The sequence below is a fragment of the Halichoeres trimaculatus genome, unplaced genomic scaffold, assembly GCF_033239565.1.
Source record: "Halichoeres trimaculatus isolate MK-OKI-2021-1 unplaced genomic scaffold, fHalTri1.1 fHalTri1_scaffold_7, whole genome shotgun sequence".
NCBI classification, from domain to species: Eukaryota; Metazoa; Chordata; class Actinopteri; order Labriformes; family Labridae; genus Halichoeres; species Halichoeres trimaculatus.
This window is the reverse complement of record NW_027437185.1, coordinates 11,683,866-11,828,044: the sequence shown is the minus strand read 5'-3', so window position 1 is coordinate 11,828,044 and position 144,179 is coordinate 11,683,866. Positions and strand designations below refer to the sequence as shown.

Genomic DNA, 144,179 nt, shown 5'->3' with positions numbered 1-144,179 from the left:
GTTTTCCTGCTTCAGAGTCAGGTTCCCTTTTCTTTGGATGTGGGATCAGGTGCTGTCCGACTGCTTGAGGTCACCTCAGCGTCCTTTGCCCTGTGTTCCTCCTTGGTGCTGAGGGAGAGTGTCTGGCTCAGTACCTGGATCGACTGTGCTCTGGATGCTGCTGTACTGTTTTTAACTAAGAGACAGAGAGAGATTGGGAGACAAATAGAGAGAGAATAAAAGGGATTAGATCCACTGCATTGTTTCTCCACCTCCATTCAGCCCTGCTCTGACCAGCGAAACACAAAAGACCTCAAGCAAATAAACCACAGAGCCAAATGTAGAGTTTATTTGTGTGTGTGTGTGTGTGTGTGTGTGTGTGTGTGTGTGTGTGTGTGTGTGTGTGTGTGTGTGTGTGTGTGTGTGTGTGTGTGTGTGTGTGTGTGTGTGTGTGCAGTGTTTACTCTGCATACAGTAGGCAGCGAGAATGCTGCTGTGCTTTCAAACACAGGCACACGCACACACACACACACACACACACCCACCCATGTTGGGCGTTAATGGCTGTAAGCTATCTGAGAGTAACAGACTGAGATAGAGAGCAAAAAGGAAAAACTGCGCTTTCTATTTTTTTTTTTACCTTTTTCCTTCACACACAAACACCCTGCTCACTTATGTGCACACACACACACACACACACAAACACACACACACGTGCGCGCGCACACACGACTGGCTGCTTCTCAGCAGGTTATCAATGCAGGTGACTGTTAGACACAAACAAATGTTTTCAAGAAAAGAAACAGTCTTGGAAAAAGTTCACCTCAAACACAGGATTCTCCAACCTACACTCACCTTTAACAGTTTGTTACAGTGATAAAAGTTTACTAATTTGAACCTGAAGTGGATAAAATTTTAGAAAAGTAGTAGTCAGTGGTGGAAGTGAAAGATCACCCCTCAAGTTAGCGTAAAAGATCATTACTGTGACCCTGAACAGAGAGGTTACTGGAGTGTTTTACTCTTTTATGGCCGGCAAAGGATTCAGAGCAGCACATTAACATTAAAAGGTTTGAAAATACTCATGTAGTTTGTTTGCTTAATATAAAAGGCTGAGCATTCATGTAGCACGGCAGCTCAAGACAGAGTAAAACAGCCTTTTCTTTTATCTTTATGGAAAAAAATAAACCAGAATATCAAAGCTAAATGATGTGAAAAATAAATCCTGAACACCACAGGTTGTTGTTTTGTCACTAGGTTTCAGTTCATCATATTGCATGGAGTAGTCACTGTACCTGTGAGAATTCAGGTGAATGATTTCTAAGATGACTGCTTTAAGAAAAACATCCTTAAGTTGAGTTGTTTCTACAAAATAAATCTACGCCAAACTAAGGGGATAACTGGCTGAATTCATGCATAAGAAATGAGAAGTCACAGATTTGTTTGTTTCTGAGAGGGTTTTGTAATCCATGTCCGAATATCTAAAAATAAAGAGGATGTGGGTTTCTTTCTGTTAAGGTTTAAACTTCCCATTAAACCAACCAACAAACAAGCAGCAAGACAAATGAACTGAACTGGCTCTAGTATTTACTACCAAACAGCCCATTCAGTGGAAATAACTGGAGGTTTCTCCGTCAGTTTTATACCTGCATAACAGCTTCTACATTTAACTGCACACATCACGATTCAGGCTCAGCAGCACACAGCAGATATTCAAATCAGACCGTTAACCTGCCAAACTAAATCACAGACAACAACAACAACCCCCACAGACGGTTCAGGAAACATAAATCAATGAAGAACACGTAAAGAATATTAAAAGTTCAACTCTGTTATTCGAATATCAAAGCAAACATCAGGCCTGGCTCTGCGCCAACATGCAAATTGGTCCAGGATTTTCTGCTGCCTCCACTCACATGCAGAGAAAAGGAAGAAAAGCAGGGAGAGGAGAGGACGGTATGTGCACAGCATACTGATGGAAAAGTTTGAAAAGTCTCTCAATCTGAGGAAACACAGGCCGTTTCACCGTGAGAGAGGAGAGTGTGAAAGATAAATGAACTTAGACGGGCTGGAGAAAAGCCGGACACAGAGAAAGAAGGGCACCGAGGGGGAAAAAGAAGACTTACTCAGTGGTTGCCAGCCGGTCGCATCTCCACGCTCTGGTCTGAGTTTCAGCTCCTCTGTGAGTGTGCTATGATGAGTGTGTGTGACGTGGGGAGTGTAAAGTGTGCCTTTGTGTGTGTGTGTGTGTGTGTTTGTGTGGGATCAGGTCTGTCGTCAGCAGCAGTGGTATGCAGGCTCAGCCCTGCTCTGCTGCATTTGTACTGAATAGAAGTGGGACGGACTGACATCACTGCTTTATCTTTTTCCCCTCCTCTTTTTCCTCTCTGACACTTTCTTCCTTTTTTAATGTCGGTCCACTACAAAGACAGACAACAAACGCCAGTGTTGTGTTAAATATTATAAGGAAACAGTAATCCCCACTTATACACTGTGCATTTATCACTATTAGCTTTTAAACTGTAATGTGTTAAGATGCTTCCACATGACACTTAGCATCACTTCATGGTATGAACTAAGGAAGTAAGAGTGATTCTCAGTCTCTTTGTGTATTCACAGTGATTTTTAGTCCAGCTAGTCCTTGCTCAGCTGTTAACCCCCTCCTTTTACTCCAGGAAGTCCAGCTGGCTCTATGTGACACCACTTATCACAAAACCACATGTGCAGGAAGGAGTCAGGATATTTATTCCACTGGTATTTTCCGTCAACAGGTTGTTGACACACTTAAGCAGCCAGCAGTCATTGTTTTATGTCTGCTCCACCCAGCAGAGCTGGTTCAGGTGAGTGTAGCTGTGTGTTGTAAAAGCCGCTCATGTGCCTCTGACTAATTACTCCAATGATTCTTTATAACTGTTTTTAACTCACCTGCAGATGACTAACCTGTCTGCTGGTACCTGCTTTCTCAGGGTTGGGTGTGTCTTATTTTAAGTGTTTACTGTAAATATAATTCGGGAACGGCCCTGTTATTTGGAATTGCATGCAATAAAAATATTTATTTGCTTGGTAAATCAACCACTCGTGCACACAATGTTTTACAGCTTTTCAAATCAGTGATCTGACAAATCTGACTCATTTATGGTAACATCGGTCATGAGCTGGGTCACTACTCAGCCAGCCAGACAGGACGAATAATAAAATTACAAGATGTTAACCTATTAGCCCTTATCCAAAACTGAGTTAATAATAATAAATAGCTTTATTTATGGCAGCACCATCTACAACAAGGGTTTACAAACAAAGTGTTTTGGCAGACAAGAGCAAGCATTAGGAACAAAGTTTAGAAACCCAAACCTGTAAAAGTGAAATACTCAAAACAACTTAAAAATCCAACAGATGAAAAGATGAGACTCTCCAGAAACATAATTCACTCCATCATTCGAACCTAACTTTTTTCCTTATCCAGATCTCAACAACAACAAGAACTGAGACAAGAGATTAAAGAGATGGGAAAGAAATATAAGCACCAAAATGGTAGAATAGATTAAGATTGTAAAACAAACAAATGCCATTAAAGTATAAAAAGATATAAGGACAAAAATTCAATTCTGCTTTCAAATATATATATCTATATATATTTTTCACTAAATTGAATTTTTCTTCGGTAAACTTGATAATAATAAAATACAACTAGGTGATCTGTAAGAACAAGTGTAAACATACCCCGACAAGAAACATCAAAAGGTATTTTTAATCATCAGTTAGACCCTATAATGTAAGGACCTCTATCTCATCTACATGATTATTAGTTTCCTTAAAAAAACCTGTTAAAATGTTTTCTACCCTCTTGAGGATTATTATACCACTGCAGGCAGATGAATTTGTATATTGGCCTTTTTTTTTTCATCCACACACATTTTTTGAGAAAAATCATCACTAATCTTTGAGAAGTTGTGGCAGGAATAAACCCTACATTGTTACTCCTTTTTTAGAGCAAGTATTTTATGCCTTAAAAAATGCACATTTGCTGAAAACTACTAAAAAAGCTGCCAAAACTGCCCAATTTACTAAATGTGATACAAAAAAATATATCATAAAAATGATATAGCAATATTTTGTTAAAATGATGATTAACATCTCATTCCTGAAAAATATTAGAATTTTTCTGGCTACTTTCTGATGGGTCAGGCTTTATGGGGTTAAGATAAATTTATGTTATTTCTTCAAAAGTGACATCTATTACAAGTCTGTGACATTTTTGTTACCAGCTGTGTAATTCTTAGTTCAGCATCTCTCTCTTTACCCAGTTAATGCATTTTCATCTTAACAAATTATGACTCAATTTTACAAAGAAATGTGTTGACAACATTTTTATTTTAAATAGAATTATACATAGCGCCCATTTCCTCTTGGTTTCCACTGTACTGACAACACTCAGATGTCACCAGTTTCAGCTGTTTCGACTTCCTCTGCCAGAAACGTTACGCAAATGAAACCTCGGCTCTAAAGTTGTCAATACAGTCGACTTTCTACCAGAGGGTCAGTGATACCAGACATCTTCTGTTTGCTTCAGTTTGTCACTGGTATCAGGACAGATAGCACAGGCACAGAGAGAGAGTGACTCATGTTATTAACATGGCTTTAAAATGATCTACATTAAGTATTAAGATTAACACCTAACCCTTAGAAACAATCTTAAGATGATCCCAACTGAGTCTAAATCAAGTTTTAGTGTCAGCCTCTCTTGACATTATTCATATAAAGCCCCCTGGATTAGTAAGAGGCCCACAAGTGACTTCATTTTCCCAGGATGATCTCAGACTCAGTAAGTTGGTCAAAGTGTGTTTTCGCGTTATCTTCCTAACACCTGTTAGTGGACACGTGGATCTGAAATGATAAAATAAGGGAACTTACACAAACACCCTTCTTTTTCCCTCCTCTTTCTCTCTGGGCTCAAGGTCAAGGCTGACAAACAAACAGTGACCCTGACTGAAACACAAACAGCTCAGGCATAGAGATATAAAGCCTAGTGCCACTCTGCTTGCTACAACCTATGTGCATGTTCAGTTTGGTTAATGATTTGGCTAAATGTGGCAAATTTCCACTGATCAAACCTTTGGCCTCAGATCTTAATTGACACTGATACCATCAGAAATAAAACCAGTGAGATTTTATTTAGAATGAGGAACAAGTCATTGATTCCTGTCTGATGTGTTTTACTGGTTCATTTCCTTGCGAAAGCATGCTCTGGGAAAGTCCCCTCCTTTAAAAACACAGCAACACTACATCTGAATCCACGTGGGAAGGAGTCATGGAGGAGCTTTTAAATGGTAGTTATGCATACACAGCACCCTCTGCTGCTGGATGGAGGTACAGCAGGCAACAGATTTAGAACAGGAGCTAAAAATACAACACAATACTGACAAACCAGAACTACAAGAGAAATGAATGTTAACACTTACCTCCACTGTGGATGAGCTGGATGTTGTAGTATAAGGAGGGATATGTCATTCAGAGTCTTTGTTTCACTTTGGTCAACTTTGAGCCTTATAGAAGTCTCCAGAACAAGCCAGGAATACAAACCAGGCAGAGTGGGTGACAGGCCAAAGAGGCCCAGAGCCGTTGTCTGAAAGAGTCTTTCTTTATCCAGTAACTGAAATATTCTGTAAGTGTTAGGAGATTCTGAGGATTCATCACAACAGCAGCCTTTATGACAAAATCTTTCTTATGTTTTCTGACTTTTTCCAGCAGAAACCAACATCTCTTGCTGTGAAGCCAACGCTGTAAAAATTAAAGGTGGGAAACACATGCTGGAGGATGAATCAGGGCCCTCTGCTGTGTTTTTTTCCGCTGGTTAATCGGGTCCTGCTGTCTTTGTAGGAGACAGTCAACAGTAAAACAAAGTCAGCAACATTTTCACGGCCTTTGGTGTTGTATCGAACACACATCAAAAGACAAAAAATCAAACTCAGGAGTTTTTAAAGTGTCTGCATCATCAGTCCTGAAACAGCGTCACCATTTGCTGTTTTGAATTTATAGTGAATCCACACATCACTGAAAATCTTTGTTTAGGAAGTCGGTTCACTTTTTTCATCTCAAAATGCACCATCGGTTGTACTTTTGTGGCTCTCATGAAAATATGGATCAGCATCTTATCCATGGAAAAATATTGGTACTCCAGCATACTCTCCCCTCAACCGCTCATATTTAATGCATGGACTCCAGAGCTGGTGAACTGCTTTGGAAAGAGGAGAAGAGTGCGTAAGCATGGACTCTCATGAGAGACAGAGATGTATGTTAAACAGCTAGAGAAAACGTGTTTTTCTGGTCATATGACCAGAAGAAGCTCTGCTGGAGCCTCCAGCAATGGATGTTGTTTGTTACATTCCAACATGCTGACGTATGTTAACTATTTTTCCACAACTTACATAATTCTTGTGACTTAATAACACAGACTTGGCTTATAATGGTGTGCTGATGAAATGTTTGTGAAAATACTTGAAAAATGCCACTTATTTAGAAATCTAGAGAATCTGTCCTGGCAGCTGTCAAATATTTTTTATATTATTTTGATTTAAACTCCTTTTTGGTCACACTCCTAAGGTTCAACAGGGTTAACTTATCTCACCACTAGGATACAACTTAATCTGGCTCACTTCTTAATGTGTCTGGGAATTAATGGGCAGCTAAAATGGAGAGCTGGAAATGTTGATGATAAGATAAGGGGTGAGCAGTGCGGAAACCAAAACCGTAAAAGCCTGTAAAACCTAAACAGTGAGCCAAAAGTTCCTCCATAAACCATGACCAGAATCCACCATCTCTGTACTGTATTCAAGGTTGTTGTTGTTTTTCCTCCACCACAGTATTGTAAGGGAGAACAGGGTTGGTTGTCACACTCTTTCTTTAATGTGAATTGCTCATCATCAAAACATCTTTCAATAGTCATTCCCTCAGGAAATTGAAGTTTAAGTGTTGGCCTAAAATGTGCATCCCTCTCATTTTCCAACTCACTGTGACAAAGAGTTGAGTAACTATCAAGGATACGTGACATATCACTAGGGATTGGTACCTTTCACATTTGAAAAGATACGGTAATTCCCGGTACTTGGTAATCGGTATCGGTAGTCAACAGTACCAATTTTTGGTACTTTTTTGTGTTTATGTGGTAAAAAAATATATAAATTTGTTTGATAAAAAATGCCCTTTTTTTTCAATTTAACATATTTATTTTTCAATATATAACTTTATAATGCTGCGTTCATGTCCAGCATGGAAAATGGCCTACTCTTCCACTCCCTTAGTCACAAGGATGCATTTAGGTACCTAAACATGGTACCTTACGGTTTTACATGAATCGGTACTCTGTTCTTTTGATAGAATTCAGTCGATACCTGTAAAAGTACCCAATTCTGTACCCTTCCCTACATAGCACTATGGGTCTGTTTGTCACAATGCAATTTTTACGGTGGCCAGTGGGTGTAAGACGATTTGCAAAACAACACGAACGCAAATCAAAGACATCAGAGCAAACACAACACAACAGGAGTACAGCCACAATGGAAGTTAAAAAGGTTAGTTATTCCAACAGACACAGAAATGTTGTGAAAGTAAGTAAATGATTATCTTTTTAACTTCATCTATGATATATAAAGCTTTGTAGGGGTCTCACCTTGTAATATCCTTCATAGTACTTATATTTTTTATTTACAGGAAAAATGCATCATCTTATTTAGCTTTATGATCACTATGACATTAGCATTAAAGCTTTATTTATCATAGCTGAAGGTGAAAGAAAAAAATATTTACTTTCATTATTTTTTTTTTGTGCCAATTAGGATAAGTGTCCTCGTAACTTCCACGTGTTATGGCTTTTGCATTTGTGTTGTAGCTTTTGCATTTGTGATTTTGCTTTTGCAAATCGGCTGACAATCTTAATAAGAAAAAATATTTTTAAAAAGAAAGGAGGCAGAACTTAACTTGAAAGTTTAATTGCACTGACAAGTTGACAAAAACATCACTTAACGCACCTTATCACAAAATGAGCAAGGGACATGAACAAGACATGCATCTTTGAGCCAGCCTACTGTAAATAACATATACATACAGAGGAGACAACCAACCCCAGAGAAAATGTAGCGACCAACCCCAAATGGAACCTCTTACTAGCATCAAGGCTAATAACCGTGTAACAACTTGTTAGCTTGCTAAAAACAATCCAAACCATAGCTTTCCTTTCACACCAAAATAATTGTTTTGTTATAACCCCATTGTGTAACAGCCTGGGAGAAAAAATACTGAGGAGGTGAATATTTACAATTTGACATGAAAAACACAAAAAAATCCTCTCAGTTCAAGTTCATCGGTCTTACCCCTGAGAAGACTATGTAGGTGAGCTCTGATCCCAATTCTGTCAAATTCCAAACCACAATTTGAGAGACAATGCCCTCTGGTGGCAAAGTATAATGAGTGTGACGACCAACCCTGTTCTCCCCTACTCGCTTTCCTTTGTTTTTGTTTTCCTGTTTTGTACATTTAAAAAGACAATGGTTAATTCAGATGCTCTTGTCAAACTATTTCTCAATACAAAAGGAAAAGTTCCTCCACAGCTCCATATAGTTCACACTAACTGTCAAAGTTTTATTTTAGTGTTATTTCTCATTAATCATTCATACAGTTGGTTTTGTGCTTGATGCATAATCTACTTGTAGGCCAGTGTTTCATCTCACTCATCCTCTTCCCCTTTGCTCACCCACTCTCCATCACTTGATTAGCTCTTCTTCTCACTTAAACAATTTTTACTGGTTTTCTTTCCAGACTGTCCATGTGTGTAGACAAAGCTCTCTAGCTTTGTGTGTTTCTGAGGAGATGTAGACTTAGGCTGTACGCAGTTTGGATTTTTGAACAAAGTTCAGGCTATCATTGAACTTTGTTTATCATCCCATTGTGACTGTAATAGCAGGGTAAGGTGATCATTACAAGTAGATTTACCATTACTAGTGAGTATACGCTATCATTCAGTTTTACACAAAATAATTTGATTGATTATTAAGATAAATTGACACTGAGTAGCAACTTAGTTCACGCACATTAGGTGTGTATTATATCATAATAACAAATATGAGGGACTGAATTTGAAGCCAAAGAGAAGTCAAATAGTCCTTCAGAGAGTCATCAGTCACAGAAAGACAACAATGCCTGGAGAACATCTGATACTCTTTTAGTCTATTGTTACCTGAAGAGTCACAGCATCCTGTAGATAGCATGCTTCAGCTTACCACAGGGCTGAGATGGGAAACCAGCTCAGGGATACTGAGATACTCCTCCAGCATCTGACATCCTGAAATCTCCATTTGTGTCTTGATTCCAGACACACTAGCACTTCCATATTTGTTATACAACTTCCATATTTACAACTTGGCACAGAGCAGATGAGGGTGGCACTGTTGCTATAGTGACCAGTCTGTCAGTTGACCTGGCTGCCCTGCAGATTCAGAGATGGCACACACACACACACACACACACACACACACACACACACACACACACACACACACACACACACACACACACACACACACACACACATTCTGTCACCATGTTGGCAAGGTCAATAGTGTTACCTCTTTGTCTCACATAGTCTATTATACACACACGCACACACACACAAATAAACAGCCAATAGGGCTCTGCATATGAATAAAAAAAACATCTCCTCCTCATTGTTTGTGTCTGAGCATCATCTTCCTCTTCGCTCTGGGGAAAGTTTCAGGTGTCTATTCACAACCAGTTCTTCTTCAGCACTTTCTCCTTCCACACAAATAGAGGAACGGGTTGTCAGGGAGAGTGTGAAGATACAAAGAACAGACACCTATTGTGTCTTCTCTCGTGTTTATATTCCAGCTCATTGTTAAGAACGAGTGGTCACAGGTGGAAATGATGGCTAAATGAAGCTCCTCCCCCTCTCTGTCTTCCTCTGTCACATGGAGGCATGTGTACCATTATGACCCGCTTTCTGATGCCTGTGGATATAATGACCCAGATGAGAGCACACACATACACTGACAGATCTCACACACACACACACATACACACACACACACACACTCAAAGACAAATGCTGACATACCGTGTCCCCCTCCTCGTCTCTTGTAATGAATGCTGATGAGGTAGTCAAGGGAATCACTGGAATCTAACACACAGGCCTCGCCGTGCAGCTTAATAATGATGTCCACACTGAAGGAGGGTAACTATGAGGCTTTTTTTAAACACAAGAACTGGGCCATCTTTCTCCTACACTTTCGCCCAAAATAAAGAAAGTTTATCACAGCAACCAACTTGTGTTTTTAATCTTTAATGTTGCTGCAATTACCTTCTTGGCAAAATGCTAAAGTTAACACCACCCTCATGTGTGTCATAGAGGCATGCTTACTGCCTTTAAGTATTTAGTTTAGTTTAATATGACATAAAAACTGGGAAAAAGAGGGAAAACAGCCAACCCTGCTGTCTGTTAAGACTTCTGATGTGTATCCATTGGCCCATTATATCCTCTTTGCTCTATCATTAAAAATACAGAAGTTACAAAATTTTAAGTGTACCTCTCAAAATGAGAAAGGATCTGCTTGGTGAACAGAAAGATGGCACAAAATTTAGCTTTTCTCCTTAAATCAACTTTTTTTAATTCTTCTGTATGAGCAATTTTAAAAATTGATACAACACATGAATTAGCAAGTTTTTAAAGTTGTGGTGAGTCCGATTTTTGCTCTCTGGACTGGACCAGGGTTGCTTTGAATTTCAACATTTTATGTTTTGCTGAGTTTATCAACTTTTGGTTGTGGCTTTAAAGTCAACTCAAGGCTAAGATGTCAGATTGGAGACAGGATTTTTAAACAATAGTTACAATTCAACTCTAAGACAGCACAAAGAACCATATCAAACCATTCCTTTCCACTAAGACAAAATGATTTGGGGGATTAATATAATAATGTTGTATTGATCAATAATTAAAAATAGGGTTACAGATTTCCTTAAAAATAAAAAGGACAAAATTAAACAAAATGGAGTAAAATAGGGAAAAATATACATGTTGTTAATAAAATTATTTAAAATGTTAAACACAGCAGAAGGGAGGCACCAACATAAATAACAACATAACTGTAATATAACAAGTGAGTAAAACAAATATTTAATCACCATCTGTTTAAAATAAAAAAAGAAAAAAGAAAAAAATAAATAATAAAAAATAAAAAAAAAACAGGAAAAAACCTAACAAAAATATTGGTTGTGTTATTTAAACAATGACAGACAGGATGACAGAAATATAGAATATTTTTATTAATAACAGTTTTATCATCTATGTTCGTAAAATAATAATAATAATAATAATAATAATAAAAAGAAAGAAAGAAATTGAAGCTTCATCACCTTTACTTTTAAAAACCTTGGAAGATTCAAACAATTTTTCTAGGACTCTGATTACTCACCAAAATCATTCACTATCTGACAACACTACTGCACAAAGTCATTTTTAAGCAACAAACTCTTTAATGTCGTGATGATTCAGATCCATTTGGGATTGGTTGAACTAGTTTGTGGCAGTACTGAAGCAGCTGTGCTGTTTGTTGTCATTCTATCACGTGTGCAATCAAACACACACACACACACACACACACACACACACACACACACACACACACACACACACACACACACACACACACACACATCAAAAAACAGAGGTGCACACATGGTTTTTAAACTCAATGACACACTCAACCGTGAAGTCCTCTGATCAAAATCAAAGACCCTCATGATGTGCCTGTATGCTCGGCTGTTTGTATGATCTACGTAAACCACCAATGCTTCCTACTTGTTTTGTGTTTATTTGTGTTACTGTGTGTGTGTGTGTGTGTGTGCGAGTGTGTGTGCATCCCAGATGTCTCATAGAGCCCTGTGTTCGAGCCGATGCTGTGAGCTGTGTGGATCGATGGTTGTTTGGCAGATTTCTCTGTTTAATTCCACCATAGTCAGGGTGTACTGGATCCTTTACTGCTCATGTATGTGAGTGTGTGTGCATGTGTGTGTGCCATTAAAACAAATATGTGTCCTGATTTGTATATATAGCCATCTATTTTTTAAATTTCACTTTAGCTTGTTTTTGTGTCTAGGATCATGTATATTGGGATTTTCCCTCATGGATCCTTGTATTCTTCTTGCCCCCTACCTGCATACACACACACACAAACATATCCAAACACACGCAAACACACACAAAAGGCCATGAGTCTTGCAACATAGCTAAAGACACACACAATCAGCCTGTGCGGCACCTCCCCCATGCTGTGATTATACTTACAGTGTTATTACTTGAGCACACTGACATCAGCATATTGATTTATCACCACTGGCTTTTATCTAATGCGCTAACACACATGCATTGACACATGCACACAAAAACAAAGTCACACAAATTTCACCACAGCACAGCACAGCTTGTGGTGGCACATCTGAACGCACACACCCACACAGGTAAATGCATGCAGGATGGCATACATCTAAATATTCTGACATGGTGGCCATGCACATTAACACACACATGTGCACCATCACAGGAGACCACCCACCACCCCAACAAACCATAACCCAAGCTGTTACCTCCCCCTCCCTCCCTCCCTCTCTTTGTCACATCAGGGATTTCCAGTGTTCCAAACACGTTGCTGCCATCACGGCCCAGCAGATGTCACTTCGTTGCAGACACACCTCTTCATTTTTCCATCAGTCCCTCTGCCTCTCATGGGACACAGTAAAGGGACAGAGCAGAGAGCACTGAGTGCATGTGTGTGTTTGTTTCTGTGTGTGTGTCCACAGAGGGGGAAGGGAGCCCGGCAGGTTAATAAATTAGTAATTAGGATTGACATTGCGTCTGCTGAGGGTTTCCCCCAAACTACTTCCACCACCCTCTCTACGGTCATCTGTGCATCCCTTGATCTCTCTTTGTCATCCTCAACCCCCGCCTTCCTACCCATCCGTCTCCTTGTCTTGCATAACCCCCCTGTACCTGTCCCGCTCTGGGCATCGCCTCTGTAACCTTCACCTCCCTTTGTCTTCAAACACATCAGGTTCCTCTGTCTACACCTTACCCCTGCTTCATGCATCTCTCTCTTCTTCCTAATTCCCTTCTCCTCTGTTTGTCTTTTCTGATCTCCTTCCAGCCACTCCCCTCCTCCTATGTCTCCTTTGTGTGATATTGATCACTGGAGATCACTGATTTGGAGCTTTAGGTTCTGAATCCATGCAGGCTTTAAGCAGGTGCTCATACCAATGCTCATGATAAAGGGTGTGTTCTAGTACCCATATGAACATTATAAATTTTTGGCAGCAGATAAAGGCGAGCCACATGTGGTGTTGTGTGTGGTGCTTCTGTTTATGACCTTGAGGTGAACCAGTACAACAGTACTCTCTGCACTGCAGGTTTCAAAGACTTTACAAATGGTTATGCGTGTTTATCAGAGTGAAAGTGAAAGAGCAAGTTGAAAAGGGAGTGGTGGACATGCACAGGAAGAGAAATGTCCTCTATGCTTTGTCAAGGGCAGGTTGGGTAGCGGCTGATTTGTAGGGGGAGCAGACACATTATAATAACTGCTCATTGGTCAGTCAGGTGACCATTTTGAGTTAAAGTCTCACCACGAAAAGGCCAAATATGGATTACATTAGCACAGGCAGACTATTTGCTATTTCACAACACAGCCACTCATGTTTTCAATCTTGCTTTGTTTGAAACTCTCATAAGCAAATATCAGACCTCTCAGCTCATATCCAGCTTGCAACATAGAACAGACGCATATCCTTTGCTCTTTGTCATGTAGATACTCGAGCCAACTTCAATCCTAATAACAATATTGGTTTCAGGTTTTGATAAAGTTTAAACACAAGCTGAACACTCTTCATCAACCTTCCCTTCAGTGGTTTAATGGTATTACTCATTTGGGAAAGCTGTGACCCTGCACAGAATGAGCAGGTTGGCTCTATCCTGAAAAATTGACTTTCCTTTTTTTTAAATTCAGTATCTTTGTCAGAACGCCACATAATGGTTCAGTCTGTAGGTCAGACTAAGTGGCTGGTACATATCACATAACAACAAACTCGACATGTAATAGCTAAACAGCCTGAAACTGATGAAGGCCTCTGTAATGCCAGGATACTTGAGTTATGTATCATTTGTCGGTGATATATTGAGGCTATAATGCAAGCACGGTACCTAGTCTCCGCCTTCCTTGATGACCATATGTTTATTTGCTCATACATATTTGTGCTCATCTTACTTATTGAGTTAAATATCTAACAATGAACAACGGACCAATGTTTCAGTCCGGATTGCCTCGCGGTCATCAGATTCCTATCTAAAACCAAACCAGAGCATGACCAATGCTACATCCAGGATATGACAGCTGCAGGACTTTAGACCTTGGACAGCACTATTTGACTGTCTGTAAATCATCTGCATGGCTTGTTTTTCTGGTCAATTTCCAGACTTTTGTCACCAAATAACATCCCACGGTCAATAGCTGGTGAAAACTTAAAAAAAATTGTCTGTTTGACCCATCCTTCTGAGGACACTGTGGACCTTGCCTTCTGTGCACCTCTGGACCTCAGTCTGGAACCACTGAAGCCAGAGTCAGACAAGTTTGAATAATATTTTGCTCTATTTGGAGACTGTGCTGCTATAACAGTTGTGGTCATAGATGGGGAGAGCTTGTGTCAACATAACTGTCAGCGCTAATCTTCTCTGCAGGCTACAGTGTCTGATATCAACAGGCCCTCGAGACACGTCCCGTTCACAGCGCGATAACCACAGGAGAGTGGAGCTGCTCCGGAGCAGTCCGAGGAGCGGAATTAGGATTTCTCAGCTGCCATTCAAACACACCGAGGCTCCATAAAGAGGAGGAGACGGATAGGACTCCTCCGCTCATCCGTCCATTCATCAAAACTCGCACAGTAATCACCCTCCGCTGCCTGGACCTCCGTAGGCGCGAGACTACAACACGAGCTTCGGCTGGTCTGCAGCGGCGGCCGTGAACAACGGTCGCACGCGCAAAACCAGCGCGAGGGGGGCAACGGAGAAGGACGCTGAGTGGAGAGGGAGGGAGGAAGAGCCGTCTGTCAGTGTTATTCCCCGGTGTGGATGTGAGACAGTGGGAGAGTGAGGAGCACCGCCGGAAAACTCCTCTTTCAGCCTGTAACTGAACGCCTTTCACCGGTGAGTGTAGAAACGATACGTTACAGCTACGCTACCATGTAAAATGTTTGAGTGTTTAAGCTAGTGGGGTTGTGTTAGCGCCAGAACATCTTTAGCCAGCACATTTTAGAGCTCATGTTAGGAAACCATGTTTTAATTTACTAACGAAGCAGGCACAGAGGCTGGGGTTTCGTGTCCTGTATTTTCGCTGCGAGCTAAAATATAGGCTACACAGAGCCTACAGCCTACTCACACCGGCAGGCTGTAGGACGTTAGTGGAGCTAATATAGGCTGAAAGACATGCACCGTGGGGGCCGTGGGATTTTTTTTCTTAAAGAGGTGTGTGTTTTCTCTTCCTCTCTCGATCGAGAAGAGAATGAGAAAAGCGTTTCCTTTGCGCTTTTAGGGGGACAAGTCGATCTTGAATCGCGACCAAGGTCTATTTTGGAGGAAAAGAAAGACACCGGCCTCAATTGAGCTTGAACCGTGTCTCCCAGCCATCCTGTTGTCATGGTTACTGGCTCGAGGAGGCTGGGAGAACATGGCTGTCTCGCGCAGTGCACTCACTCTCTCTTTTGTGGACACACACACACACACACACACACACACACACACACACACACACACACACACACACACACACACACACACACACACACACACACACACGGAGAGTGAGGGATAGAGACAATAAGCCTTGTGTAGCCGTTGTTTGTTTATGTCTTTTTAACTGTTTTTGGAGACTGTTTGGAGAAAAGGACCAGGCGTGGAGTGACCTAATTATAGATTTTAAATAGCATCATGTTATCCTGAATGCACGTCTTATAACAAAGCTCAGATGGAGTTGTACTCTCACACCTGGCTGGAGGAAAGCCCCCAAAACAACCATCATCACCCATAACGAAAAAGAAACTCCAGATCCTACCAGCGTATAAAAGGAAATGCAGTATTTGTTGACAGTAAAACAATGAGGTGTTCTTGCACTTACAAGGAAATGAGTGGCTTTTTAAAAACTGGTTATATTTCATTTCTTCAGCAAAGTGACTAATATCCTAATTATGGACATTAATCATGTCTCCAATATTGGTTTGCTCCTCCTGGTGTTGGCTCAGAGTCATACAGTGCTATCATCTTCAATTTAAGATATTGGATTACAGTTACAGCTGGTCTTGACCCAACTGTATCAGTCTTTTTCTATTTGGTTATTTTTATTCTTGAACTATTTTGTTGAGTCAGCATTTTTCTTTTAGAAACAGCAGAACCAGACCCCTAAGATAAAATATCTCACACATGAAAAGGTATCTATGGAATATATGAGCGGGATTCCAACTGAATTGCTATTTGACATTGATTTCACACCATCATTCAGATGCTTTTAATGGCTCGTTGTGTGACCTGATGCTTGTGAAATAAAGAGTCTTGCCACATGACAAAATAGCAGTGCCCAGAAATGACCTAATAAATATAAAGCACCACATAACTGAGGAGCTTGCATTCAGATGAATGCTTTCAGAGTGAGTTGTTGACCTTGACAGCATAGATGTGACATATTTGGGTGATTTAGGGGAGCTGGGTGACTGTTACGCTTCAGTAGGCTGCTGTGGCTATAGTTGGAGGCCGTGTTGTCTATCTGCTGTGACTTGTAGCCAGACTAGCCTGGACCACTTCCAGCCCCTTATTTTCCTGTTTTCCTGTCTTACAACCAGGATGTGATTTTTTTTCCTCCCCCTGTCTACATCTGTGTCTAACACAACAGCATTTTTGAAAGGTGACTATATCTCTGTTCTGTTTTGTGGTTGTGTGTGTGTCTGTGTGTGTGTGTGTGTGGGGGCTGCAGAGCTGGCGCAGCATCAAGTCTACATATTATGAAAAGGGTCAGTAGGTCATTTATGGTGCTGTAGACTGCAGTGGGTTTTTCTAAGCATGTCTATGATAGAGGAAGAAGGAGGAGGAGAGGTGGTTTTGATCAGTTTCCTAGTTTCCTGGTGTGGTTATCATCCATCAGCTCTCAGCTCTTACCTTCATAAATGTGCTCTGAATGCTAATTAGCTCTGTGTATGAATTAAAGGGGTTAACCATGCGGTATTAAGATGTCTATTATGATTCTCCTGGCTGGGTTAGAGGCCTATTTGCTACTTTAATGTACTCATTTGTGTGCTTTCTCATGGATTTCCCTGATGGAGATGAAGCTGTGCAAGAAGAAAAAGATGAATTATAGAATCCCAGCTTTGTAGAACTGTTAACATTTTATCAAATGTATCTGAGCATTTAAAACCACTTCAGTGTCATTGACTGGAAAGGAGCATCATCACCATCCTTCACATCACTTCCCGGTGCTGTGGTTGTTCCAGTTCGCAAGAAATTTGGTGCACAAGGACACAGCGCTGAAAAGAGGACTGCGCTTTTTTTTAATGAATGTGGGAAACACTACCACTGTTACAAGGTCAGACAAGTTAAGTGTAGTTAACCACTCTCTCTGGGTAAGAGGCAGACAGCGATGCCCAATGAGACTGTCTGCAGGCAGGCAGAGCAGAGCTCAGAACAAGCACCAGATAGACAGTCAGATAGATGAACAGACTTGAAGGATGGATGATGATTACAAGTAGGCTTGTCACAATAACGATAATTTTCCAAAATGTTATTGCCGATAAACAATATTTTTGTCAATATTATTTTGATTTTTTTTTCTATTTTTTCATTGATGCAATTATGATAAATGGGATAATAAAGTGAGTACACCATATCAAAAGAAGGAAACTTCAATTTCTTAAGAGTATTTAACTGTAATTAAAAGGTCAGGATCTTTTGAATAAAATAAAAAAATATATATGATAAATTTAACAAACAAGAAAGAGAAAAAAATACAATGAAAATGAAATGGACTCTAAAAAAATGTCAATGAAAATAATTAATACTAATCAAAAACAATAAAACATAGACCCTGTCTCTAAAGAAAAAACGAAACTCCAAAAAAAAACAACAACAATAAAAACTATAGCCTAAATAAAAGGGAGTTTATACAGTTCCTGAATTGTTTGTAACATGTACTTTTTCCCAGTCAATCCGTTCTGTCTGTCAAACATTTTTAACATTTCTGGCTTTGAACCGTATTGAAAGGCTGCATTTCTTTGGCAATGTAGCTGTCTTTGAGCGCCCACCATTTGACGCTTTTATTTCTATTTACTTTGCAGACCAAAAGCCTCAGTAAGAGCAGATTGTCAAAGAACAAGGCTCCGCTGCACCTCCCCTTCTTCTTCTTCGTCGCCACTATTTTCAAACAAATGCGACATATCAGCTCGTTGGTGTTCATGAGCTCACACTTTGTTCATTCAGATAAAAAACAAAATATTCCCACACTGGGACTGTGGCAGGCGGCTTAAGAACCGTATCTTTCATGCCATCACTCATATTAGCGTGTGTTTCCTCCTTACCCCTCAGGACGCTCGCTTCAGCTCTCTCCGTGTGTACGCGCGAGCAGCTCCGTCTTCACCCCAAAGGTTGCATTTTTGACAGATGCTCACTCCGCTATAAATCTGCTAAATCCGCTATAGAACCTATGCACCCCGATGTTAGGAAAGATAGACGTAGTGAGCCATGTTCTCATTAAGCCTCTTTGGTCAAAAGAGAGGAGGAAAACAAGCAGTTTATCGAGGCTGGCAAACTTACCCAGGACGTTTTTATTTATCGTTCGGTTAATTGATTTATTGATTATCGTGACAGGCCTAATTACAAGTTCCTATCACACAACGTGACTAAATTTTGACTGGTTTATTACAAAACATGTAACATGATTTGATCTCTAGTTCTGTGTAATTCTGAAGGAGTCCTGGAGAGTCTTCTATACTGTACCAGATTCTAGTCTGAAGTTACAAAGTATTCATATCTTAAATGAAGAAATGCTATGATGACTGTATTCCTGATAGCAATGACGATGACTCTATACCAGTGAGCCTCTGTGTCTGTGCACCAGAAACAAGGCGGTTCAGTTGCAGAGACATTATGACAGTTTTTTTGCTGCTCTGCAAGGTGTTGGCAAATTCCACTTTGGCTGGAGTCATAATTGTCTAAATTATTACTGTGCACCCACTGAACTTCAGCTTTGTGCTCATTGATTACTAAATGACACCATAATGTGTGTCTACATGGTGAGGTTCGTTTTGAAGTAAGACATAAGCACGCACACATAGAAAGGAGGGATATCCAGGTAGCAAGGGACAAAGAAAAGCTATTTAATGGTGAAATGGTCATCTAACCTCATCTCCTCTGTCGTGCTTCATGCTTTGATGTGACAGACGTTTTCAGCTTTGGTGTTGTGGCCACATGATTGGCAGATGGTTTGATCATAAATAAAGACAACTGATAAGGCTTAAGAGCTTCAGTGCTCTGCTGACAGAAGTGAAACGCAATGAGTCTCTCCTGATGGCCATTGTATACACAGATAAAACACATACACACACACAGTGCAGTCTCACATCTCCTCTCACACTCTTTCTCTGTCATTGTCTGAGGTATCTCCATCCATCCATCCATCCATCCATCCATGCGAGGTGTCTGAGCACGTGTGCTGTCTCTCTCCTCAGCAGCTGACTGCAGCGCTGCTCACCTCTCTCCTCCTGGCTCAGACCCACTTACCTCAATTACTGCAAAATGAGAGGCTGAGACAGAGACAGTAGAGACAGTGGAGAGCAAAGCTAGACTGTGAGATAGCAGAAAACATAATGTGAAACAGATGAAGAGGAGAGAGTGGGAGGAAAAAAAAGGACACAAGAGACTCTGAGAGAGAGATTTCCCACTTTCCATGTCTGGTTTCATAACTGTGCACTGTTTCCATTTATGGAGATGTGTCACTGTGTAGTTGGCGTGCGTGTGTGTGAGAGAGAGTGTGTAATTGACCATGAGTTAATGTGTGCATTTGCATGTGTGTGTAATTGCATAAACAGATTCAAGTTGTGGTTGTTTGCATGCGTGTGAATATGGACAAAAATAGGCACGGAGGGAAATTTTTAGAATATTTGGTGTTCCAGTTTAGGATTGTTTGGTCCAGACCAACAGATAATGATTGTGGGGAGACAGCGGACTCTGAAACATGAGCTATTTAAACAAGGAAGCCATCACCCACAATTTTTCCCACTTGTTTAGCTTAGCATTTCCAAAAGTGGTATGATTCAGTTATTTAATCCAATATGACCCACATGACGTGGTAACAGGAGTCTCTGTAAATGGAGCAAACTGAGACAGTTAGAGTGGTGACTAATAGATAACGCACACCATTCCTACGTTCACAATTTTACATAGTAGGTCACTCAGTGATTATGAATTCAAAGAGAATCAGTCAGACCATCTTTAAAGTTGCTCATACTTTCATCTGACGGAGTGAGGAGGATTTAAAGACATCAGTGGAGACTCTGTGCTCAGTGTGAAAACATGTAATGAATGAGTGCTGATGTGATCCTGATGTTTAATTTATAATGCTCACACTGAAAAAAAAAGAAAGTAGCTATATGAAGTGATATTAATCAAAGAATAAAGCCTTAAAAGAAAAGGCTGATAAAAGTATAAATATAAAGACAAATAAATAAAAGTATTCAAATCACATTATAATGTCACTTTAAAAGCGAAGGAAATATGCGCAGAAAAATATATGTCAAATATATGTCAAAATAATTTATGTCAACATTATTTTATATAATTGACGCTTATATTTTTTATACTAAGTTTATATTATTTTCATGTGTTTAAGGCAGCAGCCAACATTTCGGTATCAGCATTGACTGAGCAATGAGCACTATGTTGGACTTGAAAATAAACAGTATGACAAAATATTTACTCTGACCTTTTTGAATCCTGCACCTGGTTAATAAGGTATGAAAAAACTAAACTAAACTAAAACTAAGCCTTGTTGCAAAAATCAAAACTAAATAAAAACTAGAATACCTGCTCTAAAACTAATTGAAAACTAAACTGTAATGGGAAAAAATGTCAAAACTAACTAAAACTAAACTATAATGACAAATCCAAAACTATTATAACCTTGGACAGGAGAACTTTTAAGATTGGCTGAAATTACAGAACACAACGATTAGGACAGAGAGTATGTATTGGGAACGGTAGAGGACGTAATGGAAAGTGTTGGTGTTATGTTTGCGCTGACCAACACGGACATCGACGAGCTTGTGTGAACAAATCTTGAGAATGTAACTAAAACATGACTTATGTAGCTTCGATTCTTCCGCCCGGCTAGATCAGGCCTTGTGTTAAAATGTCATATTTTGTGTCTGGGGTATCGAGGAAGAAGGACAAACATGTTGGCATATGCTTTGTTTACATTCTCAAGATTTCGCCACACAAGCTCATCGAAGTCTGTGTAGGTCAAAGCGCACATACCAGCACTTACCTAATGTCCTCCTCGTCCCCAAAACATGTTCTCCATCATAATTATGTTGTTCTCTAACTTCCAAGTGTTCTTCAGTCAAGTTTTCTGCCGCCATCTTTCTTCTCCATTGAGATTCCTCCCGTTCTTGTGACGCAGCCACATTCCTGATCTAAATACTTAATTTATTCGTGTTTATATTTATACTTTTTTTTAGCCTTTTCTTTTAAGGGTTTATTTTTTGATTAATATCACTTTATATAGCTACTTTCTTTCTTTCTTTCTTTCTTTCTTTCTTTCTTTCTTTCTTTCTTTCTTTCTTTCTTTCTTTCTTTCTTTATTAAGGACTTTTCTACTTAATTTTTGATTTGTCTCTATATTAATACTTTTATTAGCCTTTTCTTTTATGGATTCTTATATGATTTATGTTTTGATTCATTTTTTTATTATTCTTTTATAGACTATTATATACTTTATTAATTCATTTTTATTCATTTATAGATATTTATATATTTTAAAATTATTTTTTTATTCTTTTATAGATTCTTATATAATCTATTTATTGATTCATTTATTTATTTTCTTCTTTTATAGATTTATTTTTGTAATTTGGCACTCTCACTCCTCCATACATTTCACTGTATACATTACAAGATGAAAACCAATACGCTTTCTGTTCCCATAATGCCATTCACCACAGGGATTGAGACCTCTGTTGTAAAAATAACCTACGTTAGGCAGACATGATGAAGTTCCAATCAAAGAGGAAAGCTTTGCCGTAATTCAGAGAGGAGTTTGAAATAAAGGAGAAATTCCTCCTGAAGCTTAATTCCTGAGCTGCATAATTTGCATCATCTTTTCCAGCTCTGATGAAACATTTAGTCTGCCTGTGGTGTCCTGATGCTCAAGGGTCGAACTAAAGCTCTTGCAACATCAGAGCTTCAGATTTGGCTTGCATCCGAGTCAGCCGCTTATCTTTCCTCTCGATCAGCATCGTGGTTTCCCTTCCTCACACTCTGACTTAAAATAAGAGATAAATGCTACGTGTATCTCCAGAGGAAACCACAGTCAGTTGGAAGGAGTCAGTGAGTTCATATGGGGTCCATTTGTAAATTATAAGCGTGCCAGTGCCATCAGAAAAGCTTAAATCCCAGTTAATATTTCACTGCAGTTGTGCTTTAAGTCCCCTGCTGCAGATGATTCAGCAGAGCACAGATCTAATGTTGCTGAAGACTCATTTTAGGCGACAGCCCTGATTCCTGGCTGTGCTCTGCTGTCAGAATCCAAACATCTACCTCACCAGAGCTTGGCTGTGTAATGAAAAATGTGCCTTATTAGTTTTTCTAGCTGCCCTTCAGCTCCATTTGTGTCACAGAGAAGAGAACTGAGAGAATAAGCTCATACATGTGAGCTCTTTTAGAGCTTCTCTGTTTGATTATTGATGAATAGTGATATTTTTAGTCATTGATGGCTATATTGGGACCTGACACTGTGACATTATGCTGTTAAGGTCCATTTTAAAGGGGACATATCATGCTGATGCCTGATTTAATACTTACATATAATATTATAAATTTGAAAACAAGACCTTTCACCCCCTGAATTTTCAAAAAATTAGATGTTGTATTTTTTCTGATATCCTAGAACGAGATTTGATGCCTCTGAAAATAGGTCATTGACATTTGGCTGCGAGATTTCAACCTTCATGACGACACGAGGATCCTTTCTTTTTCTTGGAGTAATCTGATAAAGCAGCTCTGTGATGTCAGTTAGTCACACAACCGCCACTGAGGGATACACCCACCAAGAGCCGACTGACTGAGTGCTGGATGCAGGGACTCTGCTCTGCTGAGCAGCTCGGCTTTACATGGTGAATTAGCAGTTAAAACACTGTAGTTTTAGCAGGCGTCGTAGTACTTGTGAGACTGTGATATTTGCATGCTTGTTCTGACATGCACCGTGAACCTGGACCACAATAATGCTGCGGTAATAACATAGTGATGAACTGATGGTAGAGGCGATCTTTAGACTACACTTTCAGCATGATGGATAAAACAGACAGAGAAAAGTGAAGGAGCAGGATGGAGCCCTGTTATAGAAATAGTTTATTGGTGAAGTCTGCCTATATTTCCACATATAAACTATACATGTTACAGTACCGGTTTGACTCACCACACTGAAGCGTCCTGAGATGATCTGTGTCAAGGTGGATTTTCTTCCTCCTGAGCTGCAGAACCGTCCGGGTCTGACTCAGGGTCCAATACAAAAGGACGTATCCTACACTCTGCCGTTTTGTTAGTGCTATCGATGCCTTACGGTGAAGTTTTGGCAAACAGCAAACTCGCTCGGTCTGCTCCATCCAATATGGCGATTTTGTAAATACTGCCATGCTGCAAAAACCGCCCCCTTGCTGTACCCCCTCCGCCCCTCTGATAGAACTGACCAATCAGAGCACAAAGGGCTGTGGCGTTGCGAGGTTACTGGAGGTCATTCTCCAAACGGAGTGTTTCAACGAGATCTTCAGAATGGCCTAAAATGAGGATATTGAGAACGCTATTGTGGGTCAATGAAGGAACTAAATGACTTGTACTGAGGGCAGAAATGCTTTACAGGCATCCTAGTTTGGCACAGTGAAAAGGAGAAACAAGCATGATATGTCCCCTTTTTTTTATTTTTTTATTTTATTTTTTTTATTTTAATGATATGTCCCCTTTAAGTATCTGTAGATCCGAGCTGTGGTTTAAATCCATCTCTCTGTATGTGCTGGGTTTGGTAACTCAGATAAAATTGATCTCTGTATACAGCATACAGTTATGATAAATGAATCCAAAGATTTAAAAATGATCCAAACTCAAACACATTGTTTATTGACTTGGCAGTCATTAATAAACAAATCAGCTTTGCAGCTTATCAGATTGTTTCCAAACAGATTTAAATACAAATAGGAAATAATGTAATATCAGCTGACATTCATTTGTACACAAGCAAAAAATGTTAAAAAATTCAGAGTGTCTCATTAGCGTTTGTCCTTGAGTGTCTTTGAGGAAAGAGAAAGACGTTTCTGCTGCCCGAACATGTTCAAGAAAGGAACAGATCACAGTCAGGATACATATTCAGATCTAATCATCCTGTATTCATACAAAGCGTTATTGCAGCAGGACTGAAACAGTTACTCTGCTGTGAAATCTCCACTTGGATGGAGCAGATGAGCTAGCAGGATCATTCTGACAGGGATCTGTTAAGCTTTATTAAACAAATCTGTCTGTGTGCCTGCCAGCCTGTCTCTTGTCCTCTGCTTCCTACTTTATCTACTTTTTCCTGCCCTGCTTTCAGAGCTGATAGAGGGTCATCAGGTGCACAGAGCAGACTGTTCCAGGCATATACATTTCTCTTTCAAACACTCTACAGCACAAACACACACGCACGCACACACACGGTTTGTTAAAGGTGACCTCTATGACTCACAGCTAAGATGAGAAATAATCAAATGACGTCATTACTATCAGCCTTTGTTAAAGGATAAGTTTGGTTTATACAGCTTTTACATTGTTTATAGAATGAAGTAGAACAAAATACTCACCCAGAAGGCTTTCCTGATCCAAGCAGTGCTTCGGGAGATATTTAGATCCAAAATCGTGCAGTGGACGTCCGTGTCATGGGATCCATTGGGGCATAGACAGCTCCGCTCCTAAAACTGCAATAATCGTCCAAAAACTCATGTTTTTCACCAATAGTCCATCATGGTCTGCTCGGGGTTAGTCCTCTGCTGCAGTCTGTGTCACTCCAGACAGCGCTGTGTGGCTGTAATGACCTCTGAACTGACAAAGACTTTGTTTACGATTGCCCCTCCGCGCATGCTCACTGCAGCTCATTGTTTTAGGGGAAGATGGCAGGCTACATGACGACGTGCGGAGGGGCAATCGTAAACAAAGTCTTCGTCAGTTCAGAGGTCATTACAGCCGCACAGCGCTGTCTGAAGTGACACCGACTGCAGCAGAGGACAAACCCGGAGCGGACCATGATGGATTATTGGTGAAAAACATGAGTTTTTGGACGATTAATGCAGTTTTAGGAGCGGCGATGTCTATGCCCCGATGGATTCCATTATACGGATGTCCGCTGCACGATTTTGGATCTAAATATCTCCCGAAGCACTGCTTGGATCAGGAAAACCTTCTGAGTGAGTATTTTGTTCTACTTCATTCTATAAACAATATAAAAGCTGTACAAACTGAACTTATCCTTTAATGCAGTCTTCCCCCCTCCTTGTTTTTTACATTCTCCTCTGGTTTTCTTCTCTTTGTGTCATCCTTTCTCTTCTTCTGCAGATTTCTTCCTGGTTGCTGGTCTAAAGCAACCTCATCCTCAGTGAGGAGCACCATGACCCAGGAGGGGCAGGCCCTGCCCTCTCCCACTCCACCAGAGAACCCAGAGGAGGCAGACACAGCTGCCGTCTTCTCCACTGACCCTCTTGCAGAAACACACAACCATGCAAAGCAGGACGAGTCCCTGGATGAGACAGAGGAGGCAGAACAACAAGCAACGAGCAGAGAGGGAGAGAGGACAGTGGAGAAGGAGACAAACAAGGACAGAGATGGGAGGGAAGAAGTGAATATTGGAGAGGGTGAGGTGGAAGAGAGAAAAGGTGACAGCACTCGTGATGAAGATCCACAGGCAGTTGGAGAGGTAGAGGGAGAGACGGTGGGGATGAGTGGAGAAGGATGTACAGAGGTTTGCTCGTCTGGAGAGGAAGCTGGACATGAGGAGGAGAAGAAAGAAAATGAGGAGGAGAAGAAAAATGAAGAAACACAAGTGTCTACAGAGGAGGGGGCAACTCACGCCCAACAAGCTGGACGGTTTGTGAACTTCCTCATTCTCTCTGTTTTTTTTGTGCTGTTTTGTTGCTTTCAGGTGATGAGATACGACACTAAACTGTCCAGGTGTGGCTGTATGAAGCAAAGATAAAACAGCATCCAGCAACAGACCAACTCACATCATTTTCTATGTCAGTGTGTCAGCACGAGGGTCATCACAGTAGCTTATTGCTTATTGTAGCTTCATGAAAAAAAACGAACTGTCAAAAAGCATTTGCTAGCTTTTAACTCGTCTAGAAGACTGATTAACAGAAACATTAGGACACACAACAGTCTCAAGAACTACCTCGTCTCAGGTTACCTTGTAGTATTTTTACACACACTTCCTCTGCTACAAATTTAAATAACAAATGATTTTCTCTGTGAGTTTTTTTCCCCACCTTATTAATATCCTTATTAGCATTCAACAAAATGAGTGGAGAAAAAAAATGCTTTGCATAATAAACTAGTCAGAGAAGAAAGAGAGTGAAACGGTCAAATTTCAAAGAGTCTGTGGATCCAGTGAACCACATGAAAGTAAAAGTAATAATAAAGCAAATGCTAAAAGTTTGACAGGGAAATGATTTGGATATGAATGCTGGGAAATGTTGGCAAAGTGAAACTCATATTAAAGGAAAAGTTCGGTTTATACAGCTTTTACATTGTTTATAGAATGAAGTGGAACAAAATACTCACCCAGAAGGTTTTCCTGATCCAAGCAGTGCTTCGGGAGATATTTAGATCCAAAATCGTGCAGCGGACGTCCGTATAATGGGATCAATCGGGGCATAGACAGCGCCACTCCTAAAACTGCACTAATCATCCAAAAACTCATGTTTTTCACCAATATTCCATCATGGTCCGCTCCAGGTTAGTCCTCTGCTGCAGTCTGTGTCACTCCAGACAGCGCTGTGTGGCTGTAATGACCTTTGAACTGATGAAGGCTTTGTTTACGATTGCCCCTCCGCGCATCCTCATGTAGCCTGCCGTCTTCCCTTGAAACAATGAGTCGCACTCCGCATGCGCGGAGGGGCAATCGTAAACAAAGTCTTCGTCAGTTCAGAGGTCATTACAGCCACACAGCGCTGTCTGGAGTGACACTTCTGCACCAGAGGACTAACCTAGAGCGGACCATGATGGAATATTGGTGAAAAACATGAGTTTTTGGACGATTAATGCAGTTTTAGGAGAGGCGCTGTCTATGCCCCGATGGATCCCATTATACGGACGTCCGCTGCACGATTTTGGATCTAAATATCTCCCGAAGCACTGCTTGGATCAGGAAAGCCTTCTGGGTGAGTATTTTGTTCTACTTCATTCTATAAACAATGTAAAAGCTGTATAAACCAAACTATTCCTTTAATACACAATAAAAAATATCACTGCTTTAGGTTTTAGCACACAAATTTGAAAAGAGTGAACCTGAAATATAGATAAAGCTGTTTTTATATGATTTTATTGGTTACTTCTGTTCACATCACAGAGAGCTCTTAAAAGGATTTTTATTCCTTCTGACAAAGATTTGAAAACACTGAGGTTTGGCAGGTTATCATACAGCTCTTCAAAGGAGAAAATTAAACTGAGCTCTTTCCCTTTTCATCCTGCTTCAATCATCAATGTGGCTATTCCAGATAAAACATTTGCCTATTGTACATGCTTCTCCTTAAATAAAGAATGATGGAGGTATAGGGAATATGAATGATTTGCCAGGCATTGTGTCATGTTATTAAGATGATTTATCTTTCTTTCTCTATGTTTTAAACAGACTAGCAAATGGCATATGTGAGAATGAGAATGATGATGATGGCGGCGAGGACGATGAGGAGAGAAACGAGAGGGAAACTCTCCCACACTTGGACACTTTCAGCTCAAATTTTGAGACAACTGTAGAACATGCGGATACAGAAGTGGAGGAAGAGGAAGAGGACATCCAAAAGGAGGGGGATGGGAGAGGGAACCAGGACAGTTTCAGCTCTGTGTTTGAACAGATTGTTGAGCAGGTTGATGTTCAGGAGGAGGAAGAAGAGGAAGAGGAGCGGGAGTTGGAGGAAGAGAGGGAAAAAGGTAGGGTGGACAATAAAGACGGCTTCAGCTCCACTTTTGAGCGCATTGTAGAGTCTGCCCTGCTGAGGGGCGGGACCTGCTACAGCAGCCTGGACTCCCTGGACGTGCTGTCACTCACAGATGAGACTGACAGCTGTGTCAGCTTTGAGGCGCCACTGACGCCTCTCATCCAACAGAGGGCGCTGTTACAAGGTCCTGAACCCCTTGAGCTGGAGCTTGCAACAGTTCAGGAGCATGATGGGGCTGAGGTTGGACCAGATGCCCCAGGTGGTGAACTCACAGAGAGCATCCTCCATGGAGCTGGAGCTGGAGTGGAAGACAGCCCACTGAGAACCACCATACCAGGGAGCAGGTCTGAGTTTGTGCTGAGCCAGCCGGGCCGCTGGGCCATCCCGAACGGATACCATACAGACGCTGAAGGAGCCATGGAGGGCTGTGGAGCCATGACCAACTCTGTCAGGTAAGCAGACCAACATCAGGTGTTTGGATTCTTCTGAATACCTGTTTTTAGTCATAGTATTACCACTAGTACAAGCTGCCGAGGTCAAAGTTATTGAAAGAATAAATACACACCTCTACAGTTTTTTGATGAAACGGATCCCTCTTTGTTCTGTGGTGAAGAAAGTGATGCAAGATCGTGAATTGATCCTTCTTTTATAGCCTCAGTTTTTAAACTTAAATATTGTGATTTGTGTTAAACATGTCACGATTACAAAAATACAGGTTTCTGTTAATCATTAAATATGACTGAACAGTATGTTTAAGGTACAAACAGGTTCCCAGCAGGCTATACAAACTCCCCAAATATATAAAATCAAAGCTGTTGATAAAGAAAAAACAAACTGGTGTAATGTTATTTGCAGCAAAAATTCCTAAATTTCTTTAGAGAGGGAGGAAAAATAAGTTATGGTATATGGTTCAATAGCTATGTCTACCTTGGTGTGAATATCACACTCCCACAGGAGGCTTAAACACAAATGAGCAAAGACAGTGCTGAAAAAATAAACAGCAGAAGGAGAGCTTTTATGTTTTGAGAGCGACATTGAGATGGCTGAATTATAAATGAAACTCTGTAGCTCCTTCTCTTTGTGGGCTGTGATTGGAAGCCTGGTTAATCTAGCAGCCTCATGAAGCAGAGCTGCAGTGACTCTGGGTTTTTTCCGTCTCACAAACCAGGGGTTCATGCTAGACAGAAGGCCTTCTTTGAATGGGTGCAAAAACCATATTTAGTGGTTTAGTTTGGGAGATCGTTGCTTTAAATTCATACAGCAGTAAACAAGTGAGACACTGGGACAGTCCGTGGTATGTATCAACTGAGGAATTGTGGGAACACAGCAACAAATGATGCTACCTTCTTACTCAGAACTACACTGTTGAGGGGGATAATGCAGAACAACTCAAGAGGGATGTGGTAACGCGAACCACATGGGAAAAGCCATGTAACCTGACCCACTGCTACAGGGCTGACGGATTGCCTCTGCTGTTTCCCTGAAGCATGTTCTCCTGCTCTGCCCTGCTGCACAGTTTGTTTCCAACCTTTTTTCTAACTGAAGGATTAATTTACAGAACTTTTACTTCTCAAAAAGAGTTATTCAGTAAAGGATGAACCAAGGATGTGATGTGGACTGTCCTCGTCCTTCCCTTGTTGTGCTCTCCCCCCGTCTACAGATGTTGTCCTTTAAGCACGGTCTTGCTTCCTGACCAGCAGCGCCAAGCTGAATGAGCTATTGTTTATGTCATGACATCATCGTCTTCAGCTTCCCTCTGCCCAGCAGGGTCTTGGAGCGAGTGTGAGTGTGTGTGTGTGTGTGTGTTTAAGTGAGCGATTATTGCTCCATGGTAGCCAGCTTGCCAGACATTTGAGCACTTAAATCTAGAGTGGATACATCTGCTAGTCAGTCTTAAAGGGGTACTTTAAGTTTAAAAGACACCCACAGTATCCAGCTTATCATGAATTACAAGTCCTTCATGTGTTTTTAACTGACATTTTTAGGGATATTAAAGGAAGAAGCTACAAGTATTAACAATTTCAGTGTAACTCAGTAGTGAGAAATGTCAGTCCTGAAACAAATAGAAGTTGACGCGCTTCAGTGTTGGGCTGTAATCATTTAGAGGTTAAAAGTGCTAATAGTAAAAACATGTTTTCATTGGATTGGCTGTTAAGAACATACAGCTTACACACTTGTTTCTACAATTAGAAAAACTCTGATCTAAAATGTTTATTCCCTAAACACAGTCATCCATTTAAACTTAAGTTTTCTATTTTTCCATTCTATTTCCTCTTCACCTTACAACTCTATCACTTCATTTGTTCCCTCTCGCCTCATGCCTCTGTTTTCATTCCTTATATTTATCCTCCCTTTATCCCTCTGCCTGTTGCTCTACTTTCCTCTTTATATCACCTTCTCTTTTATTTCCACAACAATGCTCTCCTGCTGTGTAGCTTTCACTCCCTACATCCAGTTTTCCCAGTGGGTGGCCACAAAATTGGCACACTTCCACTTTTGGGTACTTGGGGTGTCACAGACAGGCAGTCTTTTTCACTGCAGGACAGAGCACTGGATAAAGAGGCTGATCATCCAGTCAGTCCACTTGACTGACAGACCTTTTTTTTTACTCTCTTTTATTAGTTAGCTCTCTGGATGCTTTGCTTTAAGACATAAGAATTAAAATCGATACACCAGTCTGATTCCAGTTCTTACACCTTTAAGCATCTTTAGGGATAAAGAATATTTAAAGCCACGCCAGCAGCACTGATTCAATGTACAAAAGCCTTGATGCCTTTATGGAAATGCTAACATAAGCATGCTAACATGCTCATGATGCTATATAGAATAGAATAGAATAGAATAGAATAGAATAGAATAGAATAGAATAGAATAGAATAGAATAGAATTGAAAATACTTTATTTATCCCCGAGGGGAAATTCAGGAGTCACAGCAGCATTTAAGAAAACAAAAGTAAGAAAGTGTAAAGAAAGTGCAAAAAGGTCCATAAGAAATTAGATGACGACAACCCGTCCACCACTCTCCAGCCCAGCCAGCCTCCACCTCCACAGGGTCCAGGACTGAGCCTCCCCAGCAGTCTGTTCAGTCTCTGTCTCCTGGATCCTGTCTGCTCGCAGCTGGCGAAGCTCCTCCAATGTGGGGCCGGCATTCGATGTCAGCTCCGTCAGCCACGTCCGTGAACAGCACGATGCCACTCTGCCCTCCAGCAGCCCCTTTGCCGCTGGGCTAGCACGGCTAGCTCTTCCATCCCACCGGAGATAGATCCCACGTTCCCAACAACGATGGATGGAAGGACAGGTCCACGTCGTCACCTCCCAGCTCACACCCGAGAACCAGCACGTCGTCCTCACCTCCTCCTCCTCAGCTCGAGGGAAATCATCAAGCCCTACACTAGTTAGCATTGACATGCTACAGGCTGCTAACAGCTAATTTCACATGTAAACAATGCAGCCATGGTTACATGTAGGATCTCCAGACAAACACAGGAGAAAAAGTAGTAAAAATATCACTGAAGCCACAAAAAGTTTGGTGTCCATGACCAACAATGAATCATACAAAGTGATGATCCACTCCAAATAGAAAGATTACGAAAAAAGAGACGAAAAAACTACAAGAAACGGACAAAGAAGAGAGAGCTGCTGCAACAGGCAGCTACTCGGGCAGCACCTAGCAACGGAAAAAAAAAATGTGTTAACTATATATAGTATAGTATAATACATAATATTATATATATATTATATTTATAAATATATAATATATTTATATTATATATTATATAAATATTTATATGTATATAATATAATACTATACTATATATAATATAGTATAGTTAACATATATATCTATATGTTAACTTGCTGATGTTTTATTTGTAAGATAAGTTGCTTTGAGTACAGCCACAAAGCAAGCTCTTTTTAAATTTTACTGAGAGAGCATATGTGTAAGTTTGGCCGATCTTCTCAGGAAAACAGTGGCATGCTTTGTACAGCAGCTCTATCACCATGTGTATCCAACACGCTGCAGGAAAATAACTCAGTTGCACACCGCCTCGACTACATTCCCCTTAACCAAACCCAAAATTTCTTAAACTTTGCTTAATCAAATCAAAACCTGGAAGAAATTTATAAACAGGTCTTGCCTCTAGGTTGTATGAGAAAACTTCTGATGGTATTATGCATGGGAGAAACCTGATTGTTGGTCATCAAACATTTCAGGCTCCTCTTCATGTGGTGTGTTAGCTGATCATTCAGTATTTAATCATCTGGTCAGGTTGTCTTCATGATACAGCTGTGCTCCTCTGTGCTGTGCAGAAAGTGTCACTGGAAGCTGAAGTAAAGGAATGTGTGTGTGTGAGCACTTAACATACTTCAGTCTGCCATCAGGGTATGAATGCTGGTGTGTGCCTGACTTAGTGAGTGTGACATGAAGAGAAGACACTTTAAGCGTATCTATCTCATTAAATGCTGCCTACTTGATGATACGACCTGTTGGACCTGTTGTGCATCAATTTACACATCAGTCACATCAAAGCTCAAGTTAATATTCAGTAGTCATGGCACTGGAAGTGAACCATGCTCATGTACACGTGTGCAGTATCTGCTGCACATTTGAATGTATATTTCTGACACGTGTATCCACACAGAGAATATGCTGCATGCGTGTGTTCCTCTCCCAAGCTCACCAGATCTAAGCCCAAGCAGGGAACATAAAAGCGGAGAGCAGTTGTTTCCATATCAGGAAAGCAGCTCTGCTGTGTGGATTAATCTCTTTCATTTACTCTTTCAAAAGCTGAAACGTATACACAAAAAGACACAAAAAAATACAAAAAAGACACAAAAAGACACCCTGGCCAGCAGCATGCATGCATAAACAAAACTGTGCAGCATGCTCATACATCCTAATGCCTGCTCAGTGACACAGATTTGGAAGCTGTCATATTTATCTTGCACGCTCTGAATCGTTCCTCTTTTCTGTTCTCAGTTACACACAAACACACACTGACACACACACGGACACACACAAACACACACACACACACACGCACAGACATTATCACGGCTCTCTCAGAATGTCACCATGGGAGTAAAACCTTTAGCGTGGCTCTATAGCTCTGCTGAAACATCCTACAGATTATCCTTTCCTGGCTTCCAGTCAGGCAGGGATGTGGTCTCACACTCACACACACACACACGCACACACATAGACATTAGTATATGCTTACACACTTTTGTAACAGAAGCAGTAATTCGTATGAATTCTCTCCTCTCCCACCACAGACACACACACTGACTGAATCATTTCAGCACCAATAGATTTACCCCTATTTATAGCTCCTCTCTATGTTCAATGACACATCCCACAGTCTCACTGTAGCGCTGACTGTTGCGGCTCAAGAGGCTCTTTTCACCACAGGCTCTTCTCCTCTGAAATGTCTCTCGACATTTCCTGTGTCTGAACTGGAGAAAAGCCACATTCTACAAAATAAAACCTATTTAATTTTTATTAAATGATTTTTTTTACTTAACTTATATCCCTTAACAGTATTGTATAAAAACTTTCATAAAACAACTTTGATTTTTCTTTTGTTGGTTATCTTTACAGTTTTTACTTATCATAATTTTCATTTATAAACCTACATTTGTTTGTAAATAATAAGTCCACCCATCTTTTCAGCTATATAGATTGTACTCATCTGGTTTTTTCTTTGAAAAAGAAAACCTTTAATGTCTTGTACCATTTTTTTTTTACATAACGGTGGATGTACCATGCCACCATGATGTAACCTACTGGTCTCTTAACTGTGAATATGCTTTAGTTGGCATTTGGTTTACTTAATGGAGCCTGAAGTTTACATTTTACACTGACAGTTTAATATTGTTTTTTTTTTTTGTTTTTTTTTTTCCCACCATTCTTTCTCAAGACTTAAGAGCTTAGGACAGCCTATGAAATGTAGAAAAGCCATCACAAAGTTAGGTGAGAGCCACAGTTGAATGACCTTCAGTATCTAACCAATAACTGGCAATCATTTCATTTCTGTCTGGATTCATCTCTAAGAAGAAAGCTGGCCTACAAATACAGTGCCTTGAAAAAGTATTCATACCCCTTGAACTTTTCCACATTTTTTCACGTTCTGACCACAAACATAAATATATTTTATTGGCATTTTATGTGAAAGATCAACACAAAGTCGCACACAATTGTGAAGTAAAAGGAAAATTATACATGACTTTCACATTTTTTTACAAATAAAAAACTGAAAAATGTGGCGTTCAAAAGTATTCAGCCCTCCTATGTCAATATTTGGTGGAACCACCTCTTGCTGCCCCACAACCTGATTCTGCCACCACCATGTTTGACAGTGGGGATGGTGTGTTCAGTGTGATGTGCAGTGTTAGTTTTCTGCCACACATAACATTTTGCATTTAGGCCAGAAAGTTCCACTTTCGTTTCATCTGACCAGAGCACCTTTTTCCACATGTTTGCTGTGTCCCCCACATAGCCTCTGGCAAACTGCAAACCAGACTTCTTGTGGCTTTCTTTCAACAATGGCTTTCTTCTTGCCACTCTTCCATAAAAGCCAGATTTGTGAAGCACATGACTAATTGTTGTCCTATGGATAGATTCCCCCACCTGAGCTGTGGATCTCTGCAGCTCCTCCAGAGTTACCATGGGCGTCCTTGCCGCATCTCTGATCAGTGCTCTCCTTGTTCGGCATGTAAGTTTAGGTGGACGGCCATGTCTTGGTAGGTTTGCAGTTGTACCATACTCTTTCCATTTCTTGATGATGGATTGAACAGTGCTCCGTGAAATGTTCAAAGCTTGGGAAATCTTTTTATAACCTAACCCTGCTTTAAACTTCTCCACAACTTTATCTACTTCATATCTTATTTCAAGGCTTTGGTACTTGTGAAGGCTGCCGATACCAGCCACCGGTACGCAAAACAAAAAAAATCTTATGTCAAGTAAATCCTCCTCACCAGTAGTTGGCGCAACGTTGCTGGGTCAGTTCGTGCTCAGACAACATGAATGAACCAGGGAAAGTTATCAGTTAAACTGTTTTTTTTTGCACTTCAGTTTGTTTAGAAAATTTAGTAAAACTCAGACAGTTGTCAGTTTTATTTTGCACTTTTATTAATATATTAAAATCAAACGGTAAACTCGGGGAGTGACTGTGTTGTTTTAATTAAAATGATCTGTCACTATTAATTGAAATTTTATGTATCAAAAGTAGCCGTGGTATCAGTTCTGGGTATCAGTGAGTACTCAAGAGGGAGTACTCACTGAGACTGTCACATGATTATACCCCCTTTGACCTCAATTATTACCAAATAGATCCATCATACCACACTGAGAAAGTCAGGTTGGCACCTGTCTTATGCTGTAGGCACCCTGATGATCGTTTTTAACTATGTAATCTGTGATCAGACAATCTGTTTGACAACAAAAAAGTGACTTCAGCTGACTGGTCCTCTAGAATTCAGCTTTTTATCAGCTGCTTAACAGCATCAGAAAGTCTAAACTACACTCAAACAAGTTCATAAAAGAAGAGTTGGTTGAATTTATAGTTGTTACACTTTCAAAAGTGGCTATCTTTGAGGATTAGTTCATTGATTTGTTGAACATATGGCAATCAGGATGAACAGATCTTTGACCCTGACTTTTATTATTTATCCATCTGTGCTTGACACTGAATTTGCTTATTTACGCCTGTGTCACAGAAGGTTTTTAAATCCTGCAGCCTATGGAATAAACATGGGGTGTAAATGGCAAAGGATATCCATGAGTCATGGCAGAAAGCTGCTCCATCAGCGAGTTTGTTCTAAAAGAGGTCTCCTGACTGTGCTGTTTATTCTATCAATGAATTTCATCCTTTGTCAGTACCAAATTGTTTGCAAAAAACAGCCGTCAGTGAATGTGTGTGTCAAAACGGTGATCAAGCTTCTTCAAGGGTTTGTTGACATCCTGGTCTCTTTCTCAAAACTTGTATCTTTCAGCCTCTACAGCTGCCCTCCCTCCTTCCATCAGAAAGGGATTAGATGGTGGAGCTCACTTGCATGTGTCACAGTGTACCTAAAAGCTATATTTTTGTCTGCACTGTGTGCATATATATCCTTCAAGTGTGGTAGTAACATATTACAAGTACTCAAGTTACTTTAATTAAGTAAATTTTTGGTAGTTGCACTTTCATGATAGTTTTTTCAGTAGAATTTACACCATGTAATCTACTTCACTACTTTTAGAACCACAAGTCGCCACTGAGTACATCCACCATCTGAATCAATATTCAAACCTTCCATCTGCTTGTTGTGGTCAATAAGGCTGTCCGATCACCGACCACACCAATGACTAAAGGAAAGAAAAACTCTGCCACAGCAAGCACAGGTGTCTGGAAGACAAGTGCCCGTGGCCGTACCTAGAGAAACGTACTATGTACAGAGGGAGAAAGGGAGACAGCCTCCAGATGAAATGCATCAGTTGGCCTGAGTGCTTTCCATCATTTTCTGAGATGTTGAATGAGCTGTTATTAAGCCTGCGTGTCTGAATAAGTTACATGTGAAAATTGATGTCCCACTCTCTGTATCTATCAATCAGTTGGTCAATCTGTCTATAGACGTTTGTGTCTTGGGCATTAACGATGTTAATGTGAGTAATCTCCATGTACCTTGCTGTCAAACTCTCAAACACATGCCTTTGGAGCATTGTGGCAACATTATTTTCTAGTAGAATGCTGCGTGTCTTCTTTTTTGTCGTTCGTCTTTTTTGTATCATGTTCCTTCATGATATACAGATAACTGAATTATGAATTTTTAGAAAAAATAGATTTTTTGCAATGATCCAAAATTTGTTTGCACTTGTGACTTAATACATCAATATTTCTGCAAAGTTGAACCAAACTGACCACTCATTCATACGATGCTAACATCAAAAATGAGCTCAGATTGTTTCCCTGGTTGAATCAGGGTTAGGGTTGAAAATGTGTTTGTTTTTTTGGCGCAAATGGCGGAGATGTGATGACGTAATGTTTGAAAATGATGTGTGATAGTTACTTATCTCTACAGAGGAAACATCCATGGAGGATTTAGCAGTACCATGAAATTAGTCTGGCAGCAACGTCTCGTCAAATCAGTTTGAATGTTTGTGACTGAAAACACAATGAAGCATCCTTTGTTTAAAAAGTAATAAATACTCTGAGTACATTTTGAGAAGAGTATTTTGTACTTTGTACTTTAAGGGGACATATCATGCTTGTTTCTCCTTTTCACTATGCCAGACTAGGATGCCTGTAAAGCATTTCTGCCCTCAGTACAAGTCATTTAGTTCTTTCATTGCCCCACAATAGCGTTCTCAATATCCTCATTTTAGGCCATTCTGAAGATCTCGTTGAAACACTCCGTTTCCAGAATGACCTCTAGTAACCTCGCAACGTCACAGCCCTTTGTGCTCTGATTGGTCAGTTCTATCAGAGGGGCGGAGGGGGTAGAGCCAGGGGGTGGTTTTTGCAGCATGGCAGTATTTACAAAACCGCCACATTGAATGGAGCAGACCGAGCGAGTTTGCTGTTTGCCAAAACTTCACCGTAAGGCATTGATAGCATTAATAAAATGGCAGAGTGTATGAAACGTCCTTTTGTATTGGCCCCTGAGTCAGACCCGGACGGTTCTGCAGCTCAGGAGGAAGAAAATCCACCTCCACACAGATCATCTCAGGACGCTTCAGTGTGGTGAGTCAAACCGGTACTGTAACATGTAGAGTTTATACGTGGAAATATAGGCAGACTTCACCAATAAACTATTTCTATAACAGGGCTCCATCCTGCTCCTTCACTTTTCTCTGTCTGTTTTATCCATCATGCTGAAAGTGTAGACTAATGATCGCCTCTACCATCAGTTCATCACTATGTTATTACCGCAGCATTATTGTGGTCCAGGTTCACGGTGCATGTCAGAACAAGCATGCAAATATCACAGTCTCATAAGTATTACAACGTCTGCTAAAACTACGGTGTTTTAACTGCTAATTCACCATGTAAAGCTGAGCTGCTCAGCAGAGCAGAGTCCCTGCATCCAGCACTCAGTCAGTCGGCTCTTGGTGGGTGTATCCCTCGGTGGCGGTTGTGGGACTAACTGACATCACAGAGGAGGAGCTGCTTTATCAGATTACTCCAATAAAAAGAAAGGATCCTCGTGTCGTCACGAAGGTCGAAATCTCCAAGCCAAATGGCAATGACCTATTTTCAGAGGCATCAAATCTTGTTCTAGGATATCAGAAAAAGTACAATATCTCATTTTTTGAAAATTCAGGGGGTGTAAAGTCTTGCTTTCAAATTTATTATTTTATATGTAAGTATCAAATCAGGGATCAGCATGATATGTCCCCTTTAATTATTATTTTATCACCAGTACTTCTGCTCGTAGTTGAGTATAGTACAAGCAATGTAACAGTACTTGTACTTGCATGCAAATTCTTAGCACTCTTTCCACCTCTGGTGTCCTTACATGACTGAAGGAAACCTTAAGAGTACTGGTGCAGTGCTATATAAGTCATTCTGAGACAGTGGAAGGTTAAATTTACTCATAGCTCCATAAATAAACTTCCTATATTTAGAAATCAACACCATCAATGGGTTTTAATGTCTTAGTTTTGTATTAAGAGTATAGGAACATGAGATGAGTCGATGTTAGGGGGCAGCTGAGTGGACTTACAGTCATAATACAGGACGTCCCTCTGAAAAGGACCAACCTGCTGGCTCAGAGCCCTTCGTCAGAGGAAGTTGTGTGAGCTGGAACACACAGGGCCATTGTAAAGCGACCGCTAGGAACAGCCATAATACATCAGAAAAACTCAGTCCAGGCGTTTGCTCCGCCCCCAACATCCTCTCCGCTCTCTGCGGAGTGTTCACAAAGTTTGAGGAAAAACCCTAAACACACTCCCTGTGTGATGACACCACCGTGATCTGACGCTACAGTGGATCTTATCAGCGGCCAGTAGGCTGTAATTATATATGAGTCGACTTCCGCTCAGGATTCATTAGCAGCTGTTCATTTAAGTTTAATAACAAACCGAGCCGATGCAGATTTTACCGACCATTGGATGATGAGGGGGTCGGACCTTCGCGCGTCTTTAACCGCTGATTTCCAAGATCCATGAGACGATGTGGAAAGAGGAATATGATGTTCACTTCGACTTTCTGCTGCAGCTGCTGTAAGTCACATATTTTTACGGACACGAAATCTGACAGCCCTGGTGTCCAAATGGGTGGGAACAGTAACTTTATGCTGCGTGGCAAATCAAAAAGTTTGCTGGACGCGAAGCTGTTGAGTTTTCGTTTTATTCTGACGAAAGTTACATTTTTACTTACTCGATATTACCACCGCGGCTTCTGTGACACTATTCTGTGTTTAATATGAAGAAACGTGACCAGTGTTTGTCTAAATTCATGAAGCAAATACATTCATGTGATCGTTTAACATATTTGGAGAGAACTTGGCAGGAGTTTTCCACATTCATATCGGAGCTATCAGATCAGAGACAAGAAACCTGTACAAAAAACTTGGCAGCACACAAGGTGAGAATGAAATTGATGTTACTATTAAAGATATTTAACTGCCCATTCTTCAGTTGACAAAATGTAAGACTAGTGACCCTTATGTCCACAGCCTAAGGTCCAGACTTAAATATCATAGTAAGACAAAAGTGATTTTCTCAAGCTGGTAATATTTTAAAGGGTGCATCTGCTTCAACCTCCTATGAAGCCCCACAGGACTTTTAATTTAAGCCTAGTGGAAGATTACATAATTGCTTTGGACAGTAATCTTCAAGAATCACTGGAACTTTGATCTATCAGAGGCATTTTATGCAGGTGTTAATCTGTAAGCAAAGCAGTCTAAGTCAATGACCAGACATTGTCAACAGTAGTGTAAAAACAATCCGCTCAGGTTGCATGGATGCTTCATGACTGTAGAAACTCCTGCCTGGGGGGGGGGGGGGGGGGGGGGGGGGGGGGTTCCTTTGTTGTTTACTTTGTACCCAGGAGTCCAAAATTGCAACAGAGAGTCTTTCAAAACACACACACACATACACACACAGCTTCTTCTGTAGCATACCATCCTCTGCTGATAAAAATTTTCCAAAAAGGCAAAACAGTTCTGTGGAATGGCGTGACACATTTTCATAATCCAGCTAATCCCGTAATATTTGGATTCCAGATAGAAGATGCAATAACCCCCATACTGCCCACACACATGCACGCACACACACACACACCCACACACCCATACACACCTAGCATTCGAGCACATCTTACAGGTGTGGTTGTGGGTGGTGCACAGCCAGAAAGATTAGCATTTGAGTCACTGACATGCACCATCATGCTCTCAATCTCTGACACACTCACGCACACTCACACACACAGACTGAGCGGCGGTTACAGTGAGTGACTATCTGTGGCCTGGGGTGAAGGAATTGAGCCTTTAGATAGACAAACAGGCTCACTGTGTGCCACTTGGCCCCCTGTAATGCCAAGTATCTTGGCACTAAAGCCCTGGGCTGGCTATGTGTCCCTTCATATCGTGTCTCATGCTAGTATTTTATGTTTGTGTGTGTGCATGTGTGTGTGATGGCTCTGTTATTGTTTGACAGCAGTGAACAGATGGAAGTTTGGGATCATTTTAGCTCTGATATTAGCTCTGGATGTTTTCTAAGTTTCTCTCTGAGCCTGGTGGATTGACATGATTGGAGCAAAACTCTAACCACAAAACTGATTTCAATGGTTTACCACCAACATGTTCTGTTTTATCTCAGAGAGTGTGTTAATGTCTTAGTTGGTGAAGCCATATGTTTGATTTTCCATTTTCATGAATAATGTACATTTTTTTTGTTGAACGGGAGTTCCAGTAATTTTTGAAGTGATGGATGTTTACATGTGGTCTGAAGAGTTGCTTCAGGTCTCCTCCCTGCTGGACATCGCCAGGGGAACTGTACAGGAAGCATTTTAATCAGACACCAAAACCTCCTCAACGAGCTACTTCTCAACTAGAAAGAGCTTAGATTTAGTGATTTTGCTTTCCCGGATATACAAACTCCCCACCCTGGCCCCAGGGATGAGTCCAAGCACCCTGCAAATAAGACTGCCGGAGCTTACTGCACACTAACTGTTATCGTCATTCGTAGCAGAGGTGCTTCACCACAGCAGGCTCAAGGAGTTTGAAAGACTTACCCTTTTGAACTGAAGGGTTTATGTGACAGTCTGACACCTTGTAACTGTGATTTAGGGGCAATAGATCCTCATAGAGCCACCCAAAGCAAGTTGGTCCAATGTGAGGGCCCAGACGAAGAGAGAGTCAGGCATTTAGATGCATGGGACTGACGCTTTGATTTTTGGGGGACTCACTCTTTGCATCAGTATTTTTCCTTGAATTCCTGCTTTAGCCTCACAACACAAACTAATGGGAGTGCCTGAAATTAGTCCACAATCCCTTTCCGCTTCCTCCTTCTGCCATAAGACACTTTGCATCCATGGTAACCAGCAAATCCTTATCCACAACATCGCATAATGTATTGAATTTATAAGGATGATGCAATTAGGCTAATCTGATTATGTAAAAAACATCTGAATCATCTGGCCAGAATGCTGACAGAGCCACACAGATGCACACTAACACAGGAAATGAGGAAGTGCCATTTAGAGGGATTGAGGTGAATACGTGCAGTGTCTTGAACTGAAGTAAGCTAAAACATTTGATAAAAAATACAGCACCTGATCAAAGTTCAGCTCTCTCTATGTCGTACTCAAAGTTTCTGCTTACTGAAGAATGTTTGTTCATACCAATGCAACTTGCTAAATCTTGTCTATCTCGTCTTAATGTTGGATATTAATTAATTATGTAACATTAGCAGGTCTCGACCTGTTTTTGTTAAGTGTCTTCAGATAACATCTGTTGTGTTTGTTGCTGTTCAGATAAATTAATTGATAAATGGGTTGATTGAAGTGGCTCATTGCAGTGGTCACCAAGTTTTTGGTCAATCTGGACCCTGACAAAAAGGTGGTGCCGAGGTTGGCCATAAGCCTCCTGAAAAACAGTTGTATTTCCCCCTCCCATGGGTTAACTTAGCCACCCATAAATCTACACACTCTTCAGGTCAACTTCACACAGGGTGTGTGTTGGCTGTGTGGATGCCATGATGGGCTGCCTTGTCTCTGGCTCTGCCTTTAAGGCATTCACACAGGCTGGATGTCGGTGTCACCAGAGGCTGCTAACAGCCTTGTCTCCCTTACATGCATTTTCAAAAATGAAACTATAAAACAACTTAAGGTACAAGTATGCTTCTCTTACTATACCTTATAAAGGATAGGATTCAGTTTATTTTACAACTGTCGTACACATTTTGCAGTTGACCTTGTCACAAATGATCTATTTCACATTGAAAAAAAGAAGAGCTTAATTTACCAATGAGAGCAGAGAAGGGTACAGTGGTGGAGAGAAGGAGCTGGAGATTACACAAGAAGAAGGATTTCTGTTAATGTGGGAAATGTAATAACTGACATGAAATGGACTGTCTTTTAGAAAAAATACATGTCAATGAAAATCATTAATACTTATCAAAAACAATAAAACATAGACCCTGTCCCTAAAAAAAAACGAAACTCCAAAAAAAAAACCCCAAAAAACCCAGCAACAATAAAAACTATAACCTAAATAAAAGGGAGTTTATACAGTTCCTGAATTGTTTGTAACATGTACTTTTTCCCAGTCAATCCATACTGTCTGTCAAACATTTTTAACATTTCTGGCTTTCAACCGTATTGAAGGGCTGCATTTCTTTGGCAATGTAGCTGTCTTTGAGCGCCCACCATTTGGCGCTTTTATTTCTATTTACTTTGCAGACCAAAAACCTCAGTAAAAGCGGATTGTCAAAGATCAAGGCTCCGCTGCACCTCTCCTTCTTCTTCTTTGTCGCCACTATTTTCAAACAAATGCGACATATCAGCTCGTTGGTGTTCATGAGCTCACACTTTGGTCATTCTGATAAAAAACAAAATATTCTCACACTGGGACTGTGGCAGGCAGCTTAAAAACCGTATCTTTCGTGCCATCACTCATATTAGCGTGTGTTTCCTCCTTACCCCTCAGGACGCTCGCTTCAGCTCTCTCCATGTGTACGCGTGAGCAGCCCCGTCTTCACCCCAAAGATAGCATTTTTGACAGATGCTCACTCCGCTATAAATCTGCTATAGAACATATGCACCCTGATGTTAGGAAAGATAGACGTAGTGAGCCATCTTCTCATTCAGCCTCTTTGGTCGAAAGAGAGGAGGAAACAAACATGCATGCACGTGTCAGTTTATCGAGGCTGGCAAACTTACTGAGGACGTTTTTATTTATCGTTCGGTTAATTGATTTATTGATTATCGTGACAGGCCTAATTGTGTGAAAACAATGAGAGTCTCACCCCAGAAAAGAAATGAAAGAAAGAAAAGACAGAAAGAAAAAAGAAAAGAAAGCTTTTATTTTGAAATGCATCCAGGGTGGTATCTTACTTTTTCAGGGTTGTGACACTAATATAGTTAATGGAAAGCCAATACAGCTCACAACTCACTATTACTCATATTCCTTTTTTTGGTCGAGCTCCCTCCTGTTTTAGATTTTCCATACATGAGGCGGACATGAGATGTGCGAGACATGATGCTCACGCCAGCAGTCTGGATACGCTGATCTATTGGCACGCACTCTGAGCTGAAAATGAAACTGCCCCACAGGCCTTCTGCAACCAACATGCTTCCTGTATGAAGCCAAGTCTCAGTATCTTAAAAACCACAAGTTATAAAAAGAAACCCAGTCACCTTCTAAAAATGAAGATATGAGCTGGTCAGACATTAATTGTTCCATACTGTAAGTGTGTTAAATTTGTAATTTGTAATGTAAGAATCAGCATTCATGATAGGTGTTGATGGGGATTTCTTGGCTTTTGGAGCCAGCCTCAAGTGGTCATTTGAGAAACTGCAGTAATTGCACTTCCACACCAACACTGGAGATTATTGTTTAGTTGGAAATGAAAGAGTGAGGCACTATTCTACACGAAACCTCTTCGGTCTCTTATTGGCTTTCAAACAGAGTGGTCATGAGGTCTTTGCTTGAGTCGTATTGAGCTTTGAATTGCTCCTGAGGGGTGACAGAGAACAATCTATCACTCTCAAAAATGTCCTGCTTCATCGTCACACAGATACTCATATTCACGGCTGAGATAGACAGTCCAGTGATCACCATGAAATTGTCAATTTACTTGTTCATTTGGAAATTGTGTTTTTGCTTGAGGGCTAGTTGATTAGAGTTGCAAGGGAGAATATCTCCTTTCTTCTCTATATGGGCTTTAAAAGGCTCTATTTTCTAACGCCCAGGATACACTTGACCCAAATAGAACCTTAGAAAAGTACACAAAACATTTCTTTTTATGATGCAGTACTTTTATTCAAATCATGTTTGAGGAGTTTGAGATTTGCGGAAACTTTTTTTTTTTAATAGACGTTGATGAAGTGATTTAAAGCAGAACATGTGGTGAAAGTAAAACTGGGTCAGTGTCATGAGGGGACAGTTCAACCTCTTTCATATTTGTTTGTGTGTTGTAAACATGTGTTTGTAGATGTGGGGTTGCCACTTTCCTCTGTCTATTAAATAAGTGGGCGTGTATCAAAAGATATGTGTTTCATTCATTAACCTTGGCACGTGTGTGTGTGTCTGTGTGTTTATATGTGTGCTTGCATTCTTCTCTCCTCTAGTGATGCCAACCTCGCAGACGTGCTGTCTGACTCAGAGGAGTGTGATTTGGGCAGTCTGGAGCGTTTGGAGCGTGGTAGCACAGACACTCTAGCCAACGGCTGCCGAGCGGACAGTGAGGCTGCCAAGAGGCTGGCCAAGCGCCTCTATCACCTGGAGGGCTTTAAACGCTGTGATGTGGCCAGACACCTGGGAAAGAAGTGAGCAAAAACACACTCTTCAACACACACAGTCACACATGCACACATGCACACAGATGATTAACACCAGAAACAGATGCACACATGCTTATATGGTTGCATGTTAAGTATTTTTAGATACACACAGGTAAACAGATAGTGTATGCATAGTGCTTATGTAAGAACACCTTATTCACACAGTATCAAACATACAACTGCAAAAATCCGACTTCCTCTTTTAAATACCAATGAAAGAACATCAGGAATAAGTTTATATAACACATTTTTGTTCCTCCAGTGCCACGTCAATGAGCTGATGCTCTCTCTGTCTCCCTGCAGTAACGAGTTCAGCCAGTTGGTGGCATCTGAGTACCTGAGCTTCTTTGATTTCTCCGGCCTGTCGCTCGATCGAGCCCTGAGGTAATGCACAGTCAGCTCTCGGAAGTGATGAGTGTGTAATGTAGACATCAATACACATGTGTGTGTGTTCTTCACTCTGCCTCTTCACTGGGGATTAGCTTTGTGCTAATCAAGCTGTCGTGTTGAGTACACTTGGGCAGTGTGGATGACTGCAGCGCTGCAGTGAGTGCATTACTGTCTTGTGTGTGACATGTTGTTCTTTCAAACCACTGCCTCTATGCAGCGTGCATCTATCTTTGTAGGCTTTCAACCTGTCCAGGGAGCCCCACTGTTTATAGAGAGGAGCATGTGATGCAATACATGTCTCCCTTCATTGGAAACTGTTATGATCTTAGACATAAAACTGTGTGGTAGGAGTAAAATCCCACTGTCAGTGGTTAATCATGATGTTTACGGTTAGATTGTTTGGTGGAGGTGTCTGAAGTTGATTCTGTTTATCTCTTGGCATGAAAATTAGAACACATTATTCTGCTTGATTTATTATTCATGTGCTCCATTTACACATAATTTTCTCGCCAAACGCTGATTTGTCTTTCGGTAATTGAAGTTTCTGTTTGGTCTAGACAAGGGGTTCACAAACTTTTCAGCCCAGACTCCCCAAAATAGCAGCCTCAGAAACTAGTGACCCCCTGCTGTGGGAGTACACTAACAGTCCAGTCTAAAAACAGACAGAGGCAAACAAGAAGAGGTCTGAGATAATGTAGCAGATCTGTAGAAAATGAGACTATCTATGGGCACAAATTGATGTGTGTCCTGAATTAATCTACTACCACTGACTCTTTGAGCAATAAAGGAATATGGAAAACAGATCACACATTTTCTGTTTGCATGGTTCTGTACAAAATTAACACCTATGTTGTTTATATTTTTAAAGTAATGGAGGTAAAATGCAATTTTTAAAATAGTTTTTGAATTGTGAAGGATATTCCCAACCCCACTTTGGTAACTACTGGTCTAGACAATGTTTTTAATTTCTTTAGGACATAGGGATGGAAACTGATTAGGTTTGCCCTTATCGATTCTGCTTATCGATCTGATTCTTTATCGATTCCCTTATCAATTCCTGTTGTGAATTTTCTTGGTACAAAAAGTAGCTTTACAGGTTTTCTGTGTCAACATTTAATTGAGTTCATACTGTAAGTGAATAAAATTCAATTCATCCCTGAGTCTGGATATTTCTGGGCATAGTTATACAGAAACAGGTATAAATTGCACACAATGTGACGTTGATGTACTGAGTTGTAATATACTAATAATTCAAGTAGGCCATCTAGTGTCTCAAAGTGGTTATAGCAATAGTTTAAGTTGTTTGGAAGCTTTCCGTAGTTATGAAGTCAGCTGTGAGCCTTTCAATTGCCTGTTAGCTTTTGACATTTGAAATTCTCAGTATTTTTTACAAAGAGTTGATGTGATATGTTTCTGTGATGAAAGTTGAAATTCTATTCTGAAGCTGAAGTTATACTGATATATGCTAACTGCTAGCATATAAATGCAGTTTCCCATATACAATAGCATCAAGCTTGTGCTATTTTGTTATTTTGGTGATTAAGGATATTTATACCATTTTAAATGTACTGAATGTGAATCTCCTGTGAAAGAGTAATGAACATTTCTTTATGAAGTCAGTTCTTCAGTAAAACTTCAAGCTGAAAATCCTGAATCAGAGTTTTCTTAGGAAACGTTATCTAACTGCTAAGCTAAGATAGCTGCAGCAGACTAGTTGACGTAAGGCCCGGCGGCTCTGGCACAATGTAAGGAATTGATAAGGGAATCGTTAAGCACAAAGGCTAACGATATCGATGGACTGAAAAATTTCTTATCTTATATTCTTAAAGTCTAAATCGACAAAAAAGACGTTTTTGATTGAATACAAAATAATTTCTCCATTCAAGAAGCTGAAACCATCAATTGATTTTCACATCTGTAGAAAATGTCAGTTAATCATCTGAATTTTATGTTTTTCCCTCAGTAAACACATTAAAAACAACAGTTTGAATGTTTGTACTCTGCAGCACTGTATCAGCAAAACACATTTCACAGCTTTCCTCTTTGTTCTTCTTTAAACTCCACAAGATGCCTGAAGCATTGTCAGACATTATCTGGAATTAAATGCGTCACTGGTAAACATGTGACCCCCTGCTGACCTTGTGGAGTCATGTCATTCACTCTTATTTACATATTGCCAGATCACAGCAAATGATCCTTCAAAGATGTTTTCCATGTGTGTGTCTAACAGGAACTTCTTGAGGGCTTTTCCACTGATGGGAGAGACCCAGGAGAGAGAGAGGGTCCTCGTACATTTCTCCAGACGCTTCTGCCACTGTAACCCTCAGACACTCACCTCTGAAGGTCAGAGCCACGAGACTGAAGATGATGATGGTGATGAAAATGACGGTACTCAAGAGCAATGTTAAACATAAAAGCTTCAGCAAATATCATGTTGAATATACACGTTAACTCTTTACAATGAGTAAAATATGTAATGATGTGCATTAATGTGGACTACCTGTATATACACACTAACTGTGAGTGGTGTGAATTCCAGATCTCTCCATTCACAGCATGAGCTGAATTTGATTTAGCCAGCAGAGTTTTAATGTATGCTGTGCAATAGATGGGCTCATTTGATCTGTCTGTGATATAAATGTGCTAGTTTCAGTAGTTAACACACATCCTGGAAAACAGTTGACCAATTTTCCATTCATGGAAAATGGAAGAAAAAGTAAAATGCCCTGGAAAATCTTCAGCTATCTTGGGAAATTACATCAACATTCTCCTAAGGTCATATCAGAGTTCACCAGAGCTGATATCACTTTTTATCTGAAAGGGATGAATTATATTTAGGAGAACTTGCTCTATAGCGAGTATGAGTCACCGCTGACTGATCATTCTAGCTGTAATTAGGAGTATGGATTTACGCAGTCCTTTCTTGTCTTGTTATATAAGGATTGATAACATTAAATCGATTAGCGTGTTCGGTTCAGTGGCTAAAGTTAAGAAGCTAAGTTTGTTTCAATACAAAGGTTTAAGGTTTGTGATTCAGCTGTTACTCAGAGCACCCTCCCTTGGTGGGAGGGTTTGATAATGAGGACGTCATGGTTTAAAATATTGATGGCTAAAGTTATTTGCATCTACTGTCAGTGTGAACTGAGTTTCCACCAGAGTATGTTACGAATAGCATCCATTAGCCACGCTCACAGCTGATGCAGAGAACCCCTCTCCAACTGCAGAACCAGAAATCTGAGGGTTTCTGTCCAATTTAAAGTAAAAAGTGGCGATTAGTTTTACATTGAGCCACATTCATCAGACAAGTCTGGAAAAAAATGTTTTCTTTCAAGATATCAAAAGAAAAAGACGATGCCTGATTACGTGCTATTGTGGTCAGGAAAAATGAGCTTTTTAAGTTTCTTGAAATGAGAAAAACACAAAAATACAAGAAGCTTAACAGGTATTTTTTTCTCACCCCATAGATTAAAAAAGGCAAAAACACTTGCAATGATTTCAGTTTAAGCAGTGCAGGTGACTCCATTGCAAACCATCCAGCGTGGCTTTATTTTCCCTTAGAGACGCAGAACACACTTATAACATTGTGAGGTGAGTTGCTTTTCATGAGAAAGATCTGGGAACGATCTTTGAGTGACAGAAAATTGGACCAACCAATGCAGGCTGCTTGTTCTGCAGTGTGTTTGTTGTGATGCTTCAGATGGAGTCGAGTGTTGAGCTGCTCAAAAATGCAGAGGATGTTAAGTTTACCTACACAAGTGTAAAGCTGGACACTACATTATGTTAGTTTTCCTCAGTGATGTTATAATGTACAAATTGCAAAAAGCAAGTACATATGTCCAAGCTTATGTTGCTTACTGTGAAGAGCTTTGAAAATCTCCCATGCATTTTTATTCACAATCAATAGAAAATGTGCGATTAACATGCCGTTTATCAGACTGAAGTATGAGCAATCATGCAATCAACTGCTTAGGAAGGTTTTTTTTAGATTTAGTTAAGATTTGATGTGAGATACTGATTAATCTTGATTCTTATCCTGATATTAATCATTTCAATTAGGGCTGCAACGATTAGTCGACATAATCGATAAAAATTCATCAAAAATTTCAAAAATTTTAATAGTCGACGCGTCGCATTATTGTTTTTATTGTGGTTGTCACATGGTGAAATCAAATACCAGGAGGTAATACTCATTTGTGGCTTCAGTTCACAGCATGAGGAGCTGTGTTATTGGATACTTTTATGGGAAAAGATCACTAAGTTCATACCTGAGGAATACTGATGAGGAAAAATCTCCACTCCCAGAGCTCAGCGCTGTGCGCTGACAGAGGCTCTGCATCTCCGGCTTGGACAGCCTGACAGCTCCCGGTGTTTAGCGTCTGATAATGTGATTTAGAGAGTCTCCTTCACTCTCTGTTACAGACAGTTTTTCAGAATCTGAGTCAGAAACTAGTGTCAAAACTCCCCTAACTTTTGAAAAGAGAGGGACTTTTATCTGATGAAGCTCTCACTCGCAAGCTCACACTGCAGCGGTAACACTCAGTGGGGAGGAGGAGGGGCGGAGTGCGCATGAGGGAAATAGCGCAAACGAAACTAAACGCATTGTTATGGAGAGCTGGGAGAGAGTCAGGCGGGATCATACAGAAAGCAAAGTAAGCCCCAATAAGCAAATAAACATTAAAAACAAGCCCAAAGTCACTGATAAGCGGTCTGTCCAACACTGCGTGCAACAACTTAATTTCCCTGTTACCTGCTTCATTCATTTTCAGATTTATCTATCTTTTTTGTATAGTAGGCTACTTATATTTTTTTATGTCATCATGAATGAAATAAAGACAAACAAACAAACAGACATGACACAGGGCTGACCAATCAGAAGTGAGAACCTAACTCTGGGTAAATGCAGTGAAAATGCAGCACACAGGTTGAATTTTAAAGGTCTGCACATTTTAAAGGCATAATTAGGTTGAAACACAAAATAACCATGATTAATCGACTAATCGAAAAAATAATCGATAGATTAGTCAACTTTAAAAATAATCGTGAGTTGCAGCCCTAATTTCAATGAATTGCCAGTGCAGAGTTGCAGTGAAAGGACAAGATATCTTTTGAGTCAGACTTCTGCTTAAAGCAGCATCTTGATTTATGGACATGATGCGTTCCTGTCATACAGCTAAATTGTGACTTTGGTAGTCCAGTAAAAGGACCTCTGGAAAAGAGAGGTCAGCTGATTCATGTCTGTGTGCATGGCAGTGTTGTGACCCGACCTTGTCTTTGTGTGCTTTTCTGCTGCAGATGGAGCCCACACATTAACCTGCGCCCTTATGCTGCTCAACACAGATCTACACGGACATGTAAGTGCTTGGATACTTGGCATGATTTCCTGTCTGTAACCTGTGAGGCATCAGAACAGTTCCTCATTCACACCTTCTCTTCCATCTGTTCCTTACTTTGCCCTGACTCTCTCCTCTTCTGTCTACCTCTCCCCTGTCTGTGGCCTACTTTCTGACCTGTTTCTGTCTCCTCAAAGTCTTAAGTCTTCACTGTTAAACTGCCGCCCTGGGGTCGGGCAGCGTATCATGATCAGTATCTTCTGTCTTATGGCTTTGCTTTTCTTGACCCTCCTGCTCTCCATGTTGAATGTGCTTTGACCAAACAGACCTCCTTTGACTAACATCCTCCCCTTTTCTCTTTTTTAAAATCCTGTTCCTCCTTTTCAATCCTGACCCTGCTAACCAAATCTGGTCCCTGGTCTCTTTCTGCCCCTGCAGGTGGTATGTATGACTATATTCCTAAAACTGTCCTGTAAGATTCATGTTTCTACTCCTGTCAGCTTATAGCAGGATGTCTGTCTGTATTTAAAATTCATGTTTTAAAAGGCACACACACACAAAACACAAAGCGAGTTTTTCATTATCTGATGTGTAATGTAGTGGATATCGTTCACCTGAGGGGAATGGTGGGTTGCTGCAACTACAGATCTGACACTATGAGGTTTTGATGTAGTCGTGCTTGTCGAAAGATTTGAACTCCTTGTGTTTATCAATCAAACAACGTTAATTATTTTAAAATATCATGAATCCATCAAGTATATCTTTTGAGCTTCAGATTCTCCAGGTTGTTACTCAGTTTACCAACTGGAAACATGAATAAAATGCCGCAAACATCATCAGTTTTCAACTTTCAGCAGTTGATTTTTGTCAGTTTTTATTGCATGATTTATACAGACACAGAGAGAAAGAGAGAGGCAGTGATACTTCCTGCTCTTTAATGATTCAGCCTGTCTGCTAAGCTGATAATCAAACAACAATAATAGAGGTGATACAATGCGCGTCACTTATTCTATTCAGCAACACCACACTGACACCTAGTGGACCCAAGAGGAACTGCGTATCATTTGGCCCAGATTAATGTGGATTGAAATGATCAGATTCTCCTGAGATGTGATACAAGAATAGTTTGAGCAGATACGTAAAAAAGAAATCAAAGCTCTGTGTTTTAGCGAGACTGATTGCTTCTGATTCTGCTTCTCTCCTCAGAATATCGGGAAGAAGATGTCCTGCCAGCAGTTTATCAGTAATCTAGATGGTCTCAACAACGGCAAAGACTTCCCAAAAGACCTATTAAAGGTACAGATCTGAACCTGTAAGAGTTCAACCATGATTTTAGCATGCTCATTCATTTATTATTTGCGTGTTTAAGCCCTTTTAATTAAATTTTTCTCAGACATATTAAAGCTTAAAATCTCAGACGTCAGTTTCTTCTTTCCTGTCACTCACAGGTCTTGTATAACTCGATCAAGAACGAGAAGCTGGAGTGGGCCGTGTGAGTAAACCTTTCACTGTTCGTCTGACGGAGAAGTCTGCAAGTTTTCCAGAAGCAAGTACCCTTGAATATGTGCTGCTCAGCTTCATCTGAATGGATTTTTGTGTGTGCAGGGAGGAGGAGGAGCTCAGGAAGAGTCTGTCAGAGCTGGTGGAGGAGCAGTGTGAGGGAGGAAGTAAGCGTGTTGCCAGGGTAACTGACGGCAATAACCCTTTCATCGCCATTCCCATTCTGTTAAACGCTGTCACCTACAAACACGGAGTGCTGACACGCAAGAGCCACGCTGACATGGACGGCAAACGCAGTGAGTGTCTACACACACAGCTACACACACACAGACACACACACACATGAACAAGCCTCTTAACTAACATTTGATCAGCATTAAGGGGCTTATTTAAAGTTTTGCTTCTCTTCTTTTAGCTCCGAGGGGTCGCCGTGGCTGGAAGAAGTTCTATGCAGTTCTTAAAGGGATGATTTTGTATCTCCAGAAGGTACCGCATCTCGTCCTCTGCTCTGTTACCATAGAAACACATATCCACCACCGCTGTCGTTGCAGTGGCGGAAGCTGTTAGGTGCTCTGCTGTGTGTGTGTGTGAGTCTGTGTGTGTGTGTCAGTGTGTGTGTCAGTGTGTGTGTGTTACTGAGATACAGACAGCATTAAAGGAGGAATGAGGCCGGCTCTACTCTGTGTTTGTCTCCCTCTGCTGTTGAAGTCTGTACTCACCAAATGTAAGGTCTCGATTTGAACAACATGCTTCTATTTCCGCTTAAGTAGCTCGGGATTATTGGCAGAATTTTATTTTATTGTGTTTTTATGTATGCAAAAAAATTGAGACTGTTTTTTTTTTTTTAATGAAGTTGAGTGAGTCTGGTAACAGATACAGTTCCTCTTCCTTCCCCAGGATGAGTACAAACCTGATGCTGACATTTCAGAGGTGGACCTGAAGAACGCAGTGAGGATCCACCACGCGTTAGCAACCAGAGCCACCGACTACAGCAAGAGAGCTTACGTATTGAAGCTCAAGACCTCTGACTGGAGAGTCTTCCTGCTGCAGGCCCCGTAAGTCACCTTAGTAAACAACATTACAGATGTCTCCATCCATGAGCTGCTTTTTATTTAGAAAGCTGACAAAGCGGTAAAACATTTAGAAATCAGTAAAAAAACATGACTTTAATCTTCTCACTTTTTCCTTCTCATCGTGTTCTGCAGCCTCTTCTTGTGTTTTCATAGTCCGACAGCCACAGGTGATTTAAAGAGTTGAACTAAGGGGAAATGCTGCTGTAAGGCCAAAAATCAAAAACACAGATTTTTGAAAAAACATTTTCCTTTTTACATTTAAAATGTACAATTTGAGCTCTAGAGTAAGACGGATGAGTGAAGCACACTTGTTACTGTTTCCTGTTACAGACGAGTGAATCATTCAAACTGAATCCTACAAGTAGTTTTCTGTGGTTTAACAGGGTCAGTCAAACAGCCATAAAGTGTCCGACCTGAGGCACATCAGCCAAGCACTGTCTTCTTCTTTGCTCACCTCTCTCTGCCTGTTGTCATCTCATTAACACTGTCTCACTCTCTGACTCTGCTCTTCCAGCGGGGAGGAGGAGATGATGTCCTGGATCTTCAGGATAAACCTGGTGGCTGCGCTGTTCTCTGCTCCCGCCTTCCCTGCAGCCATTGGCTCCATGAAGAAGTTCTGTCGGCCCATCCTGCCGTCCTCATCCACCAGACTGAAGCAGGTACACACACACACACACACACACACACACACACACACACACACACACACACACACACACACACACACACACACACACATGCTGATACATGTGCGCATATCTATATATTCCTCCATCTCCCTCCTCTCCCTCTCTTTATACAGTGTGTGTTTGAGGATAGATAAAATATATATATAAATATGTATGTTTATAATAATAAATTACATATGTATTTATTTATTTTCTACCTCCTCTTTATTTTGAAAACCCTCAGTAAAGCCGTATGTAAATCCTTCTTCATTAAAATCTCCGCACAGGGTTGGGCACTTTAACATTTTCTATTTGTGTCAGCTGGCATCTGATTGGCTGTTTTGGGCATCTCCCGGTTTTTCTCCCCGCTGTGATTGGTGCAGGAGGAGCAGCTGCTGAGTCATGAGAGCAAGCTGAAGCAGATGAGCCTGGAGCTGGAGGAGCACCGGAAAAACTCGCCCTCAGCTGACCCCAAAAGCCGCGAGTGGGAGGAGTTCCGGCTCAAAGAGCACTACCTCACATATGAGGTACAGGCTTCTCACAGCTCCGGTTAACTAGTTTGTTTTTTTTTGTCTTTAGTTTCTCTTTGACTTCATGTTTTTAAGTCATGGTGCTGTTAAAAAAGAGAGGCACCACTTTCTATTTTTAAATCATATCCATTTTTTTTTTTTAATATAAATTTTAATTTTGTAATTTTAGTCATGAATAGTAAAGACACAACCGGACAGTTTTTTTAAGCCATAATGAATTAAAATAATGAATTTTTTTGTAAAATTAAAATCATGTGAAAACAAAAATAGAGAGCTTGTGTTTTTTTAGATGTATTTCGGTGCTGTTGTTAAAAATTATTCTTTAGTCAAAATGTTTATCAAACACAAGTTTTGATCAGATTAAATATGTTTTGAAACAGGCGTAAACAGTTTAAGATCAGGCAATACATCTCTCTTTTCTCCTGTCTCCTCTCTGAGCAGAAGACTCGGTATGAGACGTACATCAGCCTCCTGCAGGCAAAGATCCGTGCTGAGACGGATGACCTTGAGAAGATCGAGGCCAGCGTGATGGGTGGCCTGATCATGGAGGGTGGCCTGGCTGGCCGAGAGTGCCACCTCCGCAAGACACAGTCCTCTCCATCCATTAGTCAGGCTCATGGTGGGCTGAATGGGAGGGCAGCTGCCTCAGGGCAGAGGAGCTGAGGGGAGAAAGGGGGGACCAGAGACCACAGCCCACAAAACAGCATCCCAGCAACCCAAATAACTAATCCGTCAACCTCTTACTGGGTTCGTTCTGTTTGTTTGTTCCTCTGTATCTTATGTTTCAGTAAGAGAATGGGCTGCAAAAAAAAAAACAACGTCCGTCACGATCCTTTCCAGAACTTTCTAACCCAGGTGGAATGAGTTGCTGTCTGTAAGCAATAGATCAGACGAAGACTGCGCACTTCCCATCAAGTGATCCTGCCAAACCTCATTTTTATGAACTCTTATTGTTGCACATTTAAATATCATAACTGTGATCCCTATTTATGAAATATCATCAGTATTATTTTGAAATGAATCTCAGAGCAATGCAGTCGTCTGTATTTGAAATGTGTTATTAGTTCTGAGCAGAGCTTTGAGTAATTTATAGGATTTTATTTTCAGGCCGGGTAGAGTACAAAGAGGGACAGACCAGGAGTCAGGCGGTGTCTCACGTTCAGATGGTACTACTGTAGCATTTTGGCCTTTTTTCCTCTCTGTTGTTTACGCACCTAGCCGATCACAGGCGTATTTAAGGACCTAAAGTACGGGTGGAGCGGGATGGCTGAAGATTCAACATATCTGTTACAGAGTGAAGAGAAAACTCTGATAGGAACTTCTCAGACGGCTCAAGCCCCTGTCATGTATAGCATATTTATTTATTTATTTAATCCTTCGAACCTTTGTTTCCAGGTAAGGTTTGCCAGGAGCATGCTTGTCATTTTAAGCGTTCCCTTCTTGACGTCCATACAACATTAAAATATGTTAGTGTAAAAGAACCGCCAGGTGGTACAACTTTGGTTTGGACTGTGTAATAAGCTGTTCCACCAGAGGGACTGGAGGTCGAGTGCCTTATTTAAAGGCACGAATCGTTGAGAGATGTGTGGTGTGTGTCGGTCACTTACTATCAAGAGACATCTGTTCATGTGTTTTTCAGTGACTTCTCCAGAGGCTCACGTTTATTCTCTTTATTTCTTGATTCACTTCTCAAACGAAAAGAAAAGCAGTGTGTGATGAACAAATTCATTGTGCCATTTTACTTTGATCCCACAAACGTAACAGAACGCAAAGAGTTGAGTGAGATGGAAAGTAAGAACACATGGTTGGACTAAGATGATTGAAGAATGAAGTAAGGGTTGGAAGAGGAATGAGTGGGTGGGTGGGTGGGATGTACTCAGATGTGAGTGCACATGCACAGGTGTGTTGAAGCTGGGGCAATGTGATGAAGTAAAAACAGCAGCATCAGGGTTTTGTCTGAGAGTTTATAGAGCATGTTTGCAGAGGAATACTGCTTTTTAAATCAGGCTGCATCCATCAAAAGCATCTTCAGTTATTCGGACCCTTTAACCTTTAACTCTCTAACAGATCCAGCTACGTCATACTCTGGAATAAAACACCAACATGAAAATCCTTCCACTGTCATCCTCACAGACAAATGTAGGTGCTTTTGGAACAGCTGGCCTTGATTTGTAAAAAGTCTTGGACATGATGGGAGAGTGTAGCAGCTGAACAGTTCCAGGTTCACGTATTAAAGTTGAGACCCCGTTCACCAAACTGTGATGGAGAGGAGAACAACTGCACCAGCAGAGAAGCCATCAAACATTCCCCATGAGTGAGCTAGAAGACTTTTTTCTAGGAGGAGGACGTCGGGCTGGTTCTGTCCAGCACATGTTTCCAGAGGAAGAGAGAAACATGTCACATTAAAGCCTGAGGACACATGGAGGAAGGAGGAAGTGGATGTTAAGAGCGGGGTGGCACTGATGCTGTTTGAGAGCACCTTAATTGATTCCAACCCACTAAAACACACACATACACACATTTTCTGTAATTAGCTTGAGACACAACTGTAGATCAGTTAACACAGTGCCCCCTCAGCTCAGCTCAGCCCTGATGTGGCTCAGAGGCAGGTCCACAGAGGTGGAGCTGTGGATGTGGACAGTGTGAGCAGTAACACTGTTGGCTCTGGAAACAGCTCCTCCGCTGCTTTGTGTGTCGTATTTACCGTTACTGATGGGACCTAAGCTGGAAACCTGGAGTCACAGCTGGAGTCCTGGAACTGGTGACCTGTACAGACCAAAATGCTGAAGAGGAGCAGAAGTTTCAAAGAGAAAGGAGCGTTTTATAAAGCTGTATTGTTAGAATAAATACCTGCTTTCTTACAGGGAGACTTCCCCCTATACTCACTTTGGCTGTTGTGATAACCATTGTTTCCCATGTTTTAGGATAGGCCTGTGCTGTACTATAGGATGGTGACAAAACAGACTTGTTGTTAAGTTTATTTATAAAATGTCAACTTTGGCACTTTGATGTCAGCATTGGATCTGTCTTTTTGTTTGTATATCTGAACTTTTTGACAGGATGCTCACACTATGTAAAGGACATATTTACTGAATATTTAGTCCGTGCTTCATAAAGTAAACTTTTATACGGATAATTGTGGTGCTAATTTGTCTTTTTTTCTACACATCAACTGCAGGGACACCACAAGAAGCTCTGAAATATGTTTTTATTTCTGTGTGTGTGCACACTTTCTGATTCTACACATACACAGAGTTTCTAATAGACACGGATTCATTCATGGTCTTCAATTAATTGGACTTAACCAAGCAGTAACCTCCGGCTACTTGTAAATAAAGTCCATGCAGAAGTGCTAAAAGCTGCAGTTCTTTCAGATTTATTCCATATAAGAAGTCAGGTTTCATCATTTATCATCCACAGTATCTAAATTCTTCCTTAACTTAAAACTGTTTCTTTCAGGAAGAAAACTGAAGCAGCACAGAAGGTTATGTGTCCGTCCAGAACAACAGAAGCAAACCACAGCAAAAAATTAGAGGAACTATATAATCAAAAGTGACATAGAATCCTAAACTTTATGTTAATTCAACATGACATGGACTGAATAAGAAGATAAATGCTTCAAGATTGGGTCCTCAGCCATCAGCCTTTAGGACCTGAAATGTAACCACACAAAATGTAATGAAAAAAAAAAAAAAAAGATGTAATAAAACCTGAAATGTAATAACTGGTTGATAATGTAACAAAGTGTTGAGCCTGAAACATTAAAAAAGGCAAAAAAAAAAACAAAAAAAAACAAAAACAAGTAATAACTCACCCAAAAAGTGATTATATTTTGGGTCATTGTTACGTTTCCGTCTCTTAACAAACCTTACGGCCCTCACTTGTTGGATTATTATTTTGTTGAGTGTAAGCCCTCACACAAAGACCTGACCTTTCATGAGAATCTTCTTTTCTTTGGTTTTAACTGGAGTAGTCACAATAAATAAAACACAGTTTGTAAAATATTATTAATTTGCTGCTCTCTGTACACATACCTCAGGTGAGAGAGAGTCACGAGGATGCTAAACTTGAAAAGAAAAGAGGAACCTCAGATAACCAGCTTTTTCATCACTAAAACTCAACGAATGGAAAAGATAACAGCCCTGACTCAAAGAAATAAGGTTCACAACAAATTAAGAAAAAAGAAAAAACAACTCGAGGTGTTTACCAACTAGTTCTGGTAAGGAAGGGGAAAACTCGATGGCTATGCGTAAAAAGAATATTAAAGGAATTCATAGAGCAGGTAGTTTGCTTTATTCTGTCCCTCTGGTACCCCTGTAGCATCACTATGTTAAAGCTGCTGTCTCTTTAAGGCTCCACAAACCCCCCTTCTCTCTGATTGGCCAGCCCTCTGGAGGCCTGTTGGGGGCGGAGCCATGGGCAGACCTTGGTGTTTGAGGCCCACCCTTTCAATGTGTCTTGAACCTGTTTGGGGATCTTTACGTGATGACTTCATCATTTCGGCAAGTCTCATGAAGATCTCGTCAAGATCGCATGCTATAAGTTTTTTTTTTTTTAAGAACTGAGTGTTTGCAGATTCAGGAACAACGTCTGATTATTTGGCCATTTGAAAATCCACATGTGTAGTGTGAACATCCAGCATTGTTACTTCATGTCCGTGTACAAAATACTGGAAAGCAAAATACCCCCTCTTCAAATCACCTCAAAACATGCAAAAACGTTTTGGGCTGAAAAAAAGAGCTAATAACTCATTCAGTTCATTTCATCAGTCAATCAACCAATCAGTCATAAGCTCAGATTATTAAAAAGTCATCCCAGGACAGCACAGAAAAAGCAGATCCAGATGGTGAGCTTTGTCATCATCACGTTTTTTATTGAAGTCTTATAAAGGGTTAATGGTTTTAGTCCCAGTCTCTCTTCTTTTCCTTTTCTAAAATAAATTTTTAAAAAGCTGGAAGGTAACAACTCTGATCTTTAATCACATCACCAGGATCGTCAATGAACCACACAAAGACTAAGGCAAGTGCTTGGATTATAACTTATCTGAAACCTGTCAAACTTTTCTGATGTTTATAACTGAGCAGCCAGATTCATCCATTTCCGGATCTGTTTCTTTCTTTTCTGTAGTTTGTTTTCAGATAAAACATCCATTTGATTTTATATGATGTATGTTAATGAAAAGCTGTGACTTCTCTCTGATGTGGGTTGAACTGAGCTGTGTCCCCTTTAGTTTCAGAATACTTCAGTTAAGTCATGTCCACCTCAGTTGATCATTTCCCATGAACGCTGCTGGTCCACAGAAATCAATCTCAGAACGGGGCTTTGATTTTATTAAATATAAGAAGTTGGCTGAACAAACCATGGATGTCCCCAAAGCAGAGTGCCTTTAGGGGGACATTGAACACATTTTTCTGTGAGTCATTTTAATAAAACTTCCAACATGCTAAAAAAAAAAAAAATTAACTTTGTTAACAAACAGTGAGGTTTAGCCATAAACAGCTATTTATTTTGGGATGGTTCGACTCTGGATTTGAGTCAGTTCAGTAAAACAGCAGCATGCATTGAGCTACATGGGGAGCAGCCTCCAGTCTGACAGTCCAGATCCAGATCCAGGGTAAAAGTCTCAACTGTTGAAGCAGAAATCTGTTTGACCCCTCAAAGCTTTTGTTACGATGATCCAAAGTATTTCTCTGCGTTAATTTTTGTGTTTAAAAGCTAAACTAAAGCTTCAGAAATAAGCTGATCATACTTATCAACTCATCCTTTATAAACAATGTTAATTTTTAAAAAAAGTAACAGGTCATTTAAATTTAATGTTATAGCTCTTATTCTAAGGGCATAACTCTTCAAATTGTGCTCTCAACAAATCATTTATTTATTTTCAGTCTGTAATCTAATTAATGTACATGCTTAGACATCCCTGTCCATCATTGTTTGACTTTTCTTCGATTTATGGTGGAGGATCTTTGTCCCAGAAATTATTCAGATTTTCATTTACAGTAACTACAATAGAGGAAAAAAGTCTGTGACACTTGAAAAACTGCACTCCAACATTCAAAATGAGCCCTCTAACTTAACCTGATACCTGTCTGTAGTCAGATAAGATATCCAGACTTTTACAGACAGTTTCAGACACTTTTTCTTATCTAGAGATGTTCACAGTCACACACTGACGGCACACAGAGGCTGGTACAGTAAGGGATCAACAGTTTAAGCACATATCATTTGTAAACATCCACATGCTGCTGATCAACAGCAGGAGCAATGCTAGGTTCAGTGGTTCTGTGTCTTGCCCAAAGACACTTCTGTGTGTGTGTATTAGTGGGGATCGAACCAACATCCTCTGATTGAAAGACGACCAGCTCTCCCTCTGAGCCACACTCGCCCGGAGCAACAACTGCTTTAGAAGTGCTTTATTAAAAGCCTTTAGTTAAGTGCACCTTACATCAGCAGATGATTGTGCTGTGCTTTAACCTCTGAGGTTATTGATTTAATCCTGATTTCCATGATCATATCACTGCCCAACTCATTTTATTTCAAGTGTTTCCTCCCAACAAAAGTTCCCACCCACAGGGAGATGTTTGAAAAGAGATTAAATGATTTCTCTTTTCTCCAAAATAAGGTTCAAGCTGTTTGTCAGTGTCTTGGTCCTGAGGCTGAAAAGTTGCTTTTACTTCTTTCACAACACACTGCCATAACTATAAGTAACTTCAACTAACTAAAAATAACCTCAGCTGCATAATAATGCATCATAAAGCCAGAGCTAGAAAAAACTAATACATCTTGAATCTCTCTCTGTTTTAAGTGTATTAGTTTGTTTTGGTTCCACCAACAAAGAAAAGGACTCCAAACACCAACTGCCTTTTTTTTAACAGCTCTGCAACCCAAGGATAAATTTCAAGTTGTACAGTCATTTTTTTTTTTTTTTTATCTCAAGCTATGAATCATCTTTAAAAAAAAAAAACAAAAAAAAACAAGCCCATCTGTTCCCACATCTTCAATCCTGACATCCCAAAAATATGTTGTGTCACATGTTCAGTCCAAAGGAGCTGAAGATTTAAAGTGCAAGATCCCAATTTGTGCTGCTCTGATCTGATACCTGCACAGACGTAGAGCTCCTCACCTGGCTGAGAGCAAGAAACAACCCTGTTGGAAATTAAACCAATTTTTTTTCAAATCCCATCAAGAAACTTCTTTTTGAAAAACTTTTTTTTAAATCGCAATAAAAAGTCAAAGTTTCATTTGAACATCCATTCATAGGTGATCCCAGTGTTATCAAAGTTATCCCCTGGGTGACCTGGTTGGTGGTGGAGTCGAGACAGCTGTGCAGAGACAGGGACGTGTGGAATGACCTTTTATTGCGCGATTAGTCATTTTTCAGACAACAAGGCTCCCCAAACATTAAAACAAACAACAATGTACAAAACAGCACAGCGTTTTCTTTTTTTTGCCATCAACGGAAATTTAATAAGGTAGTGAGAGTACATAACAGAAAGTAATGAAGTGTAAGGACGCGAGTTATGATGATGTTGAGATGTAGAGAATGAGCTCGATGTCAAAGCCAAAGTAAGCACCATCGTCATGTAGTCAGGAAAGGCCATATTTCAGTAAGAAATATCCTAGGAGGGGTGAGGAGAGATTAAACATGATACAAGAGGGTTGTTATCACAGTTTTCAGACATTTTTACCAACTAAAAAAAAAGAAAGAAAAAAGAAAAGAAAAAAAAGAACAATACCGGTGTAGCACTACTTTATCATGCAATTTACTTTAGTAAACCTTCTGACACACAGACAAAATATACTTCAATAAGTAGAACTCAATACATCTCTGTCCAGCAATAGTCACAAAGCCTGTAGTTGATACTCTTTGAATGTGAGATCCCTATCAAAAATAATATGCAGATTTTTATTTTCTTAATATATCTAAAGTGCAAGTATTTATCCATTTTTATTCAATGCTTTCTGTAAGTATAAAATACAAAGGAAAAAAACAGCAATATGTTTTTCCTGTTTACATGTTATATTTTTCTGAAAGGAGGAGCATCATATATAACAAACCATATATATATTTATATATATACACACACACGCCACAGATAAAATAGTTTTGAAAGATACAACATATTATCTCGTATGGGGATGGTAAAGGGATTCAGACCGAATGGTGACATGGGATATGTTCATTGTGCATTGACCCCATCCCTTAAAATCCATGATCCGTTTCCCAACATCGTCACAACGTCTGAGAGAACTTCTTTACAGCGAAACACAACAGTAGCCTATACAATCTGCAGACATGATGGACCCTACGAATCAGTGTGAGTGTGAGAGAGTGTGTGTGTGTGTGCAAACAGAAAGCGTGCTGAATGAGCTCCTCTGTCAGTGGTTTGTGGTGAGTCATATAGTGCTTGGCTTTGACCAGAGGCTGCGATTGGCTGTGTGATTAACCAGGAACTCTGAATGGCCAATGAAAGACTACAACACTGAAACCAAAAGCAGAGCAGAGTGTGTGGAGGTGTTTTCAGACCGTACTTCTACACCCACATTTCAGCCAGGTAAGCTCGCTGTCACCAGTCGTACACATGTGGAAGTTAAAGTTCAGTCAGAAACATGGAGGGAAGTGCGATCTTCCAACTCAAGACGCAGGGAACAAGCAAACAAAGCGCCTACAGCCGGAGCCATGGTAGCAATCTGACGGTGAGTGCATGCAACAAGTTACTACTGCAGCTAGATTTATCATCACCACCACCAATCAAAATGTGTAAGTCATGTTGTATGTAACAGACAGAAAAGTGTCTTCTGAGGATGAAACCAGACGTGATAACCTCTACAGACGTAGCTCAGCATCATGATCAGACTGCTACGATGGCTGCTGCTGCTGCATCACAAGTCAAGACATTATTTTAGTCAATGCTTCAGTGAACCTTCAGGCATACAGAGCACACAGCTCGAGTGACGCTGCCAACACAAAGCAGGACAGGAAAACATCTTTTCTCCAAACTGTTCTGAGTCCCAGAAATGGATGACGACGATATCATGTGATTACATCATGGCTGCAAGGTCACGCCAGGTTTGGCAGTGACACCGGGTGAGGTCTCAAAAACGGAGAAATCACATTCCATCACATTTGTTTTCAGCAAAAGTCACAAGTACCCGCCCCTCCTCTGTAATTCAGGTAAAGCTACGTTCCTATATAGACAAGTCATGATACACAACACAATCATTCTGCACTAAAAACACGACTGACCCAGTAGCACCTGCCAAATACAGTCTCTAACAAAACAAGACACGTCTTTAATCTTTAAGAAAAAGTGTGCGTTTAATCGTGTGAGGCATTCATAAAGTGAACTATGAGCAGGTTTAGGCTCTCCTTATATTTGGCCGTAAGAGAAAGAGAGAAAGGAAGTGTCGTATTTCCAGTCTTCATGTAGCATGAGCCTCTGAGAGGCCTGAATTGAATCGAGCTAAAGCTAGGACACTTTGGAGAGTAAGTGCTGAATCACAAAAAGAAAGTCCAGATTCATGTTGAACTCAGGATGAACTCAGAACGACCTCAGATGTGCTTTGCTGGGCACATAGTCATTGGTGGCTTGTATATGTGTTTGATGGAAAAAGTCTTTAAATAGTTCAAGGGGCAGTGAGAGGAAATAAAGTCAGCTCATCTAGAAGGGACAGAGATTTCCTCCTCGTCTCCACGCAGAAAGAAAAAAAAAACACTAACTGGATCTGGCTGACAGACGGGTCAGTGGGTCGTGCTTGGCCGCTGCTGGTAAACCCCCCCCCTACAGTGCAGTGCCAGGCTTCATAAGGCCTTTCACCAGAACACAGAGACAACCTGAGCCAAAGAGTCCTGTGCACAACAGATGGAAACGTCTTCAACATTTTTCTTGGCTGGGTTGTTTCAGCCATGCCTAATCAAACACAGATCAACTTTTATAAACAAGGATTCAAAGGACTTCTGATTCTGCTTTACCTCGAGTGCTTTCCACCTTAATCTAGCCTCAGATATCTGGTCTGTCTGGCAGGCCCAGGCTGTAACAACATTAGCAGCTTTTATCCAGCTGAGGTCTCTTAAGCTGCGATCCATGCAGTCTGTGTCTCCTCATCATGCCACCTTGATGGCATGCTACTCTGACACGGCCTGTAACCAGCTCAGTCGCATTAGGAGGTGTAGCCCGACCTGCTTTAAATAAAGCTGGGAGGAAGAGGAACCACTTGGGGGCATTATTTGTTAAAACTCACACTAGTGGAAGCCTGGAGGTTGAGAGGGTCACAACGAAGGAAAGGACGCACAGAAGGAATACGAGAGAAGGATTGTGATCAGCATAACGAGCTTCTTCTTCTTTGTAGGTGTCCTTGGTTCAATCATGATTGCTTAACTCATGTTAAACTGCAGACGAGCCAAAGCCAAATAAAGTTCACCCGTGATGAGACGGACAGCTCAGCTCTCTCACAGGTGACAGACTCTAACAGCAGGGAAACCTGCACACCTTCACACACCTTTAGATACTCGAGAGGTCCCAAACACTCAGATAGCATCATGAGGCCTAAACAGGGAGAGACTGTGTGTGTGTGTGTGTGTGGGAGCCACATCCAGACCCGAAGCCTAAGATACTACTTAACTTCAGCATAGCCCCCACACTGAGCTGACAGACTGAGGTATAACCCATTACTGTCTGCTGCTTGTGTTTGTTTGTTAGTGGAGGAATGACGGGGAAGGTTTCTCTGGTAGGGGACGTAAAACACCCAACCTAGTCTACGCATACTGATAGACAAACAAGGCAGCCTACTGGTTTACAGAACATGACAGGAAAATATCTCACTACGAGTCTGACTTTTCACTTTAGAGGAAGTGCATTAGAAGAGAGACTTCACATTTTGGAAATAAAATGCAGGTGCATCAACCTTATCATCATGCTTTCGAATATCTACTGATCACATTGCCTATACATTTTTTCGTCTTTTAATAGTCTATACACGTGATACAATGCCGCTATTGGCACGCACACAATATTGCACACTAATATGAAATGTCCTACACCAGTCAGGGGCTTCCTCTCTGCCTGGGTGGCAGAAACCTGACACCTCGTGGACAACATAATGTGGAGAAAAACTTTGAAGAAAAAAAAGAGGATTCCAAGAAAAATAATGCAAAAGTGACATATTCTGAACGGCGAGGCCCCCGTGGAGCAATAAAGGGGCTGTAGCACCATAAAGAGATAGAAACTGCCTCAGCCCGGCACTGAGAAGCCTCTACATGCACTGGACTGCACTCGGACTGACGGTACGGGACTGGCCGGCTGGCCTGCCAGGCTGGCTGGCTGCCTGGCTCTTTAACGGCATCCATCTCACCTCTGACGAACAGCCTCATCCAGCCACTCCTGATTTAGCTTTTTTTGTTGTTGCTGTTTTTTTTTGTTTTTACATTATGGTGCATAAAGTGTACGTAGCCTCCACACACCCAGTGCTGCCACAGGCAGAACATCCCGGGTCGTCCTCCTGATCCAGGCGGACACATTTCTACTCTGTGAGAGGCCTTCAGGCCAGGGTTGCTGCTAGGGATTCTGGGGTTCAGGGGGCCATCACATGGAGCCCCCGTCCCCCCCTCTGGTTTCCAAAGTTTACGTCAATACAGTAGCACCTAATCTTCTGAAGGGCCTGATCCGGCTTGGAGCTCTGTGTCTGTCCTCTACCACCGTTGGCCCCATGCTCCATGCAGCCTTTCAGCTAACTTCTGCTGTTGCCACCCAGATTCCTCGCACCCCAGGGGTGTGATCCCGCAGCCCTGGCGAGAATATATTTCAGCCTACATAACAGCACTCGTAAATGAAAAACGGACAGCGGTCGAGGTCACAGACCATCCACGTGAGAACACGTAAACGAGTGGAGTGTATAAGGCACGGGTCGTAATGACGTCAGAGAGGATGCATTGCCTTGCCGCGCTCTGCGCTGACGCATTTTTCTTTTTTTTTTTGTTTTTTTGTCTTTTTTTTGTTTCCACGCCTTGCGCTCCCACGAGTGGACCTTATCCTTTAGCATCCCCCACCCCCCAGAGGAAAAAAACAACAAAGAAACAAAGAAAAAACTTAACCCACAGAAAACGTGGGTATCTTAATAAGGATCTTTTTTACAGCTGATTCACAAAATCATAATTATTACATCTAAGTTAGCACTTTTTTTCATTAAAGTTTATATGGACATGGTGCAAGAGGGTTGATATTTAATAAAGTAGCTCAGAAATAGATTCATCCCATTCGTTTGAGGCGCACAAAATAGGCAATTCATAATTTGAGTTTGGACCTTTCCGTCATAAGAGAGCGTAAGAGGAGAGCTTTCTCAGCCCACTGTGTTTAGAGTCACATTAAAGACTACTTAAAGCCCACTTATGCCAAACTTCTTTCAAACAGGAGCTTGTACGCATGCTGACAGGTGTTTACAGGCCTGTAGTGCTGCCTTCTGCAGTGCATACACCTTTGAGCACTTTCATATTAATTCTGCGTACCTTATAATAAACTATACATCTGGTATCAGGTTTTGGTTTCATAAAGTCTACAATATATTCTCTTTGTGCTGATGTCAAATATTCGCTCTACATGAAGACTGTCATTTATATAATAGACCTCTGGTTTTATGTTTGATTAAAACTTAGCATATGACCAGTTTGAAAACATTTCAACATTTTTTAAATAGCTTTGATGTGTGCAAAATCTGTCATTTGATAGAGATATAAACACTCTTTTCATTGTCATTAAATCAAGTAGGAAACAGTTCGTATCTTACAATTCAATCCTTGATAGCAGCGGCTTACTGTTTCATGGGTGGTAAGTGGGGTGACATCCAGTAAAATGAGCGAGGAGACAGCTGAGGTGCTGCCATAACTGTGGAGGTTGTGTGTGTGGGGTGATTCCCTTGGAGATTCTCTCTCTATTTTACAGTTAAAAGTCTCGTTTACTCAGAGTTCAGTTTTGTCTTTGTTGTTTTGTTTCTGCTCTTTTAAAATCCGCGTCAGTCATCTTCGCCGTCGTCTCCACCGTGCGGGCCCTCAGACAGCAGTTCGGAGGCCCGTTTCTCTCTACTCCTCTCCTGGATCTTCCTCATCTCCTCCGCGTATTTACAGAAGGTGTTGCCGAATTTGGACCACACTTTGCACGGAACCGTAATGGAGTTCCGGTACGTAGGCTTCACCTCGCTGACCCGCATGAAGACCCCGTACTTATTGGAGCCCACGTCAAAGAAGAAGCGCTTGTTGTCGACTGTGAGAGAGGTGCCCTCCGGGAGCTCCGCCGGCTCCTCGTCCACGCCGTAGTCGTCAATGAGTTTGGCCAAAGCGTCACGAAACTCGATGAGACCCTGCGCTGGCAGAGCAATAGTCTGGCCTTGTGCGCTTCCCAATCCGGGCCCCCGGTTAACGGTCTGTCGGATCCTCAGGAACCGCCCCCTCTGGTTCTCTTTCAGATCCATGTAATATTTCCGATTCTCCCGCACTAGGAATTCGCTCTTGAGCGCTCGCCGGGGCTCATCCTGCACCATGTCCGGATTAGTCGGGCCCAGCTGGGCGTAATGTTCGATAAAGTCCCCGAGATAATCGCGGAACTCCACGGCAACCGACATGGAGAGAGTGAGGCGGCTCTTGTTTCCCCCAGCTCCGACCTCGGCTATCTTTAGGAAGCGGCCTTTAACATTCTGTTTTACATCAAGGTAAAAGCGCTTGTTCTGGATGTCGACGCGCTTGGAGGCGAGCTCCTCGGTGTCGTGCTGCAGCCGGGACATGGCACCCATCGCACCCGGGGGCAGCGAGCCGGGGCCTGCGGTGGGCCCTCCGTGGTCACTGCCACTGTCTCTGTCCGCCATGATGCTGCCTCCCTGCTTTACCTTCCACCGTCTCCCTCTGCCTGCCTGCTGCAACCTCGACTGCCCGTCAAACCACTCCGCCGCTCTATCGCGAGACGAGAGAGGAGAGGAGGAAAAAAATGAAAGCAACTGTAGTCAGAGTTACACTACTCAGAGCAGGCTGCGTTCAAGACCAGCGCGCTGCTCTGCAGCGTTTTACACTACTTCACCCCATCCTTTAATGTATCTGAATATTGTTCCTGAAATTAAACTTTCCCACACAGTCTGAGGCTCTGCAGTATCAACAGCTATCCATTCATGGCAGCTTCTATTATTTTCACATTACCTGTTCATTTTACAAAAACTCAGTCTACACCTAGTTTTAAATGTGCTCAAAGATGAAAAAAGGTGGAACTGGTCAGACAAAATATCATGTTTTAGTTCTCTCACTCTACTTTGTAATTAAATGATTCAAAACGAGCTGCTTTCAGTAATTTATTCAAACTAGAACACATTTGGGAAACAAGAGAATGGATGATGTGCCCACAGCCCTCACACCATCACCTTTTTTTTTTTTTTAACAACATGATTATAATTACACTTCATTATGATTCCTAGTAAACACTGATGAGCTGCAAAGTCCAAATGACTCAGCACAGAAGCAGAGAAAGGCTTACATGAATCAAATGGTTCTCATGTGACACATGGTGTACGTTCAGGCTTTACATGAAAGGTCCTCATTGAGATCAAATGTGACTGAGCAGCAAAAAAAAAGGCTGAACAGGAATCAAAGTGTGTGTGGTTGTCTCTTGGTTGGGTGTTTCAGCACCACGGACAGTTCTGCATGGGTTTCAGCACCATGGACAGCACCATGCTTAGAGACAGAGAGGAGGGGAGTGGGGTGAGATGAACATTTCTGAATGAGTTATGATAGCTGTGTGTGAGGGGGGATGATACACCGTGAACAATCATGATTCATTACCTGATATGACCTGATCCGAAGCTGTGGTTTCTCAGAGGTCCTGTGAGAGCTCGATGAGGGACACAAACAAACATAAGTATACGTATAGCCTACATGGGACAGCATCTCAGTTTTGCATCTTTTTTATTTAGTTTGTATAGGCACGTAGGAAGTCTTTTATTAAGATGCCCATAAAACTTTTCTAAATGAACTTTTTATATGGCTCTTTTTTTTTTTATTTAATTTATTGAATCCCCTAAAATAATCTGTAACACTTATTCAAGACAACAACCTCACTAAAGGGACAGGCCCTATTCTACAGAGTGATGTAGTAAACCTGAAGGATGATTATTTAATAGGAACTTAATTGTACTACATGATTGTAAAATATGATGAATAGATGTTAATTTTTTAATGTTTATTTTATATATATATATATATATATGTATATATATATATATATATATATATATATATATATATATATATATATATATATATATATATATATATATATATATATATATATATATATATATGAAATGTCTCTGCCCTATCAGTTTAAATTTGTCTGGAGTCCATGTTGTTGGCAACAAGTCCACAGAAATCCTCAGTCACTAACAGTTTTAATCACATGTATCAAAATAATTACTATCTGATTTTTTTTTCCTGCCTGATATTTTGAATCATTAATAGAATTTTGCTCCAGTTTAATGGCTTCACACAGCAGAGAAAAGTGGGGTTAACAATTTTAGTGAGTGCTTTCTTTCAGACCCATGTGCAGCAGGCAGTTGATATAAAACAAAGTTGATAAAAAAAGTCATACTGTTGATGTAGAAAAGAGGTAGAAAGACTGCAATAAGGAAACTTTCTTTTAGATAGCAACAAAAAAGAGCAGCTATATGTGTTAATAAGACAGTTTTCTGTTCAGTCTGACCTATGCAGATTTGTTCAGAGGTTGTCAAAATGACGTCCCTGAGACCCTTCTGAAACAAACACGAACAAAAACAAGCAGACTAATCATTCCCAGCAGCATGCGTATCAGGGGAATCATGGAGGCCGTTCCTGTCTGTCAGTCAGTCGACAGGAATCCGTTTTCACATCCCTCTGCTTTGTCAATGGACGATCCGCTGTGAGGGCTTGTTAGGAAATTTCCCATATCTTGTGCACGGTCTTTCAATGAGAGCTAATGAAAGGCTGGACAAATAAAGGAACAAACATAGGTGGGATTTTGGCAGGAAACTAAAGAGCTGAGGGTTGGTGGAGAAAAGATCAAAGATTCAAAGAGCTGAATCGCCCTCTTGAAGAAGTGCTGTGAGGACACAGTCCCACTGACCTCAACATTTAAACACCATGGACAAAACATGTGGGAGAAACTGTGGCTTTACTGCCCTGTGAAAGATGATGACTCTTTGAATCTCAGGATAATATATCAAGGAGAAGAAGGACACCTGCAGTGAGGAGACAGACCTCAATCTAAATGAGGTTTCATGTGATTGGCCTGTAGGGACACAGCTGTAAACCTGTCAAATCTTTCAGCACCATGGACAGAGCTGGTCCCCGACGTGACCCTGCTGATGGGGGAATATGTGAGTGGGGCCATGATGTAGGAGCCTACTGTGATAAAATAGCCCCTGGTGCATTTTTCTTCATCATCTAAGTCATCTGTAGTTAAAAAAATGTCCCACTTGTCCTCTACATGACATTATGTTTTATCCCTTTCTCAGCATGAACAATGAAAGGAGCTCTGACCTCTAGCGAAGGGCGCACTGCTCCTGACAGGAGAGGAAAGGCAAATCTTATGAATGACTTGATTGATGGATACAGAGATGGAGGAAGGGGCTGGTTTGCTTGGTGGGAGGAGGGGATCCTTGGTGATAGGAAAGTAGTGCAAAAGTATGCAAAGCTGGTGTTTGATTGGTGGAAATCTATTCAGTAAAAGGTGATTTAATGAGCTGTAGCTGGACAAGATGTTTGGGAAAGTATTAGGTTAATTCTCTCCATGGTTTGTGGTATCTGGTGTTTCCACGTGTTGACATACCAAAGGCAGTATTTGAGAAGTGTCATGAAGTAAAATGTGGGACGTGTCAGGGTTTGGATGTGCTTTCTGACAAAAGGCAAAACGCTGAAAAGTCGAAACTTCCATCTCTCCCAGATACACTGAGGAATCCATTGAGAGAAAATCGCAGCGTTAGTCATCGCAACAACTATCCGCAGTGTGTGTTGTAGTCGCCTATAGCCCCCCTTGCACCTCTTGCACTGTAGATCCACAGTGGGCGCCGTGCGGGGCTTGGCTACAGACGCACTCTGTGCTGCTGGGTGTCTTCTCTTACACCCTCCCGCAGAGCTTTTACACAGTCGACCGGCATGGTCACATGCTGCTTGGGTCTGTGGCGGTGCACCGGTGGGTGCCCGGGTCATTAGGGTGTTTGCGCAGGACGTGGCGAGCCGACGCCAGTGACCGTGCAGGTGATGTTTGCTCACGTAAGCCGCTCGCGTTTGATGAGGGGCGCAGGGGACGCGGCTGGAGGGTGCGCGCTACTGTTGCATCGCCTCACCGGATAACCGCTGCTATCTCATCCTGTCAGTCTGTTTCTCCCTGATTTTCTCTCCTCTTCTGTATGTCGCTTCCTCGCCAGCGGATTTTCAGCGGTGGGACTCTTTTGACGATCGAAATAAGTGGATTAAAGACCCGACCTTGCGTGTGCGTGTGCGTCGAGTGCGTATCGTTTCTTGTGATTCCCTTGTACGCGCAAACTGCTTTTTTTCCTTCCACAGAGGCAATGCGCCCACCCATGCGATGCTAGCCTATTAGCTGGAGAGGGAGAGGGGGAAGCAGTGAGAGAGAGGGAGAGAGAGATAGGTTTTAGAGCTGGATTCGAGGGGAGGCTAATTTACGAGTCTTGTTTTGCCTTTCAGGAAAAGAGGAGATAAGAGGGGGAGGGTGGTTGGTGAAGGAGAATGCAGCAATCACATTTTTAAGCATGCAGACGCGGGCCGTTTCCGGTTCTTAGGCTGGTGTGTCTCCCCATCTGAGGCCAGCAGCCGTATGGGGAAAGAAGCGGCAGACACAGATGGCATGGACACTTCCACAAGGTCTGCCGCTCAGCCCTGCCTGCTTTGCCGGAGCCCGTTCGCCGCCGTCTCTCTCTTCCAGCTCGCTCCGCCACCCAGCAGCACTGCAGCACAGCACAGGCTGACGGCATGAGGCTTGATCCAGTGCATTTCTCCATGCTGGTCATCGGGGTCTCCTTTGCCTGTTACGCCCCGAGTCTCAACTCCCTCCAGGACCGGGCGTACCGATCAGCCGTGGTCATTGAGGGCGAGGTGCGCTCCTCCCCGGAGAACGTCTCCTCCCGGGAGCCCTACAGTGTGAATGTCAAAGTGCTGGACGTGTGGCCCGTCAACAGCGGCGGCCTCGAGAGGGAGCAGCTCGTGACCGTCGGGGACTTCGGCTCCGAGGCCCCGTGCACCACGGTGGAGAAGGACCACAGATATATCTTTTTCATGGACCCGACTGCCGAGCCCCTGGTGTTTAAGGCATCTTACGCCCCTGTTGACACCAGCGAGCCGGAGCTGAAGAAGGATGTGGAGAGAGTGTTGTGCGAGGACTGCGGTAAGTTTAAGGCTTCTCTGTTCGTTATACCTGCCATACACTCACACTGCTCTCTAAGGGCCACTGAAGCTGCCATGGTGATGTAAGGAGACAGTCACCGCTCGGAGTGCGCGTGCGCGTGTGTAGTCCACATACAATGTTTTAGCGTACATAAACACATGCATGCGCTCCAGCCGATTGACACTTCCTCCTCCATAACCCGGTCACCCATAATGCAATAAGGAGCCGTGCAGAGACTGAGTGACTGAGTGTTGGTGTGTGTTTGAGAGAGCTTCTGATGGAGCCAGAGACAGGTCTCATGTTCCTGACAGACCCGAGGTGAAGCCTCACACTGCACGAGCCTCCTGACGACCAGGAGAGGAAGTGATGATCAGGGGAGATCATAAAACACCGAGCAAGATCTGCATCATCACATCCTTACAGTGAAGTAGCCTGCAAAGCCAGGGACAGCAGCGCCTGAGTGTGTGTATGGATGTGTGTGTGTGTGTGTGTGTGTGAGAGAGAGGGAGAGGGGGAGAGCATGAGGAATGAATCAGGGACAGCAACCTTTCCTTAAGGTAACATCTCTCTAAACTCTGCACAGTTTCCAGTGTAACATGTCAGATATGAAATGTGGTAAACATCCTGCAGTGACAGCCTGTTGGAAGTCACCGCACTGAACCTGTTGCAAGTTTCCATCATGGATATCTGACATTGATCTTCTTCCTCCCTCACAAATCAACACACACTCCTGTAGCACTCTTGTTTTTGGAATAACTTGTGTGTATGAGCTCAAGCTGGGTGCAGTTGCTGCACACTCCTGTGAAAACTGTAGAATAACTTACAGGTAGAAAGTCATTTAATAGTTTTCTCTTTTTGTTGTCACATTTCTTTACTTATTCAGGGCTGAACAGTTGGAAGCTGACCCTTTAATCTGCACATGAACAAGAAACATTCAGTGACAGGATGAGCTGCTCCGACCAAAACCAAAACTAGTATGATTCTATGTAATGTTTGGGATTTCTCACTTCTCACTTTATTTCTTTGAAGATTATCCTTAAATCTTAGCAAACTGTCTCCACGCTGCTCTGCCTCTCTTTGTTGTTAGGATTGGTTTTATTCTGCTTTTAACGTGATGTCACTCTAATCAAGCAGCTGCTCATCCTGTGGTCAGTCTGAACGGAGATGTACACACACACAGGAAACACTAACCTAGCTGCTGCACTAAAGAGTGAGGACTACGATCTTATTGATTATCGGGTAACACAATTCAGCCACACAAAAACACTAACAACCTTCAGGTTGATTTGTGATCGATGTTTCATGATTTTAAAACAAAACCTTTCGAACAGCTCGACACATTTTGTTGCTTAAATCCAAAGTCAGCATCATCCTGATGCAACCCACTCGTGTCTGCTTGGTGTAAGAAGTCACACAGATGTCTCAGTAAAGGGTTCATCCAGCATTTCAGAGACACAACGTTCTATTTTTACCTCTGTGACATGCTAAAATAGTGGAGCCATTTATTTATGACAGCGCTCCTGCATTATGGCTCCTGTCTGAAACACATTTTCCAGGCAGGGATAAGCTGAGGAGAGGAGATACCCTCTTATGAGCTGATTCACCTGCTAACACACACACACACACACACACACACACACACACACACACACACACACACACACACACACACACACACACACTAAAAGCCAGATTTACAGAGAGAAAGTCAATATAATTAGACACTGCAGAGTGTGTCAGAGTGTGTGATGCTCTTGTGGATGCGCTGTGTAACCAGCTTCCTCTTAATTTCCGCAGCTCCATAAGAACACTGATGTTTGTCACCGTTTTGACATCTGTGTAATGTCAGCACAAACAGATCCTGTCTGTTCCAGGTGTTTCGCTGCGTATGGTCACCTAAAACCATGCAGGCTGTGTAAATTATACCCAGGGTAAAAATGTTGGGATGGAGGTTCAATAAGGGGATGTTTACTTCAAGTGATTTGCCTGAACCAATAATTCTAGGAGTCGTCACCAGGTTAAAGGAACACTTTTTCAATCATATGAGTCTAATTTCTTTAAAAGCTTTGAGAAAATATCTGTTTTAACGATGTTTCAACACAACTCCAAACTCTTCTTTGAAGACAAATGCAGTGTAATGTGCCTGCGAGTATGTTTACATCTCAAATAACCTCTAAATTTAAGTGAAGTATTACAAAATTGTTCCCTCTTTGTTAATTGCGACAGCTCAGTTTTGGCCGGGACCTGCTGGAGTTTTTCTCTGAGTGGAAGCAGCTCTGACAGAGTTTCAGTGAATGAGTTACAGCTGAGCAGGATTCCTGTTTGATATAGGAGGAAAATTTCAGACAGAAGTAGCTTCAGCTAAGAGACAGGCTGAGCTAAGGGGCGTGTCGGCAGACACACACCCTCAGCCCAACCAATCTATAACTACAGTCCACTCAGAGCTGACCAATCACAGCCAGGCTCTGAGGACACTCACTGCTGTACACACCTTTCCTATTTCTGCTTAACACTGGCATCAAAACGCTGCTTTGGCTGCAGTTACTTAAATAGGTGTCTTTTTTTTTTCAACCTTTGCAGGACCAACAGCTTTTCTGGATTCAGCATACATGTTAACAGAAAACAGATACAAAAAAAGTTTTTTTCTGACTTTTTTCCTTTACTTTAAAATCACAATTCTGTAGTAAAAAAATCAGAATTTTGGTTATTAATCTAAAAATATCTGAGAATGAAGTAACTGACCTTCCTCCAACAAATTAAAAACAATCAGTGGCCTCTTCCTCTCACAGACCAGTTCATGATTAATATTGGTTTAGTACTATTTTTAAAGATATATTTATTGTTTTTCCTTTTTTAAAAAGAGCACAGACACAAAAAGCTTGGCACAACATTGGTCCACACGTCCATTAAAGGCACTATTAACAAAATTAAACATACAGATATGAAAGAAAACACAATCCACAGGGTCCTTCCCTATTATTCAATCTTCTTAAAAATAAGGCAGAGTCCATAATTGGTCCAGTTCAATGCCTGCAAGTGTTGAAGCAACAGTTGTGTTTTAGAAACAGAGATGTAGTGTTCATATTTGCAAGAATTGTCATTTTGTAGGGTGAAGCAGACACGTCAGGTATTCAGAAGGAAATCTTGGTTTTTCATTCATGGCGAAAAAAACAGTCTTCCTTGCAGCATATGTAAGAATGTTATAAATTCTGCCAGAGCAGGTACAAACAATAACACCTGGACATGGATAAATCAGAAGTCAAACGAAGCCATTCTAACCCAAACTGAGAGAAATACCAAGAATTTTTTTCAATAACATGGAGAAACTTTGTTCATTACCTCCACCGAGGAGGTCATGTTTGGAAGAGTTTGTTTGTTTGTCTGTGAACAACATAACTCAAAAAGTAACAAACGGATCTTGATGAAATTTTCAGGAAATGTTCAAAATGGGATAAGGAAGAAGTGATTACATTCGGGAGGTGATCAGGATCACCATCTGGATCCAGGATTTTTTAAAAGAATTTTTTATCATTGTGAGATAGGGCTGTTTTCACCACGTATACCATAAATGTTTGGATCGCTTTGCAAAACAATACAAGACAAGGTCACCATAATTTCTGACAGATGTAAAAGTACGATCCAGATCCTGACAATATTCTGGATACTAAGATCTGGAATTTGAAATATGTACTGGGTCATCATAATTTTCAACACGGTCAGGACACAAATTATGGCACAAACCTGTAACTAACACCAAATTGTAGCAGACAGTCTGCTGAAAGGGAGTATAACATTAAAGTAGGACTAAAGTGTTGCTGACAATCACAATATGCTTGGTGGAGGTCTGCGCTCTCTGAGTGATTTTCTAGTTAAATATCATGTTGTTGTTGTTGAGGTAGAAATTAGTAGGAAGTACAGTTTAGCAAACCTGTAAGACACTACAGTTCCACCATGAAAGCTCTCACTCTACTCTTAGGCGTATATATGTATTTTTGTGAAAAAAATAAAAATAAAACAAAATAAGATAAAAAAACAAAAATAAAAAAACCTTTAAAAACCAGTAAGCCTCAGCTTGACAAACACAAAGAGTGGAAAAGAACTGAAGGAATAGCCGTTATAACGTTGTTGGACTCACATGCTTTCACACACAATACAGGAATGAAGACACTAAATGATGTCAGCTCTTTAAAACTTTCACACAGAAGATAAATAACCATAGTTGACTTATACAGCAGCCTACAGTTGTGCAGCGCTTGAAGCATAGACCCTACGCAGTGTGAGAAGTTATGAAACCCTAAATCTTCTTGGCACTATAAAAAATAACAGCCCAATCTGGAAAAAGCAGCGCCTATGTTGATTAAATTGCGTGAGCAGCCCGGGAGAAGAGGGTATACCCGAACCACAGCACAGAATCCAGCTTGATGAGGAAGAATTGCAGATCTGATTCTGTATAACCACTTCTTATATGAATAAAAGATGAACAAACTCTGTTTTCATGTATTCATGGATACAGGAGTGGAGAAAAGGAGAGGAAATCACTGTTCTGTCATGAAGAAGAGAAACCACATACATGTCCGCTCTCAGTTTAACAGGCCGTCACTTCTTTACCTGTGATAGTTTGTAAAAATAACTTCAGTGTTTGAACGGCCACCCCGCTCCTTTAAAAAGTACAAAACAAATCCTATCTTACATCCCAGGCTGTCGAAATCATAATGTAGGTCTCCTCTGATCACTGCTGTTGGCATGTCTTTTGAGATACATTGACAGTTTCTTCCTAAAATAGCTTTATCTGATGCCCAAACATTCTCCTGTCACTGATGCTGTATCTAGTGCTGCATAACTCAAATCTCACGCTCTAACTCTCGCCTCTTTTCCTGTCTCTCTGCTCCTGCTGTAGCTGACTGTAGCTGGAGTGTGCGGTTCAGCTTCTGCCTGCCCTCCTGTCAGTCAGCCTCACAGAGGAGGAGAGGTAGACAGAGAGGAGGGAAGGTGAGGTGAGGAGGAGAGAGGAGGAGAGGGATCTTAAGCTTTGAGTTTACAAATAGATGCAGCAATCATGCATGCTGTACAGCTTCTATTAATAGCCCGAGCCTCTTCTGCCTCTTCATTGAAGATGAAATATTGAGTTCAGAGACAGATTTATTGTACTTAAAACGGCTAATAACTAATTTAATGCTGCTCTGTAAATTTCTCCTCTTATCCTTTTCTAACTTCACACCATCCTGATTGTAGTCAGGGTTTACTGATCTGCATTAAAGGAATATTTCAACATTCTGGGAAAAATCTACATGAACTACATTAAGTCAGTAGTTCAGCTTAAAAGATTAAACTTAACCATGAAGGACCAATACTTCAAGCTCACTTACTGACAGACTTCAAGAGGCTGTGAGGACTTTCTGGAAAAGCTAGTGTTAAAGACTTTGCTTCCCATGAGTGCTTGCTCCACACTGTTGTGAAGACATGACTCTGAACAATGCATGTTTTGTAAAAAGGAATAGAGAGCTGATCTTTTTAACTCTACTTTTCTTTGTTCAAGACAACTTTTTACCCGATACAACGTGATGAGGTGAGGTATTTATCAACACTTGTGCTGTTGTTAAAAACGTGACAACAAGCAAACTCTATAAACTTGGTTTGAACAGTGATTTAGAAGCCGGCTATAATTAGCACTATGCACAGCCCGGTGCTCTGAGATGTGTCTGTAATATGTAATGATAGTAAATCCTGGTTATGTCCTGCCAGTCATCTACCAAGCAGAGCTAACGTAACCTCACTCTTCATTTTATTGATAGACTATGAAGTTTGGACAGACCACTGCAGAATAACTGCTGACTGTGGGTAGGAATCAACATTAGCACAAACAGTTTAACCCGTGTTTTAGCCCGTGTTCTATTACTCTCCTGTTTAGCTTTCTTCTACTCTTCAGTCCTTTTACTATTTGAAAGTTCATCTCCAGTGTCCAGTATTACTACGGCACTGTGGTGATTCCTCTAAGACAGCAATGGAAGCTCAGCTTCCCCTAAAATGTCCCAAAAAAGTGGTGATATGTTCTGCCGTGTGTACATTTTATTGACAAAATATGTGCTAGAATTCCTTCATCTTTTGTTCAGAATCAGCTACCTATCACAGGTAACTGGCTCCACCTCCTTCTCATTCATCCCCGCAGCGTCTCAGCGCTTTAATACAGTCGGACGCTGAGCGTCTTCTGACTTCAACGGGGAAGTGTAGAGTGGGTTGTTCCACTGTGGAAACTGGACGGTCATTGGATAAACGCTGGACTTTGTCCCGCCCATCGGACGCTCAGTGTCTCTGGGGGTCTATGAGGCAGTGGGCTGGCCTGGACGCTGGGCTTCTGCATGATGATTGGATGATCTGTCTGAGGTCGAATCCCTTTTTTGATTGACAGTGAAATGACCCAGTCAGCGATCTTGAAGTATAACCCTCCACCAGAGCATCTTTTAACTTGATCATTCAGTTGTTCTGGACTGATCCGGAGGCTTTATCGATCCCCAGCAGGTTTACCTTTCTTAAAAACGACGAGCGTTGAGAGAACACTGGTAAAATCCCTGGAAAAAACACCTGGCTGGTACGACAGGGTCACAGATCATTTTCTTGAAAAAGGAACAGAGGGTAGAATTTACCTTTAAATAAATAAACAAATTTATGATGTAGGCCGTAAAAAATTAGCTTCCTCTCCTTGACTGACCAGCAGCCGCCACTGCAACAGAATTAATCCAGTAAATTGTTTTCAGCAGAGAAAAACACAGATCTCTCTTCTCACTGTTTAAACTCCGTCAGCCGGCGTGGTGTTGTCATGGAGACTTTGACATGCCGTAAATCAATCCAGTCTTGTCAGACCCGATCAGGAAGCTGTTGTTAAATCCGGTTTGAACTGTTCTCACAGGTGTGGTTTCTCATGGTTTTAGGATCAGTTAAGACCTAACAGTCATTCAGTGTAAATCCAGCCTTACGTTGATAGGTTAGAGTGGCTGCCCTTCTTCATACTGTGACTTTGCCGATAGTGAGACCTGTTTTTACTGTCACACTCAAGCTTTGAATGATACCCTCAGAAACAAAGTCATTAACTATATTGAACAGATCACACTAGAAGATTGCTAACTGGGCCCAGTAACCCTCTACCCAACAACCCTTTACTGCGCTGAGCTGAGCTGAGCTTGCATGTCCCACACCAGGACTCCATCAGCAGCTCATTTTATTCCAGGCTAACCTGCACTGCTGTCTCTCAGCTTACACTCCCATCAGTGTGTTCAGCAGCTTGAGGGAATTACCCCTGTTTCATTGATCTCCAAATCCCAGCATTAGGAGATTTTTGCTCTGGGGCAGCATGTCAAAACAATCCTTGCAACAGGAAACATATCCAAGACTGCAACCCTGAACAAGCTGTGAAACCAGTCCAAGCAACTTTTAAGATTCTGTTATCGCTTCTCTGCTGCAAACACTTTCAGGTCTATTAGCCTGAGATGAAAGAGCAGAGTTTATGGAGTTGTGACAGGAGATGGGTCGTGAATTTCAGGCTACTCAGCGTATGTGAACGTGCGCTAACCCATAAACAATACTTGATCAAACTAACAGCCTGGTTGTTTCCTAATGCACATCCAAGAGAATTCACAGGCTGTGTGTGTGTGTGTGTGTGTGTGTGTGTGTGTGTGTGTGTGTGTGTGTGTGTGTGTGTGTGTGTGTGTGTGTGTGTGTGTGTGTGTGTGTGTGTGTGTGTTGTAAGGGGCCTGGCTTGTCTGTCTCAAACTTTTCCCTCTTTGTTGCATTATCTGTGTCTATTTCAGACATCCTCTGTGTGCCTCTTTGTCTTCTTTCAATGTCCTTGTCTCAACAGAGCATTATACCTCCAGAAGCTCTCTCTCTCTCTCTCACTCACACACACACACACACACACACACACACTCACACACACTAGCTATGCCAGTTTGCTCTGTTGCTGCTGTGCTGCAGATGCCCCAGTGTGCTGTCATTAGCAGGGAGATCTGGGGCTGCTATAAATTATGCACACTGAATAACAGAAGGCTGAGGATTTCTCCTCTCTGCTGCCTGACTGTATATATAGATATACGTGTGTTGGTGTGTGTGTGATTGAATGTGGAACATGTAACCAGTTTTCCTTGATGTAAAGACTAAGGGTGCTTTCACACCCTGATTGTTTGGAGAAGTTGTTCCTAAGCAGGGGGGTTTTTCCTCCTTGGCTCAGATCGTGTGGACAGATGTGAACACAGCGATCACACCCTGATGCGGCACAAAATCGAGTGAGCTGAGATCACCTCAAACCTTGGAGCAGTTTGCAGCGAGGACCAGATCAACCCAGCGTTAGAGCAAACAGCAGCTTGACTCATCACACTCCTTTAGTAGCTGAGGTTGTTAGCATAAACAGCAACAGGCTAACGTTGGTCACTTCTTCAGTCAGTCTGGCATCGACAGGTGAGCTGGTGCTAAGAGCAACATCACAAGATTAAAAAACATCTACTGGTTCATCAGCTCAGTGATTTTTGTCCAGATCATCAAACCTCAGAGATTTGTGCTTCGCATCAATGGGAACTCAATTTTTTTTGTCAAAATGCTCACCCTAATCTACAGCTGACAGAGTTCTGGGCCTTAAGCCCTCTGCACACCAGATGTGTAGTATCTGTGCTAATATTTTGCACATTATTTATTTTTTGCGAACCTACTATTTTCCAATGCAACCTGTCACACCAGCAACGTTCTTTCACTGTGAAAAATTGTGGCCTTTATTTTTCACGCCAAGGTCAGTTTTCTAAGGTATCGCTTGCAACAAGCACTCGTCCAACCAATCAAAACGCTTGTTATCACATACCAAAACATTCAACATTGATTGTGTTTGTGTCCCAGCTCCTGGTTCACTACGACAAAAGACATAAAAACTTCAAAGACAACAGTTACGAAAACATAGTTTGGAGGAGAATAGCTGCAGAGGTTGAATATGACACCTCCAAATTTTTTCACAATTTTGCAATTTTGTGCCATTTATTCACGTCGCTGTTGGTGTGCAAAGGCCTTTAGTGCCACACTGCTCAGTAGAAAGGTGAAAGTCCCTCCAGTTCATGTGAGACCAGTACGCATAGCATTAGTTAACCTTACACAGCACGTGATGTTATGAAGTGAGGACAGCCCAAGGATGGAGTGTGTTTCAGGGTTAGGGTTAAGATAGTGCCATGTGAACTCAAAAAGACCCAAAGGACAAATGCAACAGTAATTTGATCTGCTGAATCATCCGTCTATCTTCTACTTGGACTGTGGGAGGAAGCCAGAGTACCCATGCATGAAATTGACATGTAGAAAGGCCCACCCTGCTCAGACTGGGATTCAAACTGGCAACCTTCTTGTTGTGAGGCATCAGCACTAACCACTGCACCACTGAGCAGCCCGCTCCTGAATCAGAACAAAGTAGATTAGCTACAGACATGAGAGATACACAGTGATGGGACTGGTGGTCCTGGGTCAACTGAGGTTCACTTCAACAAGACTGACTTATCATAAACATGTCCCTCAGTAACTAAGTTATCTATGATACAGTGTGTGTGTGTGTGTGTGTGTGTTTCCTTGTATGGGTACCACATGTAGTACCACATTACACAGTTTATGAATGAAAGGGGTCTTTTAGTACTCTGACATGGCGTATTAGTAGACATGCTTACACACACACACACACACACACACACACACACACACACACACACACACACACACACACACACACACACACACACACACACACACACACACACACTGTTTCACACGCTCTTTTTCAAAGTGTCTGTTTTAGTCTGGAGTTCCTTTCGCTTGTTTAGCATTTAGCCAGCCAATGAGATAATACATCAAACTGAAAACTTGAATAATCAGAAATAATCAGGCCAAGAACTTGTCTGTTTGTGTTTCATAAAGTACATTTCAATGACATGACTGTCAGTGCTTGATAAATGTGAGCTGTCTTACTCTTTTTTTGGAAGAAGTTTCCATCACTGGTATCCTCTCATCAGTGCCCTGCTGTGCATAACTTTGAGGTCTGGCATGCTGTCAGTTAACGCTTGTTATTCATGAAGTTGAAAACGGCAGTTTTCCTTGGCAATGTTATTTGAACCACTGCCTTTCAGATCAGAGCGAAGCACTGGGTTGGCACAGCTGCTTTCTGGTCAGCTTTCATGCTAACATAAGAAGAGACTGAGTGAAGAAAGGTTTCTCTGCTGACACTAAACGGGCACATAAAGGGTTAAACCACTCCTGGGTTCCAGCTATCTTCAGCTCAGAGATTGGGTTATCTTTATCTCTCTTTGCTGATCTTTGATGGTGACAGGTGACTCATTTATTTTTAGGATGTCCTCATGTGCCTCTCTTCATGTTAACTATAATATCTCCATCATGGAAACAGTTGATTGTTGATAGTGTAGGACTGTTTTTCCCTAACTGACCATAATTGTCATCTTTGATCTGTGTTCTGCTTTGAGATTAGTGACTGTACCTTTTTCTCATTCTGACTCTAGGAACATTATGTTAGGTAGAGTAGATTAGCCTTTGTTTCACCAGCATTTGTCTTTTAAATACTTCAACTCAAGACCTTTTTTTATACTCGAAATGTGTCTTTGATTCTAACAGGTCTTATTTCTAAAAGGGGTCAGAAAGGTGCTCAATATTAATTTCAGAGAGTGGTTTATCTGTTGTGATATTTACCTGCTTTTTTGCCCATTTAATGTTTATTATCAAAAGTTATTTTTTGAGCAGTCCATAGGAACAGGTAATGTTGTCTTTCACCTGGAGGGAATACAGTGGACTGAGGTGATGAGGAAACTTGTGATTTTAAATTACTCACTGTTTATGATTGCAAAGGAAAAATTTTCAGTAAATTTCAGGAAAGTTTCTTGAAAATTTCCATGGGAATTTTAACATGGAGACATTGGAAAATTTCAGAGTTTTGTTGCCATCAACTGAAATGCATTTTTTAAAATTTCCTTTGCTAAAAAATATAAAATTTCTACAGTTCTAAAAACTTATTAGTGTCATCTACAAAAGTGGTATATTTGCATGTATGTTTCTTGTGAGAAATATTCATGCCTTTATTTTTGACAGACTCAATAATGAAAAATTCCAGAAAAATAATTTCTATATTTGTAGAAAAAAAAATCATCAGACATGTTTGCATGCATGTCTTCTCAAAACAAGTCAAAATGTTTGATATTATTTATACATGTTATTAGGTCAAAGCAGTTATTATAAACATTCCCCATTAATGCTTTTTAATTTCTGAAAATTCCCATAAAAAGTTTATTACTTTAAAAATTCCTGGTGTTTTATGACCCTACTCACTGCATTCAGCTTCTGAGAACAGAGGACCTTTACAGCAGATTAAAGCACTGTTCAACCAATACCAGGTTACAGTATTAGTGCTGATGTTATGTTTTATTTTGACCTGTTTATCTTGAAGTAAAATGAACCCCAGTTTACATCTAGTGATTTGTTCTGCTGTTGTCAAAGAAGCTGGAGCCTACTTCTTATCATTGGTCCAGTATGTCATAGATTTATTTTCCTCATCCACGGAGGTTCAGCGAGTGTCATCATTAGTGTTGTTAATATACATTAACTATCGTGTTCCCTGGATGACATTTATTACTTGTCAGCTTTGAGAACATGTTCAGGTTCAGACTGACTTTGATGATCATCAGTTATAATCACACATTATTTTTTATTATTTGTAATAATCTTTTAAAATAAAGGTGTGAGGGCTGTGAGAATGCATCACTCATTCTTTAGCTCTACACTTGCATTAATAATGACTAAAAGCAGCTCATTTTTACTCATTAGACATGATGAAGTATAGGTAAGGATTGAAAAAATGCTCATTCTATTGACCAGTCATGACTTTCTTTGGTCATCCTTGAGTTCATTTAAACCTCATGTGTCATAAAACCCCTCGTTAGCCTCAGTCCTACTCTTGGTACACAGTTCATGGTTTTGAAAATAAAAAAAAAAAGGCCTGAATAAGACATTTTATTAATTAACTGCCAAGAAGGTTTCAAACTGTGACACATGAAGTCTCATCAGCAGTATGTGTTTATTCTGTGCAGTCAAAGTTGGACTAATTCTTAATATTTTTATTAGTGGATCTCGTTTCCTTGGCATGAATACTGGATGATGAGCGGCTGCTAAAGGAGCAAGCAGTGATCAGTTCACTATATCACAGGGATTCTGGGAAATCAACTTCAAGTTTAAAAAACTGTTTTCTCTCAATGCTGTTTGGTGCTGCCAACAAGCAAAGTTGCCAAGTACAGATTTAATCCTCAATAAACCTTTGTCAGTGCAGTGTGCATTTTAGTGGATATGGAAATACGAGTGGGACTTCAGAGCAGCAGTGCCAGGCAAACAAAAAAAGCCAGCAGGCTGGAAACTGGAGACAGAAACGTCTTTTTACACAACTTCAGTGTAATCCATTTAATTCTTATTAATCCAAAGAGAAGTTTCTGGATCTCTGAAAGGAAAGAAAAAAAATGAAAGTGTGTCAAACTTCACTGCATGTTTGGATATTTACATAAGGATGGGCCTCTTAGGTAACAGCACTATCACTACTTTATGTGTCGAATTAACAGTCTGCTGAGCTAGCACATATTGCAAAAAATGCAGCCGCAAGAGTTCAGAGGTCTGGTGCAGTCACTCATGAGAGTTGCAGACTTTGAAAAAACCTCACCATTGTCATTTCAACAATGCTATTTAATAGGTGAATTTATACAACTGACACAGAAACATATAACACAAGTGGTTACACTAGGATACAGCAAAATGTAAATATTTAGTGTGAATATAGTTTTATTTCAGGATGAAGTCAAACTCAGCCTGAAGAGCATCAAGTGGTCCAACCCTTGCCCCAATCAGCTGACAACATCAATGTGTCAAATCAGCAAATTGTAAAACAGCTGTTTTATTTAAATGGCTTCGCCCTCTTGCTGCTCACACTGCAGATTACTTTGTTACCATCCTACACCCAAGCTCCTGTTTTTATGCAAGCTCATTTTAGCAGAGACATGTGTTGCCACTGAGGCCCGCCCTGCTCTGCACTCCAGAAGTCTTTGCTGCTGCTCTCCCTGCCTTGGCTTTTTGGTAGTGGAGGTGTGCTCTCCCCACTTCTAGCGTCCTCGTATGTATGTAGACGGGCAAGGAAAATGTAACCCCTACTCATCCATCCATCCATCCATCCATCCATCCATCCATCCATCCATCCATCCATCCATCCATCCATCCATCCATCCATCCATCAACTGACCAATCTTCCATCCATCCATCCATCCATCCATTCATTATCTCAACTGCCTTTTCCTTTTCAGGTGTCAGGGGTACTGAACCCTACCCCAGTTGTCATTGGGCCCTCATTGGGGGTACAACCTCGACAGGTCACCACTAGGGATGGGTACCTTTCACATTTGAAACAATAGGGTACCAATTCCCAATACCTGGCAATTGGTACCAATTTTTGATACTTTTTTGTATTTATGTGGTAAAAAATATCAGTTTGTTTAATATAAATATATATTTATAATTGAACATATTTATTCTTCAATATGTAACCTTGTAATGCTGTGTTCATGTCCAGCACAAAAAATCACCTACTCTCCCACTTCCTCACAGTCACAGGAATGCCTAAACATGGTACCTTTTGATTTTACATGAATCGGTACCCAGTACTTTTGACAGAATTTGGTTGGTACCTATAAAAGTACCTAATTCAGTACCCATCCCTAGTCACCAGCCTATCACAGCCCTGACAGGAAGGTAAAGACAGCCTCTCATGCACACACTCACACTTATGGTGAGGTAGCAGTGACCAGTCAATGAATGAGCTAACTCTTGGTCTGTGGAAGGACAGTACCCATTCATACACAGGGAGAACATGCAAGCTTCACACAGGCAGACACCTGCCCATCCAGGGAACCGAACCAGGAACCTTATTGCAGATACATAACGTACTGCATTCAAACAATTAATGGTTCTGATTAAAGAGGTCCTGACTGATTTGGGATTTGTAACACAGAGCAACATGAACCCCAGCACTGCTTGTATGACAGAACTTCTTTCATTTCACCAATTCAACAGCATGCAGTGCTCGTACAGGTGAAACTGTATCACTGGGATCTTACATTAGAGAAGAAGGAGAAGGAGAGGATGGATGAGAACAAGGCAGGAGGTAGAGATGAAAGGGGAGGGAAAATATATGGATTAGAAAATGAGAGAGGAGAAAGAAGAGAGAAAGAAAGTGGTAAGCAGGGAAGAGGGGGCAGGAAAAAGGGAGAAAGACAAAAGATAAATTGAGGACAGGTGGGGCACAGAATGACTTGCACATGACTTCCAGCCACCAGAAAGAAAAAGAAGAGGAGGAGGAGGAGGTGGGAGAGACGGAGAGAATAGCTTTTCCCCACCGTTCTGCCCGCAAGCCCTTCATTAACTATTCATTACCAACTTTGCACATCTATCTATCTATCTATCTATCTATCTATCTATCTATCTATCTATCTATCTATCTATCTATCTATCTATCTATCTATCTATCTATCTATCTATTGTCGATGTGTGTCCTAAGAAAACCTGTTTTTATTCTTATCTGTTGAATTGGGATGAAAATAGAGGAGCTGATTTGAAATCGAGAAACAAGGGCAGCTCAGTTTTCTTTATGTGTGTCAGGTTAAGAATTTCTGTGACGACAAAAATAATCAGGAGTTGGATGATGAACGGATACATTGATGATCCATTAACACTCGCTGGTTCTTTTTTTTATGTGGATGTGACAGGCACATGCACTCGGAGTAGAGCTGCCAAATATTCTGTTTGAAACACACACACACACACACACACACACACACACACACACACACACACACACACACACACACACACACACATGAACTGGCTGCCATGGGGCTGGGTATTGCTGCTGTTCAGAGGTGATACTGCATGAAGGTCTGTTGTGGCTGCTATCATTCAACAACCACTGCTTATCTCTCTGCCTTTCTCCATCTCCTTCCCTCCCTCCCTCCCTCCCTCCCTCCTTCTCTTGTTCACTCTCAGTGTCTCTCTCTGCAATTCTTTCTCAATCTGTTTCTCCCCTTCCCTTTCTGCCTTACATCCTCTCTTTCTCTATCTCCTGCTCCCTCCCTGGTTTCCATGGTGACAGCTGTGCGCTGCAGAAATCACACTGATCAGAGAGTGAGATAGAAGGAGCTTCTCTCTTTTATACATGAGCACACACGCAGGCATGCTTCTACGCACACACAATCGCACACACATACACACACACACCAAATCTTACAACCTCACGGAGCATACAGCTTTGCAGATTCTTCCCTCATGACACACACTCACACACACACACTGAAACACACACACATGCAGCTTCTCTCCTCGTGTCTTTGTACATTTTATGAATGTACTTCACTCCTCTTTTCTTACTACTGTCAGCTGGCTCACAGACACCAGCAGACACATGTTTGCAGGCATGTTGCTGACCATGCCTTCTCTCCAGCTGGCAGGGCTCTCATATCACAGCCTGTTATTGGATCACACTAAGCAACTCATTGGATTAATTTGATTGATGCTTTGCTAAAGAGAGACGGAGACAGGGAGAGGTGCAGAGAGAAGGAGAGGGAGGGAAAGGGGGAGGAGAGGATGGAGGGAGCATCAGCTGACCTTGAAAGAAAGACCTCTTGATGGACAGCTGATGGGAGTGCTGGTCAAGTGTGATTGGCTAGTGTAGATGGACTGGTCACAGGCGATTGGCCAGGAGCTGCTGTCCGTTTTGGCTTCCCCACCACACACCACCCCACACCACCCCACACCACCCCACCCTGTGTGAGCTCTCACTGAGGAATTCTCCCATCACTCAGTGATACAGAAGGCTTGGATCAGCAACTTACGGTGCAGGCAAACACACACACACACGCACACGCACACACACACACACACACACACACACACACACAGAATTCGATACACATTCACACAAACAGTCATTCACTGATCTATCAGAGCAGACAATAAAACAGTCACGTGCATATCAGAGTAGCTCACGTTCTCAGGAAGGCAATATCTGTCACACACTCACATCTTAGTGCTGTGGAAACCTGTGTGTGTGTGTGTGTGTGTGTGTGTGTGAGTGTGTGTGTGTGTGTGTGTGTGTGTGTGTGTGTGTGTGTGTGTGTGTGTGTGTGTGTGTGTGTTGCAGCTGCAGAATTGGACCTGTTATGGCTTGCTTGCTGCCTGTGGTGTGTGGGATGTGTGAATCTGCTCTAATTGTGTTCATGCAAATGCACACAGTCTCTCTGTCTCTCCTTCTCTCTCTTTCTCTAACACACACACACATTTTTTGCAAAGCAGAAACTTCTTGTACATGCTTTTCTGAATGTTTTTAACAGTTAAAATGTTTCCTGATCAAATTAAGCTTCTACTAACTGTTTGTGTGTTTTTTTATGGTTTTAGATCATCCTGCTCACAGACCACAGATCAAAATTAGACTTTTTTTTAGCTAATTTTGGTGCAGCAGTTGTGTTGCGTACTGTCCCTGCCAAATAAGCTAATTAACTAAATCAAACAAAACTAATTGAGCACATTGACCATGTTTTTTCCTAAAAAGGTCTGGTGAGGACTTTGTAAATGATGTTAAAATAGTCTCAATTTTATATTTCTTCCTGTTCATAATCCACAATTCAAAATGAGATCATTATTATCAGAATAAACTCTTTATAAATGCTAATTCTCAGTATACTAAGTCAAACTTAACACGAACAGGAATCCATTCACTGTGGATCAAAAGTGGTTCTGACGACTACGCTGGTTAAGTTTAGCAGTTTGCTCAGTGAGGTTGGAGCTGGTCGATGAGCACTGGGCCATGACCAGGATTCACAAATGTTACACGTTACAAACACGTCTCAGAGCACCAGGCTGTGAGGAACACTAAATAGATAAGTCCCGTGTTTACCAAGCAGTTAAGTTCAGTAAATCTCAGTACAGCACGCATTTTATGGTGTTTCCTTCAACCAAAACCAGGACAGGTCTCCAAATTGGTGACCCGCACCGTTCACATTTTGGGGCCCTTCTGTTGGGGTTATACAATACCAATCTGACCCCAGAAAGTGAAGCTAGAAACACTGTTGTCCTTTGACTGGTTGAAAGATTTGTCACTTCCTGTGCTACAGCAGCTGTATTTTCATGGTGTCACACAGTCTCTCTGAAACAAAGTTTGATTGTTCTTTGTAACAAAGAGCCACATGCCAATCACATGGACAACGAATTGCTGGGTGTCTTCCTTCATGGCTCTTTGTTTACTGTGTCACGTTTTTTTGTTCTTTGTTGGATTTAATAGGTCCACTATGTTACGCTGCTATGATGTCACGCTACTGTGTAGTTGACGTGGCTATCAGCATACGGCTTATACGGCGTCTACCCAGAAGGGTAAGGTTGGCTGTAGAAACGCAATCAGAATCAGTCTGTACAGATCCGACCCGTTCCAAACTGTAGTGATCCAAAACAGACTGCTTGGTGGAAACTTGGCTATAGTCTGCTCACCTTCTGGACACTGAACTACACCAAATACTGAGTTAACAAAGTTTGCTTGTTGTCACTTTACAAACAATAATGCTATGTAACTACACATTCGTCACCTTGTTGCTCTGCATCCTGGGAAAAGTTTCTTTAAACAAAAGTAATATTAAAAAGAAGATCTGCTCAGGGCAAAGATAGCATAGCAGCCTAGGTCATGACCCATAATGCTCACTCTTTAGCGGGTGGCCTGGGCTTGAATCCAGGCTGTGGTCTGTTTCCTGCATGTCACTCCCCACTCTTTCCCCCTTTCCTGATCGATCCACTGTCCTCTCCTGTCTCATTAAAGGCATGACAAGCCCGATACAATAACCCAAAAAAAGTAGAAGAAGATCTGTGCTCTGTTCATTTGCTTCCGCATCAAAAGCACGCCTCAGTAAGAGTCATGTCCTTAAGACAATGGGTGATTTAAAAATGACATCTTGTACTAACACAGGGACAAAATCAAGGAGAGTTGTAGATGTTTAAATGATGCTCTTATAAATGCTGTCTGATGGTGAGAGGTCTTACTTCTCATACTTTTGTTCATTATAGGTGAATAAAGAAGGTCTGGGAAATAAAGTGAGATGAAAACATGAAGTAAAGTTCAGATTCAAACATCATTCAGCTAACATCCTGCTTTATGCCTGTTCCTGGAATAGAGAGGGTGATTTGAGGTCACGATGAAGTTGTTCATATATCCTGTTTCCAACATGAGTTTTTCTTTTAATTGCAAAGATCAATTTCACATTAATTTTGAAAGTACAAGGTCAAAACAAGGTATAAAAAGCTGAAATTACTCTGTGTCATAAAAACGAAGTGGTTTAGAGAGGGGACTTGCAATGATTCAATCAGTGCGACACAGCCAAACCATGAAATTCAGATGTCATATCCATGAAGGGTGATTTCCTCCTGGGTTTTTTAAGCTTACATCCACAGGCTGTCAAAATTTCAATGTTGCCTGAGGATATCATACCAAAGAGCTCAATGGTAACCAGAGTCATTCCTTACAGATGCTTCAGGGAAACTTTAACCCTTTATTTCTGCCCTGCCCATGTAAAAGCACATGAGTCTCTCCTGAGATTTACCAGGTGATGGGCTGGAGACTGATGGTTACTGATAATCCTTCCCCATAACAGGTAAGAGTAAAAGTATGACAGTGTGATAAAATATTTTCTTCTGTATCCTCTTGAAAACGTGTTCAGTAGAACAATAAAGATGACTTTATAACGCTCATTCTGACTTGGTCTTAATGATGACTGAGCTTATTTAACTGCCCATGTCTCTGCCTGTAGGAAACTCTGTGGTTTAGCTTAATACTGCTGATAAATTAGGGTGAATGTAGGTTCTCCTCCTACAACTGGAGTTTGATAGCAGGAAATATTTAATCCACCAAAAACATAAACACTAAATGCTGAGCTCTCTGAGGAATCATCACATTTACTTAAAAGATATGGTGAGAAAAAAAGGCCCTTGACTAAAAAGTGTCTTCCGCTCAAATCCTTCCTCCAGTGTGAGCACTAAATGAGTTTCTGTCCCCTTGGAGACAAAGTGGAGGCCGATTTATTTTCACTGGAAATCTTTTTTCCCAGTCAAGTTTGTTTTACATGTTGGTGCCAAAGGAGGTGATGAGGAAGTGTACTGTATCTCGATGCATGTGGTTTGACTTAGGGCTGGGCGATTATGGTAAAAATAAGAATCCCGATTATTTTAAGTGATATTGAAATCACAATTAATATACACAATTATTAATTTATTCAAAAACTTCAGTACTGATTTAAACACAACTTTAGAGAACCAGCAAGTGGCACATACAGCATTATTGATACACATAAGTCACACACACTCGCTGTGGCTGCACATGGAACACAGAAGAGCTATGAAGCACAGGAACTTGCATACATCTGCACTGTGTGGCATATTAATTGTTTTCCTTCGATTATATTGTTTTTATGATTGTCAGATGGCAAAATTGAAATCACGATTAAAATCCAATTAATTGTCCAGCCCTAGTTTGACTGCTGGAGTTGATGCTGGTCATTGACTGAATATAGAACAGACAGTATACTACATTCATCTCCAGCCACAGTGAGGCGTACCACTTTGATGTGCACTGCCACATTGTGCTGCTGATGTTACACCACTTCTGCTAACCAAAGCACACATTTTATGTGGTGATAATACGCCAAAGATCACACACATGGGCTTGTATTTGAAACCTACAAATGTAGTATGCTGCACATACTACATTTGGATGAAGCTGGGAGCAGAACAGAATTTGGAAAATTAAAAAACACTGAGTGGGTTTGTGAGTTACCACTCACATCATGGGTCTGAGGCATGCCCAAACCTGGCCCACTTCCAGAATCAGGATCAGATCATATTTTTTGGGGGTAAGCGTGGAGCAGCACGGGGTGGAATCTTGGTTGAGCACTAAGCAGTAATAGACAGAGCAGCATGGAGGGTAGTAGGGCTGGGTATTGCTGAGAACCTCACAATTCAATTTTGATTCTTTAGGATGTAATTCTATTCAATATTGATTTGATTTGATATTGATTTCGAATGCTTTGATTTTGGATTTTTCATGCCCATGTGAACATATGTGGCATGTCACCTCACGTTTTGGAGCATTGAACAACCCTTATGTCAGATGGCTGGCTTTAAGCTGCGGCGGCTAGCATTTTGTTGTTGTTTGGTCTTGTGCGGCCCTCATTCATACAATGTGAACAACATGCACAGCCCCCACCACTGGCCAGGATTTAGATTTGGGGAATTGATATTGAATTGGGCAAGGAAATATTGCGATGCATCAATTCATCAATATTTTTACCCGTGCCTAGTGGGTAGCAATGGAGGTGGACACTTTTCAGAGCGTGGAGTCCAGAGCATGTGAGCGGAAATTCCCCACTCCACTCCATGCTCTGGACTTTACAACCTGTTTCTTTGTATGCTTTGCATGTTTTTAGTTTTTGAAAGAGGAAGTCACCAAGCTGAAAGCAAAAACACTTCTGTAGCATCAAACTGTAACGCTTTGTTTTTTTTTTCTTATAAAAAGTAATTTTATTGAATCTGTCTTTACAAAAAGGAAGGACAACACAAATAATAAGAACTTTGACATAGTCAACTAAAATGAGTAACTAAAAAAGCACTCAGGGAGCGCAGACCTCCACCAAGCATATTGTGATTGTCACCAACTCTTCAGTCCTACTTTAATGTTATACTTCCTATCAGACGGTCTGCTACAAGTTGGTGTTAGTTGCAGGTTTGTACAATAATTTGTTTCCTGACAGTGTTGAAAATTATGATGACCCAGTACATATTTCATATTCAGGATCTATCTTAGTATTCAGAATATTGGCAGGATCTGGATCGTACTTTTACATCTGCCAGAAATTATGGTGACCTTGTCTTGTATTGTTTTGCAAAGCAATCCGACCATTTATCATGGAGTTATATACACATATGGTGAAAACAGCCCTATCTCACAATGATAAAGAATCCTTTAAAAATCCTGGATACAGATGATGATCCGGATCACCTCCAAAATTTAATCACTTCCTCCTTATCCCATTTTAAACATTTCCTGAAAATGTCATCAAGATCTGTTCGTTAGTTTTTGAGTTAAGTTGTTCATTCTTATTCATAACAAACAGACGGACAAACGCTCCCAAAAACAGAACCAGAACAGAACCTTGGCAGAGGTAATTATGTGAGTAATTACAAAGGGAAAAATAAATAACGAAAAAAAAAAATAATAATAACAGCAGGCAGTACGAGTGCCTTTAACATTTACATAGCAGTATTGTACATTTCATATGTCTACATCACCACCTCTAGTCTCAAAATCTCCAAAGCTGTCCCACTGTTCTCTAATCACATCATTTCTTGAGCCCAATCGTCTCGCCACCTTTCATATGCAGCAATTCCTATCATCATGCTCCCTCCACATTTTCAGTGTAGAAGTTTGAGTCTCCATCCAGAACCTTAGAATCAGTCTAATACAAGTTATGAAGCCAGTTATTAATATTCAAAACCTAGATTTAGTCATCTGTGGCACCAAACCCTAAACCCTACCCATTAATCCATATACCTCAAAACACTCTTCCAAAATGAGGCTACCATGGGACAGTGCCAAAGTGCGTGCAAGTATGTACCACGTTCTGATTTACATTTCCTGCACAAGTTTTTTCTTAACTTAAACCCATACTACAAAGCCTGGTTGGTGTGTGGTAGTACCTATGAAGTCTTTTAGAGTGGAGAAATTTGCCTCTAGCCTCTCTAATGTATTTCCCATTGTTGGTATTCTCTGTCATGTTTCTTCATCAAACCATCAAATTATAATGTTAAAAAAAGTTATGAAGTTGTATGAATAGACACTACACTGCCCCCCACTGACTGGCTTCCGCTGACATTGTAAAACCCACTATTGCCATAATCCCACAGGGAACATGGGTCAAACAGTGCTAATTTATGTCTGAGTGCTCATTTTTCTTAGATGTGGCACCATGGTTGAAAGCTCCAGTAACAAACAATGACTCCTGCAGCATTATGAACCAGATTTTCAGAGAAGAGGAGCAACACTGAGAGAAACTGAAGCAAACTCAGCCACATGAGTCACTGAACTTTCTAAAGTCACAAGAGTATGCTTTAAATCAACAAAAAAAATCTGTTTTTCTGGAGACTGTTCTCACCTCAGGGATCTTCAGCATTTTATTGGTGGGTTTAATGGCTGTTTTGGTTTGTGTCACAGATGTGACATCAGTCCCGTGACTCATCCAGCCAGGTTGCTTGAGTGTTTGCTTTGGCTCCAACAGCATGAATGCCGGTGCCCGAGGAGGCCATCTCTTGGCTTCAAAGCTCATAAAGCTTGCTGTCCGTTCTTTATACAGTCAATGACCCAACAGCAGATCAGAGTCTTGTGTTGATTTGAAGCAGGGAGTCAGAGTTACAGAAAGTTTTATAACTCTTGAGTTAGTTTTTGTGACTTTTTTTAAACCCATGCTCCTCTACTCTGTTAATACAGTGAAGTAAACTTCAGCCTGCATTTGTTAACATTCAGTCAATTTTTTCAACATTAATTACGGGAACAACTGTAAAAAGTAATATGGAACACACTTATTTTTCTTTTTCTACATTTTTAATCTAAAATGTTCTGTACACAAGTGCAACTAAAATGTGGAAAGAGAGATCTCATTGTGTTCTCCAAAAATCTACGAAAAGAGGGAAGCAACAGTTTTAGCACGAAGAGTGTGCTGGATGCAGCCAACCAGCTCCGCTTTACATGCATTTCTCTCTCAGTAGGTCATAATCATGCATTTGAAGAAAACCGTCGACCTTGTGGAGAGCTGGTTTGGTTAAAAAGACTCTGATGTAAGTTAAAAAGAGACAGGTGAGGGGAGATGGCAACATGTGCACGTAGGTATTTTCATTTAAGTATCCTAGGACCCTTTTTTTCTGTTTTTAGACCAGCCAGTCACTGTATTCTTGTAGGTCAGGGGGTGCAGCATTACTATTTGGGGGTTTGAATCAACTCTAGGGATGCACCGATCCAATCCTGGTATCAGGTATCAGGTATCACTAATCCAGCCCCTCAAAGCTGGATCCGGTATCGGTGGGAAAAGATCGGTCCAAACTTGACACTAAGGCTGAACTATGATTTAGTCTACAAGATAAAAAACGTTACAATCAAATAGTCATTTCTGTGAATTCTGAAGCATTTTTTTAACCAAACCGCTGTTAAACATTTAAACATGTATAGTTTAAAAAAAAAACCCATTAACTTCAGTAATTCCATATTTAATCATTTTATGTCTTTTATATCTCAAAATATTACAAGTCTTATCCCACAGTAGGGCATGAAGGTTATTATTTAACACTGGTATGGGATCAGGATCGGTATACACAAAGCCCAGGTGTCGGTATCAGTATTGGGACTAGAAAAGCTGGATCAGTGCATCTCTAATGTCTATGTTGTTGAAGTCTTTGCACAAGCATTCAGTTTGAACCCTTCCCCTCCTAGGAGTTGCCAAAACAGACTGCATCTTATGCATGCCTGCCACTTTCCAAGTATTTTACCTTTAATAAAATATGAACGCTTGTTTATAAATCAGTATCAGAACCAACTGCTATAACAGAGAGATCAGAGACATGCTCAAGAAAAGAGACTGTTTGTCGTCTATTTTAATTCACTCGTTTAATCCATGTTTAATCTGATTTAATGGAGGATGAGTACTTTTAAATACTGGTGGGACAAAAAATTTAAATTCTGAATATCAGGATTTTTTGTTTGACAATATCAAAATTGGGATTCTTTGTCAAAAAATTTTTTTTCTAATTCAAATTCTTCATTTAAGTCTTTGTTTATGAACTGGATTATAAAATGTTACCACCTTTCTCCAGCAGAGGGTGAAATGTTTCTCTCTGACTCGCGTGATGTGCATTTCATGGGAAAATATGGCTCCTGATATAGTCTGTATACATTATCATAATCATGCAACTTTTTCACATGGTCTGGTGTTAAAAAAGCAAACTAAAAATGGCAAAAATTCATAAATATTGAAGAATCACAATTTAAATTCAATCAGCATCCCAAAACTAGTAATAGAATTGAATCGCGTGGATAGAATACCGTCCCAGCCCTGTTTTCAAACATGTGCAACAGCCAGACAGCACGGGGACCTCTCAACATCACAGCTTGACAAAATAAACTACAATAACCTTTGGTTGTCTCAAGCCGCGTTTCCACCAAGCAGTTCAGGTCGGTTCGTCTCGGTACGGTGCGCTTTTAGCGGCGTTTTCACTGACTCATCCCAGGACAAATCCCTAAAAACCGAGACGAGCCGTCCCACTTTTTTGGGACCCTTTCGTATGGGTGCCAGACTGAACCAATCCGCTCTCGGAAGGTGGAGCAACACACTGCAGACCATTGATTGGTCAAAGGAATCGTCACTTACCCCGACAGCGGCTGCATGTCTCCTGGCGGGACACAGACTTCTCTGAAACGAAGTTTGATTGCACTTTGTAACAGAGAGTTACATGAAAATTACAGAGAGGACGAAATGCTGCATGTGTTCCATCCGTGCTCTTTGTTTAGTGTGTCGCATTTTCTTCTTTGTTGGATTTATTAGCGGGGTAATGTGCTATGGTGTCGCACTATTGTTTACCAGCTGTGGCTTCCGGCATCCGGCTTACACGCCGCCCACCACGAGAGGGCATAGTTTGCTGTGGAAACGCAAACGAGATCAGACTTAACTGTCCCAAACCGTACTGAACCGACCCGTACTGCTTGGTGGAAACGCAGCTAAAGTGTTTCCAGCAGATATAAAAAGTGTGACAGCAGGATGTGCCTTGTTTCTTAACTCTTCTAAACCTCACAGTTTTAACTCTATTGGAAGAAATACATCAGCGACAACAATCCAAACTGTTTTTTTCCTTCTCTTGAATCTGTGATTTGTGGCTCTCCTGTGCTTGTTATGTCATCACTATTACCCTCTCCACTATCATGTTAAACTCTGCAGCTTAGCTCAGGCTGTTCAAACATTTGGTTGGGAATTGCTGTCATAACAATTCATTTCATTTTATGGTGCAGAGATCTTGCAGAGCTCTGGCCGTAAAGTGGGAGCAACACAGAGAGACGAAAGCTGTGTTGTGTAAATGTTATTGAACTGACCATTTGAGGTAGCCGGGCAGGATTGATGAATAGATTGACTGAAAGCTTGAATGTTATTTAACGCTGGATAAACAGGTAAAGTGACTGTCCTGTTGTTCTCCTCCTGCTTGTCTTAACCTCCTACTTGAGTGTGTGATTTATTAAAGCTTCAGAAATATATTACGATCTCTAAGGAACACGTAGCTTTCTTTGCTCCCACATACTTTACAACTCAGCTCCTGGTTTCAGAGAAGTCACTGCGGTCATGTCTGTATTTTTTATCAGTCGTGACTCACATTTTACAATAATACAAATCTGACTGTACTTTTATGTATTGTATCTGTGCAGAGAAACACATCTGCTGATTGTGCCATGATTTGTATGAAAGTTTAAGACGTGCTGAAGTATTAGGATATATTCTGAGGAGTTTTACTGTATGCACTTTGCTCCTCTGGATTATCTTTGTCCTTCTTCTTCTTCTATATTGTCTTTCTTTTGTTTGGTGGTGTTTTTAGTTAATGTGCCGTTGAGTGTCTCTGATGTATTTACTGACTGTGAAGTAGTTTGTAAGTTGCTTTTGAAAAGTGCAAAATGAACAACGATAATTTTTCTCAGAGGTATTTTGTCATTGTGAGTCTAAATGTCAAATCTGCAGAGTCGGGATTGGCCTCAGTCGACCCTTCCGTGATGAGAACTCCTCTGTTATTCACATATGGTACACTGCTATTAGATTACAGTTCCAGTGTTCGCCTGCGAAATATCCATAGCTAAATGCTTGATGAAAACTACGACAGGGCCGCTGAGTTGAGCCTTTGTGTGTTTTTCAAAATGAAAAAGGTTTCTAGAAACTCATCCTTGTTTATAATGTTAGCAACACAGAGACTGTTTGTGTGTCCTCCTGAAGAAAGCTCAGCCTGAGGGGTTTGATGCAACATTCATGCCACATTTCATTTACTCTTGCCTGTCTTTGGAGCATACATTTTGTGGGTTTGCATGGTCTCCTGTAGCATTCGCCATAAAATAATCAGCATAAGAATCAGATATCCTCAAAAAACTTTTTTTATGACATGTAGAGCAGCCATACTGCATAAAAATGTGTTTCTGCTCTGAACAGCTTCATACAGAGACAGGCTGAGTCGTGACAGAGAGGCAGTAAACATTGTGCACATTTTAAAGATGTCACACTTGATCGTGACTGATATATTTGATACACAGAAACTCAGTGTAAACAGAGTTAAAATCCATTTCCAGTTTTGGTTTTTGTCTTATCAATAAATGCATGAGATGCGTGAGCAGGTAAAGTTGTTGCTTTTGAAAAGCTATGGAAATGACTGGACTCAGCTCGTCCTACATAAGAAAAGAGGTTTTTCAGGTTGGTCAACTCTCTAAGGAGCAGTTCTTATGGAGTTTATTGAGCCATTTTTTATTAATCAACCCTACTAAAAAGGGACTGATTAATATTGGCTTTTAGGGCTGGAAATGATCCAGATTATTAGTAGTTTCACTGGCCAATAACAGATATTTGGAACAGACATACAGTACTTGTTATCAGTATTGCTTTCATAAATCAATCATAATCACATTTTGCTTTTTTCCACACAAAAAATATTGGACAAAACTCTTAATTTCAAATTGAAAACAGATTTCTACAACGTTAAACAATAAAATATTGCGAAAATAATTGTTTGTATAATTATTCCCCCCTTCAAGACAGTATTTAGTAGACCTGCACCTTTGGCTGCAATCACAGCACTGAGTCTGTGTGGAGAGGTCACGATCACTTGTAAATCTTTGCACTGCAATTTTGTTCCTTTCTTCTTTGCAAAACTGCTCAAGCTCTGTAGCAGGTTACATGGGTATCGGCACGAACAGTTATTTTCAGGACGGCCACAGATTCTCTCTAGAATTTAGGTCTGGACTTTGACTCCACCACATGTACCTGGTTCTTTTTAAAACCATTTCTGTGTAGTTTTTGCAGTATGCTTCGGATCATCGTCTTCCTGGAGAATGAATCTTGTCCCAAGCCATGGTTCTCTTCCAGATTGATTACCATTGTCCCCAAGGATTCGGTGCATTTTGCAGCATTCATTATGCAAGAAAAATCCCCAGAGCATGTTGCTGCCACCATCATGCTTCACAGTGGGGGTGGTGTGTTTTTGGTAATGTACAGTGTCTGGTGTCAACCAAACATAATGTCTTGTCTGACGGCTAAAAACCTCAATCTTGGTCTCATCACACCGACGAACCTTCTTCCACTTGACCATGGAGTCCTCCTTATGCCCTTTAGCAAACTCTAGTTGGTATTTAATATAAGTCTCTGGACGCTCAAGACACAGGTGTTTCATACCTCCATTACTTGAGACACACCCACACCACTCAGGTGATCCTCATTTCACTAACTGTGAGACTACTGGCACCAACTGGGTGGACCTCTATTGAATTAGACCATTAAATTTATAAGGGGCTGAATAATTATGCTGACAATTACTTTTTGTCCATTTTGACTTAACTTTTGTGTGGAAAAAGCCAAATTTTATTGAGCATGGTTAATTTATGAAAGCAATGAAAGGGTAAAACATCCAAGTGGTTGAACTCTTATGAAAGGCACTGCACATCATTCATAAAAACTAGGCTACTTCATTACTAAATACTATAGACTAATATGTAAAACAGCAATAAAGCTTTAGTAGCAAACTTTTTAATTGATTCCTACTGTTGGCAATCTGAACAACAAAGTGCCTTTACTGATAATCAGACAAATGCTGAACATCCATCGACCCCGACTACTACGACCAACACGGTCAGCACAACAGGCTGTGAACACAACCATGACATACTGTACGATCACAGGATTGAAGTAATCTGTAACCGTGATTGTGTTCACCAAGGTCCTGTTTTTAAAACCAGCAGCTGTGAAGCAGCATTTTCTTTCGTTTTAAGTTATTTCTATTAGATTTAAAAGAAACATAAATCCAATATTTGCATCCCTCTCATATTTCAGTCTCCACCAACTATTGAGAAAATACCTGCTCTCTGTCTAAATACTCCCCAGTGCTCACCTCCTCCTCCTCCCTCACTTAATCTGCTGCTGTTTCCGGGCATACGGTGCAGAGGGTTTATCAGAGCTTTTTCTCTGTAAACAGCTGTGTGCTGTGTCTCACCTGCATTTGGATTGGAAAAAATAAACTGTTTATTTCTGGTTTTGAGCCAGTGGGTCTGGTTAAAACTGGGACAGTGACGCTTTAAGCTCCAACCGAAGCAAGCTATACTGCCGGTTTTTAAAATATTACCAGATTAGTAGACACATTTTTCTAATATATTTATAATAGCAGTTAGACTTTGCTATTCCTTAGGATAACTCATCACAAGCCAAAGCTGTGGAATGGGAGACAGTATCTGCTGATGCTTTACTTTGACAGTGTGTGTCTTTGACAAGACTAAATCTCACAAAGTGTGAGAACTGGATTTTAAGATGTGCTGCTTGTTCTGCTGTGAGCCTAAAAATCCTACTTAAATCCTTCTTACATAACTGCAAGCTGCTTGGATGGTACTTCATAGAGGTTCTCCTTTTTTCTGCATTCAGAATTTGTTTTCTTTCCTCATTAACTTCCTCTCCTGTAATTTAAGGATTATGGTTGACATTAATTTATTTTTTCTTACTGTGGAGAAATCCCATAAAAGACCAAAAACTAACAATGCATTAGTCTGTCTCTCAGCTCTTTCTGACTTTCCTACCCTTTCTGTGGCACTCCTGTAAAGCTAATTTATTCCTCGTGTAGATGTAAAAATGGGCCACAAATGTATAAATATCTCTCTTTGTTTCATGTTCAATTGGGCACTGCAAATTTTACACAAACTGGATTTATAAGTGAATTAGCTTTGGACTATTTTTAGAGTCAGAATGCCACATCTTTATTTCTCTTTGTATAATTAGGACAGTAGTGTGGGTGTGTGGGTCTCATGTGAAGTTGATGTGATGACTGTGTCTCACAGCTCAAACTGTGATCTTTGCCTCAGAAAAATACAATCAGCCTGCCACTGTAATGTTTTGATACTGTCTCTTTATTTCAAACTTTGCTCTTTTTATGAAACATGCTGATAATTGCAAAGGAAAGTCATGAAACGTTTAGAATTGACTTGTAGTAAAGCTATGGCCTAATATGTCAAACTGTTCTCTGGGCTATATTGACATTTTATTATAGTTTCATTATTCATTCTGACATTATTTCTTTATTTTAAAGAGGGTTTCCATTTTTTTCTAGCTATAGATTCATTTAACAGCAGACATGATTTAGGAGTGTCATGCAGGTTTATGTCAATCTGGTAGTGGTAAGGGAGAAATCCCTCCTTGATTTGCTTCTTGAAAGGATGTTCACACCTGGATTATCCAAAGATATTATCTTACAGCTGGGTCATCCGAAATATAATATGTGAACATATCTGCAATTTTTAATAGTCTTTTGTCACGTGACTGAGCGGCGCGTCAGGGAGAACATGGTGGGCAGAGGCGCGTGGTAAATAACGGCCTCTACTGATCACTCCATGGAGCTGCAGCGCAGGATTTTTCATTTATCGTCTCTTCAGAACGATACGAACGTGTATCACCGAAAAACCACGGAAAACTGAAGGCATGTAAAGCCATATGAGTACAGATAGCTCTCTGTGTTTTCGGTCTGTTCGCTGTAGCTCGGGAGGTGAAGGGATAAGAGAAATACAGCGTCATCACAGCTCAGGTGCGTGAGGTCGTCCATCCACATTCAGATAGGCAACATGGTCTGTCACTGTAAAGCCTCGATACTAAATAGTAGTATTTTGTCGTTTCACAGGAGACTGCTTTATCACCACCAGTATGTCAGTATAAAGTGTCTGGTTGTTACAAAAGAGACATCATGACTAAGCTAGGTTAGCTTGTATGCTATCAGTCAACAAGTAACATCTGGAGCTCGGTCCACCAAGAAACAATGCCAGGAGGAGGACTATATCGGTAAACATACATTATCGAAAATACTCAAAGTGTACTTTAACTTACCATTCATGAAATTTTCGCTCAAGGAGTGTTGATACACGATGTTTTGAATCTGATAATCCATGTCGTAAACTCTCTGGATTATCTCTCTCAGATTAGAAGCACAACCTGGGCTTGTTTCGTCGTCAGTCAGCAAACTCAGTCGTTATAAGAGTTGCCGGGCCTTTACAAAAGTTTTTAAATATGCAGTTGGCAGCAAAGTCTAGTAATTTCCATAAACTGTGTCGCAGTAGGAAACCTTTCTTGCCCACCTGGGGGCTCGTAGGTATGTGACGTCACGTGGACGTGATGAAGGTTAGCACGGTATAATGGAGGAACAGCGTGTCCGTCCACTTCAACACCAGCAGAAGAGTCTGTAGCTAGAGGCGGAGCAGTATCACAGGACAAGTGATGAATCTGTCCTTCTCATCACTATAACCTTCAGTTCTTTAAAGCTGGTGTTGTACCTTTACACACTGCTGTCAGTTCCTGGACCTCCCCCTTCTCTCCTTTATGAGCTGACACACATCTGTAAACTTTTGTTTGTCTGAGAGGTGTCCAACATTTGACAAAAATGGTCTTCTATCTCCTGGCTGCTCCAAGTCAACCTACAACTTATTATATGGGTATGCTAGCTCGCTAATGATAGTTAGCAACTTTGCTCCCTTGAGGAAGGTGTTCACTGAGGGGATACATCAGGTGAGAAGCAAGGTTATAATAGTTAACTAAAATGAAAACTAAAATTTAAAATACATTGCAATTAACTCAAACTAATAAAAACTAGAAAAGAAAACAAAGACGATAAGTAAACTAAAACTGTATCTTGTGTTCACAAAACTAACTGAAACTAACTAAAACTATAGTGAAAATTCCCTTAGTTTTAGTTCCTGACAATATTAATAGCCTTTAGGATTTAAATTAATCCGACACATTTTCCCAACCAATTTTAGACAGTTTTAGGCAGTTGTCAGTGCCGTACGGCACCATCATAGCAACGTACTGGGACGAGCTTGTTTACTACACTGACTGGCTGTGCTCTGTGCTGCGACCAAACATAGTAATGAATTAGAGCATCTGTAATAGTTTAATTGCATGTGAGTCTGACTTTAATATTTTTTAAGTCTGCCTTTCTTGTTAGAGTCCAAGTTTCTAAAGATTTAAGCTCATATTATATTGTTTTTTATAGTTTTAGTTTATATTATTTTTATGTGATTTAGGTTAACATTATTATTTTGTATAATTCATGTATATATTTTTTATATTAAGTTTATATTATTTTTTTGTGATGAAGGCAGCAGCCAACAGTTCAGTATCAGCATTGACTGAGCAGTGAGCACTATGTTGGACTGGAAAATAAACAGTATTATAAAATATTTACTCTGAACTTTTTCAATCCTGCACCTGGTTAATTAAGTATGAAAAAACTAAAACTAAACTAGAACTAAGCCTTGTTGCAAAAATCAAAACTAAATAAAAACTAGAATACCTGCTCTAAAACTAATTAAAACTAAACTGTAATGGGGAAAAAAAAATCACTGGAGTCACCCCCTGCTGGTGAACACACATTTAAGTCACTGCTGCTTTTGCTGCTCTTTTTAAATGGGTTGTTTCTATTTTTTATAATTTCATTTTTTAAGCTTAAAAAATAGTGTACTGAAGTGAAAAAAAACCACATTTAAGCCAGTTAGGGCAACACTGCATGGCTTTGGCCCGCTTTACACTGTCCCAGGTTCTCAAGGCAAGAAACTTAATCCCTGTTTACTCCCAGAAGGCGTAGCCTGGTGAGTGGTTGGACTCTTAATGTAGTATCTTCTGTTACCATTAATGAATATGTGTGTAAATGGGTGCATATGCTGTAATGCAGACGTGCAGTGAGAGGAGTGTTATGTGTAAAGTCATTTTCTTTTCGCCCCAGTTCGTACCTTTCTGCCACAAAACTTTCATAAACTAAAGTATTTTAATTTTAAGATGAGAGGGTGAATGAATGAATGAATGAATGAAATATACTTTCACTCCTTGATATGAAATCCTGAACAGTATTGTCTTTAGTGAAAGTGATACAGAGGACTGAATTTCTACTGCTGAATTAAGAAATAACAATTACTGAAATAATGAGGTTTTTGAGGGGATGTGTGGTGGCGTGCACTGTGTGTTGTGTGAAATTTTAGGGATTTAGGAGAAGAGTACACAGATCTACATGGATCTGTTATAGCACAACACTGTTTAATAACTGGAATAGATATACGGCATTTATTTTAGCCCTGGTCTATACACCAGTTGATTTGCATTTCCAACATTTTGAAGCATATCCTATCACCTACACACTTTGCGTGTGTGTGTGTGTGTGTGTGTGTGTGTGTGTGTGTGTGTGTGTGTGTGTGTGTGTGTGTGTGTGTGTGTAAACTGTTGTAGCTGGTGCTGAGTTGTCTCTCTGCTTTAACACTGAAGTGCTTGCGTTGCTGTGCTGCTTCCAGTGATGCAGTCTGTTGTAGTTTTTAAGGGGAAAGAAACAGAGAAACTCTCCTGAGACTGATGAGGCGCATCACGCACATACATTATCATCTTCAGTGTTGCATGTTGTGGAAGTTATAAAAAATACTTTTTCACTAAAGCTTTTCAGTTTGTCTAAATTTTCCCAGATTCAGACTACACCCAGTGAGTGCTTGTGTGTCTTTGAGTTGTATCATTGATTTTCCTTCTTTGTACTGACTCCGACTTTTTACTTCAAGTTCTGATCACAACATCAGAACACTTACTGAAAAAAAAAAAATCATCCTCACACATTTACAAAGATTTACACACTCATAGTTATTTTAAGTTAATTTCAATAATGAAAGCCTTGATTTTCTCTCTCTGTGCTCCCTCCGTTCTCTCTCGGTCCAGCCTCTGCCCCAAAGCTCCGGCTGATGCGAGGCCAGTCTCTGATGGAGGGGGACAAGCTGTACTTGAAGTGTGAGTCGACAGGAAACCCCAGCCCTTCCTTCCGCTGGTACAAAGATGGACACGAGCTTCAAAAAGGCAGAGACCTGAAGATTAAGACCAACAAGTGAGTGTGTCATACTGGAGGTGTCTTTTTATCGATTCGTTTATTCGTTTTTCAGTGCGAAACATGCTCAGAGAAACACAGACAGATGAATTGGAAAAGGTGTAGGCCTACTGTAAATGTCTGCAGTGAAGACGAAGGTTTTTCAGGTCAAGTGTAATACAACACCCACATGCTCGTATGTATATTGTAAAAGTCAATGGTCTGTTCTTTTCCCTCTTCCCTGTACCGGTGGTAAAGTGATACCTCCTCAAACAGCTGCACTTCAGGACATGAGGGCTGAACTCTGTGCTTCAAAAAAATCATCTTTATTCTTCATAAAAATAAAATGTCAAGTTCAGTCAAAGCTCACTTCAAACTTAAGAAGCAGGGGTTAGCCCCGTCAAGTGGGTGTTTCACTAATTTGGTCACATTTAAGCCTGATATCCCCATAAAAAGTCACCATGGCTCCAGCCGTACTTTAGACTTCAGTTTTTGTGTTGCATATAGATTTTGTTTTTTTCTTTTGCTATTCTCTCTGTGGATTCAGTTCACATCAATACAGAATTTGAAGGAAATTCCCCACCTGTTATTTCAACAGGTCACAGTTTGAAAATGCACTGGTTCAGAAAACAGCAAAGCTCGTTTACTGTAACATTACAGGCTAAAACAACAGGCTAACACCAGCTCAAGTTAGCATCCTGAAGCTAACACAGAGACAGGGGGGACACTGAGGAAAAGCTCTTACATCTGCTCCACAGCACACAGCATTTAAAATACTCACATTTCCAGGGTCAGAGGTTTGTTGGTGGATGGTTGATAATGTGTCTGGATTCAGGACCAGTCTATTCGCTAGCCCTCTGTTGGACTGTCCAAAGTTGGAAAAGCAGTCGGCTGTGAAGTGACTAGCACACATATGCACAGTTTTACTGAGTGTAGCTGGCACATTTCCTTGATAAATGAACTCTAGACACCCAGTCTTGTCTTCTTCCGAGATGGGAAGCTTGTGCGTGGAACTATGTAGCTGTTAACAGCCAAAAACAGAGCAGTGATGGCTCTTCTAACATCAGCAGAGGGTTGGGGGGTATCTGCTCCGGTGGACCAATCAGGTAAGACTTGCTCCTGATTGGTCAAAAAAAGGAATCACTGACGTCGACAAATCCCCAAAATCGAAACAGCTTGTTTTGGGTCAGGATCTTACATTCACAAGCACTACTAAGTACAGTTTTTGTTATTAAATATCACATTTTGTTTGCTGGGAGGAAAGCCAAAGACCCACAAATTTCACTTGAAGACTTGATAAAGTGATTTTTGCATAATATGGGACCTTTAACAGCAAAGTGAGAACGATACCATTTTTAGACCGCTGTTTCTGTTAAGATTGGTTTCTGTGGTTTACTTAAAAGATTTTATTTGTTTAATCTGAATCAGTGTTTCTGAAAGACTTCTAGCTGATGTTGTCTTAGCATTGTCTAATTGCACTTCTTCTCTCCTTCTCCTGTCTTTGTCTCCCTCTCTCCCTCTTCCCTGAAGAAAAAACTCAAAGGTTCAGATCAGTCGTGTCCGTGCAGAAGACTCCGGTAACTACACCTGTGTGGCTGAAAACTCATTAGGACAAGAAAACACTACAAGTATAATCAGCGTACAGATCTGTAAGCAATGACTCATTGTGTCTCCATACGTCTTCATATGTTTCTGTACATGTATGAACACTTTACTTTCTCTCTCTCAGTGAAAACCTAAAATTTAAATGACTTTAAGTTATAAACCATAACAGTGGGTTTCTTCTCCAGTTTTTGTGACCAGTGGGTCTCAGCCTTCGGTAAAATGTGATCTCTGAGTATTAGAATGAAAACATAAAAACTTTTATTCTGTTAGCTCTAATCCTAGTTTTGTTGCTAAAATTATTTGACAGCACAATGGATAAAAAAAACATTTCATAACAATAGAATAGAAATGCATCTGTTTTGCACTTTTTCACCGTTACCTGGGCTCAATTTTTGAATGAGAAAACAATGTGTGATACTCTTCATATCATTTTGTCAACAACTCTTTTAAATAGTTTCAGAAAATTTTGACACTATCAGGCAAACGAATGAGCCAAACTGTCATTAATTAAAACAAGTTTTGTTTGTGTCTTTGTGACTAAAATAAATACAGTTTCTTCTTAGATAAAAAGTTTATCCTTTTTATTTTTCTAACATTTACAAATAGTCCATGTAATTGTCAGAATCTGTCGAGAGACGACTTCCACCATTACATCTTTTGTTCTCGACATAGTATAAAAACGTAACCTCAAATTCTACTTTGGTTAGATTTGAAACCTTTGGTTCTTTCATGAGCATCAAGAGGTAAACACCTATATATAATCAGAGGGATTAAAGTATTAGAGTTTTGTACAGTGGACACTGGGAATGCTTGGAAATCACGAAAAATCACTCAACCCACTGTGGATAAATAGCTTAGTTGCCAGTTTTTGTCATGTAAATGTTATGCAGGCCTTGCAGTTCAAAAACTCGTAACTTTGCCTGGGTATAAGCTGTATTTCTAGTGAAAAATATATCAACAGACTTAACCAGTTCAATGTAACATGAATCCTTTAACCCCCAGGCCATAATTTCTGCTTTTATGGCTGTATCCTTAAACAAGACGTTTTTAGACAATCACACTTCCTTTTGGTTGACTCTAAGCCAGGGATCTCAAACTCGTGCCATGGAGGGCCAAGAGGCTGCAGGTTTTCTTTCCAACCAGAAACTCCACCAGCTGATTTCACTAATTACCTCACCTTCCAGCAGAGAGCAGGGACTAATCAGTGAAATCAGCTGGTGGAGTTTTTGGTTGGAAAGTAAACCTGCAGCCTCTTGGCCCTCCATGGCACAAGTTTGAGATCCCTGCTCTAAGCACTGTGTCTAGCGTATTGTTCTCCTGTTGTAAAAGCTCACCTTGTGTCTGAGAACTTTAAAATTTCTTCAACACGTGCCAAAACGACTGACAAAAATTAAATATGCAGGAATCTGATTAAGCACCCAACTTGTTGAGTTATTTGCGATCAGTCTTTGAAGATCATTGTTGTGAAGTTTTTGTTTCAGAATCAGACCATTTGGAAGTCTGTTAAGTCTAACTTTAATTCTCTTCAGTCTAAACATATCTACAAGTTTTGAAAATATAACTTGGGCTGTGAGGAGCTGAAAATGCACTTTGGTGAGAGGAGGAGGAGGAGGAGGAGGTTTATTTGACTGAGCTGAGCTCTTTATATGCTCTGAACCAGCAGCTGTGCGAGCTGGAGAGCTGCAGCTAGGAGAAGTGACTGAATCCTGCCCAGAAATAGAAACGTGTTACAGTAAGCTTTGCTGATGTCTGAAGTGACACAGCGCTGTGCGATTTGTAGTTCTACACTTTGACGACTGAGCGCTGACATTTCTGTACCTGTCTCCTGTCTGACTGTCCTCGCTGCAGTGACCACCACCACCCCGTCTCCAGGTGTGAGCCACGCGAGGCGCTGCAACGACTCAGAGAAGGCCTACTGTGTCAATGGAGGAGACTGTTACTTCATTCATGGTATAAACCAGCTGTCCTGCAAGTAAGTAGGCTGCTCATTGCCTGTCCCCTCAGTCATCAACGTGTAGTTGCTCCCACTGTCTCTTCCTCCCTCCCTCTTTCTCTCTTTCAGTCTGCCTCTCTGGTCTCAGACTCTTTGTCGCTGGTCTCTGCAGCACCTTGTCTTCTGTTCCCTGGTCGTAGCCTCCCCACATACATGCACGTGTTGCCCACAGCCATTCACACTGCAGTCTCGAAGGTTAGATGTAGTAATTGAAAAATTATTACAGGAGGGACATGTTTTTAAATCAAATTGGAGGCTTCAGCGGATCTGACTGTCATGGATTTAGGTGACATCTCGCTGCAGTGTTTAGCCGCAGTTTACTGTGAACGAGATATAGTGTAAAAATATAAAAATGAAAAGGTGACAAACTTACTCAGATAGATTGAAAAGCAGTAGTTTCTAGCAGTGCTTCCTGAAATCCTTCTTAATCCTGGAATAAAAAGATCATATCTCTTTATGAGTTTTTTTAACAACAAATCATTTCCCTCAGAATTTTTATCAGCGGGGAAAACTTCAGATTTTTGTCTAAATTAATATCCAAGATGCTGATGGTGTTCAAAGGTAACAAACGCTCGTCTGGTTGGTCTGGGCTCATACGTGGTAGATAGTAGTGGTTGTGAAATAGGGCAGCTGAAGCTCATGCAATGTAATCTGGAAATCACAGTATTCACAGTATGCTCTGAATAATGAAGATGTAACCAGGTTGTTGTGGCTTTTGCTGGTTGTTGTGAAGTGACTGTCAGGTTTACAAAGAGAGCAAAGGAAACAAAACCTGAGTACAAGTCAAAACTTTAATTTCTATTCTCCTCGTTTATATCATTTAAGATCAGTACTATTCAAGGCTGCTGAACAAAGTCTTTGTCTGTTCACACTTTTATTCAGTTTTTGGCAGAGTTAATCTTTTATAAACTAAAGTTTGCACTGATGCATGTCACTTAAAGTCCCTGTGAGGACTTTCTTACTGATCTTGAGAAAGTCTTACCTCTAGATTTAAACCTGATCCTAATCCACGCTTTGAAATGAGATTATCAGCACCACAACAGGTTATTCCTGAATGCTATTTCTCAGTTTCCTTAGCCATGTCGTCCAGGACCGGATTGATTTACTTTGACAACACCACTCTGGCCAGCAAAGTTTAGCAGTGAGAAGAGAGATTTATGTTTTTCTCTTCTAAAAAATAACTTCTTGGATTAGCTTTGTAGTGATGGTGGACACTCGAACTGAACTGTCAAAAAAAAGGTCAAAAGAGTAGAAGAAAGCTAAACAGGCTATCGGTAGACTTGAGAGTCTATCAATAAAATGAAGAGTGAGGTTACGTTAGCTCTGCTTGGTGAGGGTGGAGTTGGTATGAGGACACTAACGTTACGTATAACTAACACATCTCATACCATAGACTGTAAAAAAAATGGATGTCATCTTGCTCGGCTTGAAGTGAGGTCTCCACAAAACTGCTCCCCCTGGTGGCTGGCTGCAGTAAAGGTAAAAAAATCCAGCTTTTCAGTCATTCCAGATGGGCTGTGGTCAAAGTTTAAAAAATTTATAGTTCTTGTAGAAATGTTTCTCATGTCCGATTGTTGTGGTGATTTGAAGATAATATTTGGTTGCCTTGTATTCAAGTCCTCTTTTTTCAGAAAAGTTTCATTTTCATTAGTTAAACGAGGTTAAAAACAAAGCTTTACGTAACATTTAATGATGATTGACAGCTGCCGTTCTTATGTATTTTTTTCGGGGATAGTAAAATATGTCGGGAGGTAGAGTCAAGAAGTGAATAGACTCAGAAGAAAAAAAATAATTATTATTTTTGTCACCGAGCTCCACTCAGATTCTCCCAGAATCCCTCACAGTCTCTACTGCGCAGACTCTGGCTGCACAACAACTACCAATGGCTGCGCCTGTGACGGGGGAATTTTGGCTTCAAAACCATAAAATGATAAATGGCTGAGCCACACTGTCTACTCTATATACAGTCTATGTCTCATACCAGCATCGTGTGAGTAGCACTACATGTAGCTTGTTACTAAACAACAGTACAAACTTTACTAAGTTTGCTAGTCATGTCATGTTTCAAACAATAGCGTTATGTTACTGTTAAAAAGAAGTTCTGCTCCCCCTTCATTTGCGTCAAGCGCACGCCTTGGTAAGAGTCATGTCTTTACAACAGTGTGTGCTAGTGCTCATGGGTAACTTAGTCTTTTCCAGATAGTTCTCACAGCCCCTTTAACAATCATAGAAGCATCATGACTAAATCTGGAAGGCTTGCTGGAAACAGGCAGGCTTGTTTTATCTTAAAGGAACTTACTGAGGGATTGACTATAAAGATGTAATCATCTGAATGTGATGTCAACACATCATTTGAGGATTTTTGGCCACAGACGAGGCCCACAGTGATACAGGTGATTGCCTGTAGGGGTCCAGGTGGAATCAAAAACTGCGGCTCTGATGTGATTCTGCTTCAGTCGTCCCGTAATGTTGACAAAGTGTTTTCAACGACTAACAGGTGTCTCACCACAGGTGTGGCACCAGTTTGGCTTAGTGTTTGAAACATGGTCTTTATTTCCTGTTACTGTGGCTGAGAGTTTGATTATGACCTCAGCCCTTTACTTCCTTTTCATTTTCCTGTGTTCGTCAGCTTTTTGCTGATGCAGGGTGATCTGAGGTTAAGTAAATGATAATTTGTGGTGCTGTTACATGTCTAAAACTTGAGTGGGTTAATAAGTCTCTCTGAAAAAAAACAATATTTTTCCCAAATCTGTAATCTAAATCATCCCAAGGATACTTTTTTGGTGTGAGTTTTTCCTGCTGTAACTCTGTGACAGAGCAAAGCTGCTTCATGTTTTTGCTCTGGTGCTTGCGAGCATACATGTGTACCCCACACAGACACAAAGCAGCCTGTCACTCTGTACAGGCCTAACAAACACTGATCATGGATTTTTCCCTGTGACTGTTTTTGTCACCTTGTTTTCTAAGGACAGGGAAAGACAGGATGAGATACTGGCCACAATCACAGCAAACTGGATCTGAAATGTCACAGACTGAGAGATCTTACCAGGATTCACTGTAAGATAAATACCTAGTTCTCCGAAACTGTCAACATGAAGTGCATCACTTCCTGTGAGTAGGAGGATTTTTCCCAGGAGAGAGTGACGAGACCTGGAATGTTTACAACAGAAAGAGCCAAATTTTTCATGATCTGGACGTGATATGAATCATCACTGTTATATCTGTCAGGAAGAGGAGACAGTTTCAGGTTTTCACTTTGAATCCTCTGAGGAGTGCAATTTGAAAAGGTGGTTTAAGAATTAAACCTCAACTTTAAAACAGAATATCAGCCAAAGTTGAGACAAATTTATATTTTTCCCTTGGAGGAATGCACACCCTCTAAACTGGGAGTTGTAGTCTTTCTGATTTAACACCCTGACAGTGTCAAAGCATGTGCTGTGAAGTCATGTACGATCAAGAAACTACTGTCCAGCTTCCTTTACAACTGGATCCTTTGATCTTTTGCTTTCCTGTCGGCACATACCTCCAGTCTTTTTGCTCTCTTAACCTCCATCTATGTCTCTTCCTGAAAGGTAGCACATCTACCATATTTGGAGTTTGAAATGTGTAGGATTGTTCAGCTTGCTGAGAATCACGCCTCAACATGAACATAATCCTAAAAACATGAAGAAAGTTAGCAAGACAGCAACACATTCTCCGGAATTTTCTGCAGGGATGCTGTAGCTGCTCAGCTTTGTCATCATTTGTTGCTCTGTCGTTTTGGGCCCGTGGATGTAAATAAGACTGCTATTTGCCTGGGCTCACTGAGGATATATACAGACCCCCCTTTGCACTACATCTGCGTTATAGAAAAACACGCTTCTTTAAGCGATAGATCATGTAGTCCTGCCTATTGTTCAAAATGCAAATTTCTTTTCAATCAATAACTCCATTTACTTGTGATAGCATCACAAACGCTACATGTTCAGGCTGGTACTGATGGCTGAGCGTCAGTGACTGTCTTTATTTGGACCGTTTAGTTTTAATAGCTGTGGTTTGATGCTCAGATCAAGATGAAACACAGGCATCTTTTTCTCAGAGGTTTTTGGAGTGTGTAAGCTTTCTTTTTTTTTTAACCCCCTCTGTGTGTTGTAAGAGATGAAATAAAGGTGAAGCTGGTAAAGAAAGGACAGAGAGACCGGGCAGGTAATGAGAAGCTGCGGTGAAAAGAGGAAGGAGAGGCAAAAATAAAATGTGAAAGATAAGACGAAATGGTATACACTGAACGCTCTGCTGGCATTAGGGCTGCTTCTGCTCCAAGTGTCTCCCACCTCTCCTTCCTTGCTCTATTTATAACTCTATGGGAAAATGCTGAGTGGGCTTTTCTGAGGGTTTTCGCTGTAATTGATTCAAAATGCAAGTTGTCTTTTTAGTGGTAAGATACAGGATACCCAGGCAGCAGTATAGACAGTCCTGGTAGAGGGGGAAGACAAAGGTCCTTCATTTTGCATACATGTGTTGAGTTAACTCTAAATCACAGGAACAAGCACAGTCGGGTTATTAGATCCAGAGAGCTTCTGTTCTCTTTGAATGACTGTAATGGGGACAAACCCATAACATCACAGCGCTGTGGTTTGTCAGTAGTGATAATTTATCTGCAGAATAATGTGCACTGCATTGGGATAAGATGTCCTATAACATGCCTATTTTTCATTAGACTGCAGATTAAGCTTAATCTTCTGTCACTTAGAGCAATAAAAAGATTGAATCGTTTTTTTTCTGTCTGGATAGAAGCCATGAAACCTGTCATAACACAGAGTTCAGGACATTAAGGATTTGAAGCACTAGAACAAATTTTCTACAAAGGTGTCAGTAGGATAGATGCACTTTAATGTTGTTCTTTAAAGGAACAGTTAGGTGTTTTTTTAAAGTGGGGTTATATGAGGTACTCATGGAAAGTAAGAGTTTTATCCTCAGGGTTTACTGATCAGCGAGGCCCTTTACTTGAAAACCGAAGCTGAGCTGTTCATCCCTTCATATGGGGTCAACTTTACCTTTAATGTAGCTAATCTTATAAGACTGTGACTCAATCGTGACGCTGCAGTATTGTGAATGTTCACCATATTTAGAGCATGTTTAGCGTGACTTTGCCCTTCTGTTTTAGCTCCATTTGAAAACGTTTCTCCACTTGCAGCCAAGGTTATAATAGTTTTGGTTTTGTCATTATAGTTTAGTTTTAGTTAGTTTTGACATTTTATTTTCCTTTACAGTTTAGTTTTAATTAGTTTTAGAGTGGGCATTCTGGTTTTTATTTAGTTTTGATTTTTGCAACAAGGCTTAGTTTTAGTTTAGTTTTAGTTTTTTCATACCTTATTAACCAGGTGCAGGATTCAAAAAGGTCAGAGTAAATATTTTGTCATACTGTTTATTTTCAAGTCCAACATAGTGCTCACTGCTCAGTCAATGCTGATACTGAACTGTTGGCTGCTGCCTTAAACACATGAAAATAATATAAACTTAGTATAAAAAATATAAGCATCAATTACATAAAATAATGTTGAAATAAATTACATAAAAATAATATTAACATAAATTATAAAAAAAAACAATATAATATGAGCTTCAATAGATAAAAACTTGGACTCTGTAACAATTAAACTATCACAGATGCTCTGATTCATTGCTACACTACGTTTGGTCGCAGCACAGAGCACAACCAGTCAGTGCAGTAAACAAGCTCGTCCCTATACGTCGCTATGATGGTGCTGTGCAGCACTGACAACTGCCGAAAACTGTCTAAAATTGGTTGGGAAAATGTGTTGGATTAATTCAAATCCTAAAGGCTATTAATATTGTCAAAAACTATAACTAAGGGAATTTTGAATATCATTTTAGTTTCAGTTAGTTTTGTGAACACAAGATACAATTTTAGTTTACTTATTGTTTTTGTTTTCTTTTCTAGTTTTTATTAGTTTGAGTTAACTGCAATGTATTTTAAATTTTAGTTTTCGTTTTTAGTTTTGTTTTAGTTAACTATTATAACCTGATCAGCTCTTGAACTCAAGCATTGTTCACTCTGGTGGTGCCAAGCGTTGCTGAGCGCTGATGTACTGCTCATGAACAGCTTGGGTTGAAAAACCTGCTCTTACATGAATGATATGAGCCTACTCCTGTTAGAGAGCTGGTTTTCTTTGCTCCTTTTACTTTAATTTAATACACATCAGATTAAAGGCACATTTTTCTGTCCACACTGCACAGCCACCGTTACATCTCGCTCAGACTGAGGTCTGTGTGACCATTCAGATGCAGGGAGAGGGTGCTCAAGGTATAACTTTAATGTTTCTCGATCAACCATGAAGGACAGTTTAATTTTTGCGGATGATGCTGAATATCACATTACAGTAATGACACGTCATTTATGGGTCAAACGTTGAACCAGTCCTCTGATTTGATAAAAAGCTGTGATATAAAGAGAAGCTGTTTAACTGGGACCTGGATCACCTAAAGGAGCTGGACTTCCCATCACTAATACTCCTCTGCAGCTGCAGTTGCACTTATACTCCTGTGATATACTCACTATACTTTGATTTTCAAAGTAAAAGCCCGATCTTTTTTTTTCTGTGATGAGACTAGCTGCATTTTAACACCATGCTTTATTCTGGTTTTCTGTCAGTTAGTTGGTGAGTGAAGTCAGGAGCAACGTCACTGTGTTAAGGTTCCTGCTGAACTTCCTGTGGCTGAAATGTTACAACATGTTAACCACGGGTACTTTTTATTGATGGGAGATGAGGGGAAATTGAGGAGTTACTGTAACAAGATGACAAATTTCAAGAAAAAACGAATACAGCAAAACAAGAAATAGGATGAAAAATAAAATAGGTAAAATGCATAAATTGATAAAATTAGTTAGTTTTGATAGTGTACATTTATGGCCTTACTTTGGGCAAAACTTGTGAATGAATGAATGATGCTGCATAGGAGGCTCTACTGTCTGTACAGCCGCGTGATGTAAGCAGCCAAATAAATAAATAATTAGACATTAACTTTTCATTTCTTGATTGTTGATCTACTTCAATATTCAAACTGTTTTTTGTACAGTTTACTCAACTCAAAGCGTGCTAGTTTTCTGTTTGAACTTTCACAGCACAGACTCTGCTGTTGTGATTCTCATGACTCATGACTGAATATGAATCATTTTCAGTCAGACAGTTTGACACCGGTCCAGAAAGAAACCACATTCAGCAGCTGCATGTAAACACTTTCTCTGCTTTCTCTTTCTCTCTGTGTGCTGCTAATGTTTTGAATTTGCTGAAAAACATTTATACTTTGCACGTCCTCCTCTCAGTGTCAGTTTGTGGGATCCTTATAGTTTGAGATTTCGTTAAGTGTTCATTTATTTCTCTTTCTCACTCAGTCTGTGGTGAATTATTAGATTTTTGCACCAGACACTAATACTGCATGGCAAAGAGAGAATGAGAGAGGGTTTTTTGTTTGTTTTTCTTTGTTGGAGAATTCAGCAGTCCCAAAATGCATGTGAAGGACCCAAAGGCTTTTTCAGCTGTTTTTGTTTTCATGCTGGTTTCTTGTTTCTGAAAATTCAGCTTCACATAAACTTTGAATGACCTCTACACAAGACACAGTCAGAATTGTTCAGACTTGTTTCTTGATATAAAAGTATTTATATTTACTTGATATAAAAGTATTTATAGATGTTTTTACTGCTTTGAACTGATAGACTAGTTAGCAGGGCCAAAAAGAGCCTGTCATACAGTTTATACATCTCCAGTTCACAGTATTTTCTGTCACTGAACTCATTCATTGAGTGAATTATTTATGTTGAGTTTTGAGAAGTTGAACTAAAACCACTAACTAATTTTAATTAAAAAGTTTTTTTTTTTTTTTGAAAAGGAAAACAGACGTAATTTTCTAAGGCATCTTTGGCCTTTTTGGATAAAGTACTAGAAACTTACAGGGGTAGGAGCAAAAATCAAAAATCGGTATGTAGGTATTGTTTGTTTGGCAATATCAGAATCGTGATTCCTTGTCAAAAAAAAAAATCAAATTCAAATTCGGTATTTGAGGCTCTTGACCTATTATTTTTATGTATTCAAGTTCAGTGTCATTCATCTCATCATCTTTATTTGTTCACACCCCTTATCATCAGCAGGAAGACAAGGTTGGCAACAAGCTGATCGAGATGTAGGACATTTCTCTGCAAAAAAGAGGAGTCAGCCTCAGGAGAACAAGCAAAACTGAAACAAAAGTAACTTTGGATTTACACTAGGTTCACTTTGACTTGACTTAAAACTTGCTCTGATTAAATACCCCCATAGCTCAATGATGAGTTTGTTTCCTATGGAGCTGTTTCCACAGCGAAACAACGCACTAATACGCACTAATAAGCGCATTAATACAACCCCATATGTGTATGTAGATATTTTCAGTGGAGCTTTAATTTGCTTAGAACTAAATAAATAGATGAAGAAACAAACAAAAAGATATGTTTTTAAAAATTTAAAAGCTTTAACTTATGTATTGCAGAGAAAGAGAATTCACTCTCATTCAGTCGGTTTGCTGTGCTTAGCATGCTGGCCTTCTTAGCACTCAGCTTGCAGCGCCCACTCTTAGAATAGCTTTTCTCCAGCATTGTGTCATAATCATCCATGTCAACTTAACTTTGGCACTGTACTTCATAAATAAACTGTCTGGTATTTAAATTTCTCCCCAGTTCACGCCAACTGACCATCAAACCGGGGTGAACAAAAGTAAGACTTTGTGCCGGACCTCAGGGAGACAGAAAACCCTTATCACACATTTAGGGAACCCTACATTTACAGTCACATGTAAACAGAGCCCCAGTTTAGAGGTCCATCTAAATTGTAACTGATGACTTGTATCTTTTTAAACACACACACAGAGTGATTCAGCAATTACTAACTATACACCAAGTGACAACCTCAGGTCAAAAATATGAGGCAATGCAGAAGTGCTAAAATCTGCAGTTCAACAAGTGTCCACTTGAGGCTGGCTCCAGAAGTGCAGGAAACCACACACACACCAAGACAAAAAAGCAGTTTTCACAGCAGAAACAAACATGTTTACAGCCCGATACAAAAAATCTCTATCGTCTGAAAAGCTAACCTCTCTAAAATCACACACCGTACCGACCGTAGGTGGACTTTTTTCTAACTTAGCAGTTTAGAGGATATTAAGATCACCAGTTCAGCTGATTGATTGACAGGCGTCTTATTGCAGTCAGTATTGAGGCTTTTGAGCTTTTCTCCAATATGGCACCTGTCGATGATTTGCTTAAAAACTTTGTTTCAGAAATAGGTGGGTGATGTCACAGAGTCTACATTTATTATACAGTCTGTACCATGTACACATTAGTGTACAAACAGATTGGAGGATTCAGAGCTCTCTTTATTAACTGGAATTACATTTGTGGATCTGTGTCTGCCTTTTAAGATTTCATTATTCATTTATAGATCTTTGGGCAAATTTTTGAGCTACACCAACAACATCACATTTCCCCTGTCATAAAAACTGACACATGCTGAGTTGACATCATGGGCGAAAAACGTTTCCCTGGGTTCAACAAAGGGCAGAATCTTGTGGCATTTTTACAGACATGTAAAATGTTCCTTTAGAAGGATTTTCTGCTATCGTTTCACCGTGCTTTAAGTCAGGACTTTAAAAGAAAAGGGTTGAAGCCACGTACAGCGAACATCTACTCAGACAGTAGTAAGGGTGTGTTTGTGTGTGTGTGTGTGTGCATCTGTGTTTGTGTGTTTGTGAGAGGGGGTTGAGGGCAAGAGATCTGTAAATCTTTCCTCATCCCGACCCCACCATCATATGACTCTGATGATGTCCTAACTACAGTGATGTCATATTGATGGCAGTGATGTCACAGTATGCAGGTCATATCTCTCTGTAGCCGGTGGATTGTGCTGTTTCTAATCCCTCATCTCTCTGCTCTCTTATGTCCCCCTCTCCTCTCCTCTCCTCTCCCCTCCCTCTCTCCTCCCCATTTTCTATCTGTCTTTGAGTTCTTCTCCTCTCCTCCCACTGTATCTTTAACCCTCCCAACCTCCCTCTTCTCCTTTTGTGTCTTGTTTTCCCTCCATCAGGTGTCCCAATGACTATACCGGGGACCGCTGTCAAAACTCCGTCATGGCCGGTTTCTACAGTATGTCCATTTGCTCTTGTCTGTCTCCTCCTCACTGAGATGATGCATGCTACATTGGAGGGGTTGGATGGAGTGTGTGTGTGTGTGTGTGTGTGTGTGTGTGTGTGTGTGTGTGTGTGTGTGTGTGTGTGTGTGTGTGTGTGTGTGTGTGTGTGTGTGTGTGTGTGTGTGTATATGGTTACAAACCTGCTGATGTTTTTGAGTTTCAGTTTGCATGCCTCTGTGTCCACCCCGTCCTCTCACTGTCTCTCCTGGTTCCTCTGTGGTGCTCCTCTGGTCCCAAGAAACAAACAGTCGGTGTCTTGTGACTTCCACACAGGATAATTTCTGAGATCATATTTAAAAAGCAAGCTAAAAAGCTGTTTCAAAGCCTCAAAAATCAACAAGTCAATGATAAACACTGTGTTTTTATGTTTGTGAAATGTCACATTTCTTTTCTGCAAAGCCTGAGCAGACTGATCCAGAGAACGGCACTGAAAGAAACAGAGGAGACAGAGAATGAGCACAGAAAGCAGCACAGAGGTTAAAGTTTGTTTCACTGGCACACCTTTCTTTGTTGATGGTCCATCGGTGCTTCTTGGATTTATAGACGTACAGTCTCTGAGTCCTAAGCTGTGCCTCTCTTATAGACAGAGAAAAATCTTCTTTTGGTTTCAGTGTTTGTAAGGCAGCACAACAAATATTGACTCTAATACTGTGAGTTAATCTGTTCTTTACTGGGAGATTCAGAGATACCTCACAGCAGTGAGTGTCGTCGTCACTGCATCCATGGATCATTTCATGAACTCTGTCTTGATAGCATGATGCTAACTGCTGCTTGAGTGTTTAAAGGTGGACTTGTAATGCTGCCAAAATGTGTCACATGTTCTGCTCCTCCTCCAAACAGGACAGTCCATTTATAGGAAAAAGTACAACTTTTGGGCAAACACATGTTTGAGTTTTTTGAGATGCTTCATCTGAAACAAACATCAACCATGGAACAGTTACTTTGGCTTAGCTGAAGGAGTGCAAACGTTTAAGCCAAAACAGAGGGTGACAAAATGGACCAACCAGCGACTGAAAACATGCTTTATATCAAGTTAAACTGTATCTCAGAAGCAAGACAAAGCACAAAAGCCACGCTGCTACCTCCTGTCTTCTTTTTTAGCTAAAGGTTCCTTAGGTACGACAGACTCAGGGCCATGTTGAAGAAAAAAAAAGAGAGAGATTGATCTCGTAAATTTATGAGAATAAAGTCATAAATTCATGAAAATAAACTCATTATCTTAGTCTATCGAAAGAAAATAGTGACATATCTTGTAAAATTATTTTGATGACGCTACACCTCTCCTAGGAGAAATTATTTCATGTTTCTGTCTCATGTTTTATCAATCCTACAGATGTTTCATTAGAACAGGAGCAGGCTCTGGATTTAGGCCAATGCAAGTTCCCTAGCGCCAAGGACGGCTGGTTTTGAGGAAGAGGTGTTGAAAAATCATTTCACAGATGAGTTGTTGATTGGGAAAAGCAGAATCTGTGAATACCTTTCTAACTTTACCGGAGTTCTTAACAAAGCCCCAGTTTCTGAGCTATCTTTTCAGGGTCCTTAAAGGGATAGTTCAGTTTTTTTGAAGTGGGGTTGTATGAGCTCTATGTGACCACTAAGGACATTAGATACAGTAGAAAGTTGACTCCTCTCCCTCAGTAAGACACAAACTGTAATCGATGGTGACGAGGAAATAGGCGCTAACAGGGAGAGACGGTACCAAATTCAAAGGCTATTTTCTCTGCCTACAAGAACCAAAACCAAATAGTAATACCACAGTTTAAGAGTACGCTACATAAAATATTTTTTAAGTGCATTAAGTCTTCGGAAATATAAACATTTATCCGGACCTAACTAACTGGTCATTTATCCTTCCCCCCAGCGCTAGTGCTCCGTCCCCCCTCCTCCTTTCAGCTGTAGGGAATGTAAACAAGCTGTGCTTCGAGCGATGGTTGTAGCCTCGTGTAAGTTTGATCAAGTATCGTAATTCTCCAGTGTCCGTGGATGTTTCCTCTGCATTCCTTTCAGTCTCCATCTGTAGCAGCTCCTCTTCTGTGTGCTCCGGTTCATACAGGTATCCTTTTGGTTCCAAAGTGAATGAAACTTCTTCGTTACTGTCAACGTCACCCATTTTGAATTTCCTACGCTGCCTCACAATCCTTAGAGTACAAACAAAAGAATTACGATACTTGATCAAACTTACACGAGGCTACAACCGGCGCCCGAAGCATAGCTTGTTTACATTCCCTACAGCTGAAAGGAGGAGGGGGGACGGAGCGCACTAGCGCTGGGCGAAAGGATAAATGACCAGTTATTTAGGTCCGGATAAATGTTTATATTTCCGAAGACTTAATGCACTTAAAAAATATTTTAAGTAGCGTACTCTTAAACTGTGGTATTACTTTTTGATTTTAGTTCTTGTAGGCAGAGAAAATAGCCTTTGAATTTGGTACCATCTGTCCCTGTTAGCGTCTATTTCCTCGTCATCATCGATTACAGTCTGTGTCGTACTGAGGGAGAGGAGACAACTTCCTACTGTATCTAATGTCCTTAGTGGTCACATAAAGCTCATACAACCCCACTTCAAAAAAAAATGAACTATCCTTTTAAGGGGTCCATACGACATCAGCATAACATTGTCATCAGTATAATTATACTTATTATGATTATGCTGATGTGCCAAAAGATTAAATAATTCCTTATTTGTGAAAGCTTCGCTAAAGTATAACTTCACAAAATGCTCAACAGTCCTTATTTTTGTACAGGCGCTCTCTTGATAGCCTTAAGCTATGGAGTAAAATGTATGACTTCATTTTTGCAAATTTATCAGATTAATCTTGTAAATTAGCTTTTTTTTTTCTTAGTGTGGCCCTAATCCTCTGTCATACTGAGGAACTTGTGATGTTGGTATCTTTTTCTTTTGTTATACACTGAATATACAAAAGAATATTTTGTCTCCTTTCTCCTCGCCCTTAGGCTAAGCCAAGTTAACAACCTCCTGGTTTTAACTTCATATTTAATGAACAGTAAAGACAGAGGTATTAGTCTTAGGCCAAGAGGATGATGTGCAGATTTCCCAGTGAGTCAAATGGACCCAAATGATCATTTTTGTCATTCTCCTGTCGTTGCTTGGGCAGTAAAGGTGACACTAAATCAACTTAAGACAGTTTCTGATGCCAACCAGAAGCAAAACTTAATGTATTTATATACAAAAAGTTCCTGTAGCTTTCTTCTGTACAGAAAGAAAATGTTTTCTTGCCTCCACCAGCAGAGCAGACGCTCTTCACTGGCCAAGCAATCGCAGGAAGATAACACAGAGGGATCAGATGACCTCTTCATACTGTCCGAGGGTTAAACTCTGTTGCACCACGTCACATTGTCTTTCTTTGTTGTTTTTCTGTTCTTGGAGTTACTGAACTGAATAATGTCAATTGTTAACCTGGAGAAGTAATACTTCATACTCTCTGTGATGTCTGCTTATTTTAACCCCATCCAGCCGTGTTTACGCGCTTAAACCTGTCTGTGTCATGATGTGCTTTTATTTTGCATTGTGAAGCTCCTTCAGCTGGTTGAAGGAGCTTCTTCTGCTTTTTGGAAAACCCATGTTTTATTTCCTGCCTGCTTTCCCTCAGTTTTTAAAACGTAGATTAGATGAGGTCAGTGTGGACAGTGTAGTCAGATTGGCATCTCTTTAAATGGACAGTAATGCATGCAAACAGTGAATGCTGAAAGATGATTTGTTTGCAAATCACAGACGCGTTAAAGAAGCGATATGAAGCAGTAAGTGGGTAAAAGTGTTTTGAGAGATGTGTTGTAATTAATATCCGGCACACACATCCCATTAGTTAGAGGAGTTAGAGCACCAACCCCATCCACAGCCTCACTGACTACACTGTGTTTTTATGTTGGAGAGTAACCCACTGCTTTTTATCTTTTGTTTTCTTGTGCTTTTTCCTTTGTCTTGTTTTGTTTTTTAATTTTATCGATGTTATTTACTCCAGAAATGAGGTCTAGTAAATATAGCAGTAAGTGATGTGGCTTCTTGTCTTGCTGTCTTTGTCCGTCTGTTGCTGCATGTCCTTTTCCCGCCTGTCAGCTTCTCTGTTTCATTTTCTCCCTTCACTTTGGATTTGGTTTGTTTTTGTTTATTTCCTGTCATTTATGGGGGTTACAGAGCTGAGACTGTCTGAATTGTCTGTCTGTTACTGGACGGTACACATGTCAGCTGCTCTGGCTGACAGCACAGATTAACTCATATACTGGTTCAGTGTATACAGGACATGAAATACTATATCTGCTCCAAAGTGGACATTACTCCTGACCCTATCTGTCTCTCTCCTCTTATCACGACAACTTATGCGCTGGCAGAGCTTCTCAGAATTGAATTTATGGGTATGGATCATTGTTATTCATTTTGCTGTGCTTAAAGGGTTTGCCAAGAACCTCTCACAGTCACACATTAATGTGCCATCTTCTTACTAAAACCAACAAATGGGTCCCCTTCAACCTGTCCCTCTTTTCCTCCTGCCCACTAACCTGCTTTTAAGACATGTAACATCCCCTCTCTGCATGTGATCTTTGTACAGTCTGACACATTGTACACAGTAGACAGAAGGGAGGAAGACCAAACTCTTGCATATCAATGAACAGAGCTGCAGGGGTGATTTAAAACACAATACACTGGGCCAAGCATGAAACAAAGTTTGGATTATTTGGAGAAAAAAATCAAAGCGAACCTCCTGTCTCTGAGTCTGTTTCACATCGTGGATGAATACAAATGTCTGGCTCATCCTCTGTGCACACTGGCTTTATCAGCCCGTCAAAGAAAAACATGCAAGCTGTGATCATTTTTTAAAACACACTTCCAAAAGGAGGTAAAAGACCTGACCACACAGACAGTCCTTCTTATTCTGCCCTTGATTGACTTGGTGTCAGAGTACAGAGCTCACCTGTCCCAAATCAAGATCACAGTGGGTTCACTGTGCCAGCCAGTTCACATTCCCATTTCCCCAAACCTTTCTTTATCAGCAGCCTGTGACACACGCACAATGCAGGGCCAAGGCTCCTGCAGGCTTTTATCAATCCCGACAGAGACGCTTTATTTAGAACATCTCCCCTTACCACACACACACACACACACACACACACACACACACACACACGCACACACACACACACTCTTTTTAGGCTGGGGGACAGGTGATGACTACAGTCAAAGGACTAGTTTTGATTTGTCCTCGTTTCAACCTGTTCCCAGAAATTAACCATTTTATTTGTCTCTCTGTTGTTGAACCAACATTTTTCAGTGATAATCACAGAAACACAGACCAACGGCCTTCACCTGTTGATCACACACACGGATATCACTATAATTTAACACTAAACACAGATGAAACAATGACACAAAAAATGTTTTTCTTAGAAAATTTACAAGAGGAGAAAAATTGAAGTCATCAGAGAATTTTGTCCCTGACTAACAAGGGCCTCTCTAATCCAGATTTCGTTTTTAAGGGGAAAAAGTCAGGTCAATCTTGAGCCTGGGGACTAGTTTTTCCCAGGCTCTGTCTCCTGGTCACGGCCCTGCTGCCCTCTCAGCACCCCCCTCCTCCCCTCCCTCCCCCCCTGCCCCTCTGTCCATGTAATTCCTTCTGGTGCTCATCACTTAGTTTGTCTCCTTTCATTCCCTCCTTCTCTCCCTCCTGTTCTGTTGTGTTGCTCCCTCCATCGTTGTGTCGTTGCACTTGCTGTTCTGACACACAGTGTTACACCACAACAGTCCCAGAGAGGAATTAACCTCACTGACTCCACAACCTAAACACCAGAGATCCAAACACTGATACCTATATATCCTATGTAGGACCACAACTGGGTATTGCATTGTGTAAAATTATAAGTGATATGATCTGAAAAATTGGTAAACATAAAATTTTTGAATCTAAAAGTTGGTTAGATGACCTCATGACAAATACATTTTCCTTTTTATAGTCGGTCATATTTGTTTACATCATAGGCATTTGTTTACATCAAACAATCTAAAGCCTAAAACAGGGCTTCCCAAATTTTGCAGCGTTGTACACCCCAAATTACTGTGCCAGAGACTGGCGACCCCCTGCCGTGGGAATATACCAATAGGCCAATCCAAAAACAGACTTAAACAAAAAAAAGGATTTTGTTTAGTTGATCTGTAGAAAATTAGACCACCAACGCGCTCATATTGCTGTTTCCCAAATTAATCCCCCTCTTTAAATAATCTGCTGCCAGTGGTATGTCTTTATCCTGGTTTAGTCACCTCTGGGGTCTTGAGGCAGCGTAGAAATGAGGAAAACAGATCAAACGTTTTCTGATTGTATGGTTTATAAGAAAACTCAAATCTTTTTTATTATTAATATTAATATTTATCATTTTATAATTTTAATAGAATTATTATTATTATTATTATTATTATTATTATATTTTATTACTAATATTTAATATTTTAGCAATAATGCAGGAAATGTGCAATTTTTAGAAGTTTTTGATTTTAGGTGGCATTTGGCATCCTCCTATCAGTCTCTTTGGGAGCTGCTGGACTAAAAAGTCTTTGAAACTTAAACATAAAACTGATTTCCAAAAAACTGATGAAAAAATTTAGAAGAATGAAAATTTTATGTAAAGTATTTTAACATCATCACTCTCTCTGGTTGTTACTGTGTTGTCTCTACATTAGTATATTTAACTAGGTATAAAGTATAAAATAGAATAGAATACAATAGAATACAATAGACTTTATTAATCCTCAAGAGAAATTTAAAGATTTTTTCAAATGGATTAAGTCCTTATTGTATTACCAAACAAAAAGAAAACAGCTATTTAGAAAATCTATATCTTTTAACTAAATTATGCAAATTATTTTACCTAAAAAAAAGAGAACCAACAAAACAACCTCACTGACATAAATTTTTCAAACAAAGTCAATTTTCAAATAGTTCAAAGTCAGATTTTTGCAAGAAATCAACCCTCAGTTTTAAAATAAATAAATAGAAATTCTCGTAATGATGATTTTCAAAATCAAGACCTGAGACTGGAAAAAAAATATGACTGAAGTGAGATTTGGGGTAGGTTGCAAAAATTATCCTATAAAGTAGGTTAACATTTTTCATAAACTTTGTTCGAGCTGGATAAGAAACAATGACCTGAAATGTAATAATAAAAAGAAAAAAAGAAAAATGCAAAATGTAATAACTGTCCTTAAATGTAACAACCTGTTACATCTTGAGTTTTATTATATTCTCCCTCTTTTTACATTTCAGATCATTGTTCCAAATTAGGCTCTAACAAACCATCCAGTGGTCTGACCATTATTAATATGTAGTTTTTATTCAGTCTGGGTGACCTCCCATTTTTCATTTAAAAGCAGCATACAGATCTCTGTTAGCCAGTCATGACAGTGGAGCACGCCTGCACTGTTAAAAACATGTGGTTAGTATTCTGATTCGGGTCAGTATAGAGATACTTGTTTTGGTATTTTACTCATGTCATGGTGTCACTCTGAACGTACCCTCTCTGGTCAGCGTGGTGTTAACACTTTGAACAGATAAAGCTTTTTTTAATTTATTCATATGGACGACCTCTTTGTTGTTGCTCACTGTCATACAGGCATGCCTTCATCTACACTGCAGCACCATCAGCAGCATCACATCCCACCATGTAAACCAACATGTATAGGGACAGTAGAAAGTCTTAGTCAGCTCATGTTGAGTCATCCTAGCTCTGTTCGCAGTAACACATTTAAAACTGAGCGTCATGCAAAGTGATAAAGCAGGTGAAAGGATAGCATCAGTCATTCTTTAGACATGTGTTAATGTAATAACCATCACTGAAGTAGTGCTCATGCTGTGTGTGTGTGTGCGTGTGTGTGTGTGTGTGTGTGCTGATGTGGACTCTTGTCTGTTTTATTTTCTGTGTGCACCACATGGCTGTGTGCATGTATGTGACTGTATGTGTGCTTGCATGTGTGTGTTTCCTTTCCACAGAGGCGGAGGAGCTTTACCAGAGGCGTGTGCTGACGATCACGGGCATATGTGTGGCGTTGTTGGTGGTCGGCATCGTCTGTGTGGTGGCCTACTGCAAAACCAAGTATGTGTCTTTAAAGTAATGACTCCCCGTTTATCAAGGGATCCAAACCTCAAATTAACCTTCTGTAACCTTCTGTAACCTTCTGCCCTCTGACTAATGTAAAGCTGCTACAGAGCAGTGTAGAGACTCTCCATTACAGAGGTGCAGGTATAGACCAGCTGAGGGAGCAGGCAGTCCATGAAAAGAGGCTAATGGCCTTCATTTGTCTGGTCATAGAATAGTTCCTGGTCCCAGGATTTGGTACATGTTGTTCTTCACTCTGCCTTCATTTTCTGTCTCTCTGTCTCAAACTATCATGCTCAATAAGGACTTGATGACTAAAAAGTGGTTTTTGAATAAAATTCTTTATTAGATTAAAAGTGTGTCATTGGTAAAGTGGTACCAGCAACATAAAGTAAACATAAACATAAAGTGAATTAAAGTGACAGTGTGTTGCATAAAAAATGTCCCAGACTGTTGCTTTCAGAAATAAACAGTTAAGTTAATGTTCAAATATAAAAACGCTGAGGGATGTCCTGATCATGGTCCCTAGAGTTAGGTGCCTGACTGGGGCTGCATAGCACAGACCATGACAACGTGCATGGTAATTTAAGCATAATGTCATTTATTTCACACTGTCCTGTGTTTATGCTGAGCCCCCTTGCACACTGGATTGATCCCTTTACTTCCCAGTTTTGATGATACAGGTCGTTTGAAGTCGTAAATACTAATAAGTTGTAATGAAGTTGTAAAGTTTGTTGCAAAATAAACACTTTAATAAAAGGAGAAGGGAAGCACAGTTGGCCTAGTGGTTTCGGTTGTGCACCGTGAGGTTCGGCCTCGCATGGGTGGCCCGGGTTCGAATTCATCCTGTGGCCTCTTTACCCCATGTCATTCCCACTCTCACCCTGTTTCCTGCCCTATCCATCGCCATTATCCAATTACAGGCATAAAAAGCCCCAAAATATCTTTGAAATAACAATAATAATAATAATAATGACAAGGGGCTGCACGGTGGCCAGCGGTTAGCGCCGCAACCTCACAGCAATAAGGTCACCGGTTCGATTCCCAGCTTGGCCAGTGGGCCTTTCTGTGTGGAGTTTGCATGTTCTCCCCATGCTTTCCGGGTACTCCGGCTTCCTCCCACAGTCCAAAAACATGCTCATCAGGTTAATTGAACACTCTAAATTGCCTTTAGGTGTGAGTGTGTGAGTGAATGGTTGTCTGTCTCTGTGTCAGCCCTGTGATTGACTGGCGACCAGTCCAGGGTGTACCCTGCCTCTCGCAAAATGACAGCTGGGATAGGCTCTAGCCACCTGCGACCCTGAACAGGATAAGCGGTTAAGAAAATGAATGAATGAATGAATGAATGAATGAATGAATAATGACAGGAAAAAACATGAGATCGTTTTGTTGGTGTCTAATATTTACGTTTGTAGTCTTTTGCAGTCATGTGTCTCTTGAGAGTTGAGTTCAGAGCAGCCTCAGACTTAAGCGTGCTGTACTGCACAAACAGACATTCAGGAGGCCCCATACAGAAAACCACATAGAATAGATTAGGTGACTTCAACATCAACAGTGGCTGGACTAAGCTAAATGGAATTCATTAGCTCAAGACATAATTAAGCTATTATTTTTTACTATTGATTATGGTGGCTGGTGACCAGTCCAGGGTGTCCCATGTTTCTCGTCCTAAGACAGCAGGGATAGGCTTCAGCCACCAACAACCCTGAACTGGATAAGTGGTTAAGAAAATAAATGAATGAATGGATGAATGGATGGATGGATTCATTAATGTTAAAAAACAAAACCAAAAAGTTTGCAGCTTCACTTTCTGACCTCCTTAGTACAGTTTACCCCTGCAAACCCAAGAATTGGATTGGGACTTGGTATTGGCAAGCACTCAATATTAAAAAATCAGGATTGTTATGGAGGGGAAAAAAATGCTGATTGGGACATCCCTACACATGTAACTTGTTTATATCTACTTTGACCTTCACTTTCCCCCCAAAACATCAGATATGACTTTGTGATGAAACTCATTTAATGCAGCCACAAAATAGAAGCAAGGGTCATATCATTAACTGTTTGGTCTGTTACTCTGGCGTCCAGCAAAAGACTGAGCTGGAGACATAAAGCACGATAATATCAACTCATTAATCGTTTCAAGACACATAGTTTGATCAGTGTAATGACAACACAGAGTAGTTAGAAGCAGCACTGTCTCAGCTTTAGTGTAAGACTATTATGTGTATAATCAATAGTTAGGAGCAAATCTGGACTTTATGGTGTTAATCTGAAGTTTGTTGAGCAGTGGATTCAAGAGACGAGCAAGCAAAGATTTCAACAGTAGAGAGGAAGCTGTGCGACTTTGATGATGTCTCCATGTGTCATAAAAGAATCAAGGGAAGAGTTGAGGTTCAGTTAAAGTGGTAACAAACGCTAGCACAGGTAACAAAGTATCTCTAGACCAACTCTTCTGCTTGATCCCTTATTGTTCCTTCAACACTTCATGTCTAGGAAGCAGAGGAAGAAGATGCACAGTCACCTCCACCAGAATCAGAACCAGTGTGTGGAGCAACCCAACCGCATGTTGGCAAACGGACCCAACCATCCTGGACCGGGTCCGGAAGAGATCCCCATGGTTGATGTGAGTCTGAAACGAGAAAACAAATCCAACACAACAGTAAACAGTAGTAATAATAATACTTTAGGTTAACACTGAAATACTGTTCCTGTGTTTATACGTTCAAAATAAAAGCTGAAATAATGAAAGGAGAGAAAAAAACAGTCCCACTGTTGTCAGTTTCACATACAAGTGAACCCAGCAGGAGGTTCACAGAGCCTTTGCCATCTCATGTCCCCTCAGGTGGAGAAAGTTTCACTGTGATATTTGGATTTAACATCACTGAGAGCCTCTCATCGCTCACAGAGCAGTCTAACCTGCTTCAACCACAAATAGAGTTTGTATATTATACATAGATCCTGAGTATTATGAGAAATACTGGAGCACAGACTCGACAAAGGGGTCAGAAAACACCTCCCATTCTCTGGAAACTATCAGCATGAGTCAGCATTTCTGTGATCGTGAAAAACAATGAGGAGGGGAGAGTGCTGAGGAGTCCTAACAGATCAGTACAGGAGGAGTCTTCTCATCATCAGGCAGCGCCACATGCCTCTGTATTTACTGATCAATGTTTTGCAAATAAAAACAAATCTCATGCACATGAACTTCTGTCTTTATGTCTTTGTGTTTGTTGCAGTATATCTCAAAGAGTGTCCCAACCACAGAGTGTGTGATCAGCCACGGCGCAGAGGGGGCAGGAAACTACGCAGGGAGCCGAATGTCGACTCGCTCTCATCACTCTACAACTGCCTCACATGCGTCCAGGTAAACCTCACACACACACACGGAGAGGATGGGATGTGTAAACACTGGCGATTCAATAATTTCCTTTTCTTTCTCATATCAAAAACTTAAAGTGAAAGATTGACAGGAACAATATCTTCAATAGGGACGTTTGCTAGTGTAACATGCTAACTTGAAAATGCTGCAGCTACATGTGAATGCTTTATTCTGAAGATTGAATACCGAGGCAAATTCACTGTTTGCAATTTATTACTAGAAGGATCTAATGATATTAAATTTGGAAACTAACAAAAAACAATACTGGAATCTCTCCTACAGTAGTACCTGAAACATTTTCATGTGTCCAACGATTTTAGAAAGAAATGTGTCTTGGTTGTGTTGATGCACTCTGTTTTAGTGTCCTCTTTTTTCTTTGTCCTGTTTTACCTTTTCTTGGCTGCCAGTGTACGCTCAGGTTGTGTAGAATTGCAAAACAGTTTATTGTCAGTAAGATCAACATGATTGAAAATGCTGCAGAACTAAACAATATTTCAGTTGAGAGTTATTGTTTTTAACGTGTTTTTAATCAAAATTATTAATTCATAGTAAACAAATCATGTGGAAGTACTTGTGGGACAGTCTCTTCACCCAGTAGTCCTCCCGCCCTCTTGTCACCCTCTAACTGTCCCTCTAACTGCTCCCGCTGCAGACATGAGGAGCAGACGTGGAGTATGGAGCGGACAGAGAGTCTGAACTCAGAGTGCCAGTCAGGCGGGCTGTCCAGCTCAGTGGGAACCAGTAAATGCAGCAGCCCAGCATGCATGGCGAGGAGAGCCGCCCACTGGGGCTGCTCAGACGTGTCCGGACCAGGGATGCAGTACGGGGATTCCTACGACTCTCTAAGAGACTCGCCTCACAGTGACAGGTGGGACAGTGAAAACCTGTGAGTATACTGTACACTGTGTATGTTTGTGTGTCTCTGCATGTGCTCGTTACTCTTTAGCGACCCCTAGTGGATGTTTATGTTTCAAAAATCTGACAATGCTGCAAGAGCAACACTTTAAATATACTGGATATTGTCATGTGACTTTATAAACCTGAGCCCTCCTGGATCCTGAATAAGCTTTAAATGTGTTTGATAATGAAATAATTAACTTTTAGGTTATTTCTGTGCCAAAGACATTTACCAACTCAGTGTTTCTGGTTTTCTCTGTGAGTTAAACATCCACCTTGTGTTTCATGCCGATGATGTTTTCTTTGAAGGTCAAACACTGAAGACTTATCTTACAGTTTCACTTTGATGTCAGCACTTTGACGTAGAGCTCGGCTGTACCACTTTGGTAAAATGTGCCATGTAAGCAATTTTTTGAAAGTATCTGACCAAAAAGGAAAAAGTCAAAGCCACAAACACGTGAACTGCTTCGCTCTCAGTTCACAATAAAGACACAAGAGTGAAGTGAAGAGGAGCGCTGCCACCGCTGATTATATCAAACTGCTTTCTCCTGCCTTCTTTGTGTTGCCACTGAACTTCTTGTTCTCATAAATCTCACACAAAGACGGTGCATCCAGGTTCTGGTTCAGGTTCTGGCCCAGGATAAGGTTCAATTTCAGGATCAGGTTACTTTATTGTCCCCAAAGGTAGTTTTGTTTTGCAGCTCTCATCCAACATTAAAGGAATAGTTTAGCTTATTTTAAGCGTGGTTGTGTGAGTGTGACTGGCGGTTTCTCACCGAGGAGGCCAAGCTGACCAGCATCAACTGTGGCTCATAAGAATGACACGTAACTTAACATCAGTAAATCTTTTTTGTTGTTGTAGCAGAGCAACAAAGAAGTTAGAAGTGCAACTCCACTTGTGCAATTAAAGAAGACAACAAAATAAACAAAAAGATGACACAACAACTGACAATAAACGGTGCAAGAATGGATACATGAATATAAAATATGAACGGACTAAGTAAAAAAAACTAATGATAAAACAACTACAGCAAATACTAATAACAAAAATACTTTTTACACCATGGCGAGAGGATGGAGCATTAGCAGCATTAAATGAAATGAGTCTTGTGCAGATATAATTGTTTAAGCTGATATTGGATGCAAGTGGTGGAGTAATAGGGGATAAGCTGATGGTCTGACTACAAAAAATTGAAATTTTCATTTAAAATGAAACCACACCAAACAATCACAATACTGTAAAAAATTAAAACTTGATATAAAAGTACTCCAGCTCCACCAATCATAGTTTAAAAAAGGAAGAAAAATGTGAAGAAACACACGAATAAGTGTGATAAATAGAAATTGTGCTGATAACTAAGTTTATGCTAATGTGACAACATGTTGTTCAGCTCAGTGATAGCAGCAGGAACAAAGCTGTTTTTGTCCCTCTTCGTTCTGCACCCTGGGACTGCAATCCTCCGTTTGGAGGGAAGAAGCTGAAACTCACTGAGCAGAAGGAGGGAGGGAGGTGTGATGTGGTGCAGGTGAGCCAGCCAATGACGAGGCGCTGACTCGGTGTTAAAGTCGGTCATCTCTTAATCAGAGGGCTGACAGAGAGATCCCCGGCTCCTGCAGTCCCCATACTAAAGCCTTCTCTGGAAAGATGGTGATCCTGATTGCTCCTGGTGGCAGCGATGTGTAAATACATGTGAACTGGATCATGGAAACTTAGTTTTGCTTCCTCTGTTGTCAGTGTGCAAATGTGAAATTAAGTGCATGTGTCATGGTGAAAAAGGCCCTGGACTGGAAAGGTGCTAGTAGGCACAGTCCTGTAACCATTTTCCATTTGCAGGGCATGTTAGCTGTCCAGACACAAATTCACTACAGTGTTAGAGGAATGTCAATATCATAGTGACACAATGTTGCTGCAGGAGTTTACTGCGTGTCAGAATTTGGGATCTGTTATGTAAATCACTCACAAGGTGGGCTGCTCTAAGGTCACCAGTTATCGAAGGGCTATGTCGTTCCAACTTCCCCTAACAAAGAGTGCCTGACATATTAAGAGTAAATGTTTTTTTAGCAGCTTGATGTTTGCATTTGCTTATGCACATGTGCCTCAGTGGGATTCAGACTCTGTCATTAATTGCTTCCTCTGCAGGTACGTGTCAGCGCTGACCACACCAGCTCGCCTGTCTCCTGTGGAGTTCCATTACCCCCCCTTGCCACCACAGGTACCCACCTTCCATATCACCTCGCCAAACACAAGCCACGCTCTCTCCCTGCCTCCTGCCGCCGCAGCCTACTGCAGAGACGACGACCAGCCACTGCTAAGATGCCCCGATGTACGTAGAAACAAACATTACACATACACACTTAACCCTGATCTGACTGGTGAGGGTAAAAAATGTACTGAGGTTATCAGATGTTAGATACATCTTCAAAATTCCTTTTTCTAGGAGGGTTAAAAACTATTCTTCTCATTTACTAACTTTCAAAATAAAAACCAAAACATTGTGATGTGACATATACAAGACCTGTAATGAAACAGTTCATATTTCAGATGGACTTGTGTGTTTAGTTGTAAGCGGTGACAGACAAACACATTTTAATAACACGGTGGAGTGACGGTTATTACGCACCTCATGTCCTGTTAAAATAGTGGAAGATTCATAGCAGACAGTTCTATGATTCCACACAGCACATTACCTTAATCAGTGCTTTTTCTCTGGATTTCACCCTGAAATCATGATAATCTAAAGTCCAGTAGTCTGATACTGACGTGCGTGCATCAGCCAGTCTGTCTTGGCTCGGGGAAATCACAGGACTTCTGTGCAATAATGGACTACTAGATACTTTGTTGGAGGAAACAACGCAGTGTTCTCCTCAAAAACTGGCAGATTACAGGGCAAACCTGACTTTAAATTTTCCTCCTGCAAGGGAGAGACGGCAGGATGAGATAGGTGTTATATTTAGATAACGTAATAAAATGCCCTTCCATTGGTCATTTAGGTCTCCAACACTGGCGGTCGCCAGGGGAGACTGTGGACCCTTTATGTACTGTAGAAACTCAAATTTGTAAAAGGTGAAGACACTCGTTTTTTGATCTGTCATGTCAGCAGTGGAAAGAATTACTCAACCCCCGACGATCTGCAGAGCCCCTTTCTGTTTCCAAGAAAACCCCAAAACCCTGAATCCATTTGATAGTAGTCTCTAATGGTAGAATAAGTTACCCAAGAGAAATGGTGATAAAATAGTAATTAATATTATAAGGATGCTGGTATTGACATTAATAGGGATCTGATGGTTGATTTCATTGCTGTGGAAATGATGACTTCAATTAAAAAGTCAAGGAGCAAACCATCAACAGGATGCTTTTTATAGATTAAACTGCAACCGTTACTCTAACTTTAACGTTGAACTTCTCACTGTTGCAGGTTTTTGGAAGCTTATTAGGGCTCTGCTGTAGCTCCCGGGCACAACGAATGTTCCTCGAGGGCCGTATGGTTAGAATGAAAGAAAAGAAGTAGAAAGAAAAAGGGAAGGAGGGGTGCAGAATGTGGAAACAAGAGGGGGGAAGGAGTGCAAGAAGAGGGGAGGCTGAGGTGTCGTCTTGCTCCTGAAACTTTGGTTTATGATATAACTTAAAGAAAACCTTTTTACCTGAAGAATCTGAACACCTGTAAGGGCTCTAATTTCATGGACAAGGCGCAAGCGCAGGAGCACCTGCCCTGCGCCGGCCTCCCTCCACGCAAATGGCAGAGAGGGAGGAGAAAAGGCGTGCGTGGGTTTAACACAGCCGAGCGCTATTTTCACCAATCAAATGAGCGCCTCTCCTCGCCTTTAAATGCCCTGCAGCCGAGGCGCAGCGTCTGATTGGTCTGACTGATCCCCAGCACCGCGGAAAGTGTGCTGGAAAGACCCAGTAGTGGAGATGGTCAGAGCCGCTGTCCCTGCAGCAGGAGAATGGATAGCGGGGCGCATCGGAGGACACGAAGCGCGTCACTGTGTGGGCCAGCTCCCGGGACAGATTTAATCTGTTCCTTTGTCATTAATAGGAGTACAAAATGAAGAGACAGTTACACAGCTGGATTATCCATTCAGAATACTTTTGATCCACCTGCACTCCTGGTTTGTCATCGCCAAATAGCAGAACCTTTGGTGATATACTGTATACTCTCCCAGTGTCTCCACCTCATCCTCCTTACAATAATGTACTCCATCTTTTTAGATCAGGTTAAAAATAAAGACTAAAACAGAGAAATATGGGAAATCACGGGTAAATCCTGAGTGACATACATTTATTTTGTCTCTTTTTACTTTGTCTTTTCTCTCCCTCTTTTCTTTGAATTAAATGAAATGAGAGAACCAGATATATACTCAGTATCAGATGTTAAGGCTGTTTATTGTTTAATTGTAAGATGTGCATCAAACTTCCTGCTGCCGTCAGGTTAACTTTCCATTATGACAAACGGCTTTAATCTGACATCAGATGTGACGGGACAGTTAATATAGATATAAATGTATATATGCTGGTTCAGACGGTTACATTAAATAGTGATTGCTGTGATTGTTTACTGCATTAAAATGTGCCTGACACTCTGGAAACCTGCCTCTGAGGCTTTGTTGACATGTGTGCACATGTGCGCCTGTCCCCAAATTACAGCTGCGGAGGGTGCTCTCCGCTTTGCGCCGAGGATAGAGCAGGTTGGAGCTGGCGAGCTTTCAGCGCACTTTCTTTGGCACAAAATTGTCACTGCGCCAACATGAATCTGCTGACACCTCCCCCTGGTGCGCCGTCAACTCCCCCTGGCGCGCCGTCACACCCATCTCTGCGCAGACGGTCTACCAAATTTTCAAATTGGCAGTGCATGGCGGTGCACCACACAAAATTAACACTCTGCAGGCTGCGCCAGGCTTGCGCCCCCTGCGCTGCGCCACGAAATTAGAGCCCTAACTGTTTCCTCAGTGTGGGAGTTCTCTGAACACACCATCGACATAAAAACTGAGTTTTTTTTTAAATCAAACTCTCTGATTTGGTTGTCTTCTTCTCAGGACGGCAGTCTGTACCGGCAGCCTCGGCGTACCCGGCGACCATACCTGACGGAGAGCACAGGAAGTCTACCATCGAGCCCTTACCGCCTCCCCGATGACGAGGCCTACGAAACCACGCAGGAGTACGCCTCCTCACGAGAACCCATCCGAAGTCGGCGTCGCCCGAGACGCAACCGCCTCAATGGACACATCTCCCAGCGTTCGACGGGCCTACGGGACTACAGCTCACAGAGCTTTAGCCAGTCAGAGGAGGAGGAGGAGGAGGAGGAGGAAGAGGACGCTCACGGGGAGAGCACACCTTTCCTAAGTATGCAGAACATGAACATGGACCCGCCTTTAACTGTACCTGGTTTCCGCTCGACATCTGGTGCAGACACACGGACTCACCGTGGGCTCAGCCGGTTGGGGACACGCAACAACGGGCAAAGCCGCGGCTCTCAGTCACAGCGCTCCAAGGCTGACAACATGCCCCTTTAAGACCAAACCTTCCCTCCACAGCTCACCTGGCCCCTTCACCTCACACACTCCCCTGGCTCCTACACACAACCCGTGGACTTGGGACCTGCACCTAGGAGAAATATTTTTATTTTGTATAACAGACAGAAATTCTAAACAAATGAAATATTTATTTTCATTTCAGCAAAAATTGTCTACTGGCTAACAGCAAAGACTTTTTATAATGGGGGGGATATTTATATGTAAAGTTTTTTGATTTACAGCATTATGAGAGATGAAAAATGAGAGAATTATGTGCCAATTTTTTCACAAGTTAGATTAATAGAATAATATTGTGGTGCCTTTTGCTGTATGCTGAAGTTGGAGGTCCCATTGAGTTTTTGTAGCCTTTCGTATAAAGACTCCTCGTTTTTATAGAGACAAACCCTCTTCCTTCCTTTTACTTTCTTTCTTCTCTTATTTGGGATCGTTCCCTTTTTGAACTGTGATCTGATTATGTCATCATGCAATATTAATTCCTTCTGTGTAAAAGGTGTCTGTTTACATGAGAATGATCCATGCAATGCGCTCCTTTCACAGGAACATCAGTCACTGACGCAGCCGGATGTGTAGGGTAGTTTTGATCATTTTGGATGAATCACATGAGTTATTTCTGTCCTCATTCGCTGCCTCTCACTCATCTGTTGTTATTCCTTTTGAAACAAGAGTGTCAGGAGTTGTCGAGGGAAAGCGATTTCAATTTCCTGTGTAGGTGTTCAGGGTGATATCATGACATTGGTGGTGGTTGCAGTATGTTTGTGTGTGCGTGTGAGTGAGTGAGTGCATGTGTGCGTGTGTGCGTGCGTGTGTGTGTGTGTGTGTGTGTGTGTGTGTGTGTGTGTGTGTGCTCGCACACCTCATAAAGCCTCAGTTGGTTTTGGTGTGTGTTTACCTTGGAGGGTGTGGTCTCTTCTTTGACTGACATACTCCTACCACCAATCCTCACGCTGCCAAAAGCTCCATTGCACTGTTAGAACCTCCCTCCGTGAGCAGTCATTGGGTGGGGAGCTGCCGATCCAAACTGAACATAATACCGTTGTAATCCAGCCTGACTCTGGCCTCCCGTGGGCTGCCCGGCCCACTCGTTTCCTATGCCAGCAGCTTAGAGCCGCACTGTGTCTCAGGACTTCCCCATCACATCACAGCCAAAAGACTCAAAACAGTGAGCGCACGTCATCTCAGTCACAGTTGTGTCCGCATCCAGGTCCACATCCCTTAACTCTCCTTCCTGTCAGTCCTTTGGGTTTGTTTGTGTTTTCACTCGTGATCCAAGGAGTCACGGGCAGAAACTCTTAGAATCAGAGAGGAGATTCACTTCTTTTCTTCTTCACTTTAAAGAGTTGTGTGTATGCGTGTAATCGGTGTGTCGCTGTGTATGATGTTGATAATGATGATGATGAAATTGCTAAGACCACATCAGTTTGCTGTACTGCAGGGGTGTAGCTAGGAATACTATTCCCCCTGAGGAGATAATCCCCCACCACACACAGAACCTCCTCCTTTTCCTATCTACTGATGTTTTCTGACTGGAAACTTGAGCGGCCCTCTCCAGAGATGAGTCCCTGGACTCTCAACCACGTCTGACTGAGAAAATGTCTTGTGTGTGGCCTCACACTGCTGCAGAGTGAGTCTTTGAGTCTGTTTTTCTTTTCCTCTCAACCAAAACTGTGCTGAATGATCAATCTGATGACAGTATTCTTTATTTGCATCCCGAAACATTTATAGATTGAACTTCTTTTGCCTGGTCATATTGACTGAATGATCTGTTACGTGTCTGTCTTTGTTTGCCCACTCCTCCTCTCATCATCCTCCATACGTCTATCTCAGCCCTTCAGAAGCAACTAGCAGACGATTGTAGGCCCCATCTCCAGACGAGTAGTGAACAGCACACTGACAGTCAGCTGATCTTGATAGAAACTTTTCCACTTCAGATAATACATCAAGTTTAGACCCTTTCGAGCTCAGTGGGAAACTGACACTATATCAGATACAATATCTGTTTCTATTAGAGCTAATCTCCAACGTCCAATGAGTAGAGTTTATTGTTTTTCACGCAGATGCATGGATCACCGACATAGAAAGTATTTTAACAATGACAACTGCAAGTAACCCCTCAGATTCAGGGGAATCATGCTAAAAGATTTTAAAACTTTGTTTGGGTTTTCTGCCCGACAGTCTGGCTAGTTTTGTCTTATCACTGTAAACAATCTGGGATTTGCAACGTGGAAATACTGCAAGTGAGGGTAGTGTGCTTTTAGAGCTAGTTGAATTATTAACACCCCGCCTTCTTTCTCCTCTCTGCACTCCCCTGTTGACCTTTACATACCAACATACATTACTGACATGCAACACTACTCGCACATAAAGAAGCACACACTGACACACAGACACATACACAACACACACATACACACGCACACACGGCCCGATCACGTTTGTGTTCGTCAAAGTTTGCCTTTGTCTTTTTTACCTTCCACTTTTCTTCCTCCCTCCTCCTCTTCCTCCTTCTCCTCCACCTCCTCTCCTCTCACAACATCCCCTTTGCATGTCCTAGTGGTACTGGTAGTTGGGTGCATGGAAAAAGCAGCAAGAAAATTGTTTTTCCACTCGGTGAAAAAATAAAAAATGTGTCTTCATTTTAACATCCAGCAATAAATCCCCTTCTCTTCATGTCCATCATTCTTGGAATATGCTAGAGGATTTTTTGCAAGTTTTATCAAAACATACTACTTGTTAAAGAAGAAAATCCAAAACCACCTCTTCATATGAAAAAATAAAACTTTATTCCTACCATTTGGATACAATCCTGTCATCTTTGTAACAAAACACAAATATTTGTTTTTGGTTTAATGATTTTCATGTTTAAATATAGAGAGAGTTTTACTGAATCAGTTATCCACAGGTTAGAGGGTCAGAACAGAGCTGCACCAGATGAGTCCACTAGATGGCAGCATTTACTTTTCATTGAACCGACATGACAAAGATGTTCACTTGTTGAAGATCTTTTAGCAGTATTGATTTAATCTGGAACATAAAGATACTTTATTAATTCACAATAAAAAATTAAGTAATGTAATAATAATGAAATAATAAATAAATTCCAGAAATGGTACAAAAAGAGATATTTTGTGTCTGCAAAAATAACAGATAAATCTTATTTCAAGAAGGAAAAAAAACACACCAAGTAAGAAAGACTAAGAAAAAAAGGCAGGACAGAAGGAAGAGATGATAGAAGTGAGAAAAAAACGTCAGAATAGAAGTAAGGAGGGATGGAAATAAGATAGACAGGAAGGAGCAAAGCAATGAAGGTAAGAAATGAGGAAGGCAGGAAGGAAGCAAACAAAAAAGCAGAGAAAAAATACAGACACAGCAAGGAAGGACAGTCGTGAAAAAAAAGAATAAAGGATTGAACAATATAAGAAAAGACAAAGGTGAGAAAGGATGATTCAAGAAAGGAAGGAAGGGAGGAAGGAATGGTAAAATGGAAGCAAGGACAGACAGAAGTTAGAAAGGAGAGAAGTGAGAAAGGAAGGGACAAAGCAAGGAAGGAAGCAAAGAAGAGGGGAATGAATGGTAAGATGGAACTCAGGAGAGAGGAGTGTGAAAGGAAACTGCACATCAAGGTGGTAAAGAGACAGGCAGAAAAGAAGCAAGAAATAAAATTAAAAAAAAAAAAAAGCAGGTAGAATGTAAGCCGGAAATAAATGAAGGATCGAATGAATTGAGGAAAGACAGAAGTGAATAAGGCAGATACGAGCAGGGAAGGAAACAAGTGGAAAAGGAAGAAAAGAATGACACCCCCAACATAAGGAAAGACAGAAAAAAGGTCAGGACAGAAGTGAAAAAGGAAGAAAGGAAAGACAGGTGGAAGAATGGAAGGTAAGATAGAAGAAAGGATGGACTGAAGTGAGAAAGAAATGAAGGACGGGCAAAAAGGAGAAAGGAAAAAAATAAGAAGAAAAAATTAAAGGAAGGAAGGGAAAAGGGAGTAAGTTGAGGAATAATGGAAGAAAGGACAGGTATAAAGAAAGAAAGAAAGAAAGAAAGAAAGAAAGAAAGAAAGAAAGAAAGAAAGAAAGAAAGAGTGATTCTTGTGTTATCGCAGCATCTCTTTAATGAGGCGCAATTTGTTACTAGTTACAAGTGTTTAATCTGAACCCTCGGACACACCCTGTCACCAGAGAAACCACAGGTGTTTTAATGGTATGAGGTTTTTAATATACTGCATCTCTAAAACTAAACAAAGACCGGGGAATCTTTGTGGTTAACCAGCAACACGACATGTCCCACATTACATTTGAAGAGACTAATAAAACCGCGAGTTCACTGTGGAGAAGAGCACATGATTTTACACTCACCGATTTAACGGTTTTTATTGACGTTCACAGCAATAAGGGCATTAAACTCAAACGACCCTCAGTGTTTGAATCCATGGCTTTGCTGTGTGTTTTTTAATGTTGGTGCAGCTAATGAAAGCTGGCAGTAATTGTCACTAACGCTGTTTGAGTCAACAAACTTCTCTAACTCCAACGGTTAGTTTTTGTTTTTCTAAGCGATACAGCGGCGGTACTCCGTCACTGGGCCCCTTCCTCTACGCTGAACACTAGTGTTCTTAACAAGTCCAGCTTTATGGAAGCGCCATCTAGTGGTGTAAAGTAGCAACTGCATTAGACTAAACACAGTGCAGAAACCTCTTCTGTGCACATTTTATTTATTTTTATTTATTTTTTAGTTATCATAATTAGCCAGTACTTTTGTTCTGAACAGACCGTGCACTGTGAAGTAACATGCAAAACATTTTCTAAAATTTATTGGAAAGTAAAGTTGTACAATACAGTGCGATGTAGTTTCTCTGGCAAGTACAACATACAACATACAAACATTTATTTTTACAAACATTCATTTTCTTTTTGAGTGTTGAAAAGTTGCGTGTAAGAGTTTTCCTCCTTGCAGACCCATGTTAAATTTGTAGGGATCTGTTGTGTCATCTCTCTGTTGTAATTTTAGATTTGCTGTGTGTGTGTGTGTGTGTGTGTGTGTGTGTGTGGGGGGGGGGGGGGGGGGGGGGGGGGGGGTTGTCTTTCTTTGTCTTATTTTTTTTTTTTTAGAAACTCATATAACAAATCCAAATATTGCTGTATTATTATTATCATTATAATTTTATTTTTAATTTATAAATTGGGCTTTTTTGTGATTTTTCTCCTGACAGCAATGTTGGTTTTGAAACAACTGTCTTTAACCATGAAATAAAAAAAATATATGTATTCAAAATGACAGGAAGTTTTTTTTTGTATTCATTTATTTATTTATTTATATTTTTATTTCGTTCACATAACACTTTTTACAACTTTTTCATGGTTAAACTTCATGTTTGGAGCTAAAACAGTTTCTGTTCAGGCAAAGATGCACCCTACTCTTCCCACAGTAGATCTCTGAATAGTGATTGCTGGTGCAGTGCTCTCATCTCTGTTGGGTTTCCTGAGTGGGAAAATGGTCAGTGCCGTCCTTTCCCACATCAAGAGACAAACTGAAGGGAACTTTGTCTCCATCTCCGACTCAGCTCTTTAACTATTCATATGAACAATGTGCATGCTCAAACCTGTTCTGTCTCTTTGGCACGTGTGTTTACTGACATGCCCTGTTTTTGCACACTGCTACAGGTTTGTGTGTTTGTTCTGCAGTTTCCTGGAGCATGTCATCACTCACAAATTGTAATGTCTTGTCACACCTGTCGTCTGTGCTGTCATTAACACATGTAATAAACTCAGCGTGTGGAGCTTGTTATCCTGTTTTTCTTTCTATT

At 40.8% G+C, this 144,179-nt stretch overlaps 3 protein-coding genes and 1 long non-coding RNA gene across 11 annotated transcripts; 2 read left to right on the top strand and 2 right to left on the bottom strand.

The window, feature by feature from the left end:
• The first annotated feature begins 14,780 nt into the window (after positions 1 to 14,780).
• Positions 14,781 to 58,082, top strand: psd2 (pleckstrin and Sec7 domain containing 2). 2 transcript variants are annotated; one of them, XM_074673794.1, is made up of 15 exons: positions 14,781 to 15,226; positions 25,904 to 26,431; positions 28,194 to 28,952; positions 45,276 to 45,473; positions 45,792 to 45,872; positions 48,109 to 48,266; positions 51,171 to 51,229; positions 52,415 to 52,504; positions 52,657 to 52,700; positions 52,814 to 53,004; positions 53,124 to 53,194; positions 53,606 to 53,763; positions 54,296 to 54,440; positions 54,833 to 54,976; positions 55,421 to 58,082. In XM_074673794.1, the coding sequence occupies exons 2-15, from the start codon at positions 25,956 to 25,958 to the stop codon at positions 55,640 to 55,642; spliced, it is 2,796 nt and encodes a 931-aa protein (XP_074529895.1). In that variant the 5' UTR covers positions 14,781 to 15,226; positions 25,904 to 25,955; the 3' UTR covers positions 55,643 to 58,082. The 2 variants fall into 2 exon arrangements, with proteins under 2 accessions (XP_074529895.1, XP_074529896.1); XM_074673795.1 differs by having other exon boundaries at positions 14,782 to 15,226; positions 48,109 to 48,221.
• Positions 58,083 to 62,334: 4,252 nt separating this feature from the next.
• On the bottom strand, positions 62,335 to 68,930 carry purab (purine-rich element binding protein Ab). Its single transcript, XM_074674921.1, has one exon. It carries the CDS (start codon positions 68,828 to 68,830, stop codon positions 67,985 to 67,987), a length of 846 nt encoding a protein of 281 aa, XP_074531022.1. The 5' UTR covers positions 68,831 to 68,930; the 3' UTR covers positions 62,335 to 67,984.
• Positions 68,931 to 69,604: 674 nt separating this feature from the next.
• LOC141793995 (uncharacterized) lies at positions 69,605 to 103,950 on the bottom strand. The gene is made up of 3 exons (XR_012598455.1): positions 103,659 to 103,950; positions 69,792 to 69,840; positions 69,605 to 69,683 (listed from the first exon to the last, which is right to left on the bottom strand). It is a non-coding gene; the product is annotated as an uncharacterized LOC141793995 (long non-coding RNA).
• On the top strand, positions 72,204 to 141,162 carry nrg2b (neuregulin 2b). 7 transcript variants are annotated; one of them, XM_074674915.1, is made up of 12 exons: positions 72,204 to 73,386; positions 106,518 to 106,680; positions 108,190 to 108,308; positions 110,113 to 110,236; positions 120,367 to 120,425; positions 124,819 to 124,842; positions 128,463 to 128,565; positions 131,065 to 131,194; positions 131,808 to 131,935; positions 132,603 to 132,836; positions 134,988 to 135,171; positions 137,882 to 141,162. In XM_074674915.1, the coding sequence occupies exons 1-12, from the start codon at positions 72,975 to 72,977 to the stop codon at positions 138,356 to 138,358; spliced, it is 2,157 nt and encodes a 718-aa protein (XP_074531016.1). In that variant the 5' UTR covers positions 72,204 to 72,974; the 3' UTR covers positions 138,359 to 141,162. The 7 variants fall into 7 exon arrangements, with proteins under 7 accessions (XP_074531016.1, XP_074531015.1, XP_074531020.1 ...); XM_074674914.1 differs by having other exon boundaries at positions 128,463 to 128,567; positions 131,061 to 131,194; XM_074674917.1 differs by having other exon boundaries at positions 72,205 to 73,386; positions 132,603 to 132,818.
• Positions 141,163 to 144,179: the final 3,017 nt, after the last annotated feature.

Bases quoted from the DNA above. Each gene is read 5' to 3' on its own strand.
- psd2 (XM_074673794.1), top strand. From the start codon at position 25,956: ATGACCCAGGAGGGGCAGGCCCTGCCCTCTCCCACTCCACCAGAGAAC. The intron at 52,701-52,813 runs GTGAGTAAACCT...TTGTGTGTGCAG, and splicing joins GAGAAGCTGGAGTGGGCCGT to GGAGGAGGAGGAGCTCAGGA. The intron at 54,441-54,832 runs GTACACACACAC...TGATTGGTGCAG, and splicing joins CATCCACCAGACTGAAGCAG to GAGGAGCAGCTGCTGAGTCA.
- purab (XM_074674921.1), bottom strand. From the start codon at position 68,830: ATGGCGGACAGAGACAGTGGCAGTGACCACGGAGGGCCCACCGCAGGC.
- nrg2b (XM_074674914.1), top strand. From the start codon at position 72,975: ATGAGGCTTGATCCAGTGCATTTCTCCATGCTGGTCATCGGGGTCTCC. The intron at 124,843-128,462 runs GTATGGATCATT...TCCTTTCCACAG, and splicing joins TCTCAGAATTGAATTTATGG to AGGCGGAGGAGCTTTACCAG. The intron at 132,837-134,987 runs GTGAGTATACTG...CTTCCTCTGCAG, and splicing joins AGGTGGGACAGTGAAAACCT to GTACGTGTCAGCGCTGACCA.